General features: G+C 41.0%; 1 protein-coding gene across 1 annotated transcript; it reads left to right on the forward strand.

Moving 5' to 3' along the window:
* Positions 1–59,410: 59,410 nt before the first annotated feature.
* Positions 59,411–120,358, forward strand: LOC139688397 (echinoderm microtubule-associated protein-like 2). Its single transcript, XM_071585950.1, has 16 exons — positions 59,411–59,489; positions 63,160–63,552; positions 67,097–67,165; positions 86,549–86,701; positions 100,677–100,826; positions 102,036–102,108; positions 106,159–106,260; positions 107,335–107,439; positions 109,480–109,717; positions 111,262–111,419; positions 112,947–113,204; positions 114,112–114,249; positions 115,090–115,206; positions 116,823–116,910; positions 118,850–119,076; positions 119,597–120,358. Exons 1-16 carry the CDS (start codon positions 59,479–59,481, stop codon positions 119,720–119,722), a joined length of 2,406 nt encoding a protein of 801 aa, XP_071442051.1. The 5' UTR covers positions 59,411–59,478; the 3' UTR covers positions 119,723–120,358.
* Positions 120,359–121,896: the final 1,538 nt, after the last annotated feature.

Genomic DNA, 121,896 nt, shown 5'->3' on the forward strand with positions numbered 1-121,896 from the left:
TGTGGGGGATATGTAGGCAGCCAATTGATGCATTCAGTGGGCTTGGTTCAGCCCGGGCGGTTTGAATGATTGGGCCACCCAGATATGCGCCATCTCGCGGGTTCTCACCTCTATTATACTCGCAGATTTGGGAAGGATTTCAATCACCGAAACAGAGAAGCAGTCGTCAAAAGATTGGTTGTGGGAAGCGGTGTGAGTAGGGATGGGATAATTAAGAAAGGTGGGAGATTTGGTGGAATATCGGTGGTTATTCATGCGGAGGGAAAGTGCGGTCGTGCATTCGCCCACGTAGAAGGCAGGGCAGAAGTTACAGGAGAGGCGATATATAATATTTTTTGAGGTACAGGTGGCGAGTGGTTGGGAGTTGGTACTGAGTGAGGGGGAGGGTCTTAAAAGATGACAGCATTTGCAGCGTGGGCGGTCATTTAAATCCAATCATTCAAACCGCCCGGGCTGAACCAACATCGAAACGTAAAATAACAAATTGTGAGTGTCCTTTCTTTGTGTCTCTATATTCTAAAAATCTACATCGGTGTTTTTATATATATATATATATATATATATATATATATATATATATATATATATATATATATATTTCTATACCTCTGTGGGCCGCGGTAGTCCAGGGGGTTGGACTGCTGACTGAAGGGTCCCGGGTTCGATTCCCGGACAAATCCCTGAGCACATAGCTCAACCCATGTGATTTTTCGGGGTACCAGATCTTCCTGGGAAACTATAACCGACACAGGGAAAGGAACTGGCCCCCATACCCTGATGTCTGAATTTCACACGCACTCGGGCTTAGTACTGGGTGAACTCTACCATCACCTACCAAACCGACCTTCGGGTTGATTAGTGTGTTTATGGTTTATGTATAATATATGTGTATAAAAAAAGAGGTTAATATAAGGTCTGTCGCAAGCGTGTGGCGATGATTTATGAAACTTAAAAACACAAAGTAAAGAGGTACTCGTGTCTCATGGTCAGCGACCATGAGACTGGGCGTCGCCGTTAAGGGTTGTATCAATCCGAGTATTGGCACCTAGTGGCTCTCCAAACTCTCTTGTCCCCTTTCAATTTCTTCGCGTTTCTTACCCCGCCATTACCTTCAATTTAGGTCTCCTGTAAGCCGCCGCCGCGCCTCAGGATACAGGTTTCGTCCGGAAAATAAGTGTACTGAGCTCAGGAAAAAAAATTTATTACACTTTTACATATCTTAAGCTAATATTCCTCAAAATAGGACCCTTGTGAGTCGATACACTCGTTCCAGCGGCGTTCCCATTCCTGGAACGCTCCCGCGAAGGCATCATCGGGAACCTCTCGAAGACTCGTCGTCGACCTCTTCTCTGCCCTCCACGAACATCTTGTGCCACCGAAAGATCATGTTTCTGGACATGGCTGACTCCCCGTAAGCCTGGTTAATCATACCGACAGTTTCGGTGGACGATTTCCCAAGCTTTACCGCAAATTTGATGGAATAACGCTGCTCCAAAAACTTCGGCATCGCGTTCCGTGACGTGGGTCGAGCGTGGAGGTTCGCGTTAACAGAGCTCCTCACTACACCACAGCTCAGAGCCGACTGCCTTTTTCAGCGTCGCTTGCCAACATACCCCCCTCCAATCGCAGCCCGTCAGAGCGGTGCTGGGCGCGCTTGGAGCGGCGCGCCCAGCCCAGGAGTCAGTACACTTATTTTCCGGACGAACCCTGTATGTCCAATCAATTTCACTCTTCTCTTCGCGGTAGTCCTCCAATGGCTGCTTCTCTCCTCACCAACTCATTCGTATAGAAGTACTACTCACATGGCCTTACCCCCTCTATTTACCTCATTATTTGCGCTCCGCCTTCATATTCCATCGCCTCCTCTCATCTTTCCTCTGTCTTCGCCCCTATCGTTCACGCCTGGAGAAAATGAGACCCTAAAGTTTAAGCTTGAACTAATCTCTTTCGTATGCTTATGTCGGCACTAATTTTCCTTGGGTTGTTTCCTGATACAAGCCCTCCTCCGCCGGCATCGCGTTCCGTGACGTGGGTCGAGCGTGGAGGTTCGCGTTAACAGAGCTCCTCACTACACCACAGCTCAGAGCCGACTGCCTTTTTCAGCGTCGCTTGCCAACATACCCCCCTCCAATCGCAGCCCGTCAGAGCGGTGCTGGGCGCGCCTGGAGCGGCGCGCCCAGCCCAGGAGTCAGTACACTTATTTTCCGGACGAACCCTGTATGTCCAATCAATTTCACTCTTCTCTTCGCGGTAGTCCTCCAATGGCTGCTTCTCTCCTCACCAACTCATTCGTATAGAAGTACTACTCACATGGCCTTACCCCCTCTATTTACCTCATTATTTGCGCTCCGCCTTCATATTCTATCGCCTCCTCTCATCTTTCCTCTGTCTTCGCCCCTATCGTTCACGCCTGGAGAAAATGAGACCCTAAAGTTTAAGCTTGAACTAATCTCTTTCGTATGCTTATGTCGGCACTAATTTTCCTTGGGTTGTTTCCTGATACAAGCCCCCCTCCGCCGTTTTTTCTGCTCGCTGTACACTCGCTCCTGTTTTTTCCGACGCTGACGTGATTCAGCTGCCTCGACAGCCAAACTGCGGCGTGCATTCTGTGCATGCATGATTTTGGTCACGGCCCGTGTCGATGCTTGATTCGGCGCCAAACCCTCGGCGTCTCCTCGGCTCTGCACCATCACCCCCAGGGCGGACTCTCGCCCTCCACTCTCCCCACTCTCCCTTCGATCGTGGAACCCTTTTCCATCATTTGAGTCCTTTCACCACTTCCAGTCAACCCCTCCCCTCCGTCCTCCCTCCCGAAAGAGGCTTTCGGCCCCATTCACACCTCTCCCCCTCCCGCCCTTTTGACCCCTGAACTCATTTTTTACGCTTCTTTATCGCCTCTCTCAGTCATTCACCCCTGGCCCTCGTCTTCCTTGTCACACGTCGTCCGATTGAAGCACTTGGCCCTTCGTGAACGACCCTTCTCCTCGTGTCCCCTTCGTCCCCCCCCCTGTCCTCCCCTACATCCATGCACGGTGACTCCAGGGTGGGGGTTGGGGATGAAGGGATGCATAGTCGTCGCCCAAGCGCTCTCCTCGGCGATTCGATGCCATCATGGGCCCGGGTTCTCCCTCCACCCAAGAGGGTGCATTTTGACGTGCCTCGCTGAATCGAGAATCAAATTTTGACACGCTGATACGCCGGCGTTTGATGTCGAGCCATTACCCCGGGATTAACTCGGTTCGAACCCACCGAGCTAATCCAGCAAATATCGAGTGATTTGTACGGGTGATTAAAACATGGGAATAAAATATTCCGGAATTGTACTTTTCTCGATTAGTAAACTACGTAAATTTATATTATCGGTGGATAATGGGCGTTGGTGACAGATAATTTCTGAAATGAAAACGTTAGAATAGTTTCAAAGAAACTGCGGGAAATGCCGCTACATTAACTAAATAAACTGATTCATTCGGCAATGTGTATTGCATTGCGTAAATTTGTGAAAAAGTGTAATAAATATCATTCGCATTGACCGGGATTCGAACCCTGATCCCTTGATGTCCGGTCGTGTGCTTTTTGCCAATTAGGCCACCGAACGCCGTCCTCTTACGCTCCGAAAATTTGGGGGGTTTCCATAGGAACCAAATGTTGTGACGAAACAGTGAAAATGTTCCGAGGAAAACGGCGCCAATTGAGCGCCACGGCGGCAATAAACAACACACTCGACGATTGAAACGCAATAAGCGTTACATTTAACGCTCTCAAAAGAGTTCGAAAAGTGTGACAAAACTGACACATTGGTGATTGCACACCGGAGACAAGGTTCAGCGAAGACATGCGAAACTTGATTGATGTTTACCTGATACGGGAACGCCTTTCCTGCGTTACGTACATGAGGTTAGAGGCATGAGGCATCACTTTTTATGCCTTAATACGAGTTCCTCTGAAATTACTCCATCACTATTAAAATGGATAGACGCATTTAATTATTCTTTTGTCTTTTATACCGTTAAAAAAAATCAGGTTTTCAGTCAATTTCTCCCGTGAAGTCCGCGCAGTTATGAAGTAGTGGGTTGGAAGTAGCCAATTGGTTCGATCGACAGACAATCATCGAAGACAAAGAACAGCGGGAGGTGTCGTGATGATTAATTCAACGGAATCACCTCCCAATGTGCATCGAACTGCAGGCATTTCGCAGCGTAAAGGGTCATTCGCCTTAGCCGGGACTCGAACTCGGGATCTTTCCCCCGTAATTCGCGACATAAGACGCGTTTCAAGGCGCGATTGATGACGTAATTGGTGGAAGCCAGTGGATCCGCGTTCCTGGTAATGTCCAATTATTTTTCTTTTTGCACTGGGAAACATACTCATCAAAGATGTCATTCGGAACGCATCAGTCAGTTTAGCCAGAATTAACGTCGAATGGAACGCATTTTATTTAGCCCTACACTTCCTCAAGTGAATGAATTTGAGTCTCTAATCACGAAATGCCCATGTTTTCGCCAAATTTTAACCAAATCCGACACATTTCGCGTTTTTCCCTGCCAAATCGCGGGCGTCGGTTAAATTTCCGCGTGTCGGTCCCACGATTCCAATTTGGGCATCCCCACTAAATTTTTTTAAATCGCCCGTCCACCACTTGGCCATTGTTCTCCGTCGGTCCCCGGGCTCTCCGTTCCCTCCTCGTCCGCGAAGGCCGTCGCCATAGCGCGAGGGGCCTTGCTCGGTTTAACTGGAGCCCCTCTCTGCCGCGAAAGGGCCGGCCGTAATCGGTGAACGTGCACACCTCAATTTAAAAAAAATACTTGCATGCTTCACTTCTTTGGATATACTCTGGTGTAATTCAAAACCCTTGCTCACGAAAATCAAGGACAGGCCCTCGTGTGCAGATCCATCCCCCCCCCTCCCTTCCGCCTCTCCGAGGATTTCCCGTTAAGACTTGGTGGCTCTTCCACTGATGTCTTGGGTCGTCACTGGTGTTGGGTTCTTATTTTGACTCAGATTTCATGTCTTATGACGCCTTTAAGATTTATTTGATTTAATAAGTGTGTTACTGACCTTTGTCCTTGATGTTGCTCCGTTTGAATGTTTTCTGTGTTTTTGTGAGATCGAATATTAGGTATTCGTAAGTACAGACCTCGTATATGTTTACTATATAGGGCGGGTTAGAATGAACTCCCTGATCTGACGGGTGAATTGTAAAAAAAACAACCAAGTTAATTAAAAAAAGGTTTATATTTCTGAATATTACATCCAATTTAATTTCTTTTTATTAGGTTTTAAAAATTATTTCGTCCAGGTGACGACCTTGGTGAGCGATGCACGTGTTGAGTCGCTCAAAAAAGTTTTCGAAAACTCTTCTCGGCATATCTTGCTTTATTCCTGCGATTACATCTGTAATTGCCTCCTTAAGAGCTTCCAAGGTCATACATTGGTCGAAATTTGTAAACCTCAGCTTTGAGATATCTCCAAAGAAAAACATCACATGAGCACGAATGCGGGGAACGAGGCTGGGGAACTCCCCCGAGTAGAGGAGATCAGGCGGCCGGGAAACTCTTATTGCAGGATTTGGCTTGAACGACAGGCAGTATGAGCCGTGGCACCATCCTTTTGAAACCAAAAGGCTTCTTATGTGTCACATTCCTCATATCTTGGGGAGTAAAAAGTTCTCCAGCATCTCACAATAGCGCACAGAGTTCACAGTAGCAGTTGAACCTCGAGATTCAAAAAAGTAAAGCCCAATAATGCCTATGTAGGACACAGCGCACCAAACTGTGACTTTGGGGCTATGAAGAGGTATTGGGTGAAGTTCGCCAGGGTTGTATGTCACCCAGTAACGAAAATGTTGCTTATTTACGTAGCCGTAGAGGTGAAAATGTGCGTCATCGCTGGACCCCAGTGCCATCTGCGTCGCCACCACACTACCATTGTTCTTATAGAACTATTCTACGACAAAGCTTCGATTTTCACCAGATCACTGCATGGTGACTACTAAAAATGGGGTCGTTTACCTCAGCTAATGTAACTACTGCCACTCCGCTAATTGACATGCGCGCTCTTCAGTGATTTTTTAAATCTAGCGAGTTCATTCTCTCCCGCCCTGTATTCATATCGTCCTTCCAGTTAGTAATTCAACGGTTTTCATGTATGAGTGATTGATTAATCTCTGCATTTCGTGAAAATCGAAAGCTTTGTCTGTCTGTGTCGTTGAACTCCTTATTCGATCATTTTAGCCGTTGGTGTCCGCAATGTAAATAAAATTAATTTACTCTTACATTTTCTCTTTTTTTTTGGTGACCTATATCTGACTCCAACGGGGGTATCAGTGTATTGTTAATTGTGTCTCATAAATCATTTAATTGGTGACCTAAAAAGTTTTCTCGCAATCCGTTCCACAACTTTCTACTCTCACTTCGTTTTCATGTTTGACTTGCTCTCGATTCGATCCCCTGAACGCACCAAGATCAAGATGAGCTCTTCGTGTTGCAAAACTAATTTAATTTCGTTAGAGCTGCATTCCTGATTTCGTTAGCTACACTCATTTTAAAACGCTTTCTCCAGATCTTGAGACAAGTTTTAATGATGTTGATATGATTGTCCATTTAGTTGATTTATTTATGAAATGGTATTAATAAATTTTCAAAGTTATGTTCATGAAATTCAGTTTCATATGTCAGCGATCTGATTCCGTGTTTAAGTGAGGTCGGCCAAATGTGACCGGCTGGTGAAATCGAGCGAAATTTTTTTGTGGCTTTTGCACGGCATTAATTCATATGCTTTTGGCATGTATTAGTGTGGTCATTATGTTGCAATATCAAAGTCCCCAAATGCGATGAAAATTATTATGGAATTTTTGGATTATCTGCCGATTGCAGTCGACAGAGAATTTCTTTTCAACTTGACCGATTCAGTTTACTTCAGTTTATTCAGTTTACCCATAAATGGCCGTCTAAATGAGTAAAAACTTCTTTCATTCATTTGTGGTTTACCTATTCCGTGTTCAATAATTTTTCCAGTGCAAATTAAATTAAATATTTTCATTTGATCAATTGCGGAGAATACATGCAATAAGTTAGATTTGGCGATGATTAAGTTATAGTTTGTCAGTCAGCCGAGGGGTTGCAAGCATCGCTGAACACAATGTTATAGGTGTGGGATGAGAATCAGTGATGATTAAACAAAGGTTATGATCTTTTTGAGAAAGAGTAAGGCTAAGTCAAGCGTTAAAATAGCAGGGTAAGAACTAGAGCAGGTGGAACAGTTGACGTATCACCGAGGTGTTTTGGACCTAAATGATCGAAGTAGTGGGGACATAAGGACAGGAATGAGAAGAGTAAGTGCTTGGTATGGCGGGCGAGGAGAGGGAGATAATCATGATGAGGCAGGCAGGAGAAATGGATGAAGGGCGCATTGATCGGCAGTGGGATGTTGAAGACTGTACTAGAGGGGAGAATGTTGGGCATACGAGGAAAGGTCAGGAACAGGATAGGGATGTTGGACGGGATGAAGGGAGGAAGGAAATATTAGGAATCTAATGTCAGCATCAAGTTAGGAATAGGAAAGAAATGTATCACTGTTCAGTCTGCGTCCATCAAAATTCAACCTTTAAACGATAAAATGCACGCGCCAATCAATTATAAAGTAATGATTTGTATACAAACTGTACGTTCTGCGTGATTATAAATGTTAGCATATTCAATTTTCCCACGTTTCGTCAATCTACTTAATCATTTACATTTAGACAAACGTGGAAAACTTCCTGAAATATTATATTTGCATCTTGGAACGTTTCTTTAATAATTTGAGAGCGAATGCAGAGAATGGCCGCGATGTTTTTATACCATTAAACTGGATGACAGCACAAAAAATTAGACATGAGAGTAATAATGGTAATATTATAGTACTTGTAAAGGCAAAATCCATAGATTCGAGTCGCCAAATTGAAGAAACATGTGTGCTTTCCAAGTTCTTTTTTCTGCAGTGTTTCTGTCCCCGCGCATGTTTTTGCGGTAGTAATGACTCGAAGTCCACGCTTTGTGCGTCATTTATCGAAGACGTCTGCCACCGCCGAAGGAAATCCCCGAGGAAAAATGAGCGCATTGATTTTCTTCGCCGTCTCAAGAGTGTCTGTGTCCGTGGCATTGTCTTTCGGTGCTCTGTCGTTTCGCTCTCTCCCCGATGCCTTCGGGACGAGGATATCCCGCGTGATACACCCCACCCCACTCCACCCCACGTCCCAACGGGCAATGCTGATTTCTCTCCCTTTTTTCCTGCCCCCATTCGACTTTCGATTTCCGTTTTTAACTCTCCGCCCGCCATTTCATCGTCGCTCTCTCTAGATGGGGTTTGTAAAAGAGTCTACGAAATATCGTACTACCCGAAACTCCGTGAAATTCGAGGAAATTTTTATTTTTATTTGACGTGGAACGGACCAGCTGGGAAAACATGTCTATGATTAAAAACATGTCTAAGACGCATTCAAAATAAATGTAAATGGTGATGCAATTTCGCGCATCAAATGAACTGCGAGGTGTGATAATGATTTGCAATTGACCGATGTTATGTCATCACAAGGTGTCGTTTGAGAAAAATACTAGGAGTAATAAATTGGGTAGTGGTTAATGGGTAACATGTGCTTGATTAAGATAGAGGAAGTATTTGAAGCGCATGGCTTTAGCGTTAATCCAATCCAAAGAAATAAATTTATGTTCAATTGTTAGTTTGGACGAAACCGCAGGTCCTCCCATTTTGGTCGCTCTTTTCGTTTTTCTAAAATATTCATGTGGTTATTTGCCTTTGCGTAGTTTCCTTTGATTCCCTTTTCCAGATCATTATATACTTTCGTGTGTTTTGTGAGCAAAAGGACGGCTGAGTGTATCGCACTGAATTGGAACGTTGAAAGGTATTGGTCGACCAAGGCGGCCTCAAATCCATCGTTGTGAGTTTAACCAACTGAGTAGACGATTTATATAAGTAGTCCGCTTTTAATTTCGCGTCCTTCCCGCCGGACTGGCGTGCCGATCCCAAGCGAACATTTATGTCTCATCGCTCGTCTATCCCTCGGCGATCAATATCCCTCGAACGTATTCAATGCTCCGGGCCGAGAGCTCTGTACGTATTCTTACAGCCAGTTTAAATGTCTTCATTTCCTTTGGCAGGATTTTAGTCCTGCAATTGACTGGAACCCTTACCCGGCGCACCCATTTTGTTTACAATACTTGCTTTGTACCTGCATGAACACGTGATGCTGATTACATTCCGTATAATCTTGGTGTTTGTGTACAGGTAGGGGTTTCATTAATCTTGGAACTGATTTATTTACTTCTCTTTTGAAAAATGTTGGCAACCTCTGCGTAACGGTAGGTCTAGGACAATATTGAATGTTCCTGGGGCTTTGTTGTCCCTCTGACGCGTCGTCCATCCTTTCGTGATGAAATGCGTGTCGCGAATACCACTCACTACTCGTGATCGCACTCGGATTGAATTTAAAATGAAGTGAAATAGTGAAAACTCTTCGCCTCTTGTTGCACTTGACTTATAAGTTCACTTGAAATGATTTAACATATTTTATTAAACATACGTATTTCATACACTTAATTAAAACTGAATTTATATTAATTACTTTCCTGTTAAATTTTAAAAACGAATTTTTCGGGCACGTGACTCATGTTAGTTGTGGTTTAGAAACGTGAATATTTCAACTGTGTCTCAGTTGACCTTGTCAGTTTTTATTGACGCAAGATTTGAACTTAAACCGTTGGTATTATGGTAGGTGAAGAAATATATGATAATGGCTGTGTCGATTCGTTGAAAAATTCAAACCAACCATAGATTATTCCTAATTACTCGCGTGCAGTTAGATCGACGTTATGTGTATGTCTCTAAGAATGGATGAAGTATGTTTCTGCGAAATATTCACCGTGATGGCGAATCTTGAGATTGCAACAGAAGGAATGATTCACTTCCTTAAGATAGTTTCATAATAAAAGCAGCGTCATGGACGGAAGGTAAAAGTCATGAAAATCGGAAAGCGCACCACATATTCTCCGTAGTACACGTATTCTTATATAAAGATATCGTGCGAATCGTTCGCGCCTAAATATTTTAAGAGCATCATGAGAAAATACTTGCACCGAATATTGCATCTAAGCCTCTTTTTTGAAAAACAAAAGATCATTCGCATCTTAGGAATGGACATACGTAATTGTGCTTGTCCTCCACGTAAGCACTTAGCTCTTCCAACATTTCGACATATGGAGCGCCCAGAACCGGTCGCCACGTGGTTGCGTGCGGTATTTATACGTTTATTATTAGCGCGGAAGCGTGGTGTCTTGTTTTAATGGCATAATTTGGCGACTGGATTCGCGTGATAGAATGTTTCCGCTTAGGAAAGTAAGGATGAATGCAATCTAACTCGGGAGTGCAAGTGAATGAGAACGGGAGGATTCCCGTCAATGAAAGACATGCATTAAACTACGCAATCCTTGTCGAGTGTTCGGTGTCGTATTGCAGCTGCTAATTGCGAGGGATTATCTACCGTCCATTATCCAATGAATTTTTCTCTCAAGGCTCGTCCTCGTACGATCTCGTCTCTTTTTAAGTGAGTTAGCACGAATGGCTGGCCCACCAGGCCAGTGTGTCCATTTTGTTCTTAACTTTGATTGTCCACCTTGGTGTGCTTGTTCAATGTGAATCGAAATGCGATACGCCTCGCAGAGCCTAAGTTAACTGAGGTTACGTTACTTAACCTCACCAGTAAGTCATTGAAAAAGCAGATTTTGGCTTAACCCAGTTATTTTTCTCTTCTCAACTTACATGCGGTATTCGAGTTGGTTTAAATCGTGGTTAACCTTTTTCAGCACACGGCCTATTTCAGTTGTCAGAACACATGTTTGCCCTCGAATGACATCGGGAATGTTCCCTGCAAGAGAGTGGAGAAATGGATGACAACAAGGTCACAATTATGGTAGGCTTCTTTGTGAGCGATGGTAATTTCACCATTTTTATGGAGCATCACAGTTGCTTAAATTTTTAATTTCGATGAAGTGTCCGAAGTGCCTGTTTATTGAGATTGTTTTCTTTTTTAAATGAGGTCTCCAGCTTTCTTTCCTCCTCCCTAAATCAATTTGCGGCGCAACAGTTGTCAACTTGTGAGGAACACGCGTAAGAGTCGTCGGTTAGGTAGGAGAAGCTGGTGCACACAGGGTAAGGTGCTGCCCTCAAGCGGCGACGAGTGGGACTGCTCGGTTTTCCCATGGCGTCCACCTCGCCTCTCGATTCATTTTCCTCTCATCTCCTCCCCCGCCACCGCGGCCCCGCCCCGGCTTCAACGCCACTTTTAAGCGCTCACCACCCTCGTTGGTGTCATACAATGAAGGGGGCTTGGATTGGTCGCTTGTCACTTTCGACTTTTTTACGGTCCCATTCGGGACGATGCGAGGGTAATGAGGATGCTCGCTGTGGAAAGTGGGGCCGCATTATTTGAATGCCTCGAGAGATCTTCCTCGGCTAAGTGCGGTTGGGATGGCCCAAGAACCTTTTCCCTCCTTATCATCCCGCCCGCATAGTCGATAACATTGTCGATTGTAAATCACAGGGCGCATAAAGAAAGAACAACGACATGACGCATCGACGAAGACTTTCACCGGTCGTAAACGAAGTAAAAAAGATGTTCGTCAGTATTTAATTTCTTTATTTTCATCTGTAATCATTCGCGAGATGTGGGTTTGGAAGCTGTTTGAATATTTAGCTTGTGCACTCTAATTGAAAATTTTGCTTCGAATCAATTTTTAAAGCGAAAAAAATTTAAACTAGTCCGTGAGTGTTTGACTCGGTAGTAATTCTGTAGGCTCAGATCCACCAGAGCGACCAACTTTGGTGCGTTGACTCACTTGCCATTGAATTAATTGATTGAAATAAAAATAGGTGTTTAATTGATCTTGGATAGGTAACTGATTATGAAGCTTATGAGAAATTTACGAAATTGAGAAGATAAGGGCGATGTGTGCTCTTTCACCTGAAAAGGGAACAAGCGTCTTCCTCGCTTCGTACGCCTGTGATTTTATGTAATAAATGTCTAATTCGAGCGTTATTTGGCACGGGATTCAAGTGAGATAAAATTGCCTTTGGCTTGAAGGGGTTGTACAAGGGCGTCACCTTTAAATCACGTGCGTCTTTTGACCTCCTTGGGTTTTTGACCATCCAGTGATTATTTTGGTTAGGTACTCATTTAAGGAGATTTTTTCAATAGAGAAACTATAAATGCCAAGAATAATTGAAAATCAAAGCAATCAAAGGAAAAGAAAGAAAACTATGGAAAATGAACTGTTCTTGCTGTTTATATTTCTTAAAAAATTTGCGCATATTTCCAATGTCTCGAGAGACGTAGAATGAGGATTCGGGGTTAATTATTGTATCGTGGTGTTTCTAAACTCTACCAATACGTATCCTCATCACATTCACCTAAATATTTTCTTAGGCTTATTGCTGTGTTTATGGCACGTGGGTGAGTTATTGCAATCGCATAAATTGTTATGCAAGGAATTATAATGATGAATCTGTGGAGAGATTGATTCAAGTCGATAGTAAAATAACAGACATAGCACGCCTTCAATCGCGGTAACCCTTCATACCGATTGGTGTTTCTGGTTGCATGCTCCCAGGCCCTGACTCCCTGCGCAGTTTGGGGTTGTCCCTTAAGTCTCCTTAAGTCCCTTAAGTCCATCCTGTCCACTCAGGGATGACACGCTTGCATTACGTTTACCTCTGATTTGACCGTCTTCAATCGTGAAATACATATCCTGCTCCGTTGCGCTATAAAATTTGGAGGATTCGTTTTTCTGTCAATTATTTCTATCTGCAAGACTCAATGATAAATACCTTTGACCTCATACTACGATGTTGCGTCAAATACGAGTATGCCTTGCTTATTATTTTTTTCCCTCGCCACTGAAATAATTACACTTGTTTTCGGCTTAATTGCTTTGACGAAACATGATCATAAAAATCCATGCATGTATATTTTTCATAGCCTAAATGATAAACTTTAAAACTTTGAAGTCTTTCGGTATGTCACTGCGGTATGAATCCGTGAAATATTTTGTTCTCTGCCCATCTTTGCCTGTCAAAACATTTCTTGAGTACTTTTTTTACTTTTTCGTGCAAACATAAATGCGCGAAAATGTTGAAATTTCAATGTTTGAAACAGAACACCGGTTCACTCAGTGGTTAAATAATTTGTGCTCGTCGTGGACAAGTTGGCATTTTGCTGTAATTTTTTACGATTTCTAATGGGAAAATACATTCGTGAAATTTATTGTCTTCCTCCTTTGGGAACTCTTTTTTTGCGAGACGTGTCACGATGACGTGGGAAGTATGTGGAGGTACAAAATGGTCGTTCTGTGTTATGTCATGATTGATGTGTGCTCTTCGGCAGGATTCTCTGTGTAGTGTAAAATGTAGCGGTGCCTACATTAATACCCCAGGTCCCTCAAAACCCTGCCTTTAAACGGCAGTCCTCTGCTTCAACAATGATGCACCGAAATGATTCGGTAATATCGAGGACAATCGATGAGTTCGGCATTTTCATAGTTTTCGAGAGTATTTCTCATTTGGTGGGGAATCGTGAAGGAGGATGCAAGGATGTCGGGAGTTGGTTTTTATCGAAGCAAATTTCAAGCTCTTTCCTTGAACGGGAGAATATTTGTTATACGAAGTCGCATGCTCAAGGACTTTCATAGACGGACAAATAAAATAACGTCTTGTTTTATAGCGAAATTAAGTGTTTTATGAAAATACATTTAGTCGAACTTGGTAATGATGACTAGATCTGGTGTTATTGTGTCTAAAAACGTCTCCTGTTACAATGGCGGATCGAATGATGGTAGGAGAAAGAAATTTCCCGTCTTGAAGATTTGTCGAGCACTTTTGTCAAAGCACTTTTTTAAAAAACCAAGACATTTTGCTTCATAAAAATATGTCCTTTTGGCTTTTTGTCTAATTTATCTGATTTGGAATGAAGAAAAATTTGTGATATCCTTTCGTGCTTATTTTATAGCTATCCAGTTCTTTGTGTAAGACGTACCAAATACCCGATTGTCACTCCACATGCTGGGATTATTATTGCAAATAATCGAATTTCTCGAGGGAAATGGAAAACCCAAAAGTATTGTACGGCTTCCAATGTATACTCCCCTGATTTGACATTGTTCTACTCGGTTCGACAGTTCTTCTCACTGTCGAGGAATGAGGCCGTTCTCAATCTTTCGCATTAGGAATATTGGTTGCTATATAAATATTGTGCTACGCGACCGTGAGCTAAAAATGAAAGGAAATAAACTTTTCGATCACCCATTTAAAATTGCAAAGTCTGAGAATTAGTAGTTAGAGAGCTGTGACAATTGCGTTAATAATTTCCCCTTGTTATTGCGAAAAGGCAGTTAATTCCATCCTGCTGAGCACCCAACCCATATCATTTAGTGTACCACCTTCTACGTACTATGCCTGCATTACGTTTGTAAGCAATTATCCTTATGACGTATCTGTCCTAAGTGAACAATTGCGGAATAGGACTTTAATAAATTCGGCACTATTAAATATCGTATATGTAATGTATGCGTGTAGTATTTGTGTGAATTACTAAGAATTAAGCCTCCAATCGTTATTATATTTTAAGTATTTTGCGTAGTTTTTTGGTATTTTACAATTTTATAGCTTGTGTAATATATGCAAACTGGGATCCACTTTTACTTCTCATCGTAATTGAAAACATTTTAAATAATCTGCCCTTTCTTTTTTGTCTTGTTATTCCAATGCCCTTTTCCTTTGCTGGATACCTAAAATCAGGTGAATTACTTCTGTAATTTACAATTTTAGTACGAACCTAATCGTTAAGGTTGATGCTCCATTGAGATGTTCATCTTAATGTAATTGGGGTACTTATTCTTATTTTTTGAAATAACTTCTCGGCTTGGATGGTTATTTTGTGTGTCGAATCTTATCAGCAGTTGGTTTTGCGCTAACTAATAAATGTATTACACCGTTGGAATCCATGGCTCTGGAAAAAATACCCCCGCGACTTGTTGATATGGGTTTTATCCTTGAATCGGTTATATTTTCAATGTGGAACTCCGGGCCGATGTTGTAACCTCCCGCCAACGGCCTTCCAGTGGAGAGCGCCGAGGGCCTCTCATTTCAATTCGTTCATGGTTTGCCACTCCCTTTTTAGTTCACGTTCTGTCCGCGTCTCTGTGCGCCGCGTGACTCGAGCGGAAGCTAGCGTCATTCACGGTGGAAACATAAATTACAGCAATCCCTCGAGATGATTTCCCGGAGTTCAAAAAATGCCAACCAATTTGTCAATGCTGACTTTTACTTAATTTATAAGCAGAAATATGCCTTCATAGTTTTTGAAACGAAATAATTTCATGCCTCAACGAGGAGAAAAAGTAAAAGCGTCGGTTTCTTCAGATCGTCGGTAAATCAAGGCATTTAATTGTGAAATATATATGTATATATATATATATATATATATATATATATATATATATATATATATATATATATATATATATATATTCTTCTTACTCTAAAACAGCACTTTTTGGCCTTTACATCGGACTATTACTAGTGATAACAATGGACGCGATTACGAACACCCAAGCCCTAGGCGGGAATCGAAACCGCGACCCTTGGGTTGGCCGACAAGGACGTAACCCCGCCGCCACCGAGGTCGGCAATATTGTGTAATTTACCAGCAAAATGAAAGTGTTCCAGAATCATCTTCTTTATTATCTCATACAATGAAGCATCGTATTATAAAGCCAATTCAGTTTCAGTGTAAAATAACTTAATATTTGTCCCTGCAGACTAAATTGAAATACAAAATTTCCACCTTTACAGTTAAACATAATAGTCTCTGGTTGTTGATGGAATTCCTTTATGTTGAGTGTTGAGAGAAAAGAACCTTGCTGGTTCACACAAAATATTTATTTCACACAACTTTTGGTTTTGATATCGCTATCATACTCACATGATACCGATGCACACCATCGTAAACATGGCATTGCGAATTAAATAAATTATGTGGGATAATAAAGTTTCTTTTTCTATCTTCATCGCCAGATCAATTTAAAAAAAATTTCATATCCATTTTTTCCTAATCTAGTAGCGACTGCGATTTTCAGTGAAGCATCTCTCTTAACTTGCCAGATATAAATCATTATTTGCGTATTTGATCTGTGCAGAATGCACTTGCGAATTTAAATATATTATTGGCGTTCTTATTTTTTTCTTGCGATACTTGGGATTTTATTTGAATTGGGTGGCGTGGCGTACTGGGAGTTGTACGCCGTTGGTCCACGGCCGTGGTCGGGGAACCTGGTTGGATTGTCCCATCGAGTGAGTTAGTAGTGGAGGGAAATGAAAATGTCATGGACTGAAGGGGAGAGGGGGGGTGGGGTGAAGGGGGCCCGGGACGGAGGGCGGCAAACACAGGGGCCCGCCCCGGGCGGATGCCGTAAACTCGAGCTACGCCACCCAGTAAGTAGATGGCTGCATGTTCCCTTTGATGAATATATTCCCTGATGGATTGTGAATATTGCTTGGCACTCCATATACCTGTACATGTAGAAGTTTCCCCATCATTTGGCTCCTTTGAATCACCGCATTTTACGCGAATTTTTGGTTTCATGTGAATCAGTCGTTTCATTTAAATGGAAACCATCACGTCTTTGTGCTTTTAAAATCCCGAGTACTTCACGATACCCGGTGAGTTTAATACTCTTGGCTGGCTTAGCATCTTGCAATGAAAATATATTGGTTGAAAAAGAAACACTGCTCGTTAAAATAATGAACGAAGCATAACTTTATGGTTTTTTATTTATTCTCCACGGTTATTTGTTTCAAGTTTTTGATGATTTAAAATAAAATAATATTGAATTTTTATTCTCCATGGTTATTTTTTCGAAATATTTTATGATTATTTCTTTAGTAGAATCATTTCTATGACAGAGTATGGGAATTATAAATTTGGATGCACTTACATATTCCATGTTAAATCAGTAATATCCCAACCTTGGAGGGGATTCGATATGATCCTCACACAGCTTTTAACCTTGTTACCTCTTGGTTTTTTTTCGCACAAAGTGTACACATGGAATTGTTTCTTATTTTACGAAATGCTTATACCTTTGGGATGTGCTGTGGGCGTTAACACTTGTCTATCGATCTTACGGTAGGAGATGCCAATGGCCAATGAACTGAAAGCATTTACGAGCGATTTTCCGTGTCATTGCTTCGGAAAGGAGATAGGGTAGTGTGAGCGTAACTCACATTTCCATTGTCCACAGCTCATTAAGCCTAATTGACCAGTTTTAAGGATCTGATGAAAACATGTGTTAAATTCGCGTACTTTGGATTGCCGTGGTGTTTTTATCTTGTATGTATACTTTGGATTCTGCAAAGTTACTATCAGATACACGTGCCATTGGCTTTACTGACATACAGGGTTCGTCCGGAAAATAAGTGTACTGAGCTCAGGAAAAAAAATTTATTACACTTTTACATATCTTAAGCTAATATCCCTCAAAATAGGACCCTTGTGAGTCGATACACTTGTTCCAGCGGCGTTCCCATTCCTGGAACGCTCCCGCGAAGGCATCATCGGGAACCTCTCGAAGACTCGTCGTCACGGCCTCTTCTCTGCCCTCCACGAACATCTTGTGCCACCGAAAGATCATGTTTCTGGACATGGCTGACTCCCCGTAAGCCTGGTTAATCATACCGACAGTTTCGGTAGACGATTTCCCAAGCTTTACCGCAAATTTGATGGAATAACGCTGCTTCGGCATCGCGTTCCGTGACGTGGGTCGAAGCGTGGAGGTTCGCGTTAACAGAGCTCCTCACTACACCACAGCTCAGAGCCGACTGCCTTTTTCAGCGTCGCTTGACAACATACCCCCCTCCAATCGCAGCCCGTCAGAGCGGTGCTGGGCGCGCCCAGCCCAGGAGTCAGTACACTTATTTTCCGGACGAACCCTGTAAATATAGCAAGATCTGATGTAGGAGGCTGTTGTTGGATTTTTGTGGTAAGTTTGTTGGATAGATGGCAATTTGAAAAACGCGATTGATGGTTTAGTGTTTAAGATTGTTAGCAAGCCGTCATTAGTCAGCGCCAAAGCTCAGAAAGGTGGCGATTATTATTAAAAGTATACGTTTCGGGGATCCAAGCAAAGATGACAGGCACTAAATTTCGCTCTAAAACTGGTTTTCCGTTGGCGTAGTTGAACTGAGGAGTCCAACTACGTAAAATAGAAGGCATCCGAGGGAATTTATTTTCATTTCGTTCGGCATAACTTTCGGGTTTACTTCTTTCCGTGGGCGTTCCTCAGGGACGAATGTTTTCCATTCTCATCCGAAAGTCCGCCGGAGTCGACTTCCGCACTCAACTTCCTTTTGCATGGCGGGAGATTCGATGGGAACTGCCGCCGCCAATGCCCATTGAGACAACTTCGTGTCCTCTGGATGTTGAATATTTCAACCAGTGTCATCACGCCATCGCAAATATTTGCCGTTGAACGTTAAAAGCCCTTTATAAAGATAGGAGTAATTGCGTGTGTGTATATATATCTATATATGTGTATATATACACATACACACACACACACACATATATATATATATACATATATATATATATATATATATATATATATATATATATATATATATATATATATATATACCCATAAACCATAAACGCAGTAAGCAACCCGAAGGTCGGTTTGATAGGTGACGGTAGAGTTCACCCACCCAGTACTAAGCCCTATACCGCGTGTGAATATTCACACATCAGGGTAGGGGGGCCAGTTCCTTTCCCTGTGCCGGTAATGGTTTCCCAGGAAGATCTGGTACCCGAAAAATCACCTAGTTTGGGTGGAGCTGCAGGTTCCCATATATATATATATATATATATATATATATATATATATATATATATATATATATATATATATATATATAACACATACAAATGCACACACACACACACACATATATATATATATATATGTATGTATAAATGGGTATTAATATAAGGAAAAGGGATAGGAACGCATATAAAAGACGGACACAGGATAGAACATCCGCCCGGAAAGTGGAAAGATACGGAGTTCAAGTCCCGGTCAAGGAAATATTTTTACAATTGTGATCTGCTTGATTCCGCCTTCCCTACCTCTCCTTGGTCGTCCTTTATTTGTGTTAATGAATATTTGTTCGCTAATTGGCGGGTTTACGTGTTTATGTGTATATATAAATAAACAAATGTGTATTTTATGGATATAATGACCGCAAAATCGTTTCACCCCTTCATAAAATTATACAGTGAAGTTCGTGAGAGATATCTCAAAGAACGGGGCCGTAGTGTAAGCTTTTAATTTGTCATGCATACCGGAGCATCAATTAGTTCCACCTGGACTCATCTTATAGATTCCGGTCACGTGGTCGAACAAAGTGCTGGCTGGCTTCGGCTTTGGGATCGATTCGCCGCATTTAGGCAACCCAAGGTCTTTAAATGTGTTTTGTGTGTGTGTCAGTTACCAAGACGACTCGACTTGCTTTGCGGTTTGGGGGTGGGCAGGGCAGGGCGGTGGTGTTTCGGTGGCCGGACAAGCCAATTGCAAACGATTGGAAAAGTTTGGGGAGCCGACGAGGTTCGCCTGGTCCCGGGCCGGGCCTCCGTGCTCGTCCGGGAATCAATGCGATCATCGTCTCAGCCCCGCCAAATACAAATGTTTCGGTCGAATGATGCAATTGCACTGCGCAGTTAGATTATAACGTTTACTTTTTGCTCTTTGTCCGGCTGGGGAAACGGTGAATGTGCCCCAAGGAAAGATGCGCCCCCGTGAATGCCATTACCTCCTTGGCATTTCAGGACTTGAAACCTAAAAATTGGTGGCTTGTGTGTTTCCTTCAAATCAGTTGTTGATGCTCTTTCCAGTGACGCGGTCGTTATTTTCCCCTTTAGCACTAATGAACCTTTTTCACGCATAACGTGACGGGTGGATGTAGTAATTAATAATTCAGTGCAATCAAATGTTTTGTTTCCCGTGCTAAACTCCGGTTCGGCGATTTTTATGCATTTCGGTTCTTTTTTTTTCTGCAATCCGTTCGTGAGAGAAGTAAATAAGGCCAAGGGACGTGGATCGATAGTTCGAAGTAGTAAATCTATTGCCCCGACTTCCTTTGGGGTGGGAGGAACGTACGTCCTGGGAACATTCTTGATTAAATCCTCGCAGTGTCGTCTCTGTGTAGAAGATAAAGTTTCCTTAAAGCCAATCCCGCTTCGGTGAGTGTGTGTGTGTGTGTGTGTGTGTGTGTGTGTGGGTCTTCGATGGATCTTGCAGCTGTTTAGGTGGTAATCCTGGCGGTAAATTAATTACCTCATCCGTGAAAATTTTGCCGCTGTCATTGCGGAAATATCGATCAACGCACGTGATACTTTCAGGGTTTTGCATTAATTTAATATTCTTTGTTTTTTGTTCTTCAATGAAAGAACTCTCTTGACGCGCTCACTCCTCATTCTTAAGGACTACGTATTCGGAAAGAAACTAAGAGCCAAATCTAACATCTAAATAATACTCAATTATAAACTCTCAATGTCTATGTGGATGCGATAATGTATAGTAGGGTTTTGGTTTATAGAAGTGAGTCTGCCGAGGGTGTGCAGCCGGCTCTTCCCTGTTTAATTTGACGTTCAGCATCGGTCAATTATCGGTCTCATGTCTCCTCCCAACATATTTATTTCCACGTAGCGATAGTTGGATGATAACCTCTCCTGAAAAATTTTCCGCTATTTTCATCGAATGAAAGATTCGTAAAATCCTTTATTAAATATATGTAAGCGGTCATCATCATAAACATTCTGAACTTAATTTATTCTTTTTAATCTAATGCTACGAGTTAACAAAAAGCTGAAGTTCTTGATCGGTTCAACTTCGAGCGGTAACGTACGTTAGCGTTTGCAAAAGAAAAAAAAACTTTTAATGACGTGGCAGTAAAAGGTTTTTGCATAATAAGTCACAAACACGATTGTGACTCAAAGTAAAACACAAACGCGCCGGGAAACGGTCGCCGATTTCAATTCTGTGACATTCTTCTTTTTCGAAAAAAGTTTTTAAAAAATCATTTTCCGCCAAAATCGTTTCACTTCATCTAAAGTTTTTGTAAAATGTTAAATATTAAAGTTCGTGTTGTTTTATTGATAGTTTTTAATTTTTGAGTAATCTTTCCCTCCAAATCTGCATAAAAAATGTGTGTACGTAGATGCGGCGGAAACGTGTGCCGATTCGCATCAGGGTGTTCGAAGAGATCAAGTTCCTTTGGCTGTTCCATCGGTGGTTTCCCAGAAAGATCTGGCACCCAAAAAAATCACACGGCTTGGGTGATCTGCGCCACCGGGATTAGAACCCGGAAATCGAATGCCCTACTCACTAGGCTATACCACAGCCATTCAACCTTGTTTCATCATTTTTTTAATGTTTTAAGATGCTTTTGGAAACACTCATGCTTCATTGGACCATTTATCTCGACCAAATTCAAGTGAGCTTCGCAATTATTTGGTGATTCTATTTCCATCGACCATTCTCTTAAGATTTTTACAGGCATTAACAAAGCGGGCGGACGGTGAAGCACCTACCGGAATGCGTGCAAACTACTGTGGTTAGTTACAACACGTCCACATTTGCGGACACCACCTCACTTTACGAGTGAAAAATTACCGCCCCCAAACATTAATGCAAATTCGCATGATTTTCTGAACTCGATCGATTTGTGGTGGAATTCATGTATTTAAAAAAATTAATTAAAACATTTATTTTTTAAATTGTTGTAGTGTAGGCCCTCGCCATTGATAAACATTAGATTAAACTGATTACCTATTTTTTATGATTCGTTTTTTTGTCATTAATTTTGCTGTTTATGGGTAAAACGATATATAAATACCAATTAAGTCCTCTCGTGAACTCCTCCTGGTGGAAATGCCGAGATAAATTCAATTTAATAGAATCTATAAAGCTTAATGGCCAAATGGTCGATGGCGGAGTCAGCCATTCCCTCGGCACTTCATCACCTGCTGGAATTCCCGAGAGAACCTCCATCAGCGGCAGTCATCACTATGAAAGCACTATATCTATCATATTTTTTCGGATATTATTTTATAATTTATTTTTTACTAGTGCGTTGAATATAAAAATGCCAAATATCCTGGCCTCCTGTCGAAGGATAATGTAGGCAAGGTTAAGGATAACTTTTAAGAATTCCTAGTGATGATATTTTTTTATGGATTTTCAGGAACCTATGTTTTAATTATTCCTAGAAGTGTCCTCATTTCGACGGATAAAATATATATATATATAGCAGCCCGTGTTTAAACACTTCCGTCGCATGACTTGGTTAAGACGGAAAACGCGACGGGGAATTCGGGAGGAAATATTTACAAAGGTTCCGTTTGTCTTTCGGTCGGGGTTGATGTTGCCTTTTGAGCCATAGTAGTCCCTCGTAGACGGCTAGCAAGAGAGAGGGTGAGAGACGGGGGGGGGGGGGTAATTGGGGAGGGGGGCTGGGCTTGATCGAAGCTACGCGTCCTTTTGGCCATCCATAATGCAGTGTGCCTATAGATGGCCCGGCAGTCATCGAGTCCCCCTTGGACCTCGTTAATCCGTCTTGTCCCGTCGCCGCGAGAGCTCATCACGCGATGGACATGTACGGTCGCTCGCATCGGGACGCGCGTGTGCGCAATATTCGCGGTAGGTGTGGCGACCATTGACGTGTGAGTGGACCTCAACAGATCTAGAATGGCGGCTGCCCTATTACGTTGTCGGTCGGCGAGCGGAAGCTCAGATTTCATCGACACGTCAACCACACGACTCCATGGATTAAGATTCTAAAATATAGTTGCTGTAATATACTAGATACGTATAGTCAGGCTTGATTACGTGTAAATGTATGGAGGATCACAATTATCAATCCGAAGATTGATTTGAGGTTAGAGTTCACCCAGCACCAAGCAAGAACTGCAGTACACGATGATGCCATGCAGTTTAGCTGTGTCCAGGTATTTCCGAATAAAGAGTGGGAAGTACATAGCTAGGAAACAATTTTGATCGTTCGAACCAACCATTTTAGGGAAATTGATCTCCTGTTTCACTCATTGAACTGAATGCATTCTAATGAACTAATGTAATCAATGCCGTATTATAGAATTTTTCCCCATCGTCGATTATTTCCTTTAAACAGACTTATGAAAAATGTGTACTGTTGTTCTGGCTCGCCTCTATTGGACAACTTTTGATCGTATGTGCACAGGTAATTCATAATTTAGTCATCAGGGCATTTCACAAGAGCATGTTAGCATCGGAGCCCGTCTCGGAAGTGTTTTCCACGCAGATATTTGATACCCGACGAAAAAAGCTCAAAGGTGCAGCAAAAAAAGACTGGCCGAAAATCAATTCGCCAATCCACGGGACGTTGTCATTTCCATGGGCTTAAAGTTGGAAGCATTTTGCATCGGAGGGGCCGGGACCAAAATATTCCAGCCGACCTTGATTTCCTACACACATTGTCATTGCGAAAAAGATACAAATTCCAAGGCATTTATTGAAGATGTTATTAAGTGCTCCAAGCACATTCATTCTCAAGATTAATGACGTAACAATGATTAAAATATCACTAACATCGCTGAAGTGGAATACGAATAAAGAAATTAAAGTTTTCCAGATTGCAAAACTAAGTAATAAATAAGAAAAAAATAGAGCTCTACAATTTTCGTACTCAAAAATGTATTCGCAGAGATTTGGAATCGAGGAGTGAATTTTTAATGATGAGGAATTTCATTAATACTTGACTATTTAGCGATAAAATTCGATTTTCTTGTGCATCAAATGCAAATCACTCTCGTGATGATAACATTGAGGGTGGTACAACAGGGTGATTCAATACATACAATTACTTGGGGTGACAGGACAGAGCTGCATCACTGCCTTGTGAACAGTTGAGAGGAGATGGGGCTAGGTTTGAGTGAATATGTGGGGAGGAGATGAGAGGGAGGGAGGTAGGTTGAGGGGAGGGGTTCATTAGGGGGGGTTGGGAGCGAGGGGGGTGATTCGAGAGTGGTTTTGAAAAGGGCTGCCCGGGTGGTGGGCTCTCACAAAAACCACCAACCCTCCCCCTTTCCACTCTCTCGATCTCCAATTGCAAGAAAAAGCACCCCTCCCACCCCACTCCCCCTACCCCCCCCCCCCCATGTGGTCGTCGGAGCCTTATTTAGACTTGCGAAGGCCGCCTCCTCAGGATCGCCATATCCGCCACATCAAAGGCTGGGGCATCCGGAGGGATGCCTCCTCCCTGCGTCCCCACGGGCGGTGGCTAATCGGAGGCCATCTCCTCGCCCCCTCCCACTTGCCCGCCAATTAAGAGATGAGTCCGGGGGTGGGGGTGGTTCTCGGTTCCCCCGCGGGTGTTGTAAAAGATCTCGAAAAAATATCGGGATGTTAACCGAGAGCGCGTCGTCGTTGGGGCGGGCGAGAGATGGCCCTGTGTGGGCTTCATCGCGTGTCCCTCCGAAATCGACCGTGGCCATCATTCGAGTTCGCGTTTTAATCGTCACTCGTTATGCCTTTCTTTATCCTCCCCCCTTCCCCCGTGTCATATCTTTTCCCTCCGCGGGATGAGACGGCTGGACGGAAGATAAGATCGCATTCCACGAATAAAATATGAGCGAAATTGCATATGATTGCATAATTTAGTTTTCAACTTGATGATAATTAAAACGTCCTCGTGCTCGCGTGCGCTGTTGGAGTGAGTTGGATGAAAATACGATCGTATAACTGGTAACTGGTATATATGGGGAGACCGTCATCTTGGAAAAAAGGGATATTAATTTTTATTCTGCAAAAATGTATGCTCAGTAGTCGAATTTTGGTGACAAAGAATAATTTTGTTCACTATCCTCGTCTTTCCTTCAATGTCAAACGTCTGGATGAGGCTGTTTCCACGAAATGTTAAATTATTCGCCCTCCCACCACCGTCGCGACCTTCCTTTGCACGCGCGTGCGCCCTCTGTGCTATTTATTTAGGAAAATACCGTATTTCACGAGAATTATAAAGTCACTGTTTTTTGCATGGATAAACTATTATAAAGTAATGTACCATGTAAGGCCAGTTTTTGGATGGACACAATTACCAACTAAATATTTTATGACTCCTGAAAATAACACAATCCAGCATCCTAATTTACATCAGGTCCCTCTTCATCTCTGAGTATTTTCTTCCTCCCTTCATCCCGTCCAACATCCCTATCCTGTTCCTTCCCTTTCCTCGTTTGCCTAACATTCTCCCTTCTATCACAGTCTTCAGCATCCCACTACCGATCAATACACCCTTCAACCACTTTTCCTGCCTCAATAGGATTGCTCCCAACAAACCCCTCTCTTCGCCCACCATACCAAGTACTTCCTCATTTGTTTTCTTCTCTGTCCATTTCACCCTCTCCATTCTTCTCCACACCCACATTTCAAAAGCCTCTAATCTACGTCTATCCTCCTGCTTCAATGACCACGTTTCCGCGCCGTACATAGCTACGCTCCATATCAAAGTTTTTACGAGTCTTTTCTTAACATCCTTACTCAAAGTCCCCGTCATCAACTCCCTCCTCCTAGTGAAAGCCTCTTTGCTTAGCGCAATTCTTCTCATTACGTCCGTACTACTTTGACCGTGTTGGTCCAAAACACTACCGAGATACGTAAACTGTTCTACCTGCTCTAGTTTTTGCCCTCCTATTTTAATGTTTAGCTTAGCCTGTTTCTTTCTAGAAAATCGCTTAACCTTTGTTTTATTAATATTGATGCATGGGTAAATATATTAAGTCAAATAAGCTCAGTTAAGTGAATTACCGCGATAGTAACTTCATCGATGAGTCACTCGCTGGTGTAGCACACACAAATGCAAGAAATTCAAGCGATGGAAAAAATTATTCTTGCCCACAGTTCTAAGCGAGTGATTTTTGTCTGGTGAAACTCTATACTTTTCTTACATCATAAAAATGGTTGTGCTGAAATTACCAAAAAGCTAAGTTTTTCTGAAAAAAACTTGGTTGAATACTTTTTCGAAATGAGCATTAATAAGTAAGTACCGTGCAATTAATAACAACGGTTAGAAATAAAACTTGATAGTCTAATGTTTGTATGAACGCGATGAATTCCACGAAGTAATGCTCGAAATATGACCCCACGTCTTAAATATTTATTATCAGTTCCCGTTTTAGCATATGGACCACTAGCGACCAGTTCGCTTACATTATGGCAATTGAGGTTTCCTTCCTTTATAAGATAAGTGTTCTTTCTATACAAGTGGTTATCTTCGCAGGAGACACATCGGTTTTCTAATAAACTGCTCGTTTCACTACTTTACCATATTTTCTAACATTGCTTCATCATTCTGGCATTTATTATGCCCATTCATGATCATCTGAATTCGATTGACAATAAAGATTATTTAACGCTTAAGTGAAATGATTGTGTTCATCGTCGAGGTTGCTTGAGTGGCCCTTTGATTGTATTGGTGGCAATCGAAGGGCTTTTTTGTTTGTGGTGCCATGGAAACTAAGGAGTGATTTTGCACGTGAATCGGCGGAAAATAGGATAACTCAATAGGCATAAGCGGTCATTTGGTGTAAGGTTAAACTTTTAATAGAGTTAATGGTAGAATTTGGACGTGCGAGGTGTCTCTTTTCCGAAGAGACAGCTGTCTGCCTTTTAGAAGGGTGGAGACGAGCTCGTGTCCGATTTGGATAATATTGGAAGATGCGCAAAGGAATATGTACTTACAGAAAATTACCGTCTCGAATTCATGTTGAATTTTTTTCTGCGGTTGTTTATTGGCTGTGGAGTATTTTGTGCAGATCGCAAAGAGACTTCACTTTGATTAATTGGTTGTGCGCGTGGTGAACTCCCAAACTCTCCTTCAAATGGGTGACAATTGTGTGTTTGTGTGTGGACGTGGAATGGTTCGCATTTTAATGTATATATCTCTCTCTCTGTTTCAGACGATATGATTGAAAATGAGAACGAGTCCCTCCGCGAGAGGGTGTCGGACCTCGAGAGGAAGCTGCTGGACCAAGGGGACGAGATCGTGTGTCTGCGCTCCACGCTGGCCGACGCCTTGCGACGAATCTCCTCGCTCGAGTCGTCCTCGTCGCCCGGCGGCCGAGCGGGCGCCCCGGGCAGCGCCACCCCGCCCACGGACGTGAGGAACGGGGCGAGATCAGGTGGGTGTGCGTGCGGCGGCGCCCCACTCCTCCCATCATCCCCCTTCCCCCCCCCCCCCCCCCGCACCCCCACTCCGCGTGATGAACGGGCGTCCTTCGATCATATCCCTGTCGACGTGAATCTCAAAGATGCGCATCTTTTGCGCTCCGTCATTTGTTATGAGGGAATGGCTTGCGCGTGCGTCATCTCTCATGTCCTTTTCAATTTTTCAAATAGCTCCGAAATAGAGTGGTGGTCTAGAAGGTGGAGAGCGCACGAAAGCGGACCGATGGACCGTGGTTTGGAACCGGGTGACCCCATCATAATAGACACTTTAAACTTTCTCCGAGCAGCGTGGTGCTTCGTCCAAAAATTCTTTAATGGTAAACCGCAGGGAAGGGAACCGACTGACCGCCCCTGAGACATTCTACTAATGCATAACATTCCCGACTGTGTGCCCTTGTGGGATGCGAATGGTGCACGTAGGTGTGCGAGGGCAGGCTGACAAGTCATGCGCACATGCTTGCAGACCACACACAAATCGCAAGATCGGGCAACAATTACATAAAAGTACAATTCTTAAGCTTTAAAATCATATATATATATATATATATATATATATATATATATATATATATATATATATATATATATATATATATATATATATATATATATATATATATATATTTCCACATAGTCACCGTATTAAGGCTAACACATTTCTCCCAACGTGTAAAAAGTTCTTTCATTCCGTCACTGAAAAGCTCTTCCGACTTTTCTCGAATCCAGGCCTTGACAGCTGCCTTCACCTCATCATCCGAGGTGTAATGATTACCCTTTGAGGAGTCTCTTGAGTTGAGGAAAAAAAAGGGAAGGTGCAACATCGGGGGAATAAGGAGGGTGTGGAATCGGTTCAAATTTCAGGTTTCGCAGAGCCTCTCCAGTTGCGCGCGAGGTGTGTTTGGACGAGCGTCACCATTTTTCAAGATTACTGGCGCCAGGCTGCCTTTAACACGATAAACTCGACTAATACGGCTTGCGATACACTTTTGAGTGATCCGCCGGTCATTTTGAATCAAATCCTCGACGAGTTTGCGATATTTATCGTCTGTGGCAGTGATCGGAAGTCCGCTGCGTGTTTCATCAACAATTATAGCTTTTCCAGGCTCGCAACCACGAAATTTTACTACCCATCGATTTACAGTAGACCTATCAACAGCATTATCACCATAACCAGCATTTAAACGACGATGAATATCAGTAGGGGTCACTTTTCAGCGGTTAAAAAATCGATAACAGCACGCTGTTTAACTTTAGGTTGACATAGCACTAGAACACCTCTCCATACTTCCGCTTCTCGAAATACACTCGATGAATGAAACGACCACAAACCTGCGCATGCGTTTTGAGAGGGAATGTTACTTCTACATGCCACCAGGAACGCTTCTGAAGGCTATTACGTCTGTGGTCTACAAGCATGTTTGCGTCAGTTTTCAGCCTACCCTCGTGCGTGTTCAGTTTGAGAGGTAACCCATCCCTTCATCTATGAAACCAACCTTCCGAGTTGTGTCGAGTGGGCGACAGGCTATGACGGATCGTTGTTTCGCCAATTATGAGTAATTAAGTCGTTTGCGTCTAGTTCTTCCCTCGAGGAGCTTTGCGTGTTATCGTGCGACATGTGCTCCAATTACGGCGAATGGAATTCAGAAAAGCAACTCATCGCATTTGCGAGAACGTATTGGTTGGAATGCCCTAGCTTGACGGATCGGCTGCCGGAGCTTTCACGCTGTGCACGACGTCGGATGTTCCGCGTTCTAGGAGGAACCTTCGATCCCACTCCGCAATCGTTGTTCTTCGGAAGGAGTAATCCCGGCTCTGAAATGACTCAGCATCTTTTGAAAGCCATCAATTATAAATTACATTCATACCATGTTTGGAACGTGCGTGGAACGGCTGAAGCTCCACATGCCCCAATGATACTTTTTCATGCTATTCTTTCCCTCTTATTATTTTCGTCCCAGGGGGTTTATCGATGGCCAAGTTGAATTGTGCTATCTATAAAATTATTTGCAAATAGACCTGTGGGAAGCCTGACCAAATTTATATTCTTTCCTTGAGCGCTTCTCGAATGAGAGGGCTCGTCGATCGGCAATTGTTTCCCCGCCAAAAGAGGAGAGCGCTAAACTGACGCTTTTGAGAAATAGTACTCTAAATATTGAGATAATTAAAATATTAATTTTCTCATTGTCTCCATCAATCTAATCCTTATTATATGCAGGTAGATGGCGCATTGGAATGAGAGGATAGTGATTCGCTTCGGTCGGAAGGAAATGCAAAAAAAAAATATTAGTTTGCCGAATCCAACTGTCACTTTTAAGCCTCACTTTTCATGAATAACAATTCTACATAAATTTAGTGTCTCCAAAGAAACTGCGGGAGATGCCAAAGCGTTAATTTTTGACGGAATCATCCGCTAATGTGCATTTCAATGCAACAATTTCAGAGTGTAAAAATTATTCACCTGGAAGGCGAATGATTTTTACACTCTGAAATTGTTGCATTAGTATATGCTCTTCAGACATTCTACCTCTCGGATTTCCAAGTTGAACTAGACCTAGGAAGACTAGCATTTTGGAACTACTACTGTGGGAGGGCAAATGTCTATCTTTATTTCTTTCAAACGCATAACCGATATTAAAAACCTGGACGTGAGTGATGGCATTTGGATGCTGATCGACTCGTTTTCCTTTCTTGGGTTTCCAAAGAATGATTTTTAAGACCAATGCTGTATTCATTGGAGTCATATCGATAGGAACATATTCCTTATACTTCTACCCTGCATGAGGAACGCCCCTCGAATACTTATCCTCATGGATTCGATTCCCTATTGATGACACGTGCACAAGCAATACACCTCCAGGTGTAATTAGAAGAATCGCATAAACTCTTTAGCATTTAAGACTGTAATGAGATGTTCAGACGATGGGAGAAACCTATAATGTATTCAAACTCTACGTCTAAAATCCGATTTAAAACTCATGCATAACACCCTTAACTCCATTAACGACTGTCCTGAACTAATTTCCCTTATCAATTTCAGAGTTCCCCCCCGAGTTACCCGCGATCACTCTTTATTCCACCAACCCGTTCCCAGATTGTCCCTCACCAAACGTTCCCTTTTCTTCCGTCTCCCCGCTTTACTGAATTCCCTTCCCGAAAGCATTGACCCCCTCTCACTCCCAGCCAACACATTTATAAACCTTTCTCTGACACATCTCTCTCGAAAGAACTAGCACAATCTCTCCTTTCACTCCCACATCCCGGTTTTGTTCCTTTCTTTCACTGTTTTTGTTATTTCTATGAAAATTTATCTCTAATAACTGCTAATTATAGTCTTGTTGATGTTTGTTTGTTTGTGTCCTTATATGTTGCTGTTATACGTGTCACTATAAATTGGCAATCCTGCTGTATGTGCACAATTTTTACTAAATAAATAAATGGGGAAGAAAACTCTAATATCCTTTGATCGAGTTTCCACTACTAGAATGTAGAAAATGGAAGGCCAATAGAAAGAGCGAAAATAAGTGAAGGAATTGGAAGAAAGGATAAACCTTTCACCAGCAAATTAAACAAATAAAGTACATGTATGTATACTTGGAAGTGAAAATTAAGAATCTAATAGGAATAGGAATTAAATCAATAAGAATATGAAGAACTGAATTGAATGGAAGAGAATGTAATTTTCCCTCTCTTCCCACGGGAAAATTATCCCGTAGACTAGTTCTTTCCACCCTGGGCATTCGTGACCTAAATCATAGCCGCACGATAGCTGACTTGAACTTGTTGCATAATATTTTCAACGGCTCTTTTCGAAATAATGGCCTTATGTCATTATTTTCAATCCGCGTCCCCCATCGTTTCACCCGTCCAGCCAACCCTGCACACGTTCCGAAATTCTACCTCTCCGTGTATTCCAACGCTCCCTCCCTCCTCTCTCTCCCACAGATTCGCCTTCTTCGTATTTCATTCCCTCGCAGCAAGAACTTCCCCGCTCCACCTCAAATCCCACCTTTCAAATCGCCCCCCTCAAATGAAATGTGTCTGTTCATGCTTTGTTCCACTTTGTTTACCGTCACTTCCTTTGGTTTTTGTGTACCATACCGGCGAAGGTGAAAGGCCTTCGCCCCGTGGTTGGTGTTGTAACAAATAAATGAAATGAATTTGGAAAGACTCGAGAAGAGCGGAAGAGGTCAGCTTAAGAATTGAACGCAATGGATCGCAATGTGCTTCTTCTATCGAGAATATGACGTGAGCATTAAGAGGGGAGAAATTACGATCCCAGAATTTGGAAGAGGAGGGAATCCACAGGCTAACATGCCGCAGCGAGTAGAGAAATTAGAACAAGTGGAATCTTCTTTCATTTAACTCGGGGAAGGCATCTTATGGGATGGAAGAAGCTCAAGGACATAATGGGGCGCACGATAGCCGGGCTCTCGAAGACGCTCACAATGAAGAGCTCATCCAGAATGCACGAAGAAGATGCGATCACAGACGTGGAAGCATCCGAGTGCAATACGTCAGCCCGTGCATCACGGACTTGAGACATTGGAAATGCGTACCAAAAAGAGGATGGCAGCCTCCTTCCTATGCCCGATGCCGGAAGCTGGAGAGCAAGCGGTAATGCTTGAATGCGCCGGGGTCCGGGAATGGGCGGACGGAGTGGGAGGCGAGGAAGTGTGCCGGAGACGCTATGTGCGATCAGGGAGCACATTTTGAGACATCGTGAATTTGCAGGAAATGTGGGAAATAATAATCGACGGGACTTTGGGGAACTGTTTCATAATTTAAAAGAACTGAAAAACGTTCATAATTCGACATGAAAAATTTTGTCATATTTTGTGAGTTTCTTAAAATTGATAATTTATTTATTTATTTAGTATAAGTCCGAAAATAGCGCATTCTGGCCTTTACATCGAACTATTAACAACAATAACAATGATCACATTTACAAACACCCAAGCCCTAGGTGGAGAAAAACTCACCCAGGCGGGAATGGCAGACGAGGACGTTACCCCGCCGCCACCGTGGTCGGCAACAGAATAAAAAATAGAATAGACTATGTGGAAAAGGCCCACTAGGAAATTGGATAAACAGAGACAGTAATGCCGTGTACGGGGGGAAGTAAGGAGGAAGAGTTAATGAAGTGAGCTAACTTGATTGAATGAGAAAGAGAAAGACAGCGATGGGCATATCCACGGATCGATGCATCACAGGTCATCGCAATACAAATACCCAAGTACTCTTCAATCTCCGCTAACATTAACCAGGAGATCAATATTGATTTGCAAAGAATTTTGGCCAATCAAACAGCGCGCACGAAACTGAATTGCATTTTTTTAAATTAAAAAATGATGACAAAAGAATGCCTGTAACTTTTCACTAGTACATGTTAGTGTTTTGAAATTACCGATTTCAATGCGTGACATCATTTTGAAATAAATGCCTTTTGTATCTCTGTCTTTCGCATTCGGAGAGGAGTTGGTTTTGGGGAGGGTGGAGAAGAGAATCAGTCGGAGGGTTTCAATGCCGAGGAGTCCGGGGGGGGGGGGTTGAGTTGGGAAGTAACAGGTTGTGGAAAATCATACGTTCCGGGACGAGTCCATCGAAACCAATATGAAATTTTAGCTTCTCCAACTTTGCACTCAATTGAGCGAGTTATTAATAAAAAAATACGTATAGATCGGGTCGGATTTCGACTTTATTACCTTCGTTAATGAGGCAAGTGGGCACTTTCTTGAGTCAGAAAGCGCGTAAGTAATTTCTCATGCCTGTCGATTAAAATTCATTTTTTAGTATCTTATGATAAGAATTACAAATGTGAAATTAAAAAACTTCCTGCTTTGCCCTATGGAAAAGTGAGATTGGGGAATAAGTTATACCATATAATGGATGATATTCTATTCTTTCGCATAGTTTATTAACCGCAGATCGCAGCTCCAGCGTTGGTTTATTATTCTCAAAGTGTTTCGTAATAAATATAGTTAGATAAGCACTGGTGGGTTTTTTATTTTTTATTCATTTTTGTTTTTCCACTGCTATAGGTAGGTTTTGGATGGACACCATGGTATCGCTACATTTAGTGTTAGCCTTTTCTAACAAGGCACAACTTCGCACCAGTACCATAAACCCTCCTTTAATTACGCGTAAATTATACCTCCCTCCATGCTATCCAACACGTTTTTTTAAATAAAATACTTCCATGTTAGATTAATTAAAAATCCTTCATCCCATAAGGAATACGTATTCATTTGATATTATTGACTTAGTAAACTGAAGGAAAAAATGAATGCAATCTGTACGTCAAATTGTGTTTGATCAAATATTGATTTGTTAAAAAATAATTAATACCGATCGGTGTCGACGAATTCTTTAGACGACTGGACATCACTAGGCATTGTTGCTGTTGAGATAAGGAAGTCAGTGCCCTTGTCAACAGCTTGGGAAATCGCTCAAGTGGTTCGGAAGTCTTTTAATCCAAGGAGTTGTGAGCTCACGCAGTTGTCGATTCACTTCCCTTAGCAATCCCTGTGAAAATGGGCCGTCAGAACACCTGTGGTATGAATAATTCATTTCCTTGCGAGAGTGTCGAGGGCCCTTGGTAGGTGCCCTGGAAGGGCAGATTAATTTCCCCTTCGTGAGGCTCCTTTCGTGACCCCTCGGGTGAATGCCCGCGATTAAATGACCCATACAACCGTGTACGCCCGATGTCCGTGTCAGGGACCGTGCCGTGCTAGGCGACCGCGGGCCGCCCCTTCCTCTGAATACTTTAAAAACGGGTCAAGGATTAATAATTCCTTCAATACGAGGAACTGTGATGCCAGGTTGTTTGCTCTTCGTCTTCAGACGAGGAAGAAATCGTTAAAACCTTTGATATCCAGCGATTATGACAACAAGGAAACTCTGCAAATACTAAGGAAAAAGGCAAAGCCATTTATGAGGGGTATATATTTATTTTCTATGAGATTGGAACCTCTGTACGTGTATTAAGCATTTAAAATTATTGTAATTTCTCTTGGTATGTAGGATATCAGTTACTAGACTCTGTTACCATCGGCTGATCTGTCCTTCTAATGTCTCGCGGTGTGCTACATAAAAATTATTTATTTCCCTCATCTTTGGAAAATGTTCTGTAATTTGATTGGATCAATTATTTTGAGCAGTGGGCGTGTGGTGACCCGGTGGGGTCATTCAACTCCGCCTGCTAACTCAGGATTCTCAAATTTTTAATTTTTTCTCTGGTGTGTTACTTGCTGTTTGGTTATTTTTCTCCAGTATTTGCTGTTTGCTTGAATACCTTTCCTGGAGCAGAATCTGCCAACATTTACCTGTTTTGAGATGTTGAATCTAAGGAAAAGTGTCCGAAGAATGGAATAATATCCGGGAGAGGGCTCCAATTCTTCTATAATTTACCAGCGTCAATCGTTATATTTACATGCGTCCTTCCGTTTTGTCGACATCCGTTTCATGAACCTTCGTATCACTGGGCTGTCAGTTGGATTATTTTTCCATCTCCTAAATAGAGGGATTTGTTTCCATTCTCCTAGAAATGCGACGAATTTAATGTGACCTGGGATTTTAATCTCAAATATAATTGTATCAGAAGGGTTTATGTGAAAAAATTATCCCTAAAAAATATCCGAAAAGTATATTTTTCATAGATTTATCGCATATTTGAATTGTTTGCCTAGCTTTGGTTGGGTTGGTTCCCAATTTTAGGACGGTTCCTTATTTTGTGTCGTTTAAGTATTTGTTCTTACTTAATGCATTTGTAAAAAGGCAACAACGACCATTTCTGGATTATTATTATTGTTGGAATTCTCCCGGTTCATGTAGACTCTGGGTGTACACAGTCTATGCAATCACACAGCAATACATTTACTTGCCTCTTCTGACAAAAAACACTAACTGACATCCGACACTATAATAAAACTTCTTTAATTAATTTCGCACTCTCCCGTCCTCTTCTCATTCCGGCCAATATTCCTGTCTTATTCCTACACCTTCCTCTACATCACAGTATTCAACATCAAATTGCCAATCAATACGTTCTGGTGTCATCTTTGACGCCTCTTTTAGATATCTCCTCACCTTCCCAACAATGCCTAGTGCATGCCTAGCACTTCCTCGTTTGTTTTCCTTTCCGTCCATCTCACCTTCCTCACGCCCACATTTCAAAAGTCTCCAATCCACGCCTATCATCCTGCCTCAGTGGCCATTATTTCCGCGCCGTACATCACTACGCTCCATATTCAAGTTTTGACAAGTTCTCTCTTTACCTCCTGACATCCCTCAACATCATTAATCATCTCCTCCTTGTAAAAGCTTCTATGCCTAATGCAATTCATCTCCTTATTGCGATACTGCTTGGACCATTTTAACCCAGAATACTTCCTAGATAAGTTAACTCTTTCACCTGCTCTAGTTTGAGAACACCCCTACTCTAATTATTTTACTTGGCCTTTCTTTTTCTGGAAATTCGCATGACCTTTGCGTTGCTTACATTAATTCTCATCTCAAATCTATCGCACTGACTTTCCATCGCGCTCGACAATGTTTGCAAAATTTGGCCGAAGGGTAAACTAAGTCCTGATCATCAGACAACCTAACGAATTGCGTGCATTCGTCACCAACTTTCATTCCTACCTGCAAGTTCTTCCCATGTATCTTTAACCTCTTCTTTAAGTTCTAGTCAGTGGAAACATTTCGTTGTGCATAATACAAGTAATTCCGAGGTTTGTAGGTGACTTTGCGGATTTCAATTCATTTTTGTATTACTGATGGTCTCTAGGCACCCATTTAGCGAAAGATTTTGATGCACCTTGTTGTAACCTCGTGTTCTGCAAGATATTTTACAATCGCGTCGAAATGCATTTAGAACCAGCTCTTCACCTCTCACTATCTGAAACTTGCAATGATGGAAGGTTTATATGCATATCCCGAAAATTTACATAAAGTTTAAATATACCTTCTTTGTTGTATTAATTATTATAGGCCTCAGAGGCCTTCTTCAAGAGAGTCTCTCTTGAAGAAGGCCTCTGAGAGGGCCGAAAGCTCGAACAATTTACCGTGTGAGTGTTCTTTTAAATGTGTCTATTCTTTTCTATTTGTGTTATATTGTGTCAGCCCATTATTGTGCCGCTCGTGTGAGTTTTTCCGTACAATCGTTATATATATATATATATATATATATATATATATATACATACATACATATATATATACATATATATATATACATATACATATATATATAAATATATATATATAAATATATATATATATATATATATATATATATATATATACATACATACATATATATATACATATATATATATACATATACATATATATATAAATATATATATATAAATATATATATATATATATATATATATATATATATATATATATATTCACATATATACATGTATACACACATATATAAACATATATATATGTATATATAATAATTGCGGATGTTATATGAGATTAAATGCGGAAATTCGCAATCGCGTTCTTCATCGACCGCGTCACACATTTCTGCACGGCTGTCACTCACCTTTGCAATGCCTTATTAAAAAGGCCCGATGCCATCTACATGGAACGTTTCCCGTTACCTCGGGAGATCACTGAGAATGAAAGGAGTAGCGGAGGGTGTTGAAATTGCGAGTTTCACGTTTTCAAGACTTGTTTTCGCCTCCGAAGGGAACGGAAATTTTGAATTATGCGAATATAAGAATATATATTCGGAATTCTTAATTCTTGCGCCCTCCGTCCGTGTTCCCTCCGTGACGTGTTACGAGAAGATTGAATCGTATATGTGGTGGAGTACGACGCACAGCTCGAGATTATTTTTGACTAACCCTTGAGGTTTCGTAGCAATTTTTTGGTGGCTCTATGAATTCATTATTAAGGCTACTCCGCTACCAAACCCTTTTTGCACGTTTTCCATCTCATTTTTCTCCTCGCGTGCGAAAAAGAGTCTCTCTACTGTTTATTGAAGGTTGAGAATTTTGAATTATTCCTGTTAAGGTAATTTTTTTGGATTTGAATCATGAATCGAAATTCCAAATTTTTCGTGTCTTCATCCGGAAGTCTATTTCTTTCCTCGTTGGTTTGGAATGAATAAATAAATGTTTCGATCCGTGGGGGTAGTGGGGGGGAGGGGGGTTGGTTTCACAGTTGTGTTTTTTTGTCTAGGGCCATTTTCTTTAATTGTCGTCCGTCTCGTGACATTCCGTGAAGAATTGTTCCCGAAATAAAGAATGCTGCATATGTACACGCGGAAGACGCGGGTCCCTTACACCGACTCCCACGCGCGCCGCCATTCACTTTTTTATTTTTCAGCGGAGGGGAGCCAACGTCACGGCGCTCGTTCCGACGATTGGCTTCCGATTCGACGTCGGTAAAAGTTTAGTCCGCGACAGGTGAAGACTCCCGAAGAGGTTTCTTGTTCGGATGTCGAAAACGCTCTTCGGGGAGGGCGAAATCTGGGGGAGGGGGTTATTGCCTTCGTGATCTCCACCCCCCTCCTCCCAACCCTTCCACTCCACCCCCGAAATGTCTGCACCGCTCTGCCTTCGGCGTCGTGAACTCTTTGCCCTCCGCGAATCCCAGCGAAGCGGCTGCCAACTGTCGAGTAAATTCTTAGACGGAGAAGACGAAGGTCTATCGGTCGGAGAAAGTAGGATTGTCATTCCCTTCATTCTTATTCCCCTTCCAAATGCGGGCCCTTTTCATGTCCACTATTAATTTCAAACCTCTTCAAAGTGGAGTTAGGGATGGGAATCGTTTCGGGTATGATGACCCAATAATTGCACTTAAGGGCACCTTCAAAGTATCATAACTTGTGTAATCGGTACAATAAAAAAAAACAAAAAAGCATCGTTCTTGGCCATCTTTGATTTCTGCTCCGAATTTCCATGGTAGGGGTTTGGCGAGACAAGTTTTCTTGACCCCTGGATTAGGTACGAAGTTTTTTCGTGGTGATTGAATTGCGAAGGCGTGATAGATGAGTGCCCATAGCGAATGGATTGGGGTCTCTGGTTCAAATGTAGACGACCATCGGTAAACCTTGAGCCCCATCCGATTTTCGAGATCTTCCGGGTACCTGGGGTACGGAGACGCCGTGGCCGGCCCAATAGAGGGGAACTCGCTTCCGTAGCCATGCTGACGAGTGAGTTTGACACCTCTCGTTTCAGCCCACGTGCCTGGCAAAGGGTAAGCACTGACCTCGACTATCGATCCGACCTTCTGGTTCATAACTCTGACAGTCAAGTTCAACGGGAATCCCAGCCTGCAGTGTATGAGAGGAAATAAAAATTTCTGTGCGACCAATAGAATCGATACCTATCAAATGAATATTCTGGGTTGGTTGTTTTGTTTTTTTTTTTGATCGAATGATTTTTTTGAATTGGGTAATCGGCTGAGTTAATTGGTTATTAGTGTGTTGTTCCCGTTTGAACTGTTTGGGAAAGGGTTTGAGTCTGTTCAGGGACATTATAATACGTGTCTCCTCTTTCGGGCGACGTTGATTCTTTCCCCCCCCCCCTCCCCCCAACCCGGCATCGATCCGGCCGCGGGGGCTGTCCGCGACTCTTATCCCAGTCGGAGTCCACTCTGAATGAGATAAGACGACTTCCTGTGCCGAGTGAGTGACCGTGTTTTTCCTCCTCTTCCCCCGTCTCTCCATTCCCTCCCTCGGGACACGCGCCCCTCTCCCTCCCCGTCCCCTCTCAAAACCCCTAGAAAGGGTCATTTTCTTTTTATTTCTCCCAGCAAGTGAATTAATGAATTTTTTCGGAATGATTCCGTTCTCTTTGTTTTTTCGGCCGAGGGAAACCTTTCCCGATTCTCGCCGACGCAAACTTAGTGTCATCTGCGGGGATCTCTCGGTTCTTTTCTCTGGACTCTTTACGTTTCCGAACATAATGAGAGAAAAGAGAAAGAGATAAATCCCCCTCAAACTAGACATAAAAATAGTTCATTTCAAAATTAACCCAGTCGATCGTATCGATCCCGCCGGAAGTAAAACTCGGATCGTGCGATTGCCATATTGTTTCGCCACAAAATATTTTCGCCGAGGTTTCCCAGTTTGTGCCATCCACGAAGTTATAATTAAACTGCTCAGTGGCAATTTAAATTTATAAATATTGTCGAGGTTTTCAGGTTCCACTGAAATCCGAGGTCTTCTTAAATATTCTATCCATTCCCTTTCGTTTACTTCATTATTTTTCAAGGAACCTACTAGGGTATTGATGTACATAATTAGGCATAAGATGTCTAAGTTCAAATATAATTTGGCTTTCATCTAAGTAGATAGATGGATGTACAATAGAAAGTCTCTATTTTGGGGCGAGAGTGAGAGTATGGGGCCTCTTCCACCACCTTAACCCCTCGTCACACATTTATGATATTAAACTAACAGATAAATTACACAAATTGTGCATAAATAAATATAAAATTAATACACATAATACCTTAGGACTAGCATACGGCAACATGCACATATGCAATACATACACAAACCAATTCATGCAATCGATACTTGTCAAACAATATTCCTGGTTATATTTACAATCGCCAATTCAAAGTATGATGCTCCTGCGAAAGAAAAAGGAAGGATCTTGAAGTGTGTTTACAGCTCTTATTTTTATACTGTTTGGTTTGCTGAGAAATTAGTGATTTATGAAATGCGCGCTTGAATGACGAGAGAGATGGTCCATTAGTTATTACGGATGATACAGGAAGACGAGTAAGAAGTACCTGTAAGATGACGAGTGTTGCAGGCCTTTTAGGGGAGTTGGGCTGGGAGCGACTTGAGATGCGAAGAGAACAAGCGAGTCTTAGAAGACTTTAAGAACGGGGCAGAACAAACGAGTTTGACGATGACCCATAAGGAATTATAATGGCCCCACACTACTTTGATAGATCTGACCATAAAAATAAAATAAGGGAGATAGATTCTAAGACAGATGGATGCAAATACTCATTTTTTCCCCGAACAATCAGAAATCATAATAGTGAGAAATCTAAGTCATCAGAGAAAAATTAAAGGCATTCGAATAGTAAGTCAGGACTTGAATAAACGTTGTATAGGCACAAGGTATATTGGCAGGTGCATGCGTATGTTGATTGATAGTATATGTATTTGAATATGTGTAAGTTGAAAGGTTTTTTGCATGAATATATACGCCTTTGAAGTTGTAGATTGGCATTGAATTGAATTTGTGTGTTTTGCATTCTCTTTTATGGGTGGCGCTCTAACACCCTCCGCCACTCGTCCTTTTGCTAGCTTGCGGGTTACCTTGTAGATGTAACGAAAGTGTTATTCGAACCGGTGACTTATTGTCAAGCTAACAGTCACGTGACACGCCAAACTAGCCAATCAACGGACGCATGGTATAAACTCACGTACGAGTACAATCGGTGGGCTAAAACTCCAGTCTTCGCAGATGAGGTGAGGCAGTTATTAATCGCGGCAGAGACGGATGGATCCCCGATTCGCAATGCTGAAATCTCTCCCGCTCTCTTCAACGCTGTAGTTCCGGCTCAGGTCGGTGTTACCAACCCTTCGGACTATTCGGACGCGAGGAACTTGCTATCGCCGTCGGAAAACACGCGAGCGGCTCATTCAGCAGTTCGGGACCAACCAGAATTAAGAAAAAGAGTCTCTCTCGGATGCCTCGCTCCATCTTAAATCTCCTCTTCCGCGTGGGAGTGACCTTTGTTGAGCCGTGACCATATGGCATTACGTGTGTGACCCACACCCCTCGTGACCTTTGTCTCTCTTTCTCTCTCTCCCTCTCGCTCAAAAAGTCTTTCTTTCCGTCTCTGTTCCCTGCTGCCCTCCCGGTGACGTCGTCTCCTGGGGGAGGTAATGATGAAAGTGGTTAGGGAGGGAGGGATTTTTGGATTATGGTCACGAAGGTGGATCGCTAGAGACGGAAGGGTTGAAATGGGTTGGAGGGGAGGAAGTCGGGCGGGGGAGTCGGAAGGGATGGGAACGGGGGTGTTCTTGGGGGAGAGCACCCCTTATATCCCCCACCCACCCACATAACGTTTTACATGTGGAGGAGACCCTTACCTGTCTTTTATTTTCCCTCGTCTTCTGCTCTCTTTAGAATTCCAATTCGGTTCGACAAACTGCCCGTCTCTTTCGTTTCCTGGATACCCGCGACTCTCTGACGACGGCGGCGGCCCATTGATCCCCAAATTGAGCGCCCCCCCCCCCTTACCCGTCCCGTCTCTTCCAAATGATGGCGAATGGAAAGTCTTCTCCTTCCGCGGAGACTGCATGTGGGCATCAATGACCCGAGGGCATTCATTCACGGGAGACGTGCCCGTAGCAGCCAGCCACTCGACCTCAGAAGCAGGCAGACGAGGAGAGGTTTGAGGATCCGTCTCGGGGTTCAGTTGGAGACCGACCGTCGGTCTGAGCTGCGATTGTAATCGATTAGAAGTCGAAGCGATGATGGAAGTGATCCCCAATGCTCCTTTATCATCGCACGTGATTAAAAACTAAAGTCTGAAATTTAAGTCGTTAGCACGAATTATAATCAAATATCCCTCCTCCTCAATTCATCGAATTGAGATAATTCCACCGGATTTCTTTTTTTTAAGAAGCAATATACTTTTTCTTTAGTTATTCATCATATACATTAGAAAATTTCAATACAAAACACATTTATAGACATTCTTCATCACGTAAGATATGTACATTGAACAAGCAGTGTAAATTGAATATTACAAATGGAATGCTCTTTCTGGTCCGGCTAAGCCAGTCAGTTCTGGCTCGACAGCAGGTAACACTAAAAAAATAAGAAACCATATAAAATGTCGCAATGATAAAAAGCTTCATATTTTATTTTTCAAGTTTTGTTCCAAGCACTTGTCCCTTCTGTGTAATAACTAGCCTTTTATTCTCAATTTCATGGCATTAACTGACTTAAATATTCTTTAATCCTCAGGCATTTAATTAAAAATTAGAGGCACAGTAACCCTTAATTTTCTTCTATCTTGTACGGTATGATATGATTTTGTTTTATACTTAAATTTGTCCCTTAATCGTAGTTCCTTTTTGTAAATCATGTATTTTACATTTGTCATGTAACTGAAAAATTTCATATTTTATCTTAAATTTAGAATCTATAATAATATTATTCTATTTATAATCGTAATATTTTATCTTTTATATGGAGCATAGTAGCTATGTGCGGCGCGGAAACGTGGTCATTGAAGCAGGAGGATAGACGTAGACTGGAGGCTTTTGAAATGTGGGTTTGGGGAAGAATGGAGAAGGTGAAATGGACAGAGAAGAAAACAAATGAGGAAGTACTTGGTATGGTGGGCGAAGAGGGGGGTTTGTTGGGAGCAATCCTATGGAGGCAGGAAAAGTGAATGAAGGGGTTATTGACCGGCAGTGGGATGTTGAAGACTGTAATACAGAGGGGGATGTTAGACAAACGAGGAAGGGGTTGGAATAGGATAGGGATGTTGGACGAAATGAAAGAAGGAAGGAAACTCTATGGAGATGAAGTGGGGGTGTTGTGGAGGAGAATGTTGGGTTTTATTTTATTAGGAGATATAAGTTAATTCTGCCTGAATCGTTTGACCGCTCGTGCCTACGCAAAAACCTACCTTAACTGGTAGATTGCTGATAATAAAAAATAATGATTCTTTGGTCAAGCACTAATGCAATGGATTTAGTCAGGGAGCAGGGAAATATAAACATAAAAGTGCATAGCACATCAAAAGATAATATCAGTAGTAGTATAAGGATAACGTTCATCGACTGTGTCCAGTGCACCAAATGAGTTCTCCAATAGGTAGTTATGCATAGTAGCGTAACAATCTCTTCGAATTCGGCAAAAAGAGCCAGCCTTGTTGCCATTGGAAAGTGCTTGCGTATTTAATGCCCCTATTATTAATAGATAATGTGATTTTGTGGATCTGCATTGGGAAACAGATCTTCTTCCTCGTTTCGTGGTCGTAATTTTCCCTTCGTGGGAATAAATGGAGATTATGTTTTACATTTCAATCTGTAATTGTATGATCACAGTCATTGGTTGAATAATTTGTTTATAATCTAATAATTTTTTTGCGACAAGGTATTATTTAAATGTCTTCCAACAATTTTTGCATGAATTGCCGTCTTCGAGACGGTTAAAAGATGAAAAAGCAGTGGGTGACTGGTATCTGTTGCGTGCATCTGGAAAGAGGAACATTGCAAATACATTCGGCGGGAAGAAAATAATTATTTCTCCTATGCATTAAGTAATACAAAAGAAATGTGCCGATAAAAAAGGCTGCATTGATTATGATATCAAATAACTTTTTAAAAATAAAACAACGGTTCATAACACCACAGACGATAAAACCAGCCAAACTATTATTATTCTATTTTAATGAGTAATTCACATTATAATTGATTATTACCAAATTACATGGGGCCCTTTTCTCCTAGTTAAAAATATTTCATTTTATCCATTATTCTTTTAAGCATCACTAGTTTTAAGGTCGTTTTTCCCTTAAACCATATACTTGTCATCAAATCCTGAAGCATCTTTATGATTCGTTGGTATTTAATCTTCTGCTGTTAATGCGATAAGAAATTGCAAGTTCTTTATCTTAAATGCGATGGAGCGTTTCTCACTTGTATTCCCGTTTGATGATTCGACCACTCCTGAGAAAGCTCTCGCAAAAACAAATGATTGGATTATCGTTTGGTCATCAAATCGTTCCTTCTCCATTATGTAAAGCGACGTGCGAAATAATTTTTCCCCGGGTCACGTTGATGTATCCCGGGAAACAATTATCCGTTTGCCATGGGAACTTGAACTCCCGTGTCGTTTAATTATTCTAAGATTGTGCTATTATTCTAAGACAATGATAATTTAGGCGATTTCTGTAAAATACAAGAACTTGAGGGTATCGCTAAAGACAGTCAATGCTCTCCTCTGCTTTAATTGGTGAGGTTTATTTTTTTAATGTTGTTGAAGGTGGACCTTAGCCTCTTGCAGCCTGCAGTTCCAAATCATTTTCTAAGGTTGTCGACTCGCTTACGTATTAATGGTCTGACCGAGTTGATGTTTGTCAAAGCAAACAATCCGAGGTTTTGTCTGACAGGTGAGAATTAGAGTTCACATAATAAACACTGAAACCTTTGCGATTCTCTCCCTACATCGCCTGTAGTTTTCCAGGAATATTTGGTATACGTGAAATTACACAGCTTGGGTGAACCTGTGGATGCCTAGAGGCGTCACCAGGGTTCGATCCAGCGCCCTCCGCTTGGTAGCCCACCGCTCTGCCACTTGCCCCAAAATTAAAATGTAACTGCGAGTAATTCCTTGACTGTTGAGTTCTTGAAGAAGTTTTCTTTGAATATATCACTCGCTTTGATTATTGCTTTCTGAACCAGGCATGTATGGAAATGGCACTGTTTTAGCCGTTCCTCGGTGAAATTCTCCATTTTTTAAATTATCATTTAAACATCTTATAGTAATAATTTTTCTTTCTTTTTTTTCTTTAATATTTTCTACTTCTGTATTGTTAATCTGTAATTTTATTTTAATTTTTCTCCTCATGTAATGTGAACATCAGTTGTCCTTTTGCTCCTTCTTCTATTTTCACCGTATTTCTTTGTTTTTATGTATTTACAGGGTTCGTCCGGAAAATAAGTGTACTGAGCTCAGGAAAAAAAATTTATTACACTTTTACATATCTTAAGCTAATATTCCTCAAAGTAGGACCCTTGTGAGTCGATACACTTGTTCCAGCGGCGTTCCCATTCCTGGAATGCTCCCGCGAAGGCATCATCGGGAACCTCTCGAAGACACGTCGTCACGGCCTCTTTGACGGCGTCCAAAGTCCCGTATCGCGTTCCTTTCAAACTCCTCTTTATCTTCGGGAACAGAAAGAAGTCCGGTGGTGCCAAGTCCGGGCTGTAGGGCGGGTGCGGCAGCGTTGCCACGCCGTGCTTGGCCAAGAAGTCCGACACGACAAGCGCGGTGTGAGACGGCGCATTGTCGTGATGCAGCCGCCAGATGTTTTTGATCGCTGGCCGGACGCGGGCGACTCGTGCACTATTGTTTTTGGCACATTACACTGCTCTGCTATCATCCGAACACTAAGACGACGATCAGAGTTCAGTACATCGCGAACTTTTCACACATTTTCGTCGGTGAGTGTCGTTGATGGGCGTCCAGGCCGTGGTTCGTCGTCGACCTCTTCTCTGCCCTCCACGAACATCTTGTGCCACCGAAAGATCATGTTTCTGGACATGGCTGACTCCCCGTAAGCCTGGTTAATCATACCGACAGTTTCGGTAGACGATTTCCCAAGCTTTACCGCAAATTTGATGGAATAACGCTGCTCCAAAAACTTCGGCATCGCGTTCCGTGACGTGGGTCGAGCGTGGAGGTTCGCGTTAACAGAGCTCCTCACTACACCACAGCTCAGAGCCGACTGCCTTTTTCAGCGTCGCTTGACAACATACCCCCCTCCAATCGCAGCCCGTCAGAGCGGTGCTGGGCGCGCCTGGAGCGGCGGGAAAAAATCAGTACACTTATTTTCCGGACGAACCCTGTATTCTAGTAAATTATAACATTGGCTATCTGTAAGTATCGCAGGTTTTTCACCCTCCCCTTCATGTGTGGCTGTTCTCCTGCATTGTGTTTTTTTCGTCTAGGATAAAAGCCTTATTCCTTAAGTTTTTCCCACAATTGTACATATCTTTCAACACTCGTTGTACTCATGCATAGTCATTGTAAATCGATATCCACTATCCACTTCTTTTTCATATCATTCAGCCCTGAAATGTTATTATGTCTTCGTTTAATGTATTTTAAGATGGATTAGATGGAAGAAGGGACTTCCACAGTTTCAATCTCGCCCGAATCAAGCCTAATAATTATTATTATGCTGATAAAATAAATACAGCGATTCCACAATTAATATTTATTGACGATCATGGTTTCGCCACTATGCGTGATATCATCAGGTGTAGTGACAGAGAGATATTGGACATATTTTTGTAGTTGAATTAATAAAAAAATATCTCTTGTCTGTATGAAATAATACCGTTTTCAGTCATTCTTGTGGGAGTCATAGTTCTATTCCTATCTTGTGAAATGAACGTGCTTCCATTGTCCTGTTCATTTTTATCTTTGCGATTAAAATCTGTTTTTATTATGACTCCAGACATCACTTAACGGGAACGATGCCAATCCGGCTTTGATAAGTGCCCTTGAATGGCAATTTTAAACGCTGGCCACTTATTGATCTCCTGAAGAATGATGCTATCGTCTAATGATATTGAACTTGAAAACACGGTGAATGAAAAAGCCGAGACCGTGGCCTTGATTGGCCCTGGGTTTGCATAAGGAGAGGTCAGGTAAAAACGAGGTGACAAGTCAGAGGGAAACGGAAAACACACACTTGGTCACTCGGGTGTGTTCGGTTCACAGGGACCTTTGTGAATCACACGGATTGGTACTTTTGAGGTTTACAAGGATTTATCGTATTCCAGTGACCCGTCAATCACACAGAAATTAAAAATAGAAAAAGAAAGGACATACGTTAACTCTCAATCACACAATCATTCGGGTCTGTTAGACCTTCGTGAATCGCACTCACTCTCGGTTTACCTTGTTTTTACCTACTTCTTGACTTGTCGCCTTGTTTTTACCTACTTCTTGACTTGTCGCCTTGTTTTTACCTACTTCTTGACTTGTCGCCTTGTTTTTACCTACTTCCTGACTTGTCGCCTTGTTTTTACCTGACCCCCTTAAACAAACCCACTGTCAATCAAGTTTGCGGTCTTGCCTTTTTCGTTTTCCTCTGTTTCACGCCCGTAGTTTAGTTAATTTTTAGTTCAAACTCGAAAAGATGTTCGATAATTTGCTACTTTGGGCTAATCAGAAATGTTGATCATTTCATATCTTTTAACGACGCATTTTATGTGTGGGGGCATTTAAAATCTCTATTTATTATTCTCCTGTGCTAATATGTATTCTATAACCAATCTAAGAACGTTGACTGAAAGCAGATTCAGCCGACTGGGATGGTTAATAAAACGAGACCATTACAATTGGACAGAATGTATCGCTGATAATAATCACCATGATCAATACAGACATTACTAAGCATTCGATTTAAATGGTTTATCAGTGCTTAGGAATAGTGTATAAAGCGTTGTTAATCACTTATTGTAATTTCATTGGAATTTTTTTCGTGTAAATTGAAATAAATGTTCGCCCCCCCCCCCTCCCCATAGGGACGTTGGAAGGAACTGTTATCCTTAAGTGTCCAGTTTCTTTGAGATATCGCGTAGACGCATTCTTAAAGCACATCTGCTGTCCGTGTCGACGTAAAAGACGTTCGATATTGTATCGGGAACTTCCAGAGCAAGGAGTCACCTTCCTTCTCTTCCTTCTAGGAAAATTGGTGAAATTCCGAGTCCTGGTATTTTTTTTCAAGGCCCGGGCACGCGTGACAGCGTGTCTCGCGGTCCAACCAATGATGGTTATGTCACTGGTTCTCACACGCGAGGCGATGCGGCGTTTGATCGATGTCGTAACCGCAGCTGAACGCGAGCACTTCCGGATCATGGAACGCGGGAGTTCCCTTTAAGAAATATTGCTTCCTTCCGCGGCGTCGGCTGCTCAGTCGGAGGCGGAGGGGGTTGCGAGGATGCGTCTGAGGCCTGGGGCGGCGTCCGAGAGAGACAAAGACTGCCATCTGATAGGGGCGGAGATTAGTGCCATCCGTCAAGATGCGTTATTGCTTGCCTCCTTCACTTCCGAAACGAAGATGACGAGGGCACTTGCCAGTCTCGAAGTTTCTCCCCAACAATGTCGAACGCAAACGATCTACTTATCATAATTATCGCCTGTTTGCTTTCTTGGACCCCTCTTTTTTCTGGCATATTATTATTATTAGTTATAATGGGAAGAGTTCACCCCAGCCGTACTCAGTACCGCCATCAACCCTGAAGACGATGCCCGACTCGTGCATCGTCTTCAGGGTTGATGGCGATGAAGACGATGCACGAGTCGGGCATCGAAACGTCGGCCAATATGGAACCCTTGACCCGGTGGAAGACCCGAGGATCCTTCACGAAGCAAATACGCCGGGAAAGCACCAGATCTTACTTCGAAAAATATTTTGTCCTGAACTTAAATTGTTGATCTCTGAATTGCTGTCAGCTCATACACGCTATCACATACAAGGTTGGTCCCAAAAACAAGTTGAATGAATTCGGGGGACAATATATGCATGGCAGATCAAAGTACGTATTACTTAAAATCTACAAAAGAGCGCCCTTGAACATCAATACACCGATGTCAGCGCTTCTGGTACGCTTCGTGGAAGGCGTCGGCGGGAATCTCGTTCAGGCGCACCTCGTCACGGCCTCTTTGGCATAATCCAATGGTCCAAAATGGCACTCAAAGGGATTATACTTTGGTCGTACTCATAGGCCGATGCATTGCCACCAGTAACCACCTATTATAAAATATTCGGGTGACTTTCACAGTGGTCCAAGAGGTCCAAGGCAAGGTTATCACGCAAGCAGTCTTCCTGCACCACTTAGGGGACCATTTTGGCGCATATCTTTCTCATTGCTAAATCTTCTGTGAGAATCCAATGCACTTTGGTTTCCTGAATATTGCACTCATCTGCTATCACATCCTGAAACTGAACGGGGGTCAATCAGAATTGAGCACGTGTCTCACTTTTTGCACGTTTTCATCACGATGTGTTGTTTATGGATGCATCGAGAGCATTCCTAGTCGTCAACCTCCTCTCTTCACTCCCGGGACATCTTTTGCCAGTGGTAAACCTTTCCTCGAGACATTGATGTATCTCCCGAGACCGATTTTTCGAACGTGGCATCGTGAATGCTAGACGCGACCTTCGAACAGGGTTCCGGTTCTGTAGTGATCAGAACACTATAACGGCCCACAGTTAACTGACGTGGGTCGCGTTACTTCTCCAAGACCTTCCACCACCTATCCCGCCACAAATTGCCCCTCATTAGCCGTCCATGTCGGCGGAAAAAAATCATTCTACATTTATTTTGGTCTAATAATGTACGTCGCAACAATTTTATTAAAAGGTTTTGTTTGAAATCCTGGTAATCGTACTGAATTCTTTCGAAGCACTGATCACTTCTCAGGACCGCGGGTTACCAAGAGTTACCAAGAGGTCGCTACGAAAATATTTTGTTTAAATTTAGAAATGTGACAATTTTTTATGGTTACCAATGATTAGTTTTTATGTTGTTTTTGTATCTAGAAATTACGTTCTCGCGCGATTCACCCTGGACTTCTCCGTATTGATTACTTCCTTGGTGAGATCGCCATCCAGTATCAATTCAGTTAATTTTATTCGTGCCTCTTTATTTTGGTTTATCAACTTTATTAGCAGACATTCCAAGCACTGCAAAACGCTCTTCCACGAAGAGAGGACAATGTGTCAGTTTATCAAGGGATTTGGGAATCAAAAACAGAAATTGGGACCTCTCATCTGAGCTATGCCCATTCATCTTATTAACTTTCATACGAATTACTAAAATTGTAAAAATTAGGAAAGGCAGGGCAGTTTTCTATCAACACATCACTATGCCCTTGAAATTATTGCCAGAATAAAAATGCTTGAAATTTTATTTTATTTTCTTTTTAAGTGTCAAAAGCTCTTTTATACCTAAAATGCTGGACTAATCTCAATGTATAAGTCAAAGCATTCAAGAAGATATTATAGTATGTATTAATTAAAATATTATATTCCAGGGAGCTTGCAAATCATGATTTTTAATAATTATAGATGATTTTTATAATAGTCGACAGTGTAGGGTAAATTTTGGATGGAAACGTATTCAATTATATGTCTGAGCACTTAACACGACATAGCATCGCACCCTACTATTCAGTAAACCCTCGTTCAAATCCGCATACTTTCTGCTTCGCCACATTCCGTTCGCCATGCCTCTTCTTTTCCTCGCGTCACTTCGCTTGCCGAGAATCTTTCTTCCACCCCAGAACGTCCAACTTTACATCGCCTGTCAAAATGCCCTGCATCCACACTACTCCTGCTCCGTGTACAGTTGAATTTCGTCAGACAACACTCCCTCCTATTCTATCCACGTCTGTACTTGCTCTTTATTTTCCTCTCCGTCCATTTTACTTTATCTATTCTAATCCACGATCTAAGCATCTCAATAACTTCCCATCTTCCTCCTGCCTCGACCATGTTTACCCGCCTTACAAAACTACCCTTCCTGCCAAAATGTCTCCTAATCTTTTCTTTGCGTCCTCGCTTGTAACCTCATGTCATCGGCTCCCACCTTTGTCCTAATCTGCTTCTCCTAGTGCAGTTCTTATTCATACTTCTCTTACTTTGACCATCTATATCCAAGTAGCCGGTGAAGTGCTCCATCCGCTTTAGTTTGTTCCTCCAGTTGTTAATGTTTTACTTTTCCATATGTTTCTCTAGAATCTCACATCCTCTAGGCTCTTACCGTTTCCTCGGCGTGGACTTCGAAACTCACAGGTGACAATGGGCAGCCCTCTGTCCATTCCGCCTCTCCATCGCCGCCCTCACCACTTCGGCCTGAGATATGTACGCCTACCCCTCCAGTGTAGATCCGCAGTACATTGCAGCACAATTGCACCCTATTCATTCTGTCGAACATCTTATAGAAGTCCACGAAACCGCCAGATGCATCCCGGTTTTCTGTGTCCCTATATATTTCACCGCAGCTTTTGAATATCGTGTAACTCCATCCTTTCTAAACCCAAAACTGATCCGCCCCAAAGTAATCATTTTGCCCTCTTCTCCATATGTTTATTGATGATTTTATATATTACCTTACCAGAGTGCAAAACAAATTTAATGTCTAATAGTCCTCAAATAATACTGGTTTTGTTCCTTTTTGGAAAGGAAATTAATATTGATCGAACGTCGAAGTCTTCTGGAAAAAAGTCCTTCCCATAAAATTGAGCTCTTAAAAAGACTTCCTTCATCCTTTTCCTAAACTTATATGTATTTCCGCTGGGATTTTATCTATCACAACGACCTTGTTTGATTTTATTTCTTTTTCCGCCTTCCAAACTAGCAAACGTGTGTGCCTGAGTCTTAAGCTATTCTCGTCGATATCGTATTTTCTTTCTCTGCCTGAACAAACTCACTTAATATCTTTACGATTTGGTTCCTCTTTGCGTTCTCTTTGTCCCTCGTGAATTCTTCCTTCCGTTTAAGTGATCGAAAAGAAATTATTGATAACAATGTGTGGAAATAGGTAAAGAGATACTTATTAATAGATCGCGAATTCATGAACTGAAGACGATATATTTTAGAAAAGGGAAAAGATAATGCGATCAGGGATGGAAGTCATTGTAGAAGAAAGCAATACTAATATAAATCTAATTTGAAAATAGCGATTACGTTGGAAGCGTGATGCATGCAAGGATGAGAGAAATTTCAATCACAGGAGAATATTGACGCATTATTTTAATTAAATTAGTGATGATTCGGGAAAGGGAAGTAGATGGACGATACCGGCTGTTGTGGAGCGTACTATAATCAATTAACAAAATTTTTACGTGAACAGAGAAAGTAGAAAAAATACGTTAAAAAACTTAAGCCTCTGTACCCACAAACTTCAAGCTGGAGCATTGAACGAATGCGTGAGTGGGCATGTTATTCACCGTATATATCTGACGATAAAAAATTGAAAACTTTGTACCACAGGATGAGCAATATATTTTCTAAGAAGTAATCTTAGTTGCTTCATCGGTACTTTATTATAATGCCATTTAACTCCATAATAACCAAAGTAGAATTGTTGCGATTATTATAGCTTGCATTTATTAAATACATGCGCCTTATTCTCGTGAATGAATCAAAAGCAGGGAAAAATATCTTGGCCCAAGGAATACGTATAAAGAGTCGACCATGAACATTGACAAAGATGCATAATCTTCATGTACCTCCGTCTTAAATGCAACCATTCCAACTCCTTGAAACTCATCCAAAGTAGTCCAACTTATTTATTTAACATATTGCCCGAAAATAGAAGCCAAAATTCTCCTATTTTCTGGTATAACGAAGCGATTCCAAATTTTCCACTTTCAATGGAAAACTAATTCTTTTAATTCTATTGTTTCAGGCTTCACTTCGTGGAAGTAATTGATATCCATTATTAAAATAGCAAGAAAGACTCGTACTTTTCCCCCCCACTCTGTCCTGAGGGTATATATGCTTGCTCTGTCTGTTTTGCAAATTTGTACCTGATGATGCCGCAAGTCGGTGAAACGCGTTGTACCGTATAATAAAATCTGTGGAAAAGTACGAGTCTTTCTTGCTATTTTAATAATGGATATAATTCTTTTAAGTTTGTTCAGTTATGTTGAATAGGCAATCGTTGGAAAATAGTACCGGATAGACACACAGCAAGAAAACGAGGAAATCTATTTTGTTTTAAGGGGCCAAATTTTCTCTTTCATTACAGTAGACATACGTGTTGAGGCGGTTATTCATGATACTTGTTTTTTTGCGTGACGTAAAACAATTTATTCGAAATCAAGAGAAGCTTATTTGCCTTCCTTCCGATATTAGCCTCATTGATTCGAAGAAACATTCACCTGGGACACGAATGTGCACTTAAACGGGAAATGGCCCATGCAGCAGCCAGTACCTTGTCCTCGTGAGTCCCATTCGCCGGGAGCAGGGATGGGGGCCACGCTGAGGAAGCATCATCGCCCACGTCACGCTTCCTGACCAACCACCACGCATGCAACCCAGCAATGAATACATAGGACGATTTTCATTTTTTCTTCCCCCCCCCACCCCCCGCCCTCCTTCCGCCTCTCCCCGTTTCGCTTTCCTCATCTTTGGCCTCGTCTCTTGAGGACAGCGCACCAATCATTGATTGCGTGGTGATCGAGCGTCAATGAGCTAGATGTTGCGACCAATGCGGCATCGCCCGCGCCAGTCGCTCTTCTCCCCTCCGCTACTTCAAGGGTTGAACTCCACCACCGAGACCGTTTCATTCCAAGCAGCCATCGCACGCGATCCTTCCCCTTGCACTGGTTTCCTCGCCCATTAATTCCCTTGGCGGAAACCACTGTGGTTTCGTGAGTCAGCCTTGACACTCCAGGTGATCGACGGAGAATTCACCTTTGTGATTGGAAGTATTTGAAAGAGGCATTAGGCCGTCCGTTGCTCATCGAGGCGTATTGCTCTCCTCTTTGATGAAGCTGACACACCCTTGGGGAAATGAAAGCATTCGTCTGCTGGATAGCATTTCATTCGCGTTTCATTTGTTTTTTGCGTTCTGTTTTACTTCCTCATGATATTCATGTCATGCTCTCCCTATGCTTTCTATTTTTTCACAATGATATATATTTTTTTTAAGGTAATCTACCGGTTAAGGTAGGTTTTTGGATGGACACAACTACCAAACAAATATTTTATGACTCCTGAAAATAACACAATCCAGCATCCTACTTTACATAAGGTCCCTCTTCATCTCTGAGTATTTTCTTCCTCCCTTCATCCCGTCCAACATCCCTATCCTGTTCTTTCCCTTTCCTCGTTTGCCCAACATTCTCCCCTCAATTACAGTCATCAACATCCCGCTTCCGTTCGGTACCCCCATCAGCCACTTTTCCTGCCTCCATAGGATTGCTCCCAGCAAACCCCTCTCTTCGCCCACCATACCGAGGACTTCCTCGTTTGTTTTCTTCTCTGTCCATTTTACCTTCTCCATTCTTCTCCACACCCACATCTCAAAAGCCTCCAATCTACGTCTATCCTCCTTCTTCAATGACCACGTTTCCGCACCGTACATAGCTACGCTCCATATCAAAGTTTTTACGAGTCTTTTCTTAACATCCTTAAACAAAGTCCCTGTCATCAACTCCCTCCTCCTTGTGAAAGCCTCTTTGCCTAGCGCAATTCTTCTCCTTACGTCCCTACTACTTTGACCGTGTTGGTCCGAAACACTGCCGAGATACCTAAACTGTTCTACCTGCTCTAGCTTTTGCCCTCCTACTTTAATGTCAAGCTTAGCCTTTTACTTTCTAGAAAATCCCATAACCTTTGTTTTATTAATATTGATTCTCATCCCATACCTGTCGCACTGAATTTCCAATTCACTCAGCAATACTTGCAGCCCCTTTGCTGACTGACAAACTAAAGCTTGGTCATCAGCAAACCGAACTGATTTTACGAATTCCCCGCCCACTCTCATTCCTACCTCGAGTTCTTCCCATGCCTCTTTAATCATTTCCTCTGCATACAGGTTGAACAGCAACGGTGATAATGGGCAACCCTGCCTTACACCTCTTCCTAACACTACCCAACCGGACTCCCCGTTCCCCACTCGCACCTGAGCAGTCTGAGACATGTACAGGTTGCGGATTAGCCTCCTTTCCCTCCATAAATATATGTATGTAAATAGATACATTCATTATAGTATATATAATAATAATATAATATTATATATACATATAAAATATATATGGGGTTGGTCGCGGTATTCCAGGGGGTAGAGCGTTGGACTACTGACCGAAAGGCCCGGGTGCGATTCCCGAGCAAGTCTCTCTGAGCACCTTTTCAGGGCGACAGATCTACCTGGGAAACCATAACCGGCACGACAAAAGGAACTGACCCTCCTTCCCTAATGTGTAAATTTCACACGCCGTATAGGGCTTAGTACTGGGTGAACTCTGCCATCACCCACCAAACCGCCCTTCGGGTTGATTACTATGTTTTATGTGTGTATATATAGGTATATATGTATGTGTATATATATATATATATACATATATATATATATACATACATATATATATATATATATATATATATATATATATATATATATATATATATATATACACATTCAAACACGAAATCCCGCCAAACGGCGAATAGATACTCATATATACAGAAACAGATATAAGGAAAAGGGATAGGAACACATATAAAGGACGAACACAATAAAGGTGGGGAAGGCGGAATCGAACGGATCACAAGAGTAAAAATATTTCCTTGACCGGGACTCGAACCTCGGATCTTTCCACTTGCCGGGTACATATTAGACCCACGGATCTCAGGGTAAATTACGTTTCCTCGATAGCTCAAGTGGTTAAGAGCATCCGCCCGGCAAGTGGAAAGATCCGAGGTTCGAGTCCCGGTCAAGGAAATATTTTTACTCTTGTGATCCGTTCGATTCCGCCTTCCCCACCTTTATTGTGTTCGTCCTTTATATGTGTTCCTATCCCTTTTCCTTATATCTGTTTCTGTATATATGAGTATCTATTCGCCGTTTGGCGGGATTTCGTGTTTGAATGTGTATTTGGCCAATGTGGCTCATCTCTTTCTTCTGGCTATGTGTGCCACGAAACGCACTGTTCCTTTCCTGTATGATGTTGTATGAATTCTAAACCACTGTCCTTTCCTCTTGTGTATTGTCTATTTCTCCTTTGGTGGGCGAAACAGTCCCCCTGACGCCATCTCTTGGCTAAAGAATCAGGGCGCTTGGCGACATATTAGACCCACGGATCTCAGGGTAAATTACGTTTCCTCGATAGCTCAAGTGGTTAAGAGCATCCGCCCGGCAAGTGGAAAGATCCGAGGTTCGAGTCCCGGTCAAGGAAATATTTTTACTCTTGTGATCCGTTCGATTCCGCCTTCCCCACCTTTATTGTGTTCGTCCTTTATATGTGTTCCTATCCCTTTTCCTTATATCTGTTTCTGTATATATGAGTATATATATATGCACACACACAAAATGTGAAGAATACGTAATAGGATAGGCAAATAAATAGAAAATGCACTCCCAGCAAGTATTGCTGCAACTACATAGCGAGAAATATGTGTTGTCATTTACTCCACCAGTCCTTTCTACTCACAATACGCACATGTACATATATGTGGGTCACGGTAGTCCATTGGGTAGAGCGTTGGACTGCTGACCGGAGGGTCCCGGGTTCGATTCCCGGGCAAGGCACTCTGGGCACCTACTACAGCTCCACCCAAGCTATGTGATTTTTCGGGTACCAGGTCCTCCTGGGAAACCATAACCGGTACAGGGAAAGGAACTGGCCGCCCTACCCTGATGTGTGAATTTCACAAGACATCGGGCTTAGCACCTGCTAAACCTACCTTCGGGTTGTTTACTTTGTTTATGGTTATATATATTTTCGAGGAAGGCAATGGTGAGGACGTAGATTTTACATCTTGTTATGCTACTTTTTTATATTAGTTCTGGGGTTAATGCGTCGCCAATTCAATGAGGACATGTTGCCCGTATAATCCGATTTGCTTTACTAACGGCATGGATTTAATCCGATTTTCGTTTGTAAAATAATGCTGTCGGCTTACTGCTTATTATCTTAATCCTTGGCTATAAATATGTAGATTGCAGCGAAGTGGCTTTTGTAAGGACAATGCGCTTCCTGTCGGGGTTTCAATGATGGTGGAAGTCAAGTGGAAAGTGAATGCATTTCGGAGGTTTTCGTTGCACCGGAAACGGTTGTCGTTTGTTCCCCATCTTCCGTGCATCGACGCACATCTGATTTTGGAAACCTTTTGCCTCTTCGCGTTAAAATACTGGTGAATTTGGAATTATAGTTGGGAATTGAATGGGAGTATTATTCCTTGTAATTTCGGTCGACGTTCATCGCTCGGCTAGTGATACCAGTTTCGTCTTTGCTCTACTTAATGTCGTCTTTGGATCCTGGATTGATAGAAACGATCATCTTCCAAGTTGCGTAGGTTTATTTCTGTGGACGTGTTTGCTACGTGGACAAACCTTGTAGTTTAATTATCTTTTTAGCTTGTCTATGTCAAGCTTGGTTCCACTGGGTTCAAGCTGTTGCCCACGGTTAGGAAATGTGGAAGTCTACAACCAAGAGGTTGTTTATAAGAAATTCAAAATCGTTTAGGAGTGGCTGGTACTGGATGATTGGTTTTTTTGTTGGCAGACTAATGTTGTATAGAATCGAACTCCTTCCATTTAGTTATGCATAAAATATATAATAATACCTGAATTTCACAAGTCCATTAAGCAAGTACATTCATTTTCAGATCCAAACTTCATAAATACGATGTTATAGATAAAATTCGCACTTTCGCTCACTTTACAATTTTACTATTTCATAAAATCTCATTTTATACGTATCGTAGCATTTCTTCCTTAAGAACCCACCAAGTTTGCTTCCTTTGTGTTGGCAAATGTACTGCAATCATTATGGGAAAGCTTGTAGAGATGTTTTGTAACCTAAATCAGGAAAAGGAAGGGTCAAGGATCATTTCTTTGCTCTCTCTTCTTTTTTTGTTCGCTTGCACGGAAAAAGGCGTCATTGGGGCCCGAGTGTGGGTCTTTTCGGGTGCTGATTGGTTGCTATGGAAATCGATTAATGGTCGAGAACAGACGACTACTGTAAAATTCAGGGTTTATTCCAGGTCAGGCCCATTATTTTTTCACAGTTCAATTTTATTTTCGCATTAATTGGTGTATTTCAATTCGCGAAGGATAGACCAGGAGGCCTGAGAAGAAAAAAACATGGAGAAAATCTTAATTTTTCCCTTTGAGACACATGCTCAATTCTGATTGGCCCCAAAATGTCAGGATGTGATAGCAGAAGAGTGCAATATTCAGAAAACCACAGGCATTGCATTCTTACAGAATATTTAGCAATGAGAAAGATATGCGCCTAGGTGGCCCCCAAGGTGCTGTCAGAGGGCCCCTGCTTGTGTGACAACCTTGCCTCGGACCTCTTGGACCACTGTGAAAGTGACCCGAATTTTTTATAAAGGTTGTTACTGGTGACGAGACATGGGCCTTTGGGTACGACCCAAGTATAATCCCTTTGAGTACCATTTTGGACCACTGGTTTATGCCAAATAGGCCGTGACGAGGTGCCTGAACGAGGGTCGTGTTGATGCCTTACAGGAAGCGTACCACAACTGGCGGCGGAGGCACTGACATTGGTGTGTCGATACATAAGGATGCTTTAAATGAAGAATTTTAGCAATTTGTACTTGGATCTGCAGTACATATTTTTCTCCAAATTTATTCAACTTGTTTTTGGCACAAACCTTGTGCTACCAATATATTTACTTTTCTCTAAATAAGTGCTTCGGTCTTTTTTTTTTGAAATTTATTCGCTAGTGAAAACACGGATGCATTTGCTCAGATGGCACGAGACGAACAAACGAAAACCATTACAAACGTGAAGCCAGAGCTACTTCATTCTCTTCTTTCGATAACGGAGAAAATCTGAAAAATTTTCCTACTTTAAATCTGAAGAATGTTCGGTAATAATACTTATTTCCGAATACTTATCATTGAATTAGTTGTGAGCATATATAAAAGAGAAGCACTGAGATTATTCGTTGTAAAGGAAGCACGTTGTCACAGTGATCAACCCGAAGTGTAGTTTAGAGCGGCGAGGATGGAGCCCACTCCAAGCTGATCATTCAAGTAGTTTGAAACACCCTCAGGATAGTGGTGAGTCTTCACCCGGCCCGTATGCAATTACCCACGCATGCTGGGCAATCAGAACATCTCACCAATCGAACATTAAATGTCGCCTTCAGTATATATTTTTAAAATCGTTGCCGGACCTCCGTTCAGTATTCCACCGGACTACCACGCCACTTAAAGCGATGACGTATCGCGATGAAAACGACCACGATACGATTACGTGGATTATTTTCGAGTGTCCACGAAAAGCGTGAAATAGACAAATTCGCGAAAATCTTGTAGTTTTCCCAGACTTTCGCCCTCCAACCCCGGGATCAATTCAAACGCGCCAAATTGGTGATTTTTCGATAATATTTCGATTTCTATTGCAGCATGGGACGATTCTAAGCCATCATTTCGTTGTTTCTTTATGGCAAACTGCTGTCGCTTCTCACGCACTCCTCTCCCCATTCCCTCGCAGGGGGCGCCACGCAGCACGTCACCAACCACGTGAGTCCTCCGACGCCGAACAAAGATGCCTACGGTTCAGGCGCCGCCGTCCGCCTCCGCCATCCCCCGCCCACCTCCGAGACCCGGGAGGCCCTGAGGCGCGTCTCCAGCTACGCCCCCGCCTCCATGGCGCAGAGGTAAGCACATCAGGGGACAGCACCCACTCTCGCGCTCGAGTGGTGATAGATTACCCCGACGCCCTTATCAATAAATATGCGTATTGTATTTGTGTATGTAAAATGTATATATGCATATATGTATGTGTGTACATATTTTTTTTTAAGGTAATCTACCGGTTAAGGTAGGTTTTTGGATGGACACAACTACCAAACAAATATTTTATTACTCCTAACAAAACACAAAATCCATCATCCTACTCTATATCAGGTCCCTCTTCATCTCTGAGTACTTTCTTCCTCCCTTCATCCCGTCCAACATCCCTATCCTGTTCCTTCCCTTTCCTCTTTTGCCTAACATTCTACCCTCTATCACAGTCTTCAACATCCCCCTGCCGGTCAACATCCCACTGCCGGTCAACACCCCCTTCATCCACTTTTCCTGCCTCCATAGGATTGCTCACAACAAATCCCTCTCTTCGCCCACCATACCAAGTACTTCCTCATTTGTTTTCTTCTCGGTCGATTTCACCTTCTCCATTCTTCTCCACACCCACATTTCAAAAGCCTCCAATCTACGTCTATCCTCCTGCTTCAATGACCACGTTTCCGCACCGTACATAGCTACGCTCCATATCAAAGTTTTTACGAGTCTTTTCTTAACATCCTTACTCAACGTCCCTGTCATCAACTCCCTCCTCCTTGTGAAAGCCTCATTGCCTAGCGCAATTCTTCTCCTTACGTCCCTACTACTTTGACCGTGTTGGTCCAAAACACTACCGAGATACGTAAACTGTTCTACCTGCTCTAGTTTTTGCCCTCCTATTTTAATGTTAAGCTTGGCCTTTTTCTTTCTATAAAATCGCATAACCTTTGTTTTATTAATATTGATTCTCATCCCATACCTGTCGCACTGAATTTCCAATTCACTCAGCAATGCTTGCAGCCCCTTGGCTGACTGACAAACTAAAGCTTGGTCATCAGCAAACCTAACTGATTTTATGAATTCCCCGCCCACTTTCATTCCTACCTCGAGTTCTTCCCATGCCTCTTTGATCATTTCCTCTGCATACAGGTTGAACAGCAACGGTGATAATGGGCAACCCTGCCTTACACCCCTTCCTAACACTGCCCATCCTGACTCCCCGTCGCAAAGCCACTCCCATGCCATGCCATAAACCTAGATACAAAACATGCCCTTTTTTCAGGACCCGAACCCCATCCTACTCCCGCCCACTTTTTAACTCTCTCACCAATTCCCTACCTCCAGCAATGTAGTTTACCTTCTGAAGTGCCAACTAGGCCCTACCTTTTATATTGGACGGTGTACCACACCCCTCAATATTAGAATTAAAAACCACAGAGCCTCATGCAAGAATGCTTCCCTGTTTGGGATGCTCCCAGTCCCAAAACACGCCTCCGAACACAACACTCCCTTTGATAAATGCTGTTGTGTCTACATTCTAGCATCACCACCACCCTCCACTAAAACTCAAAACAGTAGAAGAGGCGTATATCTGGCTCCTTGTTTCCTGGAATGAAACAAGTATTACAATCAGAGATTAATTACCCCAATTCCCAGATATTTTCATTTCCCCTCCGCTTCCAAAACCTTCCATATTATTTTCTCACTTCTGAAATTTCCCCTCTCAACTCTTCCCCTCGCAAACCTTTCCCCGCCTTTCCCTTCCATCCAACGTCCCCGGCCCCTTCTGTCAAAACCTTCCCCTCAGTTCCTTCCTTCTCTCCCTAGAGAGAGGTGGTTTGACCACCGAAAATTCGGAATGTGTGTGAGTTCCCTTTCTAGGGTGTTTCTGCGTTTTTGTTTTTGTTCGCTAGTGCTCTATCTTGTTGTACATAATATGTAGATAGCACCTTTAAGTCGTTCACTTATTCTTAATGCGCACTTGCAATTAATTATAATAAAATATATGTATAAATAAATATAAATAATATAGATATATACACAGGCACACGCATGCAAACACAAACGTTTCATCCTTCCGCTGATGATGGATTTGTCGTCGAGAAAAAAGGAAATTTCACGTGCAACTTTATTTATGACTACTTTCGGATGGAATGTGACCATGAACGACTTTATATTTAGCATCATGCATTACATTCATTCAAGGTTTTCCATCCACGTGTCCAAGTAGGTTATGGGCGGACCCTAATCACTATTCCCTTCTACATGAGACTTTCATTTTGTCTCCCCCATATTACCTCCTCCTCCTTCATTTCTTCCTAACTTTCACTTGGCTTCGTACTTTCTACAGAAGCCCACTCTACCTCTCTTTCGCTTACCCATCCCTCCTTCCTTCCATCACCGCCTTCAACATCCCACTGCAAACCTCTCGTTATTTCCTCCCCCCAATTTTTCTGCTTTCTCCCCACACGACTGCCTATCCTCGCCCACCATGCTTAAATTTACGGAAAATCTAAACATCTTTGATGTTATATTTTTGAGCAGTGTTGACTTAAGCTAGGCTAATAGAAGGAATAGCTATGTAATTCATCGAAGCTACTAGATGCATTGTACCTGTATGCATCAACTCAAAGGATGAAAAATGTTGTTCTCTTCTCTGGAGTTCCAACCTCATTCGTTGAACGAAATACTTTTTTTATTTAGTGAAAGAACGAAAAAAATATTTGTCAATTATAATGATCTCATTTTCATTATTAATATTTTCATTCAAGGAAAATAATATTTGCAGGTAAGGCATCGTATCTATACTTCCAATGAAATATTTTTAATATTGTACCAAGTTGAATATTTATTTTACAATTGGGTAACAATTAGATTATTTAGTTAATACCTTTTGGCACAGCTTATGATTGGTTTTTAATCGCTGGTCGCAAATACGACCACTGAGCACAGAGACAATGTATTTCAAATTCGTGTAATTTCCATTTCGTGGTGTAAATGTACTTGTGATGTAATGCACGCATGCAAGCTCCCTTTGCTCAGCACGGTGTCATTATTAGTGTCGTCTTAGACGCTGGAAAATCTTCAATACAGCCTACCTTAAATGGTTGTTTGGAAAGAGAAAAATATTGGTTTAAATCATCCTGCTGTACATTCAAGCTCGATGACACGCATTGGAATAGTGGGGCGTTTTAATGTACGTACGTTGTATTGATCTTGCCATTTTTTCTCTGGCTATTATTTTAGCATTACACATTTTCTTTCTAGTGCTTAGACGCTTATAGTATGTTTTTTTCTCTCTCTCCCCCTCTCTTTTTCTCTCTCCCTCCTCACTTTCATCTCAACGGTCCACACACCTTTCGTCATCAATTTCATTCCTTCCATGGATCCGGTTTCATTCCCTCCGGTCTTACGTCGTGATGCCCACACGCAACTCACATTTTCCGCGATTGTTTCAAATGTGCAAATTAATTTAATTATTATAATAATTTTTTCGATCCCATCAATTACGTCTTCTGCATGTTATCCTCTCGGGAACGCCCTGATTCCCTTTGGCTTTGACTCGTCGGCGGGAAATGTGAATGAATATATGTATATATTAATTAAAACCCGGATAACATCCCCCGCACCGTCGCCATCTCCTCATTCGTCGGGCGCTCTTCATTAATTTCTCCCCCCCCCACCCCTCTCCCGGGATCCCCTCGGACACCCCCCAAACGTGGCCGTTGGCGCGGTCCGCTCCGCTCCGCGCGTGCCGCTCGCCAGGCGTGCCGTGCGCTACCAGTCGACGGGTTCCCTGCACTCGGACAGCCAGCAGAGCTCCGCCAGCGCCTCCCCGGCCCCCTCCCCGTCCCCGACGCACACGCCGGCGGCACGGACGTCGCCGTCTCCTAGGCAACAGCACCACTACCACCACTCGCCGCGCCTCGCCCCGCAGGCCGCCGCGCCCCCTCCGTCCAACCAGCAGCCGCACCACGGCCTCCCGCCCTCCCCCTCCGCCGCCACCAACCTGCACATCTCCAAGCGATGGAGCTCGACGGGGGACTTCCAGAACATGGCGCCGGCCCATTACGGGAGCAGCAGCGGGTACGGCCAGCAGCAGCAGCAGCACCACCTGCAGCACCACTTCCCCCACGCCAACATCTCCCTGGCCACCAGGTGGGTGCATCACGTGGGAGGTCTTTGCCCCTGCCATCGACTCCTCTGCATCCTCATTCACTCGCTCTCCCACATCCGTCGTCCTTTCAGTTTGACTCGTGCATTTATGAATTTCCGCACCTCCCCACACCCTCTCTCGCACCCCCCGCACCACCTCCCGCCCAATACGGTCAACCTTCATCGTTAAGTTGGCATCTTACAAGATGATAGGATGCATCTCAGAGAATGGCAATGATTGCTTCGCCAGTTGACCACCCGATAGAGAGAGCTAGCGGAATGGAGCGAAGCATGACGCTTCTAAATGTTCCGCCTTGACGCCTAGAACCAAGGCCTAAATCCATATTTGGACCAATCCTCGTTTTTTTTTACAAAGTTGGTCACGCGCGTGTCGAAATCAATTATTACTTCATTTTTTCATTTTGTGTACATACGTAGTATAGTAATATTGTATTAATAATTTGTGATTCCACACGGTATGAGAATAAAGAGTTAAATATTTGGGTGTGTAATCGAGGATATGACGACATTGGACGAGTCTGTTCATTTTAGTCCGGTGGACGCCCTCTGGGACCGAGCCGCTGTCGAAGGGTCATATTTTGGAGAGAGCAGGAAGATAACGTACACCCCCGTTTTCCTATAGGATCTCCTCCCGGTATTCACTGCCAACATTCAGATCAATACTTTCTTCCTTAAACCGTGGCGATTGTTAACTGCGTGTGCGTAAACCATCTCCCGAGTTGAGAATCGAGTATATGATGTCTTCGAATGCGTCATATGGGAACGTCGCCGAAACGACAACCTTCTTTGGGGGTCGTGACACCTTGGGAGACCGTGGTGTGTAAGGCGAGCAATTACAACGGAAACAAACTTACGATGGAAGGGAGGAGACGTTCATTTGGTCATCCCCTCGGTTTCGCCTCATCACCCTCGGCTGTTTTTATTTTGCGTAGTGCGTGTTCGTCTCCCCTCTCTCTCCCCCCCCCCCTGCCTTCCCTGCCTCCTGACTTGTCGCGGTCGTGGGGTCGACGCCGACGCTTGGCACGGGTCGCCGCGGCGCCCGTGGCCGCCGTTCTCCCTTCTACCCACGAATCCACCCCTTCATTGCCGACCCCTCCCTCCCCGCGCACTTTGCCCTTCCAGTCGCCGGATCTGTTTCGTTCGATCCAGAGCCGGTCGGTGTTCCTCGAGGGAGGCCTCGCCTCTTGAGTCCTCCGTAGCGAGACAATCGCTCCTTCCGTCACTCTACCCTGCATCCGCCCCGCATTAGACTAGAGCCGACGCCTCCCTCGAGTCGGTTGTTCCCCTAACCCCCCCCCCTCCACCCTTAACCTCCCCCCTCCCGTGTCTCCCACTTCCCCCTTCCTCTCCCCGTGAGATGGCCTCTCCTCGCGATGCCTCGACTTCTCCAGCGCCCTCCGCCTTCAGCGACTCGACCCGGTGCCTTCTTCGCCCGCGTCGTGTAAGGATTCAATCTCGGTGGTGGGTTTTCGAGATCTTCACTCACTTCCACGAGGGAGAAGGGTGATTTTCCGTGTCCGCAACGATCCCGAAAGGGGTTGAGGTAAACGCGTTTTCGCTTCTGGTTAACGGTTCGCGCGAAATAAAAATCCCTCCACGGTGGGAACGATCGATATAGAGGAGTTCCCGCGTCGTTCAACCGGAGAGAGAGAGAGAGAGGAGGATTATCACAAGCGATCGGGATTGCCAAGAGTCGGGGAGTGAGAGGATATATTTCTCCCGGGAGACTTCATCATCTTCTCCTCCGTCGGGGTTCCCGCCTTCCGCTCCCTGGGACTCCGCCGCTGCGCTCTTTCGAGTTCCGCTCTCGTCTCGTCGGGAGGGAGGCTTCGATGGCGAAGGAGGCCGTTAATTTGTTGATCGCGAAGAGGAACCGCGGGAAGAAAGTCAACCCACTCGGACCGAGGTAACGGCTTCATGTTTTTATTTCCGCCTCTCCCTTTCCGTGCGTGCGTGGCTTCAGTGTCTTGAATGCATTCATTCAACGGTTTCCCTCACCCACTCCACCACCCCCCCCCTCCTTCCTCCTCCTCACTCATAAATGCACTTTATATCCGGCATGGTACTCGGTTTAATAATCTGGTGAATGTGTTGTATTTTTCATCGTCGAGTTTTTTTGGATTCCTGTTCAGTTGTAATTATGGTAATGCTCATAGTGTCTTAAATTATTACGGTGATCATAACAATGGACGGCTTACCTTTAGAAAAAGTAATCTAGTTGCTATTTAAAAAGTGTTATTGGAATGCTTGTCATCTAAAACATGGTTCTGATACGATTGATGTGTTGGTAGATTAGAAGTAGTGATTATTTTGAGATTTTCATCCTTAAAATATTGCATATCTTATCCCTTTCTATTGCACCCTCATTTTTTTTCCAGAGAAAGAAATGGCGCGTCTTTGAGAAAATGAAAAGTATATGGTTCGGTTGCGTTGTCTGTTTGCGGCCAGAGTATATATCAGATAGTTTCTTATTTTCTACCAGGTTTATTCGCAAATTCATTCCTTGAAATGCGCATTATGATGCATCAAATAAATTTTCGAGTTCAACTGCATCTGAGAATCGTCTTATCATTCGGGAAAAATTAAATCCATCAGATACGCTACAAGGAGCTAGATTTTTTCAAGATTTACAAGGCTTCAATTCGATATTTAGATGAAGAGCGAAATGATGGAGTTCTCGGCGGTGAAATCATTTTTTTATCAGTTTATTTTCTTTTTTCTGGCGGTACTTAAATGCAGTGCTCTGTCACAAGTAGCGATGAGACAATCGATGATTTAATTAGACACTTGTAATGACGGAAAATAATAACTTTCACCCCAATTGCTTTGCTATTAATAATAAAAGACACCATTTGAAATTGGCAGTATTGTTCAAGGCACCAGTTGGTACCGCACCTGCTAATTTTTCGCCTTTTCATCTCCGAGTTCTTCAAATTTTCCTAAGTAAGAAGCATACCCAGTTTATTTTCCATTGTTAATGCATCTAAAATCCAGTTTTTGTACTTAATTATGATTTTTGTCGAACTTGTATCATAAAATGTAGCTGTAATAACCTTTGAGATACTATTTTTCTTTACCAGCACGCTTTGAACTTGATTTGGTCCCGGAGTTTTATTTAATAGTTCTCTTTCGAAGTGGGTTTTCAAATGATTGTTAATTTTCATGCTCTAGAACTTCGCACGCTTCAGTTTAGAAAGTTTAGCTCCAGCTATTGTAGTTATTCTTAGTTAGTTGGTAATATTTTGTAAAAATTGGCAACTTGGTTTCACTTAAATGCTTAGGGACTGATAACATGTCTCCTTAATAATATGCATTCGAATGTCTTTTAGTGAGTGTCTGCATATTTAGCATATACATACATGCAGAGACACGCATATGCTTGCTTTTTTTCAGTTTGTATTATTTTGATATGCATTTGCGTCATGCAAGTTTGTCTCTGCACGAAGAGTGGTTTATTATTTTTTTTTTTTGCATTTTGGTTATTGTTTTATGTTTGCATTTTTTAAAATGTTTCTCTCCTTTCTAGACTAGCCACAAAATCCTTATTTAACCTCTACATGCGACCACAACAGCACCACCAATCTCTTAAGCATGGGTATGAATTTTTGAATTGATATTTTAAGTATTAATTTTTGCATGCTTGTAAAGTAGTCTTAGTATGTGTGTGTGTGTGTGTGATGCTTAATTGGTTTTCTCCATGTGTTGCAGTAAGACAAAAGGCAGAAGGTGACTTCATCATTTCCTGTTTGCTAATAGTTACAATGATTACGTATTTATTCAATCTATTCAATTAATTCAAAATTCAATTTAATGTATCTTAAAAAGATTTGTGTTTCACTGACTCAATGGCTGCGTCATTTTTTGACGACAGTGATGAAATATTCTTTTGAAGTTGACTTTGAAATGGACATTGAAATTAAATAATATTCTCCACGAAAGAAAAAGTTCCTTCCCGCTGTATTAGTTGTTCTTGGTTTGCTATCGTTGGGTGAAATATATCTATATATCCTGCATGTTATATCAGTCACCATATTCCCAAAGAAGAGACTTATTTCCAATGCACACTGTGTTTCCGGGCGTTCTCTGCACCTTAAGCCTTTTCCTTCACATAGCATGAAGTCTTACCGTAGTCAATTCCTAGTTTTGCACTTTGACCTTGGCCCTTTAAACTAAAATTTCCCATTGACATATTGTTGAAAATCTTCGAATTTTATTTTCGTAATATTCTCACCGAGTGTTTTATCCTAGCACCCGTTTGTTAATCTGACTGCAGACTTTTTTTTAATCCCCCTCTCTTGTTGTTTCAATATCCTGAGCCATGTTTGCGCGTGGCTCGGTTCATTTGTTTCCAGCCACTCTTCCGTTGGACTGTTTCCCATTGGTGGGGATTGTGTAATCGGTCGGCGGTGGGGGGGGGGGGGGTGGGGAAGGGCAGGAGGGGAAGGAGGGGTTTATTTTCGGGACAGTCATCCCAAATCGATTATTTCCGAGACCTCTGCATTGTTTCCTTGCTCATATTCTTCCGTGCTTCGTTCCGGAAGAAAGGACTCTTCCCTCCGCAAATGTGTCCCCCCCCCCCCGACTCTCTCTTCAAATCTCATTTCTACTTTTCCCGAGACGACGACGGTAATTGCGTAAAGCCGGAGCGGTGGCAGCAAGGCGCATGCGCTGGTAATGTCACGCCCATCCCTCCCTCACCCTCCTGCACTCGTGCTTCCAGGGAATAATTTCCCTGGCATCGTGTCACTCCCTCCATCCCTCTCCCCCCCCTCTCTCTCGTCACCCTCCCACAACCTGTTGCACTTCACACCCTCCCTCCCCTCCCACCCCCCCTCCCCTTAGGTTCCCATCACGCTTGCATTATGCACTCTTACTTCCTTCGGCCCAACATTCCACCAATCACGGTGCCCTGCGAGTGGTTTTCATTCTTTTGTCCCTCAGATTTCTTTATTAGTTCTCCTCTTGAAATTTCTTCGGTTCCGGAACCGTGGTTGGGCCTGGGCTCGGAACAGAGTTTGGTTCTCTTGGTTACGCGGTTCGTATCGATAATAGTCCGGATGATTCCGTCTCCGAAGTGTTCTCAAGGATTCTTCCGCGGGTGTTCGTTTGATTCCTCGGACAAGTAATTGTCTTTTGGCTTCCACACTCTTGTGGGGAGGCATTCAGAGTTTCCTCTTTGAGGGAATGGCAGCGAATTTTTCTGAGAGTCGATTCACGTGCGGCTGATACGTCTGCATTAGATTGATTGAAAAGGCGTAGTTTTCTCGACGGTTTGCTGAAAGTGCGAGTTTTTCTCCGACTGAAAATAGATTTAATTTTTATTCGAATGTCCGAGTGGTCGTATATGGTGGAAATAGAAAATGAACTGCATTAAAATCGAAGCATAACTCGGAGAAGATACGGTTGAACTGGTTCGAAGAAACCTACTAATTAGGCAAAGAGGGTCATCATCGGCGATGGAAGAAAGAAGAGTGGTGAGGGTCCAAGCGTGGAAAGCGCTCTAGGGGGAGAAACATGTACTAACAGCGAACAATGCAGTCGTAAGGAAACCGTTCATGAAGTTCAATGCATAAAATATAATTTTCTATGGTGTCGTGACTACATCAGTGGTCAAATAAAATGGTTTGTTCTAATGCCTCATCAAGAGTTCCTTCAAATTATCATTGAAATTGTAAAATAACTAACTTGGCTTTTTCAAGTTAGTTATTTTTCAATTTCAATATGAAGATTTTCCGCCAAGTCACGCTAGAAACAGTTTTATTTAAATTATTATGGTTGGTATTGTTTGAAAGGTAGATGCTAACCATAGGAAGCATTTATAACACAGTCTAATGTTCATCTTACGAAGCAATTAAAAAGAAACATTTAGGAGACACCTCATGAATTCTCGCCCAAAATATCTTTATCGTTTCAGTTAAATCAAACATTGAATTCCGATTTTAAGTCTTGTAGGCGAATAACTGCACTTTCTTAAACTTTTTGTTAATTTCATAACTGTTTTCTGAAAAATCGATTCTTAATTTTATATTTTTGCCGAGGAAAATATAATGGCTGGACAAGACTGGCAAACTTGAGAGTATTTCGAAGACTTGGTTAAGTGAGAAGCTTATGTAGGGCACTTAGAAGGAGACGAGGAAACCAAGTGAACACATCCGGGGGCGTAAATGAAGACAGTGTCTGTAGGAAAATGAAAGGGGAAGAATTACGTGATGAGGAAGGCGAAGAAGGAACTACGATGAATTGACTGTGGAAAATGTCGGTGCTAAAGGAGCCATGAGGGAATGAATGAAGAGATAGGGCAGGGAACGTGACTGTTTGGAGAGCTACTACAAACCAATCCTCAGATTGATAACCCGTTATGAAGATTGGTCGAGGTCACCTTGATGCAAGGCATCTCGAGGATTGACTTCGTTCCGTTCAGGAGTGGTGCAAGCGACATTAGCCCGCGTACCGAGACTGTAATTCACCCAGAAAAAATTTATTCAACCATTATTACAAGCTATTCGCTCGCCTTCAGGAGGGAAGATGTTACGCACTTAGGTTGCAAGCGTGCACCTTTACTTGGGAGATGGGCAGGGGTTGCAAGGTGTACCTCCCAACCGCAAATTACCGCTGTGAATGCCGCTGATTGTTTGATAAATGTCGATTTTTGAGTTTAGGACGGGAAATTCATTCTCAAGGGGAGCGTGAGGGGAAATCGAGACCTTTCTCAGGGCTCTTTATTATTCACCGGATGACTTGGAGCATTCAATTGATTCCTCCGGTCAACACGATAACGTGAGAGTGAGTGAGAAGTGGAGGAAATGCTCGCTGTCTTTCCAGACGGGCGTCCACTCCCGAGATTCGGCCATTGGTCGGAGCGGAATCAACCCGCGATCCGTCGTCTCCCTGGGCCAATTAACTCCCGGTGGCTCGACTTCTCGCGGCCCCCTTCCGCGCGGCCCCCGTCCGTTCCGGTTCGTGATGTCCGTCGCGGAGAATGATCACGGACGGAGGGTACCATAACGGTTCCTGATGTATGGATTCCTTTTGGATTGGCATCGATTTGGAAGTGCCATATTCGATCGGACGGAACGCGCTAATGAGTGTCTGTCTGCTATGTCGCGATTCCGCCATGGTTCCAGATCTGGAAATCCCGAAACCGTCGTGGAGTGTATCAAAACTAGAAATTTATAAGACTTAAATCGGAATTCAAACGACTGGCACAAATCATTTCAGACATGGAAATCACGTTTTGTTATATTTCCGCTTTGGTAATTTTGAAATCGCTATTGCCCTTAAAACAGACGTTTAGATCCGCCCTCATATTACTTGTATTTGCCCCTGACATTTTGGCTGATTTCTCCGCTCTGTTTGTCTCGTTTAACCGATATTACTCGTGATGCTTCCCGAACTAGTGAGGAAGGTGAAAGAAATGATTATGATGTCTCAATCTTGCCCCAGTAAAAGTCGTTAAATAAATAAAGAAATACATACACCATCTATTGACCGTTTTTAGCATTCAAAGGTCACGGTAGATGGGCCAGTTGCTTTCCTTTACTTCCGTAGTTCCCGAGGAAAATGTTATGCCCCAATAATCACACGGGGTGCAACTGAAAATGCCCAGATTAGTAGTTGTAGTTATTAGGGAAGGCGACCGACAGCAGAGGTCATTTTTGCCATCAGGAATGAATGGGAAGGGATGATGGGTGGAGGGAAACCCGGCGTCCACATTAGTCTACTCTTGACGAAAGGCGCCAAAGGGTCAAACAATTTAACTTCCCATCCGACGGACGGCGTACTCACTCGAAGTGCTCTCAACAAAGCACCTCGAGTAGGGATCAGACTACCACTGAATCTTTCACCTCCCGGATTCGAACCCAGGTCCTCAGGGTGGGAAGCCAGTACGTTAACCACCTCACCAGATTTGAACATGGGCCCTCCGGTCAGTTACCGAGAACTCAAAACACCAAGTAGGCCAGTTTTCCCCTCTATACTTCCGTTCGCTCTGATGTCTTTCAAATCTTGATTTTCAATTTAAGGCTAATCTGATTTAAGGTCTGGGAAGGCCTGGTGTGTTCCTTTCTGGAAAAAAAATGCGCGCATCATTCTGGAATATTATTGGATTGCTGACCCGAACCACCAAAAGGTGGCCGCCAGTTGAGCTGACGAACTGCGCCGAAATCGAATGGGAAAGTGACGCGCGTAAGTTGTGCTGCCAAATCAATACCAAGTCTCCTCCTTGAAAGACTTCCCTTGGTAAATTTCATATTCTCTTAGGCATTGAAGACTGTTCTAAAGGAAAAATCAGCACGATATTGTAAGATGGACAAATTTTGTAGGCGTGGTCAGTTCGGAAATGGGGCAAACACATGATGCTATTTTAGGGATTACTACAAGATACTAGATACTAGATTACATACTTGGTCATTTGCTGCCTCTTATGTTGAAATCCCGTGGATTAGCTAAACAACTAGCCGTACTGTATGAAACCTAGAGAATTTAACTTGAAAGTCATGGAATTACGCAGGAAATTTGTCAGAGCCTAATTCATAATCCGTGATTTGTGTGCGTGAACTGATTCGATATCCTTAGCCGATGCTGCAGCAATCCAAAAGAAGAGAATTAAGTCGGACAGAGGGCTTTTCCGGTTTGAGAAAATACGAAAAGCATCGAGCCTTTTTTGCCGCATTGCACAGATGACCTGAAATGTGAAGAATGCCGAAGTGAGAAATTCAGAAGGTGAGGTGAAATATCCCGCTAGTTATTTTATATAATTGGCGTAACTTTATGATTTTGATCGGCGCCATTTTTACTTATTTTAGTTATACGTCTTGCTTTTTCAATGGATATATTACGAGTGTTGTATTTCAAATAGATATTTTTCTTCCAACCACGACAAACAAAGATTGAGCATCAAATTTAATGTTGTTTTCTCGCGAGTATGAATCTACGATATTTAGCAATGAAGTCCACCGTTTCTTGCGAAAACATTCATTTCACCCGCGGTTTCTCATCACGATTCGTGACATGACTGCTTGGTTGATGGCTGCCTGGGGTGTCCAAAGTCGCTCGGACTTGCACCAGGACCCTACTCATGCGGTCACTCTCTAAACCCTCTGGACGCTAAACTATCTCACGCGTTTTTGGAAATTTGACGATTATGTTTTCTAAGATGAATTTCGTATTAATAGCTGCAGATTCGTTTTATTATAGACGTGCTGAAGGGTTCGATGCCATTTTTCTTTTCTCTCGAAGTTCTCGTGCGTTGGAGAGGATCAAGATCCGGTCGTGGTCATCTCGTTCCATGGTATTGTATTTGGGAAACCCATTCGGATTTAAACGACGCATTAGCGTATCTTTGGAACATGTTGGACAGAATTTTTTATCAGCATCGATGCCATTGTGTAGGGTACGTAAGTAGTCGGTCTTCATACAATAAAATTAAGAGATATTTTCCGAAAACAGAGGGTGATCGGCATGGTAAAAAAATGTCCGTTATCCAACCCATGAGAAGCTTTAAGAGGCAATGGGAGTATTTTCTAAGAGTATACAGGGTTCGTCCGGAAAATAAGTGTACTGACTCCTGGGCTGGGCGCGCCGCTCCAGGCGCGCCCAGCACCGCTCTGACGGGCTGCGATTGGAGGGGGGTATGTTGTCAAGCGACGCTGAAAAAGGCAGTCGGCTCTGAGCTGTGGTGTAGTGAGGAGCTCTGTTAACGCGAACCTCCACGCTCGACCCACGTCACGGAACGCGATGCCGAAGCAGCGTTATTCCATCAAATTTGCGGTAAAGCTTGGGAAATCGTCTACCAAAACTGTCGGCATGATTAACCAGGCTTACGGGGAGTCAGCCATGTCCAGAAACATGATCTTTCGGTGGCACAAGATGTTCGTGGAGGGCAGAGAAGAGGTCGACGACGAGTCTTCGAGAGGTTCCCGATGATGCCTTCGCGGGAGCGTTCCAGGAATGGGAACGCCGCTGGAACAAGTGTATCGACTCACAAGGGTCCTATTTTGAGGAATATTAGCTTAAGATATGTAAAAGTGTAATAAATTTTTTTTCCTGAGCTCAGTACACTTATTTTCCGGACGAACACTGTATGCAAAACAATCATGCATTACTTTAAAATCAATCTCTTTTTGAGATGAGCCTAGTGTGGGTATTATCTAACCTGGCAAACTTGCCTCTCCACCACTAGGTGAGCCACCACAGTCGTAATATGGACACATGAGCGAGATATAAGCGAGGGAACGACATAAACATGCCCAATTAAATCCCATAAACTTTATCACCTCTGGTTTTAGACTCCGAGGGGAATAGCTGGGTTATAGCTGTGACTAATATCGTGTTCACCATCACCATTTCAAAAATATTTTTACAAGTGGCCATGATCAACACCATTTAATTAATGTTTCTCACGACTAGAAATATGCACTAGCCTTGACAGAAGCCGTAATATCAGAGAGAGAGAGAGAACACCTTTGTCGTGGTCACGACGAAATCTAGTCTTAAAGATATGAAGGATATGTGTAGGGTCTCGCTACGATGGTCGAAAAACATCGCATTTTCGAGTGCGGAGCATTCACCCAGCAGTATCCGCCGGCGAAATGTTTCGTGACTCGGGGACCGTGTCGTATACTCGTGCACCTCGCGGAGAGAGAATAGGCAGGGCGGTAATTACATTATGGCCTTCCCACCCGTTTCCGCCGAAGGTTCTCCCCCTCCCCCGTAGTCCCCTCCTCTCACCACCCCCTTGCACCATCCCGCGGTGTCGGCCCCCATCCCCACTGGCCAGATATCTCGCTTCTTCTCCTTTTCTCCCCCCCACGCCCACCAACTATGACCTCACACCCTTCCCACCTCCTATAATCCTTCTCCGACGACGGCCGCTACGTAGACACACTTGCTGCGGTGATGATCTCATACGACGCATGGGTGGAGGAGGCCTCCTCGGATGCGATGCCGGAAATGTGATTTTTTACAGCATCTCCGTCGCAATAAAAAAACAGCGCGTCTCGGATAAAGAAATCCCGTTCCGGAATCGCGGCGTGCGCGTGGAACATGAGTTCCGATCGCTTCGACTGGAGACGCGTGAGGGTTACATTCGTGCATCGCGTCTTCCGAACGCTCATTCACCATCTGAAGAGGCGGGGCATCGTAATAATGGAGAATCTTAAATAATGTTTGTGAGTGTGTGTGTGTGTCTCGTATACCTTGTCCCACGTGGCCAATATCTTTGTTTATAAAAAAGATATTATGGCCGCTTTGGTCATTCAAGTGCATGGTTTGGACAGGTTGTGGAGATGTTTGGCCGGGAAAACATGTCGTTGCCACCGTCTTCCCTGCTAATGTTTGCTTAAAATTGCCCCTGATCGCTTCGTAAATGGTGAGGTAACGTACGAATAAGCTGAACACTGTATTTAACGATGGAGGCCAAGTTATATAATCCATGTGTCGATGACTCGGAGACAGTGTGGGCCTCCATTCGAAATCCATTTCACGGAAATGAAATTGGTAAATTACTACGTGATCCAAATGGATACAAAATAATCGCGCGATGCTATTGACGAGATATAAGTACTGCAATGCCGCTGGTTGGATCGGAGCGAGTCCCAACTCGGAGTATGGGCCTAGGCTCACGCGCGTGATTGATCGCTGTTAACATTGCATCAAATCAACATGGGGTCGAACTCATATGCTGGAAGTGTAGGGGGAATTGTTGCATACCAGTAAACGAGAGAATAATTTCGACTACTTGAACTCATAGCAAAAATTGCATTGAATTGCATAAATGCTCATAGCATTGAAGTATACAATGGGAAATGCGAATAAACTACATACACTTTATTACTGATTGACAATTCGTAACAGAGTTTTCATAGCTTTTCTTTAAAAATTTAATTTTTTATGCGGCTGCAAAATTGTTATATTTTGATCGGTCCAGTCTAAACTGCTTTAAAGAAACAGTTGTAGTCAGTCTAATTTTATTTTAATTCTCATTAATCCGGAACAGCACTCAGGCCCCTGCATTGAACTTTTAGCAATGATATAACAATGGAAAAAAAACACAAGCCCAAGCCTTGGATGGGAAAAAATCCACGTAGGCGGGAGTCGAATCCGCGACCTCTTGAGTCGGCTGGCGAGTACGTAACCCCGTCACCACTTGGGCCGACAAATTGTGAAAACGATGGAAACTATAATGGTATGGTGGTATAATTATAATAATAATAAAGTGGAAACTATGATGGTATAATTTAAAATTGAGATAATTTGTGGTATTCGTGCCATGTGTTACTTCCATGTCTACATAAAGATGGGATTCTATACACACGTGTTCCTGTTTTTGGAAAATCTCAAATTTTGGAAATCAACTCATTTTTGTAAATTTTAGTAGTTTTCGTATTTTTGCAATATTTTGATGTGTCGAAACTTTTCTCACTGCAAACTTGTGTTAGTAGTTATTTGCATCTAATTTTGAACATGTGATAAAGGTTATTTTATACAGAGCTGAATGAGTTATGATTAATTAAAGGGATGGTACATAAAAGTAAAGGGCGTATATTGCGCCGTCTTTAGCCAATTCATTTGGATTTCCCTTCCCGCTCCAGTCCTACTCTGTTTTCAAACATATCATTCTTTGTCACTTCAGACATACCTCCCCCATTCATTGTTCCTTCACGAATTCAATCTCCTCTCGAAGGATGTTGAAGCACATGACTTGGGTGACTCAACGATGAAATTCCGAAGATAAGAGTACAATGGAAGAATGTCCGCCAAATGCAGCTCACTGTTTGTCCGCAGAATGATGTTTGACGAAGGACTTTCACGGGCTTCTTATCACTCGGGGTCGATCCCACTCTTCATTTGGTCTGGAAGCGGGATCACTGATGTAGCCATTATACGTCCTTCTCGCGCGAGTCACTGTCATCGTGGTTATTCTCCTTCCGCAGGTTATCACGGGATAGGTCACACACGGTTGCATCGTGATTTTTTTCGGGATTGCAAATTTGACGTGCAGATGCCGGTCGTTTCTCGTGACTTAATGTGTTAAATATTCTTGGTGATGGAAAACGTGATCGCAGTTAAAGAAATAATTTCTTCCGCTTGAGAAACCGAATTTCTGAAGCGGAATGTATGAATTGAACGAGCATCGAGGGCCAGGAAATGAGAAGTCCGGAAAGAATAAAACGAAATTTTTATTTCGTAATGAAACCCTATCTTGTCTGTGTGTGTGTGTGTGGTTAACTGAAAAATCGATCTCCGGAATAAGACAATCGCCAATAAATCATTCGCCCCTGATCGAATAAGATATATATATATATATATATCTTATTCGATCCACACATATAACCACAATAATATATTATTTAGCGATGTCTCATCCCAAACCTTCCTCTTCCTCAGTGAATTCGATCGAAAAAAAAGTGGAATTTCATTTTTTTGCGCGGCGCGCGTTGATTTTGCGGCTCTGCTCCCTCGATTGATGGATGAACGCCCAACCCCCTCCCCCCGCTTCTGTTTCGACGGCCCCCTCGACGGAAGCCACTTCTTCGCCCCCGTCGTGGGTGTTGTCCCCGCTTGGCGCTTCCGCTGACTCTTCGCCTTGCGCCATTGTAATCCTTTCCCTGTACGACCCCATTATTTTTTACATTTTTCATTTCGGCCTCATTGAGGAGAGGCATTCGTTTGATCGATAACCACGTCCTACATAGCCATCAAGAGACTATTGGGGAACGTGAGGAGCGTGGCCGTGTCGCTTCGCGCTTTTCTTCTCCGACCCGAGAGTGGCGTCAATCTTTTATTCCTGCCTGAGAGCGGCAAAACTTAAAGAACAAGTGTGAGGAGTGGGTGGGGTGGAGGATATTCGGAAGAGGGTTAAGATGGGGTAGAAGGCGTTCAAGGGAAAAGGAGACGGGAGGAAAGGGGAGGTCATTTTGGGCATGTCATTCTTGTGGATAGAGAGTACTTGCGAAGATCGGAAATGGTTTATAGATTTATAGATAGCTACGGATTTAACGGAGAAATCAATATGCGTAGATGGTGTGTAGTAGCCACAGAAAACCGGGGCGGCAATGCAGATTACAAATTGAGTAGTTTCAGGCGTTATGTGGTGGAATTCGTACATTCTAAAGAAAAGATATAAACGAATTTCCACTGGATAAATTATTTCACTAATTTTTCCTTAAATTAATAAAGAAAACCATATTTACAGTAATCAACCCGAAGATCAGTTTGGTAGGTGATGGTAGAGCTCACCCAGTACTAAGCCCTTTTACGGCATGTGAAATCCACACATTAGCAGGGTAGGGGGGCCAGTTCCTTTCCCCGTGCCGGTTATGGTTTCCCATGAAGATCTGGTACCCGAGAAATCACACAGCTTGTGTGGAGCTGCAGGTGCCCAGAGACTTTTCCGGGAATCGAACCCTGGGCCCTCCGGTCAGCAGTCTAACGCTCTACCCCCTGGGCTACCGCGACCTACACGTATATAATATCTAGTGGAAAATTTTTATTATCTTTTCTGTACACTGTAGATTAGTTTAACGAAAGCCATCCAAAGCATGCCCTTAATCCGTCGTGCTGCCTGTAATGTGAATAAAGCCACCACATTCCTCGGCGTATAAGATACATCATTTTTTTCAAAATTATGGCAAAAAAATTCACTCGCGTCTAATATCTGAAGGTATGGGTTAACATTCAGTACTGAAAGCTGTTTTGACCCTAGATGGGTAGTGCTGGCTAATTTGACTCCATTATATTTGCTTTGTGTAATATTTATCAGTAATTTGAAGAATGCTGTAGTTGGGGTTGTTAATATTAATCTCAGTGCTATTAGGTGTCGTCACAATCGCTTCTGCGATGTCGGTGTGACCGAGATATCGAACGAACCCGATCGAAATTTATGACATCATATCAAAACAACGTGTCCTCTTATTGCTGTGTCGAATTATTTGTTTTAAAAAATTACCCTATTAAATAATCAGTTCTTTCTCGCGGACTGTGAAAGGACTTTTTTATTGTATGTACCCTTGTGAAATGAGGATGCGTATTATTTGCCAACGCGGATAATATGGCGGCGGATCTTATACGTATGTCGGCGCGTCGTTTGTACCGTCGAATACAACAAAATTCAATGCACGCACACTGCTTCTCCTCTAACAGCTTCACTCTCACCGACGCAAGAATGCGTACAGCTTGGGCGCGCAAGCGCAGGCAAGAACCGCTGTTGTGCGGAGACAAGTCGAGATATGGCAACCATCAAGGCGGTGTTTTACTTCACACGGACGCCGCTAGAAGATGGCACCTCACCGATTGTGATCCGTCCAGCAGTTCGCGCGGAGAAAGATCAGTTTCGTCTTGTATTGTCCATACCTTGTACAGTAAATTTTCCCGCAGGGCGGGTAGTGTGGTTAGAAGGTCGTTCCGACCCCGATCAGAGGGAAGGCAGTAAATATGTAAGTAAACGAGGCTTTTTGAAAGGTACAGAACATTCAAGTTGAATTGTGACACCGGGGCGGAATTGTTAGGGACCCATTCCATTCGTCCGCTCGAATGCTATAAGACTTTGCAAAATTTTACTAAAATTTTGCAGTCATTTCAATAATATTTGTATTAACGTCACTTTAAAAAGAGTCTTAAAAATTGATTTTAACATACCAAAAAAGCGTATGAAATAGTTTATAAAACATATTTATACAGTCAATTTAATTTACAACAATTTTGTATTACGTATAACAAATGAGGGGCTTATTTATCTTATTCTAATATCCTCCGGGGGCGGGTGTTTTTTTTTCGCGCCGCTGCCTACTATTATTTTTAGAAAAGAGAAGAAAGACTCATGAACGTGCATAGCGATATTAGTATGGACTCTTCTGTCTACGTTCTCTTTAAAAAAAATCGCGACAAAACCGAAGTTGCTTGGAGCGAGCTCATCGTGAAGGTGGGAATAGCTGGTGGGCGAATTGCGTTTCCAGGACGGCACGTGCCCCAAGGGCCCTCCTTCGTAATGGACGATGAGGGGGTGGGAACGGGGGAAGTTAATAACTTGTTATTTATAGAAGCGATGTCGACAGTTTTGACAGCCATTGCTTTCGCCGGACGACTGTGCCGGCTGGTGTCTTTCCCACGCGGGTCGGAGGCGAGAGAAGAGGGGGAGGAGGGGAAGGGGGAGGACCACCCTCCTGACGTGAATTGCAAGTGTGGGGGGTGTGGGGGGAGGGTTGGCCACGGAAATGGTGTTCCGCGGTGGAGAGTGCACGGCCGAGTCACGACCTGCCTTCTGCGGTGTCATTCCCCGTCATTTCGATCGGCCAGCCTTCGGGAGAATATACTGGCGGGATTGATGGCCAATATTTCTTTGCTTGTCGATAATTTTTTTGGTTCGATTTGGATGAATTTTTAAAGGATTGAGAGGTGTATCTTCCTTCAATTATATCTAAAATTTTTGTATTATTTCCCTTGAAAGATGCATCCGATTCTATTCCAGCATTTTCAGTTCAGGTAAGCGAAAGCGGGCCGTAGTAAAGTAGAATTGTGCTCTCATTTATGTTCCCTCCTCCGTGTGAGAGAGAGGGAATCCGTGGCATTCCCTAATTTGTGTCTTACAAATACCATGATAGAAATTTTATTAATTACCTTAGAAATTATTTTACCATTGGCAACTTCTTAACCCCTCTCGCAAACTATAATTTCTAAATTTAAATAGATTAAACGATTAATTGGTGATTGATTTTGGATTTGATGTGGCAATTACTAATAACACTGTCTAGCTTAGGGGAAAAAAGCTTTTAAAAATCACCATTGAATTTTTTTAAAAGTTCTGCACCCTTGGCAACTGACTGCAAAAGGTATGCTATTGACATTGCGTGAATTGCGATTGATAACGGAACGTTTAGCACCCAGCCCTCTGAAATTAATCGGTTGGCCCCAGCAACCTCTTTATCGTACGATGTTGCTATCAATGATTCGCAATATTGTTTTGTGGTTCCTTATCACTTACCTTTTTGCTCAAATCGCTTTCAAGAGTTCTGCAACAGAGTTCCTTGCAGTTGTATATGCTTGGATCTGGGGCGTGCATTTTGCCTTAAAATGACCTACTCTTGAATTCAGAGTATCGTCTCTAATTGCCCTCCTAACCGGGTTATGTCCTACTCGAACTTGAGCGGCTTCTTCGGTGTTGAACATGCGGTATTTCATTTCGTGCACGCTTCAATTGGTAGCGATCAGAAGACGAATGGACGTGAAAATCGAAATTTTAATCAACTCTGAAGGCCAAAAATGTATTATGATGGCGTATGTGTGTGCATATATAAATATATATATATATATATATATATATATATATATATATCGATGATGTTGAAGCAATCACAAGAGCAATATAACATTTGGCACAATAGAACACAAATAAAATAGATAACACTTAAAAGGGCGCTCACGTTGTAGATTGTTTGAGCTTTCGGCCTTCTCCGAGGCCTTCTTCAAGTAAGCTATATATATATATATATATATATATATATATATATATATATATATATATATATATATATGTATTTTTATTTTATATGTATATTTTATAACTATATATATATATCAAATCAGTGCGACAGGCATGGCATGAGAATCAATATTAATAAAACAAAGGTTATGCGATTTTCTAGAAAGAAAAAGGCCAAGATAAACATTAAAATAGGAGGGCAAAAACTAGAGCAGGTAGAACAGTTTACGTATCTCGGTAGTGTTTTGGACCAACACGGTCAAAGTAGTAGGGACGTAAGGAGAAGAATTGCGCTAGGCAAAGAGGCTTTCACAAGGAGGAGGGAGTTGATGACGGGGACGTTGAGTAAGGATGTTAAGAAAAGACTCGTAAAAACTTTGATATGGAGCGTAGCTATGTACAGCGCGGAAACGTGGTCATTGAAGCAGGAGGATACACGTAGACTGGAGGCTTTTGAGATGTGGGTGTGGAGAAGAATGGAGAAGGTAAAATGGACAGAGAAGAAAACAAACGAGGAAGTCCTCGGTATGGTGGGCGAAGAGAGGGGTTTGCTGGGAGCAATCCTATGGAGGCAGGAAAAGTGGCTGATGGGGGTACCGAACGGAAGCGGGATGTTGATGACTGTAATTGAGGGGAGAATGTTAGGCAAACGAGGAAAGGGAAGGAACAGGATGCGGATGTTGGACGGGATGAAGGGAGGTAGAAAGTACTCAGAGATGAAGAGGGACCTGAAGTAAAGTAGGATGTTGTGTTTTGCTAGGGGTCACAAATTATTTAATCAGTAATTATGTCCATCCAAAAACCTACCATAACCGGTAGATTACCTAATAATAATAATAATATATATAAAATATGAAAAACCCGCCTTATGGCAAACAAATATTCATTCACGTGGAAATAGATATTAGGAAAAGGGATAGCAACACACATAAAGGAGAAACACAGTAGAGGTGGGGAAGACGGAATCGAACAGATCACGAGCGTAAAAATATTTCCTAGACCGGGAATTGAACTCCGGATCTTTCCACTTGCCGGGTTGATGCTCTTAACCACTTGAGCTGTCGAAATATACTCTGAAATCTGCGGGGAGTTTGTGCAACCAAGTGCCCCGACTCTGGCCAGGAGATGGCGTTAGGGAGCTATGTCATCCACCAAAGGAGAAAATGGACAACGACAAGAGGAAAGGGTGGTAGGGAAAGCAACCTTGCTACGCCATTAAGGATTGGAACAGCGCATTTCATGGCACGCTTAGCCAGGAGGAGACGAGCCACATTGGCCAAATACACACGCAAGCACCAAAAACCCGCATTACCAGGGCAGAAGGTTAAATGAAACACGTAGCCTTATGGAAAGTATCCATTATTGAGGAAAACATTCTCCTTCCGGAGATGGCGTCAATTATTGAAACCTAAGTCTTTCCTGCGCGGTATAATTAATGCATTGGTGGAATTTGCAAAACGTTTTTTTCTTTACAATGATCGAGAGTTTTGCGTCGGTGAGTTTCAACTCTCTGTAAACTCCTTTGGAAAATAAACCCCAGATCTGTATATTGTTTCAATATGCAGATCTGTTTTATCAGAATATTGTTTTAATTTTGTTTTTGTCATAGTATTACTATAATTATTTATATATAGTAATCACGTGAATGTTGGAGACGTGGTGTTAATTCGGATCGATCACTGACGGGAAGGTCGAAGGCGATAAAATCGGGAAACTTCGGAAGCCAGCCCCCGACTTCCCCTCAGCTGTATCGCCATGAGTGCTCTTTCCCAGATGACGACGGCTAAGCAAAGTGTCTGCCCTGATTAATTTTCGTAGAAATCGAGTGGAGGAGGGCTGTCACCAGATGAATTATGGATTAGCGGTGCAAAAATTCACGTCGTTCTCACGAAAACTGAGATCTAGTGCGCGAATAAATAAGAGTTGAAATAGTTTTAAATTAATGGCAAATCACATGATTTCAAAACGTTTTGCCTCAAAATTTGTTCAAAATAAGTTTTAGAGCATGTTTAAAAAATGAATTAGAACTTCAAGAGTCAATAAAATATGTGTAATTACGAAGGTAGGATGCCAAGTAATGCACACATGCTTGTAGAGGTTGTTAAGTTTCAAAATCATATATTTATTTTTCCACATAGTCACCGTTAAGGCTAACACATTTCTCCCAACGTGCAACAATTTTTTTCATTCCATCACTGAAAAACTCTTCCGACTTTTCTCGAATCCAGGATTTAACAGCTGCGTTCACCTCATTGTCCGAGGTGTAATGATTACCCTTAAGCTGTCTCTTGAGTTAAGGAAAAAAATCGGGGGAATATGGAGGATGTGGAATCGGTTCAAATTTCAGGTTCCGTAGAGTCTCCCAAGTTGCGCGCGAGGTGTGTGGACGAGCGTTGCCATTTTTCAAAATTATTGGCGCCAGGCTGCCTTTAACACGATAAACTCGACTAATATGGTTTGCGATAAGCTTTTGAGTGATCCGCCGGTCATTTTGAATCAAATCTTCGACGAGTTTGCGATGTTTATCGTCTGTGGCAGTGATCGGAAGTCCGCTGCGTGTTTCATCAACAATTATGGCTTTTCCAGGCTCGCAACCACGAAATTTTACCACCCATCGATTTACAGTAGACCTATCAACAGCATTATCACCATAACCAGCATTTAAACGACGATGAATATCAGTAGGGGTCACTTTTTAAGTTACGTCGTTTAACTCGCGTGACGAAACACTAGAACTCGTCTTTATACTTTCGCTTCTCAAAATACACTGGATGAATGTATCGACCTCATAGCTGCGCATGAGTGTTGAGATGGAATGTTACTTCCACATGTCACCAAAAGTGCTTCTGAAAGTCTTTTGTTTGTTGCCTACAAGCATGTGTGCATTACATTTCAGCCAACCCTCGTACATCATGTATGTTAATGGACAAAGCACCAATGGATGCTACATTAATTTCCATCACTCGTCGTTAATAAATGGACCAATGTGACACATTGCCTCGTGCCGTCACGATGCCACACCCCCGTCCCCACAACCCGTCAATTGATGAATTTCACACTCCGTACGATGTAAGATTCAACCCATCAACCATCAAAACCAACCTGAGGGTTCATTTCTATAATTTGCGTGGGTATTATGGTTTGTGAACGCGTGGAAAACACGCAAAACTAGGTTAAACGGGTAGGACCCGGCCCAACTGTGCACGTATGCATGTATATGGGAGACAATGCTGCCACGTCAATCCCTCGACGCGGTCAATGCATTTCCCGACCACAGAATGTTGAAAAGAACGCCCCGACAAGCGACAGAGGACGACCTTGGCATGGGGAGCAAAAAACATTAGGCGAAAAAAGGCGGGTGGGTTGAGGGGGGAAAGGGGTGGACGTATAGGAGGGCTCCGGTTTGCCAGGGCAGTGTTCGTAGTCTCAGGAGGGCGAGGATGCGTAGATTTCCGGGCCCGAGGAAGCGGAGGGGTCCGGGTGGAGGGGTGGTGGGGGTTGAGGATGGCTGAGAGTGGGGGGAGGAGTCGCATCGAGAGAGAGTTGCGGCGAAGTCTGTGGAGGAAGAGGAGGAGGGTGTGGGGAGTGAGTCAAGAGGAGGTAAGAGTTACGGCATACGGAGTGTGTGGAGGGAGGGAGGGGAGGGGAGAAGGGGAAACGCCGCCCGCCCTGCCGGATGGTCGGTCGCCACACTCGCGCTGCAGAAGCGAACCGATTTGTTTCTCGGGCGCGGTTTCTCCTTTCGGTGAAGACACTTGCCATCTTACGTGGCGAATCCACGGCCAAGACACCGAGCTGTCCCACACACTGGTGTCCAGCTGAGAGTCCAGGCGAAGACTCCGTCGTCCGTTCTCTCTCGATTCCCGTCGCTTTGTGCTTCTCTCGACATCGTCTCGCGTTCCCCCCGCATCTCGTCTTTCCACCTCACTCAGCAACCAACTACCGACGCCGGGCAGCGTGCTCCGAGATCCACTCTTCCTTCCCGACTCCTCGTCGTGATGACATCGTAAGTTAATGTCTTTTGATTCGAGTTTAGAGAGAGAGAGAGAGGAGTGTTCGCCAAACCGTTTTGTTTACTCCGTCTCGTCCCCCCTACTTCCTCTCGTGACCTTCCGTGACCCGATCCCGTGCGGTCACTTTCCTTTTCCACCAGCGATCCCCCGTGTCCGTGAGGACTAAAGGCGCGGGGGTCAATGCCTTCGGTAATTCGCTACCTCCCATTCCACCCCTTTCGAATCCCAGGTGGTGAGGTTTTGTAGAAATGTCCGTCGTGATTGATTCGCTGGGAGGCGGAAGAAAGCTTCCTTTCTTCCGTCCGTCCGACAGGAGGCCGCACGTGATACCATCATCTCTCGCCGGCATTATTCGTGCCGGGAGCCGCACGCAATACCTGCGCGACGGTTTTTTTTCCTCAAGGAAGTTACCGCGATGTTTCTCGGTGCTTTCGCTAGGCGCGCGCGCGGCCCAGACGTGGGGGGGGGGGATGCGGGGATCCTGGGCGTCCGCTGACCAAGGTAGCATGCGTTCTAAGGTTTACGGACAAATTTTTGAAAGGCAAAAGCAATTAGAGTAATCTATCTCAATTACATGATATACGTGGCGCAAAAAAATTTATCAGCCTCGACTCATCGTTGTGAATTGTGCAAACCGTATTTTCAACGAGGGATTTTGAAACTGTCACACCCACTCGCGGTGATTGAGTGGTGTTCCGGAAAAAAACCTCCCCACCGCAATTCCACGGATATTCTGGGATCATGCGATCATATTATTATCACCGGTGACTTAAATAAGTCCAACGGGTAGAGCAATGTGCTACTGACCGGAGGGCCCGGGGTCGATACCGGGCGATGCCTCTGGCCTGCAACCCAGCGGTATGATGTTATCGGGTTCCCTGATATACCTGGGAAATCGACAGCTGGGGGTGTACCATCAGGGAAGAAACTGGCCACCATACTCCGTCAATGCGGGGATTTCACATCAAGTTGAGATCTGTTTTACAGGTATACCCTTCCCAATCGAACCGGCCTTCTGGTTCCAGCGAAGTCTTTGCGGGTTTTCTACGGAGCCAGATTTTCAAATACCTATTACTGACCGAAGACTTTCTATGGCTAACTTCGTCATTAGCCCGAGAGAGATGGCGAAGTTAGCTGTCGAAACTTTGGCAGTTGAAAACTTAAAATGCTGATAAACCCGTGAAGACTTCACTAGGATCGGGTGCCGGAAAAACATCGAATCCTACATCAATCTTCGCGTTGATTTCTGCGGTTTTATTAATGCTATTTCCTTTTCCCTGCGAAATGTCGGAGCGCCCTCACTCGAGGGCTCTTTGGTGGCACACCACCCCCTCGATCACTTTCCTTCTTATTCCCTTTTTTTTGTTTCGGAAGGGTTTTTTCCCCTATTCCTCGGCTGTCGTGTCGTAAGTGTGTGTGTGTGTCACCTCCACTCAAGTATCTTATGATTTCTATTCACTGTGGCGTTCTCTTTATTCTCCTCCCACAGCACCCGGGACGCCACGTACAACGAGGAGGATGGCTACGTTCGGATGTTCCTGCGAGGGAGACCGGTTATCCTGTACGCCCCCTCGAACATCGAGGGCTATGATATCACCAAAGTCGCGACTGCACCTTCCTCGAAACTCAAGCTGGAATGGGTGTATCCTTTTCTTCTCACGCTGCTGCCCCCCAACTCCCCAGAACTTCGAGCTCAAACCCGTGCACACTTCACGGGAGAGTTTGATAAAGATGGAGTGTGTTGACGCTCTGTCTCGCATGGTTATCTCTTTTTTTTGATAAGACTTGCGCGACGCTGAAAAAAAAAGTTCTCGGCGAAATGGCGTTTGTTCATTGATACTTGATTTCGGTGAACGTTTCCTGGGGACAGTTCTCGTCTCTTTCGACAATGCATTAATGATACATCAAAATGCAGAAATTTCTAAGTTTAAAAATCATTCGCCTTCGCTGAGTAATTTAACTTTGTATTTTTTCACACAAAAACTTTATCATACACTACCACTCGTTTCGACGCATAGGCGATGACACTATCACGGATACGATTATGTCGTCAATGCGTCGAAACGAGTGGTAGTGTATGATAAAGCTTTTGTGTGAAAAAAAAACAAAGTTAAATTATTCAGCGATGATGGAATTTCAGAGAGTGAAGTCTCACAAACCATCGAATTCATCATTCCCCCTTTGACCGGGCTCTGAACGAATTCTTTTGCTCTTTGTGAAATCATTTTACATACTATTACGATTAGTGTAAACACTGAAATAGTTACATTACAGATTTAATTATAATATTTTTTTTAATCACTGCACTGCTAAAAAAATTAAATTAAAACACAATGAGTTTTATCGCTTGACGTGATTTGAAAATGAAAATCGTCCAAAATGCACCGTGTTTTAAAATGCCTTATTCTTCCTTGCCGGGAAATACCGACACACGGGCACCCCAACACTCATTCATGAGCATGGGGGTGGAACTGGAGTTCACGAACGTGTGTTCACGTTATGGGGCGCGATATGGTGGAGCCGTTTCATTATGACCACACGCACGTGGATTTTCACGTAATGGTGTTTTATCGATAATAGTTTTGACGGAGCATCTTGTTAGATGTGAAATTACAAACTTGTCCAATCCGCGAAATCTTTTTAAGTTAGCATTCCATCGCACAGCTCACCACACAACTCAGTCTGACACTAAGAACTCGAATTCTCAGCATCGCTACCTTTACGATGCGTTATAATAAAATCTGTGGAAAAGTACAAGTCTTTCTTTTTAGTATGGATATTAAATACTTCCACGAAATAAAGCCTGAAACAAAAGAATATTTACGATGCGTGTTCGTGTACTTGTTGTTGCCAGGATTATTTTGACTTACGCTCAAGATTGAGTGATCATTTTATCGAAGAGTAAATATAAAACTTCTCCGGGAAGAGTCTGAGAATCCATCCTCGTGAGTGTCGTGTGTTTTGTCGCCATCTTCGACCGTTGCCACTCCCTCGACTGCGATAAAATAGTTGGTTCGTCCGGTGACAGATGTCCACCCGTTATGTCACCTTTTCTCTGCGGCATTATAATTGAGGTGTCGCATTTGCGCGGCTGAAAGGTTTCTCCATTGTATGTGTGTTTGTGTTTCGGTAATTAAAACCGCGGATTTTCGACTGGTCTGCAGTCTGCAAAATCATTCTCGCGTTATCGGACGGCAATCCGCATAATTTCCGAAATACGATTGACACACACAAAAAAAAAGCTTTTTTTGATTGAGTGTTCTCGTAACCTTATATCGAGGCAAAATCTTTTAGTCAAGCGCTGTTCGCAATAAAATGGGACTTGTGCTGGGTGGTGCAATTTGACCCCGTGGTGGTAATCGGGTGATAAAGCGATTCTTTAAACGAATCGAAATACCCATCTCCTCAACATTTTCAAGAAGCCTCAGCCTCATTATTGAAATCTTGGCGAATATATAAGAATTAGGCGCTTGAGTTTTTACAAGGCGTGACTTTTCTTGCGCTAGTACAGGAGTGGACAATGAAATTAAACATTTTTTTATGAAAGCCCACCTCACCTTCAAGCCTTTTTTTTTTAAATCCGCCTTTATTTTAGTTTTGAACTGCATCTTTCGCCAAAGATTGTTTGTGATAGGCAAGGGTGCATCCCTGCTGAGAGTGAAATGCACACATTCAGAGGGTTATGAGGGACGACCGCACCCTCAAGGGTTGTGCCGACCATTAGCTTGGTGCAGATTTGATTCGAAGGCCCTCCGGTCGTCATCCGGGCGGTCTGCGCAGGCACTGGACCACGGCGCGACCCTACCAAATCATTTTCCTTTTCTCTGTTGAGTAACAATATTGCCATGTGTCTCGACAATGCGAAATGCTCGACAATTGCTTAAAGGAAAACCTATGCTCGTCCCAGTTATTACTGTAGTGGAGGAACCAAAGTATGTATCTCAAGTGTGTCATCACAAAAAAAGGAAAAAAATTACTATTACAAATTCCACGGTTTTGCCGAATTGGATCGCGTGCAGCGTTAGATTTTTACAACGTTGTTATGAGAAAATTATTAGGGTATCAAAAATATTAGAGCAGCTAGGCTAGGGATCACTCAAAAGAGCGAAGGTTAAATTACAGATTGAAGCTCTTGCACATTAATTGGAAGGACGTCTGTTTGGCCGTGATGTTGAAAATGTATTATTACCCCCATTGTACTACGGTAGGAGAGATAATGCTAATTAAATTAGAGAGATTAAGAGTGGAAAGGATAGATTTAAGATGTCATTTTTTCCAGGAACGATAGGGGATCATAATAGCAACATTGTTCCACGGCGGTAGGTTCATGTTCGGGTAAAATTATTTTGGTGTGTATTCACCCCCTGCCACACACTCTGGTGGTGGTTTGCAGGGTATGTATTCATTAAAATAAAATAAATAAATTAAAAAATACGACGAGTTTCTGCGCTCTACGTCATTGGAAATGAATCATAATGACAGAAGAAAACTTGGCTTGCTACAAAATGTTTTTCTATTTATAACGAGAAATGTAATCATGTTCATGTTACCATTTATTGAAATTCCCCTGAAGGAGTTCGCTCCTCAGGGAACTGCTAATCCCGCTGTGCATCTCACGATCATCCAATCTTGTTTGAAATTTCTAATGGTGCCATGATTGGCTATATGGGCATCTTTTCTGCGGAACAATTCATTTCAGCGACGTAAATTACATTTTTATATCTTCTATATCCATGTTAAGATGGTTTAAGCGTGGTGATTTTTTTATCGACCTCTCTGGACCGTCGCCTCGGGGACCCAGTGACATTGGGTCTCCCCCCTTCTCCGGAAAGACTGGTGTCTCGTGTTGCACGTAATTCCTTTAATTGAGTTCCCAATGAAATCGGCTGGTGTGGCACCGGAATAGGAGGATTACTAGTTGATAGTACTTACTATGTACACCTAGAAGAAGATTTCAGTGTAACTTGGAGCACGTGCTTAAAAGTGTTCTAATTGAAAATGTAATCAAGAGGAAGTAAAAATTTGTCTTGAACCCGTATCGTATGATCTTTTTGTTTTCGGCATCGTGATTGCTGACGTGAGTCATTTCCGTCTCGGTAACGTGTTGCGTTAATTTGCCCGTGACGCAATGCCGCATTCTAATTGTCCCGTCGGGAGAAAACCCCGTCGAGAAATGCAAATCGCGTGTGAAGTTTGTTTCTCACTGTCTTCCGCCGTCTTGGAACAAATCCATTGTCGCTTTTTTTTAGGTGTGATGGAAAACTTATATTCTGAAGAATGAAATCACTGACTCGTAACAAATATTAGTCACAAATGAGAAAGTTTGAGCCAATGTCATTGGCATTAAGCGTGTATTATAATTGTTTACGTTTTTATAGTCTAGTGGTTATGGGAAGCAGAATTGTGTCACGGCCACGACAAAGTTAGCGAGTGGTCAGCACGGCCGGTAACGTTCGCGATTTATATATTGAACATAGTTTTTTTTATTTTTAAAAGTATGCAAAATTGGGTAAAATTGCATATTTAAAGTTCATGTTATGCTTTTCATTTTTTCATCAAAAGGGCTTTATTGAAAACTCGATATTTTGTATTTGATTTGAGGAATTTATTGTAAAATGAACATGCGCACCTAGAACTGACGCGTAAAATTTATTGTGAAATAAATCTTGTACCGCTCCAAGATTAATTCTGAATTAGCCAAGAAATCCTTCAATCTTACATTCATTCATTCAGTCTTCATTCGCGGTAATACGGCCTTCGGAACCATTTCCATTTACATGATCCATTTACGTTGCCACCCAAGGAAGGCTAAAATTTCCTGTGTTCTTTTCCACTCATGGTAGCAAAGAACACAGGAAAACGGATACTCGTATAAACAAACATATCTGAGATCATCTTAATCATCCCTTCTGTGGAAAATTGAGCAACACCTGAAACTGTCTGTCGACAAACAGTTTCGCTGAAAAAAGTGGAAAAATACAGGAGCTTCTTAGGAATAGTAATCAGCCAACGCTGGGGTTGACTCAGCATTTTAAGCAACAATTCCTCCGGTAAGTTTGTCTCGACGACGGCAAAAAATAATTCAACAGTGATATAACTGTTAGCCAACCGTATTCCAACACGAACATATCAATGTTGTTAATTAATGGTTGGCAAAATGGTTTGTGCCTCGTTAGTGAATGGCCGACGAAACATTCTGGCGTACAGAAAACTGACAAGTCTATGACGTGCGATGGTTCCAACACGTGGCGTTGGCGTGGGATGTAGCATTCAACGATTCAATTGTTACGGAAACCCAATTCAACGTTTGTGATGACCTTTTCCAATGTTCCCGAAAAAAACCGAAAGGAACGCGATTCCTTTGCGCTCTGTCCAGGAAACAAATTCAGTGAGGATTTTCGTCAATGTTTAATGAATACAATTTGTCTCATTGTCTTCGATGTCGTACACTCGAAAGGCATTGTCTCGGAACGAACGGTTTGGAACGCGTTAGTCCACCCGCGCGCGGTCGGTGTTGGCCCCCCGTTCGTGGTTCACGGAGCGAGAAAAGCCTTGGCCGCTCGCTCGCTGAGGAAGCCGCCTTACTCATCTCAGCGCTCCGAAGGAAATTCCTCGTTTTGCTACTAGCCCTCGTCAGCCAGCTATGGACTGCCGATTCGCGCCGATTTCGTGCTCGGCCAATTAACTTCGAGAAGTAACGCAGCGATGGGTTAGTAGTGGACTAACCTTGGAGGTCATTACCGTCTTTAAAAAAAGAAAAAATGTAACAGCCACGCAGGAGGGGGTGGGGGGGGCGTTCAAACTTAACCGAAGGAGCACAAGAAAGAGGAAATTCCGAAAAGTATTTTTTATCGCGAGCTTGAAGGTAGCAAAAAAAGCAAAAAGAAAATAATTGCTCGTTCACAATGTTGTGCAAGGGAGAAGAAATGAAAATCCGATCAAGCGAAATTGCCTGCTATGAAAAATATTCGCGAAAACTTAAAAAGAGTTGGTTTTGTTGCTGTCGGAGGATGCATCATCCTGCGCTTCGCGATATGTTTCAAAAGTATTTACGATGTTCTCTTTGGTCCACGGGATTGAAACTGATGAGCGCCGTCTGGCATCTTGACTACTCGAGCGTTTCACGAATTTGGATTTTTGTATAGCGTTAAAAGTTGTTCGCGTATAACTTAGGATGCGGTTCGGAGCTCTTGAATTTGAAAGCAAAGAAGCTTAAAACGGCTAAAATGTATCTCGATAGAACGCACTGCAAGCTGGGAGATAGCGAGAGCAAGTTAATGAATGCAAGGTAATGTATTCGGTATACATCAACACAATTCTTCGACGGGAATTTACGAAAGTACGGACTACTACAAATTCGAATGACGACTTAATGTTTAACATGCACCGGTTGATCCACATTTCCAATTTGTGGTAAAATTATCTGACTGCGAATTCACTAATTTAATTCAGATAAAATTTAAAGTCGATTCGAAATTGATCCGCAAATTATTTCCGAGAAAACATTGAAATACCATTCTACCTCATTCAGAGTTCGTATTTGCGATCAATTTTTGTTTTAAATTTAAAGCACGTAATACGAGGGTTGATTTTTTTGTTTCCAAATCAAAGCGGATATTTGTCAAAGTGCTGGTGTTTGCCGCCAAGGCCGAGCATAGAGTCTAGGGTTTTAGATTCTTTAGGAAATGCAACATATTCAATGTAAAAATCATTCGCCTTGGCTGGAATTCGAACCCGGTCCTCCAAAAAGCCCCTAAATTTCAGAGTCGCCTCGATAAATTAACAGGCTAAATCACTCGACCAGGCGTTGAGGGATCCGGGTTCGAATCCCGGTCAAGGCGTACGATTTTACGCTCTAAAATTGTTGCATTAAAATGCATATTAGCGGATGACTCCGTTAAAAGTTACTGTCGTGGCATCTCCCACATTTTCTTGGAATTTTTCGTCGGAAACGTTTTTAATGTCATCATCAGCTTCTACCAAAGGTGGAGCCTCGTCGTTGCCGCCACACACTCTTATATCTCTCCATCGCTGTTCTTTTCAGATCCTTATTTCTTGTGACTCTCATGGTACTTTTTTATCTAATCCAGAAACTTCTTTCTTAACCTTCCTATTCCTTTTTATTCTATTACTTTTCCCTCCATTATATTTCGCAGGAAGTTTTTATGCTGTAGAACATATAAACAAATTTGATTTTCCTTCTCTCCATCCCTTTCATTGAATTCCTTTTCTCTTTAATTCCTCGCAAATACTTCTATGCTGCTTTTCTTGTCTATCCGTCTCGTTTCTGTTATTCTTCTCCAACATGTCGCCGGACTCACTCCCTTTGGCAGGGCGGAAGATTCTCCGAGGCGTCAGAATGACCCCCTCAGAATGACGAAACCACTTCATTGCCTTGTGGAGGATTTAATACCAACCCAGAACATCTACAAATTATATATATATATATATATATATATATATATATATATATATGTATTTTTATATAGGTATATATATATGTATATATGTATATATATGTATATATGTATATATATGTATATATGTATATATATGTATGTATATGTATATGTATATATATATATGTATATATATATGTATATATATATGTATATATATATGTATATATATATGTATATATATATGTATATATATATGTATATATATGTATATATATATATGTATATATATATATGTATATATATATGTATATATATATGTATATATATATATATATACAGGGTTCGTCCGGAAAATAAGTGTACTGACTCCTGGGCTGGGCGCGCCCAGCACCGCTCTGACGGGCTGCGATTGGAGGGGGGTATGTTGTCAAGCGACGCTGAAAAAGGCAGTCGGCTCTGAGCTGTGGTGTAGTGAGGAGCTCTGTTAACGCGAACCTCCACGCTTCGATCCACGTCACGGAACGCGATGCCGAAGTTTTTGGAGCAGCGTTATTCCATCAAATTTGCGGTAAAGCTTGGGAAATCGTCTACCGAAACTGTCGGTATGATTAACCAGGCTTACGGGGAGTCAGCCATGTCCAGAAACATGATCTTTCGGTGGCACAAGATGTTCGTGGAGGGCAGAGAAGAGGTCGACGACGAGTCTTCGAGAGGTTCCCGATGATGCCTTCGCGGGAGCGTTCCAGGAATGGGAACGCCGCTGGAACAAGTGTATCGACTCACAAGGGTCCTATTTTGAGGAATATTAGCTTAAGATATGTAAAAGTGTAATAAATTTTTTTTCCTGAGCTCAGTACACTTATTTTCCGGACGAACCCTGTATACATATATATATATAATATATATATATATATATATATATATATATATATATATATATATATCTGACATGTCTGCCCTGGGACCACCGCTGACATTGCTAAGTTTCAGAAACAAAGCGTCCTCCGTTTCTTCCGCGCAATGTCCCCCAACGCGCGCCCGCTTCTGCAAGTTATGGAAAGGCACCATCAAGTCAACAGGGACGTCATTCTCACGTTAGCCAATACAGTTTGTGTGAGCGTTGGACTCATGGGCCACGCCATCGCCTTCGCGTTCCCTTTTTTATTACAACAAAAGCCAACTAATTCGACTTCCCTGCTGTCAAGGCTGAAATAATAATCATTTCAGTTTTTTTCACGCAACGAGAAAATTAACTTTCGACGAAGTTGTTTGATGTGAGTTTTTGTGCGAGAAATTCTCCAACTCTGATGAGTTATTAGAAATATTTTAAACTGATTAAGTTATAAGTGGTGACGTGTTAGTCCAGTGGGTAGAGGCTACTCTCTGGGCAAGTCCCTCCGGGCACCTGCAGCTCCACCCACGCTGTGATTTTTTCGGGTACCAGAACATCCTGAGAAACCATTACCGGCGCAGGGAAAGGAGCTGCTCCCCTACCCGGCTAATGTGTGAATATCACACGCCACATAGGGCTTAAGTACAGGGTGAACTCTACCATGGTAGAGTTACAAAAATATTTTTGGGTGACTCATAACTTAAAAAACACAGTAATCAACCCGAGACTTACGGGTTGATTACTGTCTTTTTTTAAGTTATGAGTCACCCAAAAATTTTTTTGATATTAACTCTTATTTCATTAATGCCGATTCTGCTTGTGTTTAGGTTTGAATAAAACTGTAATATGACGAGACGGGATCCACAATTTTCCTTTTTCTGAATCTTTGAGGATGACTTATGCTTCGATTACTATCTTAAAATTTTGAGTTCCGAGACAACTGAAAATAATAAATCAACAAAATGAAATATTTCAGTAATTTTTCAGGTTGGTATTCCCTCTTTGCACGTCACACAAGTGAATTCTTCGTATCTCATTTGTTCAAAATGAAAAGAGAATGCGCGCACTAGACTGGACTTGAACGTTTTGATTAGCATGGAAAGCTAATATTGCCATGCAAATGTATTTTCGTTTAATGTTTGTACATGAAAACCTGTTATTAAGAGAATCTTACATGTATACCTAATTTAGATGCACTTTGTTCGGGATGCTGACTGCTCAAATTCTTTTTCTCTAACGTGACGTAGCTTTCTTTTGAAGACACCCTTACGTGCATTTGATTGTTTTTGTAATATATCACGATGGTATGGTTCTCACCAAGTATGAAATGTTCCTCCAGCTAAAAATCTTAAAGAAAGAAGTGCTGGTCTCGAAGAATTGGCCTAACCGGTATTGAGCTTGTCAAGTAATCTTATTTTGTTGCCTTAGTACCTCGCAATAATTCAAAAGTCTCCTCAACCGGATTCGAAAAATTGTTTTTGAAGTGAAAATTGGTTTTGTCGTAAATGGTCAAAATTATGTATTAAAGTAGTAAACAGTAGTAAAAAAAATGTTTAAGTATTTTTTGCCTTTCCATTCTGTGACGTAATTTGACTTTTTTCTAAGCGGTACATTTTCGCGTGATTAATTTCGGGAGCGGATTTATTTCATAATCCTCTCGAAAAACAAGGTTCGGGTGGGCGAGTATGTTGGTGTGATCGGCTTAAAAGAGTTCCTCGGGCGTGACTCAGTGGACTCGTTCGTCGGCATCAAATCGGACTGCTCTCGAATGGTTGCGATGAAATAAAACTCCGATTTTTCCCTGTTGAAATCTTCTTAAACTCTATGGCGATAATCAGTAATGTATTTAATAATTTCATTTGCCAGTGGACGTATTTCTATGAAAGGATTTGGCATTTCAAGACTAATTATTTAGGTTGCCTACCCACTCGAATTTTTTGTTTTCAATTCCGACGTTTGGAAAGTTAGTACTTCTGAGACATTGCTTATATATCTATAAGATGGTTTTCCTTTTTAAAGAAGAAGAATGCGTACTTAAGACGGTCTCTCTTCTCAATGGAAACTATTGTGCTCTGTTTAAATGTACTCCGAAATCAACTCCCCGAGTCATTCACAGGGTCCCTTCCCATTGCATGCTCAGTAGGCAATCTAGATAACTCGAAACAATACGTACCCTCATTTGAAAAGATTTTAGAGGGACTGAGACCCCGACTAACAACTGGGAATACTGCATGATGGAAAATGCAATTCATGTCAGCAATGGGGATGCAATTGGTCCTCGGGTTTCCGCGAACAGCAGGATATTATCTCCATTTTCCGGGTATTCGCCACGTGCGGCGTAGTTTCACCGTCGTTCCAACAAGAGTCTTCAGGCCGAAGGTGTCGGATTGAAGTTTTGGCCTTCTACGTATAGAGTATGCCGCGAATCCGCTGCTTTTTCTCTTCCAAGAACTATAGAGATGGCACTCTTTTGTAAGAAGCAAGTAGCAACGCAAAGGAGCACAAATAATATTCCATCCCATTGAACTAAAAGAAACGCTCAAAAACATGACTAGAGAAGACGGAGACCCGCTCCGTAGTTTTTGGAACAGAGCCCCTTTGAGAAAGAGCCTTCTTCAATCCAACACCTTCGAACGCCCGAAGACGCTGGTTGGGACTCGAGAGACACTGTTGTCAACAATGTCAACGCACGCGGTGAATACCTGTAAAATGGAGAAATGGAAATGGAGCTAGGACACGGGCCTTAGTCTCCGAAGTGGTCAACTTTATTCGGTGAATACTACAAGCGTCCAGTTAATCCGCGGGTAAAACCTGAGGTCCTCCACTTTACCTTTGGTTTTGTTCACCAGTTGGATACAGGAAAAATAACGTGCAGCTGCTTCAGACCCGATGGTTGCTCCATTAAACCAAACAGTTCCACTCTTGGGTCGATTGCGTGACTGCGATTGATGTCCGAGTCTTCCAGTTCAGTATCATGCCAGGTGCCCGTGATGGGTGTGTGGCGCGTCGATTTCTCAAAATACGTGTCAAATTTTGCCGGAATCGAAATCAGAGCGATGGCTTCGGATGAAGAGACGTGGAAATACTTATTCTGAAGTCCTGGAGCGGCTGGACTGATTTTTAAGGGTTAACATTTATGTTCTCAGAACTCTGGGGGGGGGGGGGGTGCTGAGCTCCTCTGAATTAGAGAGATTTAGTTTCGCAGATACTTGAAGGAGGCATTCCGTGGTCGGTGTCGGGGGAAAGGGTTTTCATTTGGGAAAAACAATGGCCTCCCTTGTTTTCAATGCCACGCGTGTGATGCGAGAGGAATTCCGTAAATTATGATATTTTTGCCCTTCATCATGTATATCGAGAGTTCGATCTAGAGTCGACGACCGTTGGGTTTCCGGGGCTCCGAGTGCCGGAAACTATCCGGGGGGAGAGTGGTACGGGCGATGGAATCATCCCCGTCCGGGAAGGTGAAGTTGCAATTCAATACTATGCTCCTCCCAAAATAATCTTTCCCTGGATATTTTCAGTAACTGTTTGAGAAACCGAGTCTTGCAAGATAATTATAAACCTAGGTCCTCATATCCGTACCGACAATAATTTTAACAGTGATTTCGGGGTTGGTTAAAAAAATACAATTTTTAATTAAAAGTTCAACTACAGTTAAACTTGAAATTTTCTCTCCGGACATCAGATGGACTTTTTTCATGTTATCGTTTACACTTCTAACGATTCAGAGACACTTCAATTTAGACTCGGATGATAACATTTACGATAATTGTAATTTATTAAAAATCAACATATCTTGATTTTAAATTTGGTATTTTTATCACGTTCACAGTGTGAAATGAAATGTAAATGCGATGAAAAAGTGGAAAAAATTGGAAAATTCTATTTTCTATTTAAAGTTAACTTTATCTGGATACGCATATTTATTTTTTATCCCATTTTACGCATTGTCTTAAAGCTGTTTGATTTTCGTAATGCTAAAATTTTATTTTGATTATGTGGGAAATTAATGCCTTTTGCATTTTGTTATTATTAGTCCAAGTCAAAAAAATGGATCAATGTATCCATGTAGCATATTTATAAACTATGAAAGTCCAATTGGTCTAACTTTGATATTTATCGCTGTATATGACGAGGTTTTCAATTGGCTCCATTAACAAACAGCAAGATATCACCATTATCATTCTTCTGTTATCTCAGTTTTCACATTTTCAGGAAATTTTTTATGAGCTTAAGCAAGCGCCGGCTCACTGAAAGATAATGGGTTTTGTTGCCCTTTCATAGTTTCCTGTGTTAGACTGTCAACAAATCTGCAGTTATTTATATATTAAATATATTTTCACGAGTCAATAAAAATTGAAATCATTGGTAACTCATTTATTCCATATACTAATTATCTATCACAGTACAGCCCTTCTTCCTATATGAAGGAATGGGATGTCTTATCTTCACATAACATGGAATACAAATTTAGGGCCCTAGAGATTGTTAGTTTTTGGCTGTTGGTCGTATAAAAAATTTCCAGAAAAAAATAAACTTCGCCACTACGAGGGCAATTTGTAAATTTCTCGGAATGGAATAAATATAAACGACTTACCTCGGTGAAACTTTTATTTTTATTTTTTATGGTGTAGTCTCCCTGTACACTAATGCACTTGGCCCAGCGATGTTCTATGTCTTGATCCCATCTCGAAAATGTTTCCTTAAGGCCTGTAAAATACCCGTCCGCTACGGCTGTTAGTTCTTTGTTTGAAGAGAATCTCCATCCCCCAGGGAATATTTTGAGCCTGGGGATGAGATGGAAATCTGATGGAGCCGAATCAGGCGGGTGCGGCTACAATTCTTATCTTAGTTCACGTATTTTTGCCATGGCAACGACTCTCAAGTGTGTGGGCGTGCATTGCTTTGATGAAAGATGGCTTTCTTCCTTGCCAAATCAGGCCATTTTTCTTGAATATTTTGCTGCTGTTGGTGGATTAATTCATTAATTGTTTCATCAGTGGAAAGATAATGTGTCGGCAGAACCTCTTTCGCATCGTAGAAAACTGAAGTCATAACCTTTTCGGTCGACCTTATTGCCTTTGCTTTTTTTTCTTAATGGTGAATCACTGTTTCCACTGATTTGACTGCTTTTTTGTCAATGGTAGTGGACCCAAGTTTCATCTGTGGTCACAAACGGCGCAGAAAATCTTGTTGGTTGCTCGTAAAACGGGACAAACATTTCTCGTAAATATCCATTCTGATGCGTTTGTGATCCTGCGTAGAGAGTTGCGGCACCCATCCAAAAGATAATTTTCAAATATCAAATTCCACTGCTATAATGTGATATGCCCGTTCAGATGATATTCCTTCGCTTCAGTGGTTTCTCGTACTTTCAGTCGGCGATCCTCCATCACCATTTTATGCACTTTTGCAATTATTTCTGTGTTAGTGACCAGACATTTTGACCGAACACTCCGCGGATCATCATCTAAGCCATCCCGACCACACTTAAACTCGTTTGTTCACTTGGCAACAGTTGATAATATGAAGGAGCCGAGTCCCCCTGTGTGTTCTGAAAGTCGGCATGAATTTCCTTTGCTTTCGTACCTTTCTTTACGAAGTATTTAATCACTGTTCCAATCTCAATTTTATCCACCTTTATCCAATCACTGCCGGAACAACAACAGAGAAGCGTCGACTCCACAGATCTCTTCCTGGAGCACTGATGCATCACGGGTTTGTTCATAAAGGATTATCTATTACTTCGTGGGAAACTCGTTGGGCTTGTGATTCCGAAATCCTTTCAGATGACGCTCAAACTAGATACTCGAGTTCTCTTCTGGGAATTCCCAAATACTTTTTTGACATTTACTAATATTTGGGAGAAACTGATTTAGGCATCTGGTTGAAGTCTTCACAGATGTGCTGGCAGACTAAAATTTATCTTCAATGCAAAACAGTTGATGGGAGTCCCAAATTTTGCTTCATAAATATGAGAAATTTTTCTATTTGTTCGCTTGTGAAATTGTTTTTTAGCCCATTCATGCCAAGAGTAGGCTTGAGTAAATTAATTATTTAATGAAATAGGGACAGTTTATTTATTTTAACAGTCTGATGTTTTGGTTGATTTTTGGAAATAAATTTGTGTACAAATGACTTCACTCTGTGTGGGCTTGACTGAAAACATTTTGAAGGTTTCCAATATATTTGAACTAGTGGCCCTGAAAATGTTTCCGACAGAATGTTCTTTCCATCGCGCTTTCCAAGTTTCATGGTTTGACACAAGTCTCTTTGTTCATGTGTATAATAGTTTTGGTTGTTCCTTAACTTCAGTCTCTTAGATATGGATATCGAGGGAGGGACTGCCGTTCAAACCTCTACCTTCTCCCAACAGGAGAAGTGGTTTATTTTGTGGCCGCTGCAGTTGTTTTGCATAACCTGGAAGAGCAGGCTCAACGACATTATCTAGGCCACACGGATGATGTGAAGTGGTAAGGAAAGTGTTTATTATTCTATTGATATGGGATGCTAAACATCAATAATAATTGAGCCCTGGCCCCTGGCCTCAGGGGTCAAATTCCTTGGGTCAAACTTTTTGATGGTTCAGTTTGTCAAGATTCTTGCAGGAATATGGTAAGTCTGCTCCTAAAAGTGACACGCCCTAATGATTTTTTCCATATTAATGCGGAATATATCTCATTTTCCCAATTATTGCAAATTCAAAGAGAGATCTCAAACCTTGTCATGTGTCATCTGAAAAGTTATCATATAACTTATATTCTACATTGGAGCATTAGAATAACAGTGAAATGGATCACACCCATTAAATTAAGCTGCCTGTAAGTCCAGGAAGCAATCTCCACGAAAAAAGTGGATTTTTAGTGAAAAGTTTTATTTAATGAAATATATCTTATTTTATATTTCTTTTTGGCACAGCCCCAGTTAAAAGACCATTAAAGCAACTACAGTAAAACTTGATTCAGTTTTTATTAAGTTATTTATATTTTATCAATTGAAATTTGAATGGTCTGAAAATCATGTAATATTTAAGTTTCAGTAGTTCACTTCATTCTTTGTATGCATGATTCCTCTGATGCGAAATATCAAAATACTCTCCAAATTGTTCATACCAATTTTTAGGATATGCCAAATCAAAATAGCTTCTTTTAATATTTATTTCAGGAAACCTATTCCATTTACTCATTCCTGCATATTTCCAAGAAAATAAATATGATGCAGTGCAGGAGTTAACAGAATAGTTTGGTATATTTAAAAAGGACAAAAAGTCATGACAGCCTTATCATCAATACAAAATAATAGCAATTTCCTAATTCTGCACTTGGCCAAAGAGTTAACACCTGCAAACCTCTTGTCGTGCCACCACCTCCCAAGTGTCAATTTTGACTGTTTATATGCAAAGGAATCATTATATGAATCACTATTTTCATGTCATCACCTTATATATATCATTGTGTATAACTTCTTTTGATGCCTAAAAATGGAATCCTTTTTAAATAATAGTATGATGTAAATGCCTCTTTTTTTCACTATGGTTAATTAAATACTCCTGAAACAGAAAATCAAAATGTTTTTGCCTTTTTCAAATAAATAATATGGATGAAATGTATACTTGTGGTGTTTAAAATATGTGAGCATTCCAGTTGGCTACATATCATTTGTTTTCCCCCTTCTCCTTCTAGTATTGCTGTGCATCCAAACAAACTTTTGATTGCCAGTGGTCAGACAGCAGGACATGATAGAAGAGAAGGCCGGGTATGTTTACTTGCTTGCTTTGTTATCTGTACCATTTTAATAGTCATTTTAAATTAATTGTTTTGTCAGTTATTGTAGCACTTCATTGTATGAGTAATGCACGCAGAGAATGGCTGGTTGTCTCACGTCATTTGTCATCATCCTGTCATTTGTCTTTTTTTTTAGAACTTGATTTGTGATTTTCTATATCCTTCTGAGACACAAAACTTAAATACATTGAACATCATTCACACAAACTCAGTATTTTGCACACAATAAGCACTTTTGAATTTTATTTAGTGTTATTTTTTAGTCATGCAGGAGTTGGATTTGCATTCCTAAATATTCTTTCTTGTTTGTACTAATGTTTTAATTGATTGCCGTCTGTTGTCACTGTAGTCTTGGAAATTCAACCCTCCGCCTGATAGAACTGCACCTGAGGCTGAGCAGTGGGTATGTCGTGTCATGATAGAATGTGTTTCATGTGCCATCATTCTCCACACTTATTTCCTTTTAAAACTTATAACAGTTTATTATTCTTTCTCCTTTAACATTTTCTTTTACAGAAATATCTTGACTACATTTTCATGAAATCTGTGGCCGGAAATGTCTCTATGGTGTTGTGTTTTGTTAATGTGATTGTGGAAGGACTTGGTTTTTTTTCTGAATTTGTGTTTGCTTTTTCCTTCAATTCTAAGGAAGTGTATGACCACTGTTCTGGTGAAATCTTGTATGTGATTGAGTACCCTGGTGTTCCAATGCTGTTTGTGCTTTTCTGTCCTGGGGTCATTGTTTTAAATCTGTGCTTTTTCTCTCCTGCTTATATTTTCGTCACTTTCAGACCAGGAAGCTTGTGGTAAATGTGAATGATTGTGCTTGTCAGAGCATGAGTACCTGAATGTTATTGTGTTATATTGTGTACAGTAAAATTTGTATATATATTTGATAACCACCCCACAGGATATTATTAATTGATTAAAAAAATAATAGTATTAAAATCTTCTGTGATGCTGAATCAAAAATAATTGTCAGATATTTCCCTCTGATAATGTGGTAGAGGTTGTATATATTGAACTGTGTGATACTGTGACACATTTTTTAGGATTCTATTGAAGTTCATAAGACCTCAAATATTACTTTTTTGTAGTTAATGGCAACTAATGGTGATCATATGGGTTTATGTACAAATTCCAGCATTTATCATTAATTGAATTGTATTTTATTCAAGAAAAAGTGGATATCCAAGTTTGTGCAGCTGCTGAACTGACTGTGTTCACACTTTCTCTGGGGTAATATTTTTCTTTAAGCATTTATATATTTGTCATGAGTTCTTCCAAATCTAAGGGGAATTACATTATTTTTTAAATTTATAATAGAAGCAATGCATACTGTCATTAGTTGCAAATAATGTGAAAAGGCAAATCACTTCAAACAAATAGCAATCAAAAATGTTACATCTAAAAATATAAGTAATTTCAAATTGCCAAGGAAATATTTTAATTTATTTTTCCATTTGATGTAAAACAAAAACATTCATACAGATTTTAATGTAACTCTTACAAATTGTAAGAAAGGGTACATTTGGACAATAATTTGACATCATATAGATAACATGCGACAGTTGTTGATAAGTTATCGTAAATTAAAAGGCATGTAATTAATTTTGCATGACAAGACCTAATGTTGACCATCATCAACTCATGCGAAGGAATAAGTTTGCATGCTATCGTTTTGTTTTTAAGTTTCATGCTATCAAGTGATATGCCAGAGTAATGCCCAAATGAGTTCTTGTAGTTTGCCAAAATCTGTGTAAAAACCATCAAAACACTCAGCACAATGCTGATAAACTGCATAGTTGTAATCTGACAATTATTAAAAAAGGATGAATGAAAACCTCCTCAATGATTCAGAGATGTAGGTTGCAAGTAATAGCCGTCTCAGGAGATCTCTCGCTGCAAGCCAGAGAGGGGAAGCAATGGGCAAGAGGGTGAGATAAAGAAGAAGAGGGAAGGGAAGAGAAGAAAAGGGAAGGGATGATATTAGATTGGTGGAGTGCAGAAGACCATTGGTATGTGAGAGAGGAGCACTCCTCACAACTTTCATTGGAACCAGGAGTCAGAGCAAAAGTAGCCAGTTGCTCACCCCCAACTTAAAATAATTGGTTCATTTATTGACTTCATTTATAATGACAATTACTCACAAATGTTTATCAAAATCAGATGATGAGTTGAATTGCTATGAAAGTGGTGCCACTCACTCTGCAGGGAAACTTTTCCATTTTCAAAGTACATCACTGTATTTTATACGTACTTGAAGTTTGAGGTAATTTTTAGTCACATATTCTCCACACATGTATATAATAAATTTCTTTCCTAGTGAATGTATTATTGCATCTTTTGTTGGCACTTGTGTAGTACTTCTATTAATCTTAAATTCTGATGCCTTATGAAATTTCCATAAAATACTTGGATAGGACACAAAACTCATAACTTAACGATGAAACTAGCAGATTTCACTGTTCACTGGAGGGGTTAACCTGTTCAGCAGTTTCAAGACTTTGGAAATGTGTAATATTCTCATTTTGGGATCTTCTGATTAGTCCTTAGGAAGATGCTTTGCAATGCTGGAGAAAGGTTACTTTCCGTGCGTATTGTGCTGATAGAATGTTTTCTGAAAATCTTAATGGTCCATCTTTTATTATAAAATGCAAATTTTACTGTACTCATGAAATCTGTGCTTTCTTCATCTTTGGCAGCAGTCAATCTATCAAAAACAGTTCACTATATTTTAATATGATATTCCTTTGATGTGTACATTCCATGTTATCTTAAATGCCTGTTTCATCCTCGTGCATGCTACTTTAGTGCATAAGATATTTATTTTTCTCATGTTGTATGTCTTGTTGCATGATTTTTGGCCTCAGAATGCATGTTAATGTTATTTGCTTGTTACTTTCTTGTGTCCTTTGGGAGTGCGGTGAGGAAGAAAATTATTTGTATTACTGTCGAAAAAGTCCAAATTTATGACCAAATAAGGAAATGAATTATTTTTCAAAGAGGACCCTCAACAGTTTTGAATGGCAAAACTGCACATAAATATGAGCTTAGTTTTTCAGTTTTCTATTATTGGGATAAAGAGAATTTTTTCGCTAGTGCAGGGTGTGTTACCTCATTATTATTGATCAAGCTTTTTGCCAATTATACTGATGGCTGCTTGTCTGACAAAACCATGGGAATAGTCAAAAAAAGCTTCTGTAGTGATAAACTAACCCCCAGAATTACCGAAAAAATATTATTTAATGCAATGATTTCATGTACATAATTAAGTGGCATTCTTATGCATACGTTTGTACAATGCCACTTGTAATTGTAAGTCCCCATTTGTAAATTCTTTTCAAGGCAGAATTTATTCCAATGAAAATAGTAAAAATCATTATAATTCAGAATTGGCTCCAAATTATTTGGCATTCATTTGGTTGCTTTTGTTATGGATGTAAGGACTTGCATAATTTAGGGTGTCTTAAAAATGAAAAGGAATACATATTATAGGGTTGTTACAAGTTTGAGATATGATGGGATAACATTTATGTAGCAACTTTTGCATATAACGCTTTTGAAAATTTTCTGTAGCTTATTTAAATGAAAGAACATGCTCCAAAACATTTCTCCCCAAAATGGACACTTGTATGATTAAATCTTAATGGTTGATTTTGACAGGAAAATTTGAACATTAATGTAGATAATAGCAATGTAAACAGAATTTCAATGCCAATTTTCAATGCTGTCATCTTTGCCATATCTCTTGCAGCAGTAGACAAAATAAGGAAGAAGTATAATGAATATAAATGACCGGTTGTTTAGTAAAATGTAATTTTTTGGTTGTCATATGGTAGATAAATAAATTCATGCAATTTCCAGGAAACGTATGTCCTGTGATGTAGAATGTTGATATCTGTTGTGACTCATTTATATGGATTTTGCACTTTTTCCAGTAATAACTTATTCCTTGTCAATGAAATCTTCTTTGTTTATGACAGCATGGAAAATAATTGATTATTCTTTATCATTACAGCCTCATGTCAGAATTTGGAATTCAGTGAGTCTATCAACTCTTCATGTGCTTGGACTTGGTGAATTTGAGAGGTCCATTTGCTGCCTATCGTTTTCAAAAGCTGTGAGTGTTTTTCATTGCACATTTTGTAAATATATTTTCCATTATTCAAATTACATATTTTGGAAGCTTTCATTCAAACCTGTCGTTAAAAAGTAATTGCCTGTTCTAGTTTACCCAGAGAACCCCTTATCATTGCAAGCAGGCAGCTGCCAATTGCTCTCCATTTTTTTCTTGTCATGTCAAAAATAATGTACCAGAGAATCTCATTGTTATTTAAGAAATATGGTAGAGCTCTGAATTTTTATGTGCAGGTTTGATTTATCCAAGTCCCAGTATCAGAAAAAGGTAAGACCCTTCCAAAACTTTCAAATACCTTGTCTTTTACTTAACACATTGACATGGTTTGGCCATGTTTTGTCAAATTACATCTTGACCTGTTGAAAATGGTTAAAGAGGTGAGTAGTACATAATCTTAAAAGATAGTAATAATATATTGTCTATAAATCAGCCATTAAGATCTCATTGTGGTAGAAATGAGACAATTTGGCAATTCTGATTATCAGAACCATTCAAGGCAGCTTATTTTCACATTTTTACTTCGTATAGGCCCCCATTACAGTATTAATGAATCCAAGAATTATACTTATTTCAGGCTCAAGACAAAATGCTTTTGTTTAAACTGTCAGTCAAAAGTAAACCGTTACACTTTATTTTCAAACTTTGTAATTTAGTTTACTGTACAGGTGTAAATTAAACAATGTGTTTTCATAATTGCGTGTGTGGTAATCGTTTTTAAAGATATTGTTTTGCATTTTTATTAAAAATCATTTTTGATAAATGATGAGAAATTCATTTTAAGAGTATAGGGCTTTGTTTATGTTTTGGTGAACAGCTCGAAAATATTTATAAAGGGTTTTTTTTAAATTTGTGGATATCAAAAATGAAATAGGATGCAAAATATATTTTTCCATCATCTCATTTTTGCTCATAAAATTGACCATGGTAATGCTGACTTTTAAAAGAATCATTACTTAATTTAAAAAATTTGTAGAATCATGTTTTCTTTTCTCGAATCATGAAATAAATATTGCATATGTGCTTCCATTTTATTTTGTAACAACTGTATCATTTTAGGATGGTGGTACTCTCCTGTGTGCTGTTGATGAAGCTCCAGATCATAACATCTCAATCTGGGATTGGCAAAAAGGAGAAAGGGGCCAAAAAATAGCTGAGACGAAGGTACTCTTGGGTAGTGGATTGTTTTTCATGTTATTTTGTAAACATTTAAGTGATGGCAAAACCTTTTCTTCTAGTGTAAACCATAAAGATAAGCTATTCCTAAATATCTATGTCAATGAGTATGTCTTTGGCATGTAAATTGTTTTTGTACAAATACCCACTGCATGAATCTTTATGGACTTTACAAAGACTCTAATTGCAGCACGACTGATTATACAATTCCCAAACTTCCTTTGTTAAACCCATATAAGCATTGCAATAGGAGTTCAATGTTTCCAATTTGTAGTGGTGAGGTAAGCAGGAAACAAATGAGGAAATTAGAATATTATGTTATTGAATAATCATTGAGTAAGTGAAAATCATTGTATTTTCAAGTTGTAACCTTCCATTTAATAATATTCTAATTTCAGCCTGACTTTCAAGGCTATAGATTAATAATTTCCAATTATAGAAGAAAGTTTAGGAATAAATGTTTCTTAAGATTAATTTTTTAATTTTTTCCTTGTGTTGGTATTTTTATATAGATGACATACATACCATGGAGAGTCATCATTCAGATTCTATCCAAATAACCTGTCTGCTTTTAATGTTGACTGTGGCTGAGACTATTGAAAGTATTTTTTTTATAGTTAGCAGTAGTGTAGCGAGTTGGGGTTGTCTAATGATGGACCCCAGAACTAAGCCCCGAGCAACATTACAGAAATAATCCTTGAACCCCATACTGCAGGATATAATTACCCATTTTTGAGCTCTGCGTACTTTCTATGTCCCATAATTCCATCCAAAATGCCTCTTATCATCATTTCCTCCATAATCGCTCTCTGCATCTGATTGCCTCTCTCAGCATTTCCTGAATCCACTCCTCCTGCCATCTTTGAATTTCTCCCAACAGATGTCTCTCTTCCCTCCTTCTCCAGCCTATAAAAATATATTGTTTGCTTGAAATTGAAATTAACCTTTGGCTCTAACCCATCGTTCAATAAGTCCCAGGACTAACTAAGAAAAGAACTTTTGTTTTGCAAAATTCATTTTTATTCATCAACATAATCACCTTTAAGAGCTATAATACAATCATCCCAACGCTTTTCTAACCTTTCAATACAATGCCTGTAAAACGATTTGTCCTTGTCCTCAAAATAAGCTTCAGTTGCCTCATTCGAGCCAAATCTTTTTCCCTGGAGTATCTTTTTGAGATCAGCAAACAGCCAGTAGTCGCTGGGGGATAGATCTGGAGAGTACATATGGTGGGTGGGGAAGCAGATTGAAGCCCAACTCGTTCAATTTGGCCATTGTTTTCATTGACTTGTGGCACTGTGGTGCATTGGTACAAATGAGTGATGAATTTTTTTCTACATGCTCGGTCTTTTGTTTGCGATTTCATCCTTCAAAAGCACCAATAACACAATGTAATTGTCGAAATCGATAGATTTTCCCTTTACAAGGTAGTCGATGTAAATTATATCTTATGCATCCCAAAATAATATCCCGTTCAACAAGTCCCGGGACTTATTGAATGATGGGTCAATTCCTTCCCCTCCAGTCAAGTGGAAAGGTGTGCCTTTGAGGTGTGGGGAATGACAATGAGCACTCTGACTTTATTTCATTCAAAAGAATCTGTGAGTTAAATTTATAAAAGCAATGGTTCCCCGATGAAAGAAATTCTGAAATGGAAAACATGAATGCGCTGAATATATTATACCCTTAAGCACAATTGTTTTTATCATGGCCTTCTTTCAAATGAAAATGTATGATACATCTTCTGAATATTGCATATGGTGATCATTGTGATGATTAGTTCATGTATTGTGGCCTGAATATTATTGAGGGATGATTCAAAATCATATATGATGAGTGTTGGAAAATGCAATCAAATGCAAAACCATCGAAATAAGAAGGTGGAAGTATTTTCAATTATAAAAAGTTGAATCAAATAAAAGATGTTATATTTAGTCTTTTCTATTGACATCTCAATAACTTTGTGGCCTGAATATTTCTTGGTAACAATATTAATGATAACATTATTTTTTTTTGTCTCCGTAGTGTTCTGTGGACACTGTGGTGTCAGCTGAGTTTCATCCGATGGAACGCACATGTGTTGTGACCTGTGGAAAGTCTCACATTGCATTTTGGAATCTGGAAGGAGGTTGTGCCCTGAGCAAGAGAATGGGGATATTTGAGAATAGGGATAAGCCCAAATATGTCACTTGCTTGGCATTCTCACAATCTGGGGATGTAATCTCTGGTGATTCAAATGGAAACATAATTGTTTGGGGGCGTGGTAAGTGCTTTGGATGTTTTCTTAATTATAATTGCTTTTTTTGGATATTTCCCATGATGCCATGCTTTGTCATTTAAAATAATTTCATGAGTGAGTTATCAATGAGTGAAAAATCATTTTGATCAAATGATTAAAGGAAGCTAAAATTGATCTTGCCAAAAAATTATTAAATAGAGAAAACATAAGAGTGAACGGTAAATAGCTTCTGTTCTTCTGTCAAAGGCAATGGATGTAATGAGACATTTCCAAATAAAATCATTGTGGTTAGAAAAAATCATTATTTCCAGAAAATATATGACTTCAAATGAAAAAAATGATAGAAGGGAGGGAAAAAAATTGCAAATATGCAATGCAATACAATGCATGTGCTTGTGTTAGCTTTTTCATATACTGAGGGGTTACTCCCAAATATAAGATTTATGGGAATTTATATTTAAACTCCCTTCCGCATACCCAAAAAAATGTGATGTTCACTGAATCAGGGATGAGTCATCATTTGGGTGGTGGTAACGACAGTTGTCAACCCAAAGGTTGATTTGATTGGTAGAGCTCACTTAATACTAAGCCCAATGACGTGCGAACTTCAGCTGATGTGTGTGGTGAAAATATCTTATTTCAAATCGTAGGTGAGCAAAGAAATTGGGCTTTGAAAAAAAACAAACTTGGAAGAAAATTAAGATTTTTTTATGTTATTATTTACAAGTGGGGTACAACACTACTCTATCCATATCCATTATGATATGAAGTGTATCAATATGTCCACTTGATCTGGCGAGTGACTACTAATTCAATTTTTTGCGCTCAATTTTGGAAGAAAGCTCTTTTAACAAGAACTACTTAATGATTTTAGTTGAAATAGTAATTTAATGAAAGTTTTGACTGACTGATCCAAATGTTGAGTAATTAGAGTAAAACATATGTTCAGGCATCAAGCGGATCAGGTTGGTGTGTTGGCTGGTGTACTAGCTTCCCACCCTGAGTGCATGGGATCAAATCCCCATTGTGACAGTATGTTACACTGATATTCTGATCCAAATTGGGGTACAAGGTGGAGAGGCCTTCAAGATATACCATCGTTTGGGTGGGATGCATATTGTTTGATCCTTTGGCATCTTTCCTTTATAGCATTAGGATGATGCAGATGCTGGATCACTCTCCACTCATACCTTTCCCAAACAAATACCTCTACCAAATGAACCATCCCATTTTGATTGGCACAAATGACCTCAGCCGTCACCTGCTTCCAATAATAGCACCTTCAAATTAAATAGGTTTTATTGCTTGTATGTATCATGCCATGTATGTTAATGGTCATTAAGTTGTTACTGTTGCATTAATCTTATTGAGATTTTTGTCATTTTATTGAAATTCCTGCCATACTTTGTTTTATTATTGCAGTTCAGAGACTCCATTAAGTTTTGCCCATTCTATTAGTACCTTTAGACAAGATATTTTTGTAGTTGTATTGATTCCAGTATTTTGTTCTTTTCATTACAATTACCGAATTCAGTTGATGTTTAATACATGCACATTGTATCTTCTAGGTACAAATACTGTTGCCAAATATGTCCGTGGTGTTCATGAAGGCTCCATATTTTCCATCACTGTAATGAAGGAAGGAAACGTCATTACTGGAGGAGGGAAGGATGGAAAATTGATTGAGCTGGATTCGCAGTACAGCAAAACAGGACTGGAAGCTCAAGTAAGTGTTTAATCATAATTTGTATTTCAATTTTGAAGACTTGATCTTGCTCCCCATTTGTTTATAGTTATTCTAAGTCTATTCACTGTCTGATGGCTTGTTTTTCCAATGGGGCAACCTGTATTGAGGGAATTAGTTTATTTAAGTCATCATTGAAATTTTGTTCTACTTTATTATTTGCTCTCCTTTTCCTTTGCTACGGTGATGTTTTTACATTCATTGAAATGTCAACTCAATGACTTTGTTCTCATTAATAGTTAAAGCTTTTACTTTTTAGTTTTTTCCATGATATATTCTTTGTGGTTTACTTAAGCTCTGTTTTATAATATCTCATTACATCCATCATCATAAGTTAATTTTAATGTTAACCTAATATGGAGATTGCTGAAAAATCTGATTTTTCAATCAAATGTTATCTATCATTCAGTAGTGAATGTAAACATTGTAACCTTAGTAGTATCATCTGGTTTTGAATTTAACTAGTGATTGTGGAACTGAGTTTTGACCTTAACCAGAGGTTTAAGCTAACCTTCAGTTCAACAAGACATCGTAAAACCTAGCCTTAGTTAAAGAGGATGCCGAGATAATTTGAACAATGAAATTAGAACGACAATATAACTTTATCCATGAAAAACGTATTTTCAAAATGTTTTGTGAGAATATTGAATAATCTTCAATGGAAGGCACAAGGGCATAGAGTTTACCTAAGATAAAGAAGAGGATGGGAAGCTAGCATTTGATGAGATACAAAGCTATAAAAGATAAACTAAAAACTTCAATGAACGCACCACTATAAAGCATTCCTGTCATAGAATTACAGGGTGGCAGAATTAAAAGCACACAAAAAAACATGAAATCACGACAACAGTCAGGTTATAGAACCAAATAAAAAACATGTTATGGAGCGTAAACTTCAGGAATAAACTGGAAACCAAAGAAATGTAAGATAAGCAAAGGATTGTATGAAAACCAAAATTGAACATATGAAAAAGTAATCAGCATGGAAATGTGCTGCATGATCAATACCAGAAGAAAGGAACATGAGAGTTCCATATGACAAAGAGAGAGAGGTCAGTCACAAAATGTGCTGCAGGTGACCACATCACTGGCATGATAGCAATCTTAAGGGATCAAGATTTCAAAAGATAATTGATTGGAGAGGTGATAGGGAATATTACATAGCTTTGATTGGCAACAAGGGTAGAAGATCCGAGTCACTCAAATGCCTCAATAATGACCGAGGAGATTCCAGAATCAACCCTTTTCCCCACCACCAAGTGATAATTGTTTAAATAGTTAATTGTTCTCGGTGAAAACTCATTTGACAAGAAATCATAAATCCAAAAATGCTTTTGTGATGCATATAAATTCCCTCAAACGTGAATAAAGAGGGTTAGCATCCCATGAGGTCTTGTAAAGGGTCTTCTAGCTTTGAAATTTAATTGGAATTGAAATGAAATTTTCAGTTCATAGTTCAATAAATAGTTTTCCATGTTAATTGTACTTATTACTCTCATTTTTTTTAAGCTTCCGGAATTCATTGGAGGTGTCAGGACGGTGACAGAAGGGCGAGGTGGTCAGATAATTGTTGGGACAACTAAGAACTGCCTCGCTGGTGGAAGTCTAGATCTTGGATTGCGAACTTTCACAGTGGGCCACACAGATGAGCTCTGGGCATTGGCTGTCCATCCTTCATTACCACAGTTTCTGACTGGAGGGTACGACAAATTGATTCATTTGTGGGATTCTCAGGCCCATGATGTCGTCTGGTGCAAAGAACTAGGGGTAATGTACCGTTCTTGTTCTCTTCTCAGTCAACTAATTTCATTATTCTGAAGTAGACCAAAATAATCTTGAATTTAGACTTGGGTTATAAAATAAGGTGACATTTTCCCTGGGTATGATTCAGTAGATGCCTTTTGAAAAAGTCACCTCATAAAGTAACAATGAATTTGGATGTTTGATGTGACTTTTGCCTTGCTGATCTTTCCTGCACTGGGCGGGAAGGTTGCTGACAACATAGGAGTCGGTTCAAAATTATGCATAAATAGTTGAAAGAAGTCAACCTGTAGTCATTCAATCTAATTGAGATGCATTAAAATTATTTTACTAGTCTCCTTGTTTAATTTACCTCTCATTAATAACCTGATGTGCAATAATATTAACTTCAATTTACTTACATATAACCAACCCATTTGATCATCTGGAATAAATCAACACAGATGACTGTGGTTGGGTTTACTTTAACATATTTTCACAGCATGATCAACTGTGGAGCAATGTATTCATAAAATAGGGGTTTACAGTCAGTGTTAATAATGAAATCTTTTGGAGATTAATGTAGTTTGCACAATTTTTTACGTTAGTTTAGGAAATAATCTTAGGAAAATTCATATAATATGTTTAGAAATTATTGTTATGGACCTAGTAGAGCAAGTTATGTCTGGATTATTTTACGTAAGGCAATATGAGCCTGGGATCTAGGTTAATGCTGTCTCCTCTGAAAACTTTTAAGGAAACATTTGTTACACTGCTGGGGTATTTCTTGAAATTAATGTTCAGTTATGTCGCTGAAATTTTTTCAAATGTAATATAAATACTCTGAAGGTTAACTTTTGGTTACTCTTCTTCCGGTAATAAGTTTGCCATATTACTTATTATTATATTATTAATAAATTATTTGCTTTTTTAGGACAAAGTCCAATCTGCCACATTCTCAAATGATGGAGGGGTCATTGTTATTGGAACAATTAGTGGAAAATGGCTTTGTCTTGATGCAGAGACGAAGGAAATATTTTCTGAACACACGGATGGGGATGAACCAATACAGGTTAGTGGGTATCATCAGTTTATTTCCTATCCAAGCATATATATGACTTCATAGCTTTTATTCAAATGCATATTTTTAATGGGAGACTTGAGAACAAAGAGTATCAAAAGTATGTATCTTTAAACTTTGTGCTCCAACTACGACTCTTATTGTTAGTTTTATTTTCTTCAGGGAACATTTTTAAATACTTTGTTTCCCGTTTCCACCGGTGTCTAACATAGCATAGACTTTGACCCAAAGTTATATTGTAAGGTTTTCGTAAATGAAGGTGTATTTTTAAATCATGTTCCTGCAATTTAAAGTCAAAAAAGTGAATGAAAAGTAGGTAGCATACTCTAATCTTTGGAAGTTTCAATTAAGAATTTGAAGTTCTGTTGTAATTATCAATTGTTCTCTGGTAAATTCAGGTTCACACTACTTTCATTGATCAGCCCTTCAGTAAACTATCACCTTCTGCAGTAATTTCAAATTATTTTGCCAAAAATCGAGATATTTCAGCATTTTTACCCTAGTTAATACTGATTTCCCTTTTCTTTCATTGATAGTATCTATTATTTTCTCTTCGAATGAAATTTTAAATTATGGATTACTGTGAAAAACTTAAATCAAACTACATTGTATAAAATAACTCTTATGTGTAAAAATGTTATTGTCCGACACCAGTGCTTCCTTAATACACAACTAGTTTATGTAAGAAATCAAAATAATCAAATGAAAGAAGCTAAACGAATATCAAATTTTGCTGATACCCCTGGTTATTTTTCTTTAATATTTATCATTATATTTGTGGCTAGAGAAGATAATTAGGGTATCCTCTGATCTCAATATTTATTTTTCCAGGTTATGAAATACTCACCAGATGGAAGTCTTCTGGCTTTGGGCTCAAGAGACAACAATTTATATATTTATGAAGTCACTGATGAGTCGAGAAAGTATAGCCGTGTTGGGCGCTGTTCGGTAATATTTTCACTTCATCTCTACAATTGTATCAAAATTTATAAAGCCTATGCTCATTATTTTACATATATATACATGTATGTTAGTCACAGTCTATGTATTTTGTGTGTGACATTTAGTTCATTCATAATGTTGTCTGTCCAATAAACCTTGCCTTAGCATTGCCTTAGTTGGGTAGGCTTAAATGACAATACATAGCTGTAAGTCATAAATTTCACTGGCCACTATATTAGCCAAAGTATCTAGAATGTAAGCATTGACTAGCTTCATAGTTTTATTTGCTGTTTTCAAGTTTAATAGAGGAACCCTCATTGTTTACCTGATAAATTTTCTGTAATAATCCTTCTAATTGGAACCTGTCTTACTTTAGTGGAGTAGCTTTCATTATCTATGTTTAAGTATAGAGCATTTTGTAAACATTTTTTACATGCTGCTATTAGGGTGCTGCAAAGCGTAAAAGAAGTTCAACTGTGACCTCCTCAATGGTAGGTAATATCATGTGCATAATACCACGCTCACAGTTTTGCTCAGAGTGAGAAGCTGGATATTTGTGTGGAAAAAGAACCAATTTTCATTTCACTTGCTTACATGATTCCTTTCACTGTGAAACATCCACCCATTAAACATAATGCTACTTTTGTGTTCACTTAGTGATAGAGTAATTTCCTCTCACTTCAAAAATAAATACCAACTTGAAATTTGATAGGAATGCCTAGCCTTTTCTAGAATAGTATATATCTAGTTTGCACTGCATGTAAGAATAGTTTTAAGATGAATGCTGTGTGTGGTAGAGGAAGAGGAATTTTAAATGTTGGGTTCTTAATGATGCCTTTTTTCATAATTATTTGACTTGTTCCAAGCATTAGATGATCTTTTGGGTGTTTCTGAAATATTCTCTAGAATATTTCAGAAGTTCTCCGTTTCACAATTATACTCTATAAAGGTGTTCTTTGGGGTATTTCCACAAGTGTATCTCAAAAGAGCTTGCCTTAACAGTGGCCACATTATTTCATATTGATGCCTGTGTAACCACCAGCCATGGCTGGCGTTAGCAATCAACATAACGATGTAGATACTTTTATGATTGCATTATTATAATGAATAATATTTCTGTATCACATAATGTGATTAAGGCAGTAAAGGATTTGCTTCAATAGTAGCATAGAAATTTTTAATGGAAAAATTCTATTTCACAAAGGTTCTACTAGTATAGCTTGATAGCATTAGACATTTTGTGTTTTTCTTGAATGTATTTTTGGCTCTAAGAACTCTTGATCATGTGAAATAGTGATTTGGAAAAGATGTCTAGAACATCAGTGCTAGTGTAGAGGTAGTGTATGTCTGACAGTGATAGTATATGCCTGATAATTGGAGTGATGCATGAGTTTCAACATCCTCTGTAAATAATAATTTTGATTAGTAGAAATAATTGACATATATTTTCCTCCGAAACTGTTTTTATTTGAGCAGATAATAAGTTTTCAGATCTAAATGTTAATAATATTATCCCTATTCAATATGGATATGTTAAATAATTTTGTGATTGAAGTTACTTGTATAATGGCTTTCAAAAAATATCTTTTTATGCATATTAATGTCAAGATCTTCTTTTACAGGGCCACTCCAGCTATGTAACTCATCTGGATTGGTCTACAGACAGTCAATACATCCAGACTAACTCAGGGGATTATGAAGTTCTCTACTGTGAGTTCACGATAAAATCTCACGCAGTATTTTTTTTAATTCCTAATTATTCAGGAGTTCAATGCAGCAATGACTCCGTTAAAAGTTAATAATGTGGCATTTCCCACAGTGTCTTAGGAACATTCAGGAGTTACTTACAAAATGATTATTTAAATTTTGAAATGTCCTCCAAAGTCAAAGAAATTCTTTGAAATTTCTTAGAGTCATAAGGAGTGGGGAAGTCAAGTCCTATAAAAATACACAATTAAATTTTTTTCCAGAGTTATTCATTTTTAGGATATACATCTGTGTAGAAACCAGCCACAGCCTGTGTTGGCAATTGACATAACTATGTAGGTAATTTCTCTAGGAAAGTTGTCTTGTCTTGGGTGTGGTAGTCCAGGGGGTAGAGCTTTGGACTACAGACTGGAGGGTCCTGGTCAAAAAAGGAAAAAAAAGGAACTTTTAAAGGGAACTGGCCCCCTTACCCTAATGTGTGAATTTCACACGCCGTATAGGGCTTAGTACTGGGTCTACCTCTGGCTCTACCATAACCTACCAAACCGACCTTTGGGTTGATTACTGTGTTTATGGTTTACACAAAAACCACCACATGGTGAACAAATATTCATTCACATAGAAATAGATGTAAGGAAAAGGGACACTAACGCAGGAGAGGTGGGGAAGGTGGAATCGAGCAGATCACAAGTGAAAAAATATTTCCTTGACCAGGACTTGAACATCGTATCTTTCGACTTGTCGGGCTGATGCACTTGATGGCCAATACATGCACACATTTTACATATTTGAAATGTAACTATTTTGCCTTCACTGCATTTGCGAACTGAGTTTATTTTGTATATATGGTGGGGCTTGTGTATGGGGTCACTTGCGATTAAAAGTTGAACTTAATGTTTGATCAGTTTAACAAATATGAGGAATGCTGGCCTGGAAAATATGTCTTACCCATGTAATTGAATGATATTTTCTTCAGAGTCAGTTCTCATGTTAAGGTCATTCCACATTTTACTAAATGTACCATAGTTAAATTTTACTTACCATTTTCATTGAAGGAAGTGATATGTTACTATAGGAAGTTTGATAAATTGTGAGACCAATTTGAAAACATGACTTATGTCAAGATTCTATTCCTGCCCTGAGTATTTCCATCCGTAACTTGGTTATTGTTTCACATGCTCAGTTTATTATATTTAAAAAAATAAATTTATTCCTCTCCGTTTTTATCACTCACTTCATCTATAGTCTCGTACAATATTTGAGTAAGCCAGATATCAATTTATTAATTACTTCAAGGTTGTAGGTGGTTGTGGTATTGACACAGATTTTATTTTTATAGACTTTTCACTCTAAATGGTATGTTCAATGTATTTATTTTGTATTGGCAAGTTACGGCTATCAGATAGAATAATACCATGCATTACAATATCCTTAATTTATTATTACCTAATTACATCCTTAATTGTTGACTCCTTAGTTTTTAAAAGAATAGAAATTATTTTAAACATTTCACGGGAAAACTTAAAACATATTTTAAATTGATTCATGAATAACAAATTTAATAATATGTCCAGTTTAATTTCAAGAAAACTGAATTTTAAAAATTTAATATCAAGTTGATTGTGTTTAAGCATGATGATTTAATGGTGAGGTGTCTGATTTTCCTTTTGTTTACTTAAACTTTTAATTGAACCAAGCACCAAGTGTAATAATTTTCATCTTTAGTGGTACAATTGCAATCTATGCATACTAGATAATATTTGTTCTGATTCTCCATAAAATTATTTGGCCGCCCATTAAGTGTCTCAATTAAGGTTGAGAAACATGATGAAATCAATTGGATTGTGGCAGGGTTCTGATTGCATTGCACGTGTGGAGAGGGATCAATGAGCGAGCCATGGAGCTAAATGTCTAGTAGTTTTAAAAGTTGACTTCTTTTCAGGGAATGCTAGCCTATGTCGCCAAATCCCACAAAGTTCGCAACTCAGAGATGTTGAATGGGCAACGCATACCTGCACTTTGTCTTTTGGAACGATTGGTGTGTGGCCAGAAGGTGCTGATGGCACAGACATCAACAACTGTGATCGATCACACGATGGCAGCCTAATGGCCACCGCAGATGATTTTGGGAAGGTGAAACTGTATTCGTATCCAGTAATGCAACCAAAGGTCAGTAAATTTGGAATATTGCCAATGCATTATTTTTTGAATGCTTATCCAATGAATATTTTTTTGTTTTCCTCATGGCAGACTTTCTGTTTATAATTTCACTTTCATTTGATTCTTTTGTTGGAAAGCACTTCAGCATGGCAATGTTTAATTAAAATGCTCATAAATATTTTTTTTGAAAATTAATCTTCTTGCATGATATTTTCTGTCCAGCTTGGTGGTATCAGGGAAACTTAATGTTTTTTAGGAAAATACATTTTAATCATATCCTAAGTTCCCTCACTCATTCATAAAAATATTATTTGGATAAAATAATTTAAAATGGGACTCAGGATAACATGAATGCATATTTTAGGAGAGTAAGTTTCATATTTTTACTTAAAAATCTTAAATGCAGGATTCGATTTGCTTCAAATGAGCCCACTGCTCAAATGTTCCCAATCTGATAGTTCTATGTCAGGTCGTTTCGCCTCCTTCTAAATTGTGTCTCCTCTTATTTTTAACTCTTTTTCAATTGCAGTCTCTCTGTCACACCTATGGAGGCCACAGCAGTCATGTGACCAACGTGAACTTCTTAGTGGATGACACTAGGCTAATATCATCTGGTGGTGCCGATACAAGTATTATGCAATGGATGCTGTGCTGATGGGAATGCCTACCTCTTTATTGAGTCAATTTTAACCATCTTTTTTACCCTTACATAAAAGGTATCTCTTCCCTCAGGTTCACTTTCTAGCATTATTTTGTAAAGAATCGGAATCACTCATTGTGCTGTATTTAAAACTTGACAAACTGTTTAGTGCCTGTGTGTATTGACTTAAAGATAGGGATTTGATAAATATTATATGAATACAACCAAAACTATGCCTTATTTTTGTATTTAGTTATGTTTATTCATCGAATGTTTTATATAAAAAAAGTGCTGTAGTGGTATGCAGACTGCTGCAGCTAATTGTGAGACACATGAATCATGTAAAATAATCTTACATTTTGGCTGAAAACTGCCAGAATTATCTATTTTGATTGTTTATAAAAACTTAAACCTCGACAGTTTATTTCCCTCAACTTATTAAACTTGAAAAGGATGTATAAAGTTTTACAGGTTTCACGAGCACCAATGAAGCTGTGTTTTTCTGAGATGCTTTGAAATTGGAAACATATTTATCATGCAAGAATTATTGCTGCACAAATCATATCTCTTAAGCATAATAGGAGATTTGATGTTCATGTATTTAATTTTTAAGCTTTTAGCTGTGAAAGTTATAATAAACAATTCTTTTTACATGTTTTGAATCAATTTCCTACCTAATATGGATTGAATTACAGCCAAATCCCCCTTTTTGATGTTGGAATTTTAGTTTTCCCACGGTTGACAACATTTTTATCAAATACAATACCTTTTCCAACATAATAATAATATTTTATTGATTTTGATAAATGGTCCAACCATATTAAATATCACTTATTATATGGCATAAGTTCTTAAATGTAGTGAAGATTGTCACAAAAGAATTAATCAAATGAGTAAAGTGGGTGAGCATGTAATCAGGTATATATACCCTATTCTTGACATTCGGGATACAGCCCAATTTAAACTGAGTTGGCAGACAGTTATACAGTCAAATGTTCACGTTGTGAAATGATTTGTAAGTTGAGGACATTCTACAAGTAGTAGTATTTAGATTAGCTTTACCCCTTGTGGTGTAGTTATGGATGTGACATCTTAATTGGTAAACTTCTAGATTTCAAGTTTCATACAAATCAGAACCTTATAGAAATAAACCAAATACAGTCATGATTCCACACCTAAGAAAAAAGGCTTGCAAGAATCACGTAGTGGTATATTTGTAAGAGAGCCAATAGCTCTCTTTTGTAGTAGCATGAATTGTTGAACGTGAGGAATGACCCCATAACTTAGCACCATAATTCAAATGACACTGAAAGAAAGCATGCTGAAGTGTAAAACAGATACTCATTTGAAATGGAAAGTTGAGCTTTCTTTACATATAAACAGCTTTAATCAATATATTACAGATCTGACTGATGTGGGTCTCCCAGTTAAGTTTTGTACCAATATGAATTCCTAGTATTTTAGCTGCTTCAATTTCAATTATTTTTTATTTAAGACTGCATGCAATAGGCCGGTTTTTAGCAGCATTTAAATGTAAATGATCAACATCAAACCATTTCTTAGTCTGTCTTTTGGAAGCCTTAGATCGTACCTTTGCATCTTCTAGATGTTGACATTTTAGTACAAAATTGGTGTCATCGATATATAAAACAGGATTAGATTTCATATTACTGGGAAAATCATTAATCATGACGATAAAAAGTGCTGGGCCTAGCACAGAGCCCTGTGGGACACCACATTTTACATTAAGCGCTTCAGATCGACAGCCATCAAGTTCAACCAATTGGTGGCGATCATCCAAATATGACTTAAATAGTTTCAGTGCAACTCCCTTAACACCATAATATCCTAGCTTTGATGGTAATATTGAATGATTTACACAGTCGAAAACCTAACTAAGATCACATAGTGTCACAGAGACTGATTTACTCTCTTCAAATGCATTCATGACATAATAAATTATGGAGTCTGGAGCCATAATTGTAAATTTCCCTGATCAGAAGCCAAACTGTGATTTGGAAAACAAATTATTTGGCGCAAAAAATCACATATTTGATTTTTCATTATGGCTTCAAAAATGTTACCAAAAACTGGAACTATAGAAGTGGGGCTGTTAAATCATCCTCTTTTCCTTTCTTATAGACAGGTGCTGTTTTGGAATATTTTGGAGCTGTTGGAAAATTTCCCGT

This window comes from Hetaerina americana, unplaced genomic scaffold (genome assembly GCF_022747635.1).
Source record: "Hetaerina americana unplaced genomic scaffold, ioHetAmer1.1.p SCAF_2, whole genome shotgun sequence".
Lineage (NCBI taxonomy): Eukaryota > Metazoa > Arthropoda > Insecta > Odonata > Calopterygidae > Hetaerina > Hetaerina americana.

Bases quoted from the DNA above. Each gene is read 5' to 3' on its own strand.
- LOC139688397 (XM_071585950.1), top strand. The intron at 86,702-100,676 runs GTATCCTTTTCT...TCAGTCTCTTAG, and splicing joins AAACTCAAGCTGGAATGGGT to ATATGGATATCGAGGGAGGG. The intron at 115,207-116,822 runs GTAATATTTTCA...CTTCTTTTACAG, and splicing joins GCCGTGTTGGGCGCTGTTCG to GGCCACTCCAGCTATGTAAC.